Genomic DNA, 115562 nt, shown 5'->3' with positions numbered 1-115562 from the left:
AAATTTGCAAACTAAAAGCGTTTATTGAATAGTTCCACAGTGTTTGTTCCTTTATACTTCGTCACCTATTAAAAAAACTCGTGAAATTGAAGATTTTAGCATTCCTCACTCTGTAACTCTGGGATCGGAGGTTGAACTCGGACTATATGATAAGAGCAAGGTAAAAATCGATGTTCCATCAAAAATATGCGACTGTTTAACTAAATTGACAAACACTTTCAATGCAGAAACAGAAGATACCAGAGGCGCATCTGGAACTATTTCCATCTCCGGTTTTAACCTAATCGAAGTCATTCGCCAGACCTAAAACTTGATACACTAAGAATCATCAGTAAGATGTTTCATTAGATCTGTGGGCCCCTCCCGAAACGAAATCCTGGGTTGTTGTTGTATTCCGTGGAATGGTAGTCCGAAGCATCTGTTTTTTCCCAGAAGTATGCAGCAAGGGCGAGGATACTGCAAAGTCAAGCGAAAGCGAAAAAGGAACGTTACTTGTAATTACCAGAACTCGATATTCCGAAGTAAAAAGTGTACCGCTTAAATGACCTACTATGAAATTGTGAACCGCTCTCGAAGAATCCATCAGGTGATAGAGATACAGAAAACTGATTGAAGATTTCTACCGCTGAAATAGATGGTCGCAAAGGCTTTCTTTCATAGAGATACCTAAATAATTTCTTCTTTACTTTAAAACTGCATAAATTTCTATTCGCGAGACAATATTTACAATTGAGTACCACAATCACGTAATTGGCTACTATTTGCATTACTTCCAGTGCGAAGTGCGCTTCTATCATCATTGCTTATGTTTTGTAAGTTCTTAAAATCAATAATCTGTTCAACAATGATATATATAATCCAGTAGAATAATAAACTTCTGTGTGCTCTGTTATTTTGTTTTGGCTACCGCTAATGCAGCTACTAGTTTACCACTAAGTTGAGTGACTCCGTTTTTTACTACAGTAGACTACGAGTCAGCTTGCGCTATCCTGTCATTTTGTATTCTGTGAAGTGTGTGTAGTTAATAAGAACCCCCATTCTCTACGACTGCAAAAGCCTAATTGTTATCGGTGTGCAGCGACATTTTGCTGTCATATCTCTGCCGAGTAGTGAGTATCGAACGATGAGTATCATAATTAATATACTTAATAGTTTTATCTTTCCGGCCCCATTTCCTAAATACTAATAATTTCCCCCTCAAAGAAGGGCAATAAGCGCATAAAATACCAACGCGGCTTAGCAGTAAGGAATGTGGAAATCTTCAACTTACGTTTGATTGCTCTCCGACCGTCGAGCCCGATGGAGACTCTTCGTCCGACTCATCAATTTCCTCGTCGAAGCTTTCATTTGCGTAGTCACACTCACCGGTGACTTCCGGTTCCAACTGACCCCGACTGGTATCGGTGGCAGCAATCGGCGGCAGCTCTGCCGTCTTCCAGACATGTTGTCTTCGCTGGCGTTGGCAACGGTCACTTTTACTCGGAGAACAGTACGGACTTGCTTCGACCCTAACGGAAGCAACTTTACCTCCGCTCTCGGTACTGGCTCTTCCATCCATCCCGGTTCCATCACCGTCATCATCGTCATCATCATCATCATCCAACACCACCAACAGGATATCATTTTCGGTATCACAACTGTCTAAAGCTTCTGAAATGAGACGGGTTTGAAATGAAAGAAAAAAAAAAGAAAAACCAAAGAAGCAAAAAAAAACATAAATGCGATAAAAAATAAAACGGACAGAAATAAAAGAAAGAAGCAATCAGTATTAGGAAAAAAGCGTTTAAGTTCAGATTGAGATAAATTAATTTGTACAAATTTACATGCGAAATCTAAAAGCTAGCAACAATAACAAAAGGCACATACAAGATGAAAGAGGCAGATTGGTAGCAATTAAGGGTAATCAGGAAAAACCTTCTGTTCTATTGGATGTTTCTTCTGTTTCGTTTGTTTTTTCATTAGATGTTTGAAATTTGTCCTGTATTAGAGGTTGTAGTAATTCCATAACATTTTATCGCTACCGCTCTTGGGTCTAGAGTAGTTTTGGCTGGGTGTGACTATGGTGCTACCGACGATATTGTTAATGTTAGCATATGTTTTTATTTTTTGTTTATAGCAGAGGAATATTAATACAATGTAAGGTTGACTGATTGCGAGTCTGTCTGTTGCTTCTATCGGAACTAGTTTTAATGCTGTGGTGTGAGATAAAGAGATTGGCTAGTGCTGCCTTGCAAAACGTTCGTAATGTGTTATTTGATTTTAATACTGTTATTCGTATGTGTTACGTATTTTTCTATTGTGGGCTTTCTGATTGTGAACATTTCATCTCCGCTCTCTCTCTCTCTCTCTCTATTCAAGTGCTGCAATTTATTATGCCATTACCCTCTGTATTGTAGAGTATTTCAGAGTACCTTTAATACATTTTATACTTCTAAAAAATTCTACTTTTATCGGCTGAATTTAGTTTCTCAAGTGTTAAATTCACATATTGACCATTCGTCTAGGATATCCGGGATCGCATTTAGAGCTGCATCACAAATTTACCTCCTCTTTAGTAATTCAAAATGTCAAAACGAAATCCTGTAAAATAAGCCTGAAACTGACAACCCAGATTGATAAACTTTTGTTTCTGGAATAACAATTATCGTCACCATGGTTCCGTGTTTTGTTTTATTCAGTTGAAAAATCAATAATGAGGTGATTTGCGCTCTCCAGAAAATGATGAATGCATCCGAATAGGAACAGAAACTAAAGCAGTTGAATCAACAACGTTTCATATTCACGATAAGACAACAAGTACTCCAGAAGTGTCGTGAACGAGAACAAATGTATACACTGAGATCTCCTTTAACACGGGGGATACGTACCGCGTAAAAGAAAAAAGCGTAACTTCGGAGATCCGCATAAAACACTGCAAAAGTGGAGACTTTGGGACTTTTTGAGATTCTCGATATAGAAAAAAAATTTTATGCCAAATAGTTCATGCATGAAATCTTGAGATAAGGTGTAACCTGAAAAAATAAAAAAAAACGACTTTGAGACTTAGGGTGAAACCAGAGTGGGCACGACACGCGACCCGATGCGTAACGCGAAAGTTTTCCAATGAGGGATAGTAGCAAGATTCAAAGTGATAGTCGTAACAAAACAATATTATTTATTTATGTTCAGACTTATTGAAAAGAAAATTTTGATCAAGATCAAACGAACTCATCTAGTCTGGATCCACCTTTACCTTATGATAAAAAAAGAACTATAATTTTCATTTTTAAAATTCCCGCGCTTGTCCAATCGGTAAACTTTTATTCTCTCAACGTTGGCAACACTTTTATACACATTCTGTCAAATTTTGACGCATATCGTACGATTATTTTTTGTTTGGCGTCTATACAAAGAAGTTGAAAAATTTTCATGTGGCTATTTTTATAATGAATGAAAATTTAGAACAACGGCTCGCCTTCGAAGCACCATTCGGTCGATTGTTGTGCGGTTTCGACGTCATATTCATAGATCCACACCTCATCACCAGTTATGATGCATTCGATGAATGTGGGGTCACTATCTGCGTTGGAAATCATCTCTTTGGCCACATCAACACGACGCTGTTTTTGAATGAAATTCAGCTTTTTTGGCACCAGCCGAGAAGCGACGCGTTTCAAACCCAAAACATCAGTTAAAATGTGTTCGTCTGATCCATAAGAGATGCCCAACAACACAGCAATCTCTCTAATCGGTACAGAACGATTTTGCAACACGATTTGCTTCGCCGATTTAATGTTTTCTTCAGTAACAGATGTTGTTGGGCGGCCAGGGATCTCATCATGATCCAAGCTTGTACGACCACCTTTGAAGCGTTTATACCACTCATATGCCTGTGTTTTTCCTAGACACGATTCACCAAAGGCCTTTTCTAACATTTTCAACGTTTCGGAACACTTAAATCCATTTGCAACACAAAATTTGATGCACCCACGTTGTTCTAAATTTTCATCCATTATAAAAATCGCCACACGAAAATTTTTCAACTTCTTTGTATCGACGCCAAACAAAAATTAATCGTACGATATGCGTCTAAATTTGAAAGAATGTGTATAAAAGTGTTGCCAACGTTGAGAGAATAAAAGATTACCGATTGGACAAGCGCGGGAATTTCAAAATGAAAATTCCGGTTCTTTTTTGATCATAAGGTATTTCAGCCATCATGCTGTAGTTGCAATTGCTGCAGTTCTATCCGAAATTGTAGCTTTTTTTGCAGAATTCAAATCTTTCTCACAAATTTTTTTTTTCTCCAGTAGTTCTAACTTTCGAAGCATTATATCCAGAAGTACTGTCGATTGATTATTCTTTTCGGAATTCTCTTACATTTTCTTGCTAAGAGGCGGATTAGAATAGTACACTGTATGTCTTGGCTAGTCCTTCGAATGTTTCAATCTGACTAAATGCCATTCAATGGACCCTTCTTCGACGGAATCAATCATGTCGTTTTCGTTTTAATGTACAGAAGGCTTTATATTCCTCGAAGATTTTCGGGGATTTATTTGATGGCGTAAAACTGCCTGTTGAAATAAAGCCAGCTCGAGGAGATTACAGCACCACCTGAAACCATTTTTCCATTCTCTCTTAGCATAACAAAAAAGCAGAATTAACAAAAAATGTATAGACTTTTTTCATCGAGATAACTCGACATATTCTCAAAACTCTTTTAATGCACTTTCATTGACCGTACTTGCTAGTAATTTCTAAGGTTTTCGAAACCTCTTTCCAGCACTTGTTCACAAGAACCCAATCCCGATAGTTGTGAGATTGTGGATCCGAAGCGCATTCCGTTAAAAAACTGCTCCGATTAGAGCTTCGATATTAATAAAATTATTTTCTACCGCCATAACGAAACAAAATTAGGATACCTTTGTTCGCTAGTTAATCACATGAAAAACTAAGCACCTGCTACTTCGTTGTTTGCCGAACCGAAAATCGCTTGTCACTACGAAACGCTTCGTGTTTACTCTAAAAAAACATGTTAAATTTTGCTGGAAATGAATGAAATCGAGATCCTTTAATGTTTTCATCGCATCGCTTTGCTTTCGCGTGTCGCGTCCACTCTAGCTTCACCCTGAGAGAATTTGAGACCACGTAGCTTCGGAAATCCGCATAGAAAAAAACCGCAAAACTGAAGAGTAATTTTTTTGATGCCAGATCTCGACGTTTCATGCATTTCTAAGACAAAACAAGAAAACCGGATAACTGAAAATTTGCGTAAAAACCGCGTAACTTCGGAAATCCCCGTAAAAACAAACCGCTTAAAAAAGACCTCAGTGACCTGACAGTGACTCATAAATAGACCTCATCCAAACGTACATCTATGCTTAATTAACGGATTAGATGAGAAGTTGTCAGTAAGAGATTCTACCTCTCACCCAGTAGGCTAAGATAAAATCAGGGATGCCACTTTTGCGGATATTCAACAAATGTGGCATGTCGCACTGCCCATACTTGCATATCAGTCCCATATTGAAAATCGACAAGTTGAGATAAAGATGAATACATATTCGGAAATAATTCACTTTTTTTTCGCTACTGTGATGATTGATTCGTGATACTATTGAATCCCGTACATGGATTACATTATAAACTTTTCATCTGGAATGAAATATTAGGGGAGAGTGTTCGGTTACCGGCACCCTTTTATTTTAAACTCACAACTTCTGGCTTAGTGCACATTATGCGGACATCTATACATCAATGGAAAGTTAAAGTCCCTAGCTAACAACTGATTAAGAAACTAAGTTGATTCATTAGCTTGAAAAAAATATTATCAATTTAGTAAAGCGATAAATGTTGGCCATTTCAAAAAGGTGTTACCGGCACCCCAAGAAATTTCGCTGAAAATGGAAAAATATAAGTAAAGACGGCAATTATTCAAAGAAAAAACAAAATTTATTCTTTTTGGAAGCGCTACATAATAAATCTTGCAATAAAACTTCAAACTCCACGAAAGCCTACTGAAAACCTCTATAAGAGCATGTTCCTGCCAAGTGGACCATTCTTCATAAGGTTTATAAATCAAATTGAAGAATCAGCATAAACCTGCTTTAAAACTCCAAATTCAAGAAAATTTTGAAACCAGCTTCACGATCAACATTAAATTTATTTGGATGGAATGAATTCCGCTATGAATAAACTGACGTTTTGATAATATTTTTCTTGACTATGTGTATGTCATGTATACTTTGAATGCAATCCGTAAGAATATATTAGACTTTTTTTACGAGTTTTAAGCTTTTTCCGAACGTAAAAACTTCATGCGCTTTTATTTTTATCGTGAATGTAAGGATAAAAATAAGAATTATAACTAATCGCCTTGAAATAAATGCGGTTTTTGCGAAAGTCTTCATGATTTATGAAAATTATTTGTTGTGCTTCATCGTCATTTTTGTATAAAACTATTTCGTGGCGTTAAAACTTGTGCATACATGCTGAAAACGAATCATGAAAGTCCATCATATTCCCTCGTTTTTGCATTTCGAAATTTATTTGATGTCAATAAATGCTACGGTATAGAACATCATAATGGCGGCCATGAAATTTCCTTTAATGCAAATTACACTTAACCTAAGGAGCAATAAATCAAATAGCCTACAACTAATGTGTCATAAATGTACTTTAAAACAGTCAAATTTTCTCTGAGTGAAATTGTCATCCAATGAACACGCACACACACAAAACTAGATTTATGAAAGAATTTAACGGACAATAATGTTTTAAAGAAAATGTTTGAAAGCAATATTAAGAGTTTTTGCATGGTTTTATTCTAGTACAAATTGTTTTATTTTTAGTTCTGTTGTTAGTGTAGGTAAAGGGTTTTATAGAAGCTTTGAAAACTATGATATTACTGGTTAAAAGAGACACTTATTATAGTTGTCATAAAACAGGTAGTGATTGAAAAATCAATTACAAAACTCCTATAAATTATAATCAAAACCATAAGGCATTCGAATTGTTACTTGGGTTAGCCGATGATTTGGATAATGGCACCTTTGGTGTTGATTTGGCCGGTCTTCTACGTTTTTTCTTAGCCGGAGCATCTGCTGACCATATGAGCAACTAGATGTTTGGCCAAAACTTTGTCTCGACAGCAGCCTGCATATCACTGACAATTTTTCACGATTTGTCAAAAAAAATGGAGTGCCGGTAACCGAAATCGGTAGACATTTTGAATATAATAAAATAAATCTTTGGTTGCGAAAATTTTGATAGCATCCGGTATGAAATCACAAAATAGATCGATTTCGCCTCATAAATATTCAATCCACTACGAATGATGCTCTTCAATTTATGATACTATAAAAAAAGATAGAAAAAACTTTTGTGTTGATTTTCACGCAATTAAAATTTGTTTTAAGCGCAGCAAAAAGTACAAGCGACTGTTTGCTTAGGTATTCGGCACAAAAAGAACGTGCTGCTATTACACACACACATGATATTTGTCGGGATGACGCTATCTGCTTTCTGTCAAAAGTAACGGTGGGGTGCCGGCAACCGAACACTTTCCTCTACATTTTTGGTCATTCGTTTATATAAAATCTGTTACACAACAAGATAGAACCCATGTGCGAGTAAACTGAGGTCTTTTTACGCGGTTTTTTATGCGGTTTCTTTTTACGCGACTTTTTTTACGCGGATATCCGAACTTACGCGGTTTTTTTAAGCGAATTTTTGAAGTTATCCAGTTTTCTTGTTTTGTTTTAGAACTGCATGAAACGTCGAGATCTGATGATATTCCGAAGTTTTTTAAGTCAACTCTCTGACACTTTCTTTGTGATCAACCCTGAACTTTTCATGCATTTTGAAAATATTTGGCATCAAAAAAAATTCTTCAGTTTTGCGGTTTTTTACGCGTATTCAAAAAATCTCTATTTTTTTCTTCCTTTGCAATTTTTTTCTTTCTTTGCAAAAAAAAATTATTTCATTTAGTACTTCCAAATCGTCAAAATACAGCGAAATCGGTTATATGAAATTCGTTGATTTTCCATGAAAAGCGTGAAATTTCATATCATCGCATTATTTTTCCAGATGAACTCATTTTTTAGAGCTATATTTGATAACACTCGGAATATCCTCCGAATTTTCCAACCATTTTCACCCTGCAGATAGATAAAAGTTTTTCAAAGACCAGTATGTTTTTGGTTTTGGAAAATTTTTCAAATTCTCCATCGAAAATTTCCTAAAACCACACGCGTGCATGGTACTTGGACGATGGCCTCTCTCGCAAATGTGCAAAATGACTCTCGATGTGGCTGGGTGGCCACGAAAGTTTTGATATTTTCGGTTACAAGTTTGACTATATCACATAAAATCCAATAAAGCTACCGCTTGTTTGGCAGCTTTTTTGAGTCGATTTTATTTCTGTCTCATATTTCGTTACGTTACTAGGGAACTGGAGCAGGAAACTTACTCGAAATCGATTTACCTTCACAAAATAACATTCACTTCATTTTTATCGCGACAACATATCTGTTTTTATGCACTAATCGCATCTAAATTAAATTATCTAGACATTGTCAGGATAGATTTTTGATCCATGATTTTGAAGGCGAGATATTCAATGAACAAGTTGAAAGACGGCGTTTTCAGCTATGTATTTCTTCCTTCAGAAAAAAGACTTTCCCGACCGCTAATGTCAATGAATCATTCTGAAATTTTCACAGAATAATCTAAACTAATTTTCTAAAAGATTGTCAGTTGGGTTTTTTGATATTCGTCACCATATCTGAGAAAATCAGATTTGAAGCGTGAAAATAGCCCTCTGAATCACCCTAAAACACACTGGCTTCTGTCCTTAAGCAGTTTTTTTACATGGATTGATTCTTTTTTTTCGCTTAATTATTCAAATCATTTCTTTTCCGGTTTCAGGTGCAACTCGGCACTGGACAAATTGTTCAGTTACGCGGATTTTTGCGCGATTTTTTTTCACGCGGCACGTATTCCCTGCGTACAAAGAAACCTCAGTATACTTTTGTTAACGAACAAAAGGATTCTCGCATACCGGTCCCATCTTAGCATGCTATGCTTCTCTCGCACCTGGCAAAATTTCATGTTTGATTTTCCGTTCGTGTGAAACTTTTAATCGTTCGATATAATCAAGTTTGTGATATAATGTCAGGTCTTGATGCAATTAAATTGTATGGTGGAGACTCGTCTAGGGAAGACAGTTCAAACAGTGACTTTGTATGTTTCAATATCACCAACACCCGAGAGAAATATTCTGAAATCTCTCGTTCAGCACAGTACCTTCGAGATAATTCCAATTTAAAATATTCGCAAACGCCTACATCTGATTTTGGTCGAAGTTTTGCCAAAAGAGCTGGATCTTTTCCTAAAGTTGTTGCTTCGGAGGATGATTATAGTTATAGTTTATCTCACATAACCTAAATTTTTGCATGCACTGCTAGCGCTAAATATTGGTAAAGTACAAATTAATGCAATCTGTTTATTTTTAGTTACTAAAACGTGATTTTCATTGCGTGGGACAGATATGCGAGTACTTTCCATATGGGGGAGGCTGAGTTTAAATTTTTTTCAAATTTTACTGAACTAACTCCAAATTATTTTTGCAATTTCTGAAAGTAACGTAAAAATAGACGTTATCCGTCGGGCTAACTCAAAAGTGTCCAGAACCCATATGGGACTGATATGCGAGTATGGGCAGAGCGATCAAAAACTTATCACTCTTCCAGGGAAAATTTATATTATTAATGTTCCAAGAATCCAGCTCCCGTGAAATGTTCAACTCAAAAACCCCACATTTATTACCTAGTGATTCTTTTTTTTTCGTTTTCGTTAAATTACTCGTATCATTTCTTTTCCGGTTTCAGGTGCAACTCGGCACTGGACAAATTGTTCAGAATTTGTGGTCGCGAGAGATCATTCATGGCGTACCCGGGGAATGGTAACCCGGACCCGCTAGCGTCGTGGACGTCGTGCAAACTGACCACGTCGTAGATCGAACTTAACGTGGCGAACGTTCCGTCGAAAATGTTGTTCTCAGATTTGGACGACGTCAGCGAACTGCACGGACTGGTCGAGGAGGAGGAAGCTGCATAGGAAAACGTGTCCAGTAGGAGGTTGGGTGATTCATCGCGAAAGATAATTTTCTGCGGTAGAGGTGACGACGTGGACAGCAGGGGGATCCCTATTTCGTTTTCTGTCACCGGGAAAGTGTTGGTCGTCGTAGCTGCCGGCGAGTGGGAAGAGAAGGTAGTGGACGTGTTTAAGGTGCTGCTACTACTATTGTTGTACGGATAATCTTCTTCTAAATTAAAGCTGCTAATTGTGTTACCGCTGCTGCTACTGTCCAGTACCGAGTAGGTACAGTTGACCGGTGGGGCAGCGAGACAATCCACATCGCAGAACGAGTGTCGTGAGACTACCGTCGTTGATAGATTGTGATAGGACGGCCGAAGTGGTAGCGAATGTGCTATCTGTGAGCTGCTATTACCGTATTCTAATACCTTCACTCTGCTACTACTAATACTAACTGAACTAGTGGGAGCACTATGAACTGCAGTGCTACTATTGAGTGGGTCGGTACTTTTCGCTGAAGCTGTACAAGATGAAACATTACGGGAGTTAGTTGCATTTGTTGTTAGTAGGGAAGTACCAGATCTAGTGTTGTTACTGGGAAAAGGAGCACCTGCACAAGTAGAGGACGGCGATGAGGACACAAACAATGAGTTACCAACACTGCCCCGGTATTGCAGAAAATCGGGGTGTTTATTACCTGCTGGGTGCGTGGAAGATTGATTGTCTACCAGACTAACGCAGGTTCCATCCGCTTCCTTCAGTGATAAACTGGTAAGACCCGTTGATAGTATGTCCCTGCAGGAATTGTCACCTGAAAAGAAGATGTTTATGAAGTAGTAACCATTCACCAATATCAGATCCCAACATACTACTTCTTTCCGGGGGCATCTCATCGTCGTGTGACAGTGGACAGATGTCGTCATCCAACATCTCGTCCGGATCAATGAATGAATCATCCATGTGCGCATGTTCATCGTCATCCTCTCCATCGACATCGTCCACCAAGGAAAGGCTGTGTGGCGACGTCGAGAGTCCTGTTTGACTGGAGCAAATGTTCGGATCTACGTAGTATTTTTCCGGGTTGGTTTCGTATGGTTCGCAGGGAACAATCTTAGCAAAATTGAACTGCGTTGGATTGATTTCCTGGGTTATCCATTCAGTTTCCTGCAGATCTTTTATGGTGATTCGAGTTTTAGGATTTTTGTCCAACAACGAAAGCAGTACGTACTCCAACTCATCGCTGATTTCGTGCGGTATGATCAATTCGGACTGCAGAATCTCCTCGACATCTACGAATGGGTTCTCGAAGAACATCAACACATACAACGTGACGCCGAGAGCCCACATTTCCAGCTCCGGTCCGGAGTATCGATTGCCGGCAAGTACCTCCGGACTGCAGTACTCCGTCGTACCGTAGAAGGTGGAAAACAGTTGTCCCTCCTGCACGAAGGTGGCCGAACCAAAATCAATCAATTTGATGTGAAAATTATGATCGATGATCACATTCTCGTCCTTGATATCCCGATGGAGAATGTTCAACGAGTGAAGGAATGCGACCGCATTGGCTATCTGTCGAAAAATGAAGCAGGCCAATTTTTCCGTAATTATCGGCCTTCGATCGATGAACTCGAACAGATCCATCCCGGAACCATGGATTTCCATTACCACCTGGAAGAACTTATCGTTCTCGAACCAATCAAACATGTTAACTATATTCGGATGCTTCACGTGCATCAGCAGGTACACTTCCATCGGAATCTCCCGTTTTTCCTCGGTGGTGATCATAAACTGAGGGACTAGTTTATCCTTGAGTATGAATTTTGATATTACAAGTAATCTGAAAAAAAAGAGCGGAGGCAAAAATTTAAATAGTTCATACTAGAAAAAGTAGCAATCACTTTAAAATCGATTTTTTTCTCTGAGTTTATTTTTATTGCTGATATCTATTTGTATTATGAGCAATTCCATGCGGAATCGGCTGGCTGTTGGCACGACCCCCTTAAATTTGTATAAAACTTAGTATGTGTGTTCGGTATGGCAAATAAAGTATTTTTAACTGGTTTAGAGATTTTCTCACTCGAAATCTATAGCTTCTACGAAAGTTGCCGGTAATTGTATTCAAGAAGTTGTAGGTAATCAATTGAATTTTCTAAAAAAATATACACTGAAAAAAAAAGTTGGAGAAATGATCAATAAACAAGTTTCCCGAAGAAAAATTGATAGAAATGAATATGTCTGAGCAATAAAATTGTATTCTTCAAGCTACGCTCAATGAAAAAACCGATAGTGTGCTACCGTCTAAATGCAGTCATTTTCGAAATATAAGAAAAACAAAATAGAGAAAATTGATATTTCATGAGTATACGCCTTTTTTTATAAATTAGTCGGGGCTCTCCATTGTCAATTTGGAATTATTATTGAAATCCTCATAAAATTTTGAATAAATTTTTATTTGACATCAAGACGATGCGAGCAGTTGTTTTCGAGATAATTTGAAAACAAAATCGAAAAACAAATCAAAATTGTTTTCCTCTGATGTAAAAGGTTTACTATGTTATTATTATTGACAAAGGATCTGTTCCAAAAATTGTGGCCGTCAATTGGGTTCTGATATAAAACGTGAGGTACTGCAGTTCTTCAACGACGATGATATAAGTAGAACTGTCCCAGGAAAACGAGATTACGTTTCTCTCAGATCTAGTAGTGAGCGTAAACCAGTTCAGAAACGGCTTTGGCTTTCAAGTCTTAGAGAAACTTTTCAACGATTCCAAGAGATCAGTTAAGACCAAACCATTCTAAACTTTTCAATAACTCAGGTTGTCATAATGCATGTGTTTGTACAATTCATGAAAAAAGTCTTAGTGCTAGTTGGGACGTTAAACAGAGCAAGCACGATGATCTTCCGGCGAGACAGGGGGTTGGCGTAGGCCTACATCTATTACGAATAATACAGGAGAGAATACGACCCGGAACAATCGACATAGACCCATGCGACGAAATAAGGACTACGATTAGAAACTTGGAACATGGAACTGCAAGTCGCTAGGTTTCGCAGGCTGCGACAGGATAATATACGACGAACTAAATCCTCGCAGCTTCGACGTCGTACCGCTGCAGGAGCTTTGTTGGATTAGACAGAAGGTGTGGAAAAGCGGACATCGAGCGGCTACCTTCTACCAAAGCTGTGGCACAACGAACGAGCTGGGAACTGGCTTTATAGTGCTGGGCAAGATGCGTCAGCGAGTGATTGGGTGGCAGCCGATCAACGCTAGGATGTGTAAGTTGAGAATAAAAGGCCGTTTTTCCAATTACAGCATCATTAACGTGCACTGCCCACATGAAGGGAGACCCGATGACGAGAAAGAAGCGTTCTACGTGCAGCTGGAACAAGCCTATGACGGCTGCCCACGCAGAGACGTAAAAATTGTCATCGGTGACATGAATGCCCAGGTAGGAAGGGAAGCAATGTACCGACCGGTAATCGGGCCGAACAGCCTGCATGCCGCATCGAATAACAACGGCCAACGGTGTGTCAAGTTTGCGGCCTCCCGAGGAATGGTAGTCAGAAGCACCTTCTTTCAGCGCAAGGATATCCACAAAGCTACCTGGAGATCACCTGACCAACAGACCGAAAACCAAATCTACCACGTTTTGATCGACGGAAAATTTTTCTCGGACATCAACAATGTTCGCACCTACCGCAGTGCGAATATAGATTCGGACCACTACTTGGTTGCTGTATGCATGCGCTCAAAACTTTCGACGGTGGCTACCAAACGTCGAAACAGAACGTCGCGGTTTAACATCGCGCGGCTCCGGGATGCTGGAGTAGCCCAAGATTACGCAGTGGCACTACCAACGGAAGAGCAGCATGGAGCAGTTACTCTTGAAGATGGCTGGAGAGACATCCGTTCTGCCATAGGTAGCACTGCATCAGCAATGCTAGGTACGGCGGCTCCGAACGTAAGGAACGACTGGTTCGACGACGAATGTGAACAGTTATTGGCCGAGAAGATTACAGCTTGGGCGAGCAAGCTGCAACACCGGACGAGAGCAAACGAGGAGCGATACAGACAGGCGCGGAACAGACTAAACTCGGTATCCTGTAGAAAAAAGCGCCAACAGGAAGACCGATATCGCGAAGCTCTTGGTAGTAAGCAAGTTCGAACGAATAGAATTATAAATGGAGTAAAGTATTAAAAATGAAAACTGAAGGAGGAAACAATTAATTTATGTGTATTCTGTGATTGATATTTTAGCTATCTGGTTTGTCTTTCATCTATTATCTTGAACCAATTCGAATGTTTACATGAACCTCATTTGAAGGAAGCTCTTTCTTTATTTCTTTCAATAGTGTGGAAAGAAATATTTTGTTACTTCAGAGATCAACTGACGGTGGTTAAACTGAGCCTCGATTGAAGAGAAACGAGTGATGAACTGAATGCTGCCCGTTCGGGCCGTCAGCAAACATTGTGTATGCCAGAGAGTGGAGTTTACTGCATTACAGAGATCGTCAATGTGTTCCACATTCAGTTTCAATTGAATTGAATGCACTGGCAAGGACACCAACAGGGATCTTCTCACGAACGATTGTGAGGTGATCGAGAGGTGGCTGCAGTATTTCGACGAGCACCTCAATGGCGTTGTGGCGGAATACGAAAATGGCGACGCGGTAACGAACTTGGGAACGCGTGCGGAGGACGATAGACTGCCGGTCCCAGACCTCCAAGACGTCGATGAGGTGGTAAGCCGGTTGAAAAATAATAAGGCCGCTTGCGTTGACCAACTATTTTCTGGCTATTTTACACCATTTCCTCCATTTCATGATATCTTATTGTAAATCGTCCCTAAATCTCGGTAAAACTTATTGGAAGTTTACTAAATCTAGCTTATCTTATGTAAAACAAGAAGTCTGTAGAATCGAATGGAAGAACCTACACTGGCCGCACGAAACGTTTTTGACTGAGATAAATGAAAGGAAACGTGTTTTCAGGTTAACAGTATAAAGAGTAATGAAATTTATTGTATCGGAGGTTATACATGTGTATGTATTATTTTAGAGGAAATACAAGTTAGTTTTACTATCAAATGTTACCATACTGTGTGGTTGTCATTCTGCGAATAAGTGTTGCCAGTTACATTGTAATTTACGCACCAACAATTTTGATGCCTATTTTACCCAATTTCCTCCATTTTATGGTGTTTTATTGTATATCGGTCTTAAATCATGGTAAAACTTATTGTGAGTTTACTAAATCTAGCTTATCTTACAGAAAAAATTCTGTAGAACCGAATGGTAGAACCTACACTGGCCGCAAAACGTTCCGGTGACTATTTTACCCCATTTCTCCATTTCATGATATCTTATTGTAAATCGTCCTTAAATCTCGAAAAAATAGGCATCAAAACGTTTCGTGCGGCCAGTGTAGATTCTCCAATTCGTCTCTACAGGTTTTTTACACACTTCCAATAAGTTTTACCGAGATTTAAGGACGATTTACATTAAGATATCATGAAATAGAGGAATTGGGCTAAAATAGTCTCCAGAACGTTTCGTGCGGCCAGTGTATGTTCTTCCATTCGATTCTCCAGACTTTTTTACATAATATAAGATAATTTTCGTATGCTTTCAACGTGGTTCGCTTAAGACTTAAGGGTGATTTAGATGAAAATTTCAATTATTGGAGGAATTGGGGTAAAATAACCACCAAAACGTTTCGTGCGGCCAGTATAAGTTCTGGCATTCGACTCTACAGATTTTTTTTTACATAAAATAAGCTAGATTTAGTAAACTTCCAATAAGTTTTACCAAAATACCGTAAAATGGAAGAAATGGGGTAAAATAGTCATCAAAACGTTTTTTGCGGCCAGTGTAGGTTTTTCTATTCGATTCTCCGGACTTTTTTACATAAGATAAGCTAGATTTAGCAAACTTTCAAGAAGTTTTACCAAGATTTAAGGATGATTTACAGTAAGGATCTTATGAAATGGAGGAATTTTCACTCCCATATAGAAAACAAAGATGTGCTCTACATAAAAAACGAAAAGGTTTCATGTGGGTAGAAAACTTTAGACTTCACTTACCGATCCGAATTCCGGTAGCTCAACTTCACGTAACCGTAAGCTCCTTTCCCGATGTGCTTCACCAACGTGTAATATTTGCTAAAATCACCGTGCGTTAGGTCCTCATCACACTGCGACATCCGGGAGGCAGAATTAGGCCGATCCGTGTGCTGTGCAGTCGCCGTATTTTTGATTGCCTGCCCGAGCGAATTATCAATCGTACTAGTGATGCTGTTGAAGGTCAACGTTAGATTCTGATGTTTATCCTCATCTTCCAGATTGTTGTACGACGAATCCGGGTCTCGACTGATCCAAATACAGTAGACCTTTCTGCCGCATGGAAGCAAGTGATTAGAGATAGTGTACAGTATGTCTATAACGTTGCTGTCGTAGTGGATTGCTTCCCCACGATATTTCCCATCGGAATAGATCGATTTTCGTTGGCCTCCTCCGGTTGAGATAACACCCGCCACCGAATGCCGTTTGTGCTGGTCGGGTGTCGAGGTGACCATACTCTTCGAAAGCTCGTACGGTTTCACGTACCTTGGTGTGGTGGCCGGAGCGCTCAGCGATGCCATGTAATCTCGCCCGGTCGAAGATTTGAGCAAACCCGCGTTGATGTCATCTGTCGTGTAGAGATTCTCTTTCGAACCGCTACTTTTGCGCGAAATGTTCTTATCGCTACTGCTCAGCAGATTCAAACTTTTGCAGGTGTCGTTGACGGGAGTGAGAAGCTCACAATCTACACAACTGGAACAATCCTCCAGGCCCGGTGCCTTCATCAGGTTTTCTTTTATGCTGGGCACCGTCGGAACTCCAGCTGTTGTGGACTGGACAGCCGTTTTCAAGGAATTGCAACTCATTGAGTTTGCATAATTTCGATCATTTTCGTTGTCACTCTCCAGATAGAGCAGATTTTCCGGGACGGAACTGACCACGATCGCACTAAGTAAGCCACTGGATTCGTTTGTTTCGTTTGCACGTTTTGGTTTCGGATTGTCTCTTGGATCATTCTCGCTAGAAAGTGAAACCGAATTGGCATCCGCATTGTTGCAGCTACTAGTGGAGGTCGTTGTAAAATCCAAGCATACCTAGAAACAGGACAATCCAGTTCGTGAGACACTCTAACACCACCAACAACAACAACAACATCTCAACTTACCTTCCGTGATTCCATCACAGGACTACCAGCGTCCTGCGAAGCACATTTCATACTGTTGATAGCATTATTAATAAACTCATCTTTGTTCTCGAAATCCACATGATCCGTTTCCGTTTCCGATTCATCATTATCTAACGAGGAAAGTGTCGCATTCCGGCTGCGATTCATGAATCCCAAATAGTCGCACTCCTGTCCGAAGTTCGGCAAAATTTTAGTGATATGTTCCCCTATAATTTTGTTCTGTGGATAACCGAACATCAGCATCGAAAAATGATGGTTGCACGATTCGATGGTAGAATTTTCGTCTATCACGATCAACCCGGACAGATTGGTGAACACCCAGATGGTGATCACGAACAAATGGTTAGGATTCGATAGCCCGCTATCGGTGGTATCCGTGCCCGAGTCGTGATGGGAGATCATTAGACAGAGCGGAAAGGCAACACCTTCCGCTGTTTTACCGGTGGCCTTCTGCTTCCGAATATGCTTGGCAATCATGCTGTTGTCGGCATCCGGTAACTGAATCGCCGGAATCAACAGACTAACATCCATACCGCTAAACTTCTCCAGCGAGTCCAGCTGAAACAGTAGAAGAGCTTCGTAATCACCGGAAATCACGTACCCGCTTTTATCAACCAAAAGCTGAGCGATTCGTCTTTCCACCGGTTCGGCTACTGCCAGGCAGCGAGTTTCATTATCGATTTGACGTACCCAAAGCGAAACTGCCACATGATCTCCCGATTTCGTGCATAGTTCCACAACTTTCCCACTGAGGATGATAACAGTTCCGTCCTCGCTGTTCAATTGTCCTTCCGCTAGAGCAGAAACGTGCATTTTGTTCTTGTTAGGCAGTAAATTTGCAAATTGCATTTCGCATAGTTCCTTCGAGTTGTAACCAAGCAAATCGCAGGCATTTCTGTTAACAATCAAAATCTGGGACGTTTTGGCATCGATCGTAAAAACTGCCTTGTTCGGGTTGATACCGCTTTTCGGCAGACGACCAATCGATTCCGATGTAGAGGCTACATAGGAGTGGTTGTACGGAGAGCTGACACCCTGTGATACGCATCCCTTCGGACGGAACGCTGTAAAGCGTAGTCCGTTGGCACCGTCCACTCGAACACGATCCATCGACGTTGGTTCTAGTGAACGCTGGTGTTTTTCTTCGATGGTGACTGCCGGAGATAATCGATGAGTTCGAATTGGGGTGTTCAGTAAAAAGTGAGCATTTTTGTGCCGCTGCCGAGTGTTCGATAGACGAGGAAAGCTTTGGTTCACTTCGAACGAGTTTCGGAAAAAGCTGCGCCAATCGGAGTCAGTGCCGGAGTTTGTTAGTTGCAGAGTTCTGAAAACAATCAGTCAAAGTGAAATCAAAATATACTATTCTTACAGGTCACCGACGTTAGCTTACCTGAGTTTATTCAGCGGTGTAAACACACTACTCGGTTTAAGTCCACCACCACAGGTCAGTCCGTATGTCGGAGGCGTTTCACAATCCACTGGTCGACGACGTCGAAAAGGAACTCGTTTTTTACTCGTGGTACAAACCGCTCGTACACAATGGCCACTTCTGCTGAACAAATTTTGGTTCTCTCTGCTTCTAGGTGATTCCGGACGATTGTTCAAAATCGATGGATCCTTCTTTGAGCTAGATGTGAGCGGACATTGCTTCCAGCTGACAGTCGATTTTGTTGGTGTTTTGAATCGAATACTGTTGTTGGATGCGTTTGTGCTGTTAATATTTACACGAAGAATGTTAAGTTACCGGTTTTAGACGATAAACAGTGAACGATCAAGTTGGGAAACGACTGTTGATTACGTATATCCATTTCGCTTAATGTAACACATGAAAAATTCAGGGAAACCCGTCTACTCTGCAGGGAATGAATGATGTAAAAATAGGGACACAAAGATCTGCCACTGAAGTGGTTTTTGACAAGCAGATTCGAAAATCGATACCTGCTAGAAGTTAATATGCATTGCGCATGTACCCCACTTTTGGCGCGGGCCAAATATTTGAATGATGAAGCAAAACAGTTACTGTTTGTTTTTAGGACACGAGTTGTTGTTGCATTTAAACATATATTATCTTACCTTTCCATTGTTGAACGATATTCGATGAATTTTTTTTCAAAAACTCGCGCTTGTTTGTAAGTACTAGATTTGATTTACACATATATAAAAGAGTAAAATAGGCTCGGGTTAAATCTCGATAAAACTCCCTTCTACAAACTGATAACAATTTAACGAATTCGATTACAATGCTTATTCACAAAAAAATCGTTAACCGGTAATTCGTTATAAAAACGTTTTCTTCTTCTTCTTCTTAATGCTCTGTTTTTGAATTATCAAATCAGATTTTGATGTGCTGTTATCATTATCAGCTCTGCGACCGTAATAACTAGTACTGTCATTTAACGTATCTCCCACACATTAATGTTCGGTCGGGGTGACACTCTGTCGACGCTCACGACCCCATTTCCCTCTTAGAAAAAAACGTTCAACGTCCTTCATTGGTCCAATACGTTGGAACATTGGTCCAATGAGAGTCCAATCAATCGTTCAACGGGAGGCCAACACGGGACCTTCGTTTGCCGATTTTGAAACAGACCGTTGAACCGAATTTTTTTCGTTCAAACAAACCCGGCAGACAGAGGTCCATTGTTGAGCCATTTTTAACATGAGGAGTTGGAGCCCCATTGGACTAGTTTTACTGCAGAATTTCTGAAGTTTTTTCCACTTATTTGTTTAAACTAACAATACAAACCTGCACAATACTTCTACTTCACATAGAATAACAACAAATTTTCATTCTATGTAAAGGTAACACTTAATTTTCACACTATTTTTGCAAGAGAAAAAACAACAACAAACCGTTCCAGCAAATTGAACGAATATTTCGTGCAATATGTCGTTCAACAATCGCTCAAACATTAACAAAATTGAACGGCCTGCTGAGAGGGCGTGTTTTGCTCGATTCGTGCACTTTTCGTGCAGTCGGGCAATCAAAACAGGTGCAGGTGTTTCATTAGCGGACCTTACACGATCATCAAAAGTGTCATTACTAAAAAATAATATCATTTTAATGAAAGTGTATGGTGCAGTAATGACGAGTTTTCTATGCAAATTTGAAATATGATTACTTAGTTATTTAAAAATGACAAAAAAATTCTCGTGTAAGGGCCGCTATTGATTGCACCGCACGAAAAAAATGCACTTTCGAGGCAATCAGCTGGCAACTATTTTGCACCCGTTTTCTTTTCCGAGCAGCATGCGTGCACACCAAACTTTACAAAACCGCCCGCATAGCGTTTTAGCTACCTGGGCAGCCATGGCCACCAGACGGCTACCAAAATTGATTCAGTGACGGTTGTCAAATCCAATTTGAAAAAACAAACTCGCCTGTATCTAAATTAGCCGAGCGTTTTCACCTTCACTGAAAATGTCACAGATTTCAATGTGGAAAAATCCTGGTGGATACGGTTGTATCGCTTGAGTTGTATATCTAGCAGCGGTGAGGCAGTCGGTCACCAGAATGTCTGCCAGCCATATTTTTCCAGCTGGCAGCGTTTAGTCAGCCATCTGGCAGCCATGCGTATGCGGGCGTTTCATTGATCGGCTGTCAGGGCAAAACACTGGCACCGAGCTAGTGGAATCAATGAAAAACGCCATTAGCATTCGGGAGTTGCTCGGTACCTACTGAGAGAGCAGTAAGATTTTGTTCAGCGTTGAGCGTTTGTTGAACGGCGTACTGAAAAAAATACTCGTTCAGTTTGTTGGAACGGTTTATTGATGTTTTATTTTAGCAAATAGTGTTAAAATTGGGTGTTTTCTGCATATAAAAAGAAGATGTATTGTTCACGCAGAGAAAAATATTGTAAAAGTAACTAAATTTTTGTTTTTCGCAACGATTTATTTTATTGAAATAGTGACAACAGAAAATTTGGTTTAATATAGCAAATATTGTTGCTTAAAACTACAAAACTAGATGTTTGATTTGTCTCAGTGAATTTGTTTATTTCAATAAATATTTTGTTAATAACAACAAATATTTAGATATTTAGATTATTCTTTCTACTTACGTTTTCAGTTTCTTAAAAACCCTATTTTGTTGTTAAGAGTAAAGTGATTTCTTTCAAAACAATTTGGAGGGTTATTTTTGATACATTTGAAGACGAACACGAGAAAATGTCCTAAGTGCAAATGAGAGTTTCTCTTTTTTTTACTTTCTCTTTTGATTATTACGGCTCAATCAGCAAACCTTCCATCTAACACTTCACATAGGATGATAGCAAAACTATCAACTTTTGATAGTAACTTTAGAATTGCTTAGAAATTACTATAGTTTACCGTAATAATTGAAAGAGAAACTGTCATTTGCACTTGGGACCTTTTCTAATGTTCATCGAGATTTGTTGTCGATTTATTTTATTTTAGCAATTCTAATTACTTACATTAATGAAATTACAATTATTTCCAAACCATAATCATGGCGCGATGCCATCGCAGATAGGTTAAAATAGAGATATCCTGTACCATTTTTTGTAAAGAAAACGTGTTATGTAATATTATAAGGTACCTAATATTATTGATTATCAATACTTACGCTTAGATCGTTGAAATGCTCCACGAAAAAGAAATGAGCAGATGAAATTTCACTTTTTGAAACACGTACAAACTATTTTGTTTATTCACAGTTGCAAAGTTTCTCTGATTTGTAAGAAATGTAACTGACACGGTTAATTTCAACAATAAACGGTGTTGTATCATTATACAAATTAGATCATAGATGAAATGAATTAAATTTTTTATTAACATAAAGATAAATTAGAATTGAATCAACAAAGATTTTTCCAATAAAATCAACTCAACTTTTGTTGATAAGCAAAAAATTGGTAGTTTATGTCAACAATAAAATCAGCTGGAACAGAAATTTTTTCGTTGAGTTAGACCAAAATGTTGATTCACATCAAACAGAGATCATTGTTGATGTTGGAGGGGGAAATTGGTTTGGAACAATCATATTCTAGATAGATATTAACAAAAATCAAATTTAAAATTTTACTAACTGTTTTGTTCTTTCAAACAAGCTCCATTTTCCGGCGTGTTACTCTACCCGAAATAGAACCAAAGATAAACTCAAGATAAAGTAGTCTGATTTCTTATGTACCATTTAAATAGGACCCCTCGTTGAGGTCGATTCACTGTCATTTGGTCGCTAGATGCGTCGTAACGGCATATTCAGTAGTGTTATAGTTATAGATGCATAATTTATTTCATTTACAAAATTTAAATCTGAATTTTATAACAAGATAAACTGGCAGCTCCAGTAGTGTTTTACTCGTGTCTCAAATAACTATAAATAAATAAAACTAGAACGGCTTGCTGGGGATACGTTTGTTCCAGTTTCTGTTCCATTATAGATCTTCCATATAGAATTTCTAGCTGCTGAATTTGCTCTTACTATGACAATGATTGTTTATGTTTGAAACAATATCAAATTACAGTATGAACGATATTGAGTAGAGGAGAGTGTTCGGTTACCGGCACCCTTTTCTTTTAAGCTTATAACTTTTGACTAAATGCACATTATGCGGACATATATACATTCATGGAAGGCTAAAGCACAGACTAACAGACAGGACACTCAAATTAGATTCTTCAATCATTTTAACGGTCATTTCGAATATTCCTTTATTTGGGACAGTACTCACATGTGTCATGATGGCGCCACGTTACCCTATCAAAAACATCCTGTCTGTCATCTATACTGTGTTTATTTTTTCATTTACCAACAGAGTTGTCATGCATGCAGAATTACCTGTAATGTATTGATTTGTATACGTCCATGCGAATTTCATGCAGGATACAAATTTAATACATATTGCCAAAACTATATACAGAATTATGCCTACTTCTCATCCTCCAACGCAATACAAAATCGAACCCGTTTTGTTACAATATTTACTTGCTTCTGGTCTGCCGCCACTTCATTTCGGGTGAAAACTACCAACACAATAAAAAATAGTCTAGATGAACAACGTTGAGTCAAATAAATGGTTACCTTCCAACATCGCGGAAAAGTTAAATATAAACGTGATCCAAAAACTTATTGTGACGATTCATTTTCAAAAATTTTGATGAAATCAGGCATCCCTGCAATCAGCTGATCGGTGTTGACAAACGAGGGGAAACCAACTAGTAAAAAGACTTTTGCGTAACACAAGGGGTGTACCGATAGTAAATAGTTCGCGCAGTACAATATAGGTGGAACTAGTGCATCACGAAAAATTATTTTTATAAGAATTTACTCATACTGTCATGTCTGTTAGTCTGTGGCTAAAGTCCCTATGTAACAACTGAATAAGAAACTAAGTTGATTCAATCGATTGAAAGAACTTTATTATCAATTTAGTAAAGTGATAAATGTTTGCCATTTGAAAAAGGTGTTCGATTACCGGTACCCCAAGAAATTGCGCTTAAAAAAGGAAAAATGAAACTGCAATTTAAAAAAAACGGAATTTATTCTTTTCGGAGGCGTTTTGGATAGAAGTCTTCATTGTCTGATGGTGACTTTGCCTTGGCTCTCTTGGTCAACGATTTGGATGGTGGCGCCTTTGGTGTTGATTAGGCCGGTCTTCCACTGGCTTCGCGGATTGAAAACGTTGCTGCAGTCGAATTTATTGGCTTCTTTTCCACTAAGCAACGTTTAATTGCATTAATCAGTGCATTAAGGTTCATTTTCCTTGACCTGGACGATTTGTTTGAAGTCGCCATGGCTAATAGAACCAGAGAACCAAAGTTTTTTCTTATATGACGGATGTTGTATATCATTATTGTATTTGTTTCAGAATCGGCAAACGAAGGTTCCGAATAGACCTCCCGTTGGACATTCATCGGACCAACGGTCCAACGTATTGGACCAACGGAGCATTTTCGCTGGACGTTTTTATTTACGTGAATATATCTTACTTCACTATGGGGTACCTTTTCAAAACATACTTTGTACAGAAATAAGTAGAATTTTATCGCTAATATCTTTTGTTGTACCTTACGTAGCATCATAATTTTTCCTCATACCATCGGAAATGTGATCAACAATTTATAATAAATTTCTCGGTAGTCTGAGATAACCACAAATAACTCAAAATTAAAGCCTGTGTTTGTCCTTTTCTGTCATTATTTTGAGCGCCTATAACAAAGTTAATTTTGAAACATTCAATTTAAACATATAGAAATTCATGCGAGTAAAAAAAGCAGCTCTGCGCATCCATACATTTGAGATGATATGTTAAATGTGATACCCAAAGTGCTTATAACAAGGGTTCATTAGAATGACAGCTTTATTCTAAACGAGCAAAATACCTGTTAAATACAATGGAAAGCTAACGATACTACCTACATTTTGGATTGCATGGTTCGACTTTTTGCCAACATTATGAATGAGATGTCGTCACTCTGGTTAAAGGCTCTCTAATGATACCGTGCGATGGCGTTGCTGAATTGAAGACTAATTACGTTCTAAGCTGATAGAATCTGACAAAAAGTAGTCCATTAATACACAGAAAGAAATTATGAATTTTACAGGTGACATAATCCTACAAACGATACAATTCATAACTACTTAACTTCTCAAATGACGCAATATTCCATTCGTACAGAAATTTACTGGCTCCGAGTGTAATTTGTACTCTTCTAGCAAGTGAGACTGTATGAATTTATATGCACGATTTACCAGCCAAGCAGATATGTGCTTCTGTGGCTCAGTTGACTAACAGGTGTGCTTTGTGATCTAATGTTTTTCGGATCAAGTCCACGTTGTTGCTGTCGATCTTTTGATTTTTATTTCATTCGTTTTAAAACCATGTAATTTTAAAATCACACAATTTTACATGTTCTTGAATATAAATTTGTGTGAAATATGACGCTCCATTTATGTGCATCTGATAAGATGTAAAGTCACAAGAATTTTTCTAACTGTGTACACACTTAGAAAAATTTACATCTTGATAGATGCACATAAAAGGAGCGTCGCGATTTACCCACATCCACAATTCAAAGCATGTGAAGATAAGTCATATCATTGACTTCACAGTAATTTAGCTGAAGATTACATCGATACAAACGCCAAATTTATTTTTACAAACTAGTAGATGTAATATTGCGCCATTACCGAAAAAATTTCGGCATGCTTGAATTTACGTCAAGCGTGATTTTCATTTTTTATAAGAGTGTAGGTAATTTTTATTTTCGTTACTTTTATTGTTCAGATTCATTCGTGCTGTCAGGAAATTTTAAAAGTGTGAACTTCGAGAAATTTGAGTTTCAATCGTACATATTCCCCTTTATTCCGTATAACTGCACTCATTCCTAAACATTGCAATCCAATCCCAACAGAAGCTAATTGTTTTGAAAGGCAATAAGTTACTGCTTTTCATATATACTAATTATGGAAAATGTTAACATTACTTTCTCACTACCAAACATACATATTTCAATCTCATTTACCTCGTCTCAAGATTTGTTTTTTGCATGTACATGCGGGATTGTCGAATATCAAATCAAGTCGAATAAAAAAAGAAAAAAAGAAGGAAGAGAGAAATAAACAAGACACATACGGCGAGATAATGACGCAATTTCGCCTGGACAATTTTGACAACAGCCGGAATGCAGCCAGCCTTCTGACGGCTGCCAGAATTCCTCACAAGCGGGTTAGACCATTCATTTTTAGACCTGGCGAAATAATCGAGGGCGATCGATATATACGTTGGCGCACTTCTTGTTGCCGGGGATGCTTTTAAAAGGTCTAGATAACTGCCTATAACTTGAGAAAAGGTTATTGAATGTATCGATTCACTCGACTAAGATGATGCGATCCAGTGGCGTACCTAGGAGGAAGGGAGCATATCGCTCAGGCGCAACGTATTTTGGGGGCGGCAAATCAATCCTTTTGAGACCTTTTTTTGCTCACCGAATCATAACATTTTTTTCACTTTCCATGAGGCACCTCCAAAACATGATTCTTCAAGAGTATTGCATCGTTCTCCACGCAGTTTATTCTTCGCGGAAGGGAACAAATAGAAGTCATTAGATGCCACATCAGGACTATACGGCGAACGCTCCATCAATTCGACGTTTTGAATGCTTTAATATTCGGTTCTTCCACGATTTAATTCCATTTTTTTGCTAAGGTGAAATTTTCAACTCACTGTAAACAAAATAAAAAATAGCGCTCAAATGAAAGAATTTTCTGAAGATGGTATTGGTTAAAAATGTCAAACTTTATGATGAAAATGCCAAATCCACCGGGCAACGCTTAGTGTTACCAAGGCTACAACATACGTACAATAAAACCCAAGTGTCGTTACCAGATGAACGACAGGAAAAAAATACGTTTTCTCGTAGAGTGGTTGAAATGAACAGTTTAACGCGATGGAGAAAGTTTGCTGGGTCGGGTTTAGCATCTGATTGTTTTCGTAAATTTTTTATTTTTACATTTTCAATCATTAACTTTTCCCTATGGACAACACCTCCCGTACCGTGTCCCATGGAAGCGTAGGAACACTATACATTAGTTTTATAAACTATAGGAACAACGCACAGAAACGTTCACTTCCAGCTGTAGAAAAACCTGAAGCAAACCCATGGTATCAAATTCGTTTTGTGAAATTTGATTCTCTATTTCAACAATCTTCGCAGCCGATTCATAGCGTACAGAACCATTGCACGGCTTGTGCTACGATTCAACTGACACTAATGTACGATTCAGACGGTCCGTCTTCTTCCGTCACCGTCACCGAAACGTCAGCTTCCGTCAAAATTAGTTTAATACTTTCCTTACCGGAACGTTCACACGCTCCGTCCGTCAAGACGTTCCGTGACCGTGACGTTACGTGTGAATGGTTCCATAAGAATGCATGTAATTAATTGTCTGAATCGTACATAAGAATCCTCCCAAGCCCTCCAGAAAAACTGAGTCTATTACTAGTTTCGGAACACTGAAATATTCATTCATCTAAATCAATTTTATTCAACAGTTGATTAATCTCACTAAGTTGGTTTACAAAAGAGCACTTTCAACATTGTTTTGAAAGAGTTTTTTTTTTTAGAGTTTAACCGTTTTTCCTCGTTTACAGCAGTTGGTCAGACTTCGGTTCTGTGAAAAGCGCATTTCCTCGAGAATTTGATCCAACGGTTTACCTTTAGTCTCGGGAACCAGCAAATACACAAATATTACGAACAACGATGAGCACAACGCGAAAATCCAAAACGAAACGTACGTCCCTAGCTCATCGGATATCACCTGGTACAATTTGGCAACTCCAAAGCCGACGGCTGAAGCAAACATGGTATACATCGCTGCAGCAACTGCTTTCACATTGGCCGGAAACAGCTCTCCTAATACGGCAAAGGGTACCGTCGCGAGACCGATCGTGTAGGAGATAATGTATAGCATTATTACTATCAACGGAATCCAACTGACACTTTGTACTGCGACGCCTTGTTGTTGTAGGAAAAAGTATAAACCGACGATGAATGTACCGATCGCACATCCTGACGTTGAGATCAGTAACAGGGGTCTACGACCTGCTCGATCGACTATCGAAGATGACAAGGTTGCGGTGACTAGCTGAATTACAGCCATTATGATTGATGATTCGTGTGCCTCGAGACCACTCTGAACTTCTTCAAAAATTTGTTGCGAGTAAGCTATAACCGCTTGACTTCCACAAAGCTGCTGTAGTGCCCCAAGACCAAGTACCACTATCAAGGAACGTCTATTGCCGGCGGTTAGAAGCTCCCGGAATGTGCCCTTGTTTTGTTTTGATTTTTCCACTGCACTCTTCATCATGTTAAGCTCGTCGTCCACTTCATCGCGTTTCCTCAGCCAGCGTAAACTTTTAGCGGCCGATGTTTGATCGTTTTTCGCTAGTAAATAATAGGGAGATTCCGGCATCCACATAAATAGAATAAAAAACGCACTCGGAAACACAACCGAAATCCAGGCTAAGGTGCGAAATCCAACGAATGGTCCTATACTGTATTCTACCAAAATTCCTGCCTTAGCCATCACAGTGAGAAGCGTGCCGATCGAGCCACGGATTGTGTCGGAAGCAATTTCGCCCAGATAAAGCGGCATCGAGGAGTACTGCATTCCGTACGATATACCACTCAGGAACCGAGAGATGTACAGCACCGGAACGGACTGTGCTACTCCGATCAGCACCCAACCGACGATGGTCGGAATGGCAGCGAACAACATGGTGTACTTGCGTCCGAACTTGTCAACTGCCCAAGCCGTAGGTATGGGACCGGCAATCGAGGCGAGCACCAAAATCGAAACGATCCATGAGCTTTCGTCCGAAGTTATCGGCAGTGGGGAATCATCAGCGAGTAGAATCGGAAGTGTCGGTGACGTCCAACCGTACGATGCAATGACGGAGAATGTCAGAAGTGTGCCTGTTGGTTTAGAATATGAAGCATTAGGGCATATTCAGGAGTGTTCTAGTTCTAGATGCATAATTTATGTCAATTTTAAAATTTAAGTCTAGAAATTATAACAAAATAAACTGGCAGCCCCAGCAGCGTTTTATCTGTGTTTCAAATATAGAAAAAATAGAACGGCAATGTATACCAGTTTTAATTTGACAGTAGAACTGGTCGAATAAATAAAACTAAAACGGATTGCTGGGGATACGTTTGATTCAGTTTCTTTTACATTATAGACCACCCATTATAGACCTTAGAGCAAATTCAGCAGTTCTATATGGAAGATCTATAATAGAGCAGAAACTGGAACAAACGTATCCCCAGCAAGCCGTTCTAGTTTTATTTATTCGACCAGTTCTTCTGTCAAATTTAAAACTGGTCTACGATGCCGTTCTATTTTTTGTATATTCGAAACACGAGTAAAACACTGCTGGGGCTGCCAGTTTTTCTTGTTATAAAATTTAATTAAATTAAATGAATAAAATAAAGATGTACGAGAAACTGGTAAACGAAAAAATGCCCCATCAGACCAGAAGTTTAACTACACCACTGGGATTCCCATGGGCAGTTAAGTCCCGTGTCTGTATGATTGATGACAGGTGATAAAGTAGGTTACTACGGTATTGTACAACACGCTATCAGGTGTCAAAGCAAAAACACTGGGCTATGGATTAGTCATATAATAATTATGCTATTATGGCCCGAGAGATTCTCTGTACGATATGATTATATATGACCTTTTTGTCGGTAGTCTTATGATTTAACGATTTTGATGCGCACATTTTAATATCCTAACGAAAAATTTTTGAAAACCTATACAGGAATTTAATAATTCATCGGTTTTTGGTTTGTAACCAACGGTACAGAAGTTATTTAATTCTCAAGGCCTTCTAAGGACTTTAACTGTTGTTGGAATGACAAAAATCACAAACTGAAACGGCAAAAGTATGCCACTTATGACATTATGCCTGAGCATTATTCATACCTGTGAAGGCAGCCAGATATTGATTGGAATATTTCCGAAAATCCTTGATGTTTTCCAGAGCTCCCATTATGCGGGTGTATTAAAACATCGGAAACCAATTGAATCAGTATAACGTTCTGCAACACTAAGCTCACAATCACGAAATGAATGGAAAATCTTCAACTAATCGTCAGAAGCCCTGCTAGTAGCCACAATTGCCAATTTCGGCCAAACAGATATGATTGATTGTTGAATTGGCTTCAAGTATGGGTTATGATAGCCCAAAACAAGCGTTAGCATGCTGTTATCTATTTCGCGCCGAATCCCCCAGCTGGGAAATGGACAGCGTTGATAATGATATTTATTCTGGCTTTAAATCACAAATATGTCGGAGTTTGAAGATGATGAAGACATTATGTGCTGGAAATTAATTTCCTACTACTTTCTCTTCGACCAGTAAGGCAGATATCACTTCAACATTCCTGTCACCTTTCATCCTTTTCTCATTCATTATAATAAACCCCTAACCTTACAAGTATACATACAAAACACGTGAAATAAAACTCCATTATTGTTACTGAACTTAATCGCTGTGTGTCGTTCTTATTCCAACTGATTAAACTGTTTACCCATAATTATGCACAACCAGTGTGTTTGGAGTGGTTCATTTTGATTCAAGTCACTTGTTTATTGGAACTGAATGTAGTACTACTACTAAACCGGAATTCTATTTAGTACATTTCCAGTGAAGTTCGATTACCGTTGGTCCAGATATCCCCAGTGTCCGCAAGATTCCAAGCAGTGTTAAATATACTTGGCTAAACTATGCGAGAAGGAGCAACATCATTTCTAGCACTACTGGTGATTATCACGTTCAACACTATTGGATTGATTAATCGGTTTACACTCAGTGGATTTAGCTGTAATCAGTTGTAATGTCTATGCTTTGGTCCAAGGAAATATTATCGCATCAAATGGTGTAAAAATGTGGAGTAATTGTTTTATTCGAGTAGTATTTGGTGTAGGTTCGTATGCTACAAGACAGACACGTATCCAGAAGGGGGGGGGGGGAGGGGGGGGGGCTGGCTCTCCCGAAATCAGAAACAGAAACAAGAAAAAATTGACACGAAGCAAACAGTGTCAAAACTAAATGAAATGGAAGATAAATGCGGGGTAAAATAAACGACAATAATAATAAGACACTTAATTGTTCTTGATGATTGGAAAGAGAAAAAGGGCGAGCTTACCATAGTTAAGCAAGATTCTGCAAATTAGAAAGATGCCGCTGGATCTCGCATATACTTATTGAGAACTAAAAAGACGAACGCAAGTGCACTTCGAGTACATGTTTGGCTGGATCCATTATTATACGCCAGAGAAATAAATGATTACCCGACAATGGACTGAAGTCGTCGCGGAACTCAATGGGAAGTCGGAAAGATAATGTTGCCGGTTTCCTGGGAGTTCCCGGTTGTCATAGTATACTTTTGGAGTACTACATTGATTAAAGACCGAAATCGTTGTGAAAGGGCCTTACATGAAGCACGTGAGCATCGATAACATATTTAAAATCAACGGTTTAGTGCTCCAATTACTTGCCCATCCACCTTGTTCACCTGATTTGACCTCCTCGAACTGTTATCTATTCCCAAACCTAAAGCCATTTCTGAGAAATCAATGAGAGTTTCGTTTTGGAATTTTAGACCGCTACTTCCGGAACCTGATACCGAAACCTGTATAGCCAAAGTAAATTTATATGACCATCTACTTATATGACCTAAAAAATTAAAAAGATGCTTTCCGTTCTCCACGGAAATCGAAGTTAGGGATCTATCTCAGACCACATCTTAAAATCCAACACAAGCCTTGTGTGGATTTTTGTGCTCTAGAAATGGACATTTAGAAGGTCTTAAACATGTGGGATTGAAATGACATGACAGTAAACGTTGAGAAATGTAATGCAATAACCTTCTCTCGGTCATAGTCACACATTTAAATACCTAATAATGATAGCACAGACTAACAGACAGGACACTCAAATTAGATTCTTCAATCATTTTAACGGTCATTTCGAATATTCCTTTAGTTGGGACAGTACTCGCATATGTCATGATGGCGCCACGTTACCCTATCAAAAACATCCTGTCTGTCATCTAGACTGTGTTTATTTTTTTCATTTACCAATAGAGTTGCAATTCATACAGAATTACCTGTAATGTATTGATTTGCATACGTCCATGCGAATTTAATGCAGAATACACATTTAATACATATTGCCAAAACTATATACAAAATTGTGCCTACTTCTCATCATCCAATGCAATACAAAATCGAACCCGTTTTGTTACAATATTTACTTGCTTCTGGTCTGCCGCCACTTAATTTCGGGTGAAAATTACCAACACAATCAAAAATAGTGTAGATGAACATCGTTGAGAAAAATAAATGGTTATCTTCTAACATCGCTAAAAAAGTTAAATATATTGTCAACGTAATTCAAAAATTTATTGTGACGATTCAAATATTATGATGAAATCAGGCATCCCTGCAAGCAGCTGATCGGTGTTGACAAACGAGGGAAAACCAACTAGTAAAAAAACTTTTACATTACACAAGGGGTGTACCGATAGTATATAGCTCGCGCAGTACAATATAGGTGGAACTAGTGCATCACAAAAAAAAGAAATGACAGTATAAGTAAATTTATAAGAATTTACTTATACTGTCATGTCTGTTAGTCTGTGATGATAGTTCCAGTAAAAAAGTTTAAGGTGTTTGTTAAAAACTCGCTGTTAAAAACTGTATCGCAAATTTAACTACCCCTCAGTAACTGCTAATGTCAAAACGACATTGCTTAAGAAATTTTTAAAACTGGCAACACAAATTAGTTATTATAACCTTGGTTGCTGTATATTATAGACCAAATTAATGTAAACAAAACAAATCCCGAATCATTTTTCATATGCGAAATAAATGAATGGTAGAAATCGTTATCCTAGATCACCACCTAAACCGAGCGAAGATATATTGTAGACATTAGAAAACACACAAATATATCTTGCAATTAGCTTTGTAATTGTTCTTATTTCTAAACAATGAATTTAATGTATTACAAAACAGTTTGCAACTACCTTCTTCGAGGCTTCACTACCGCCTGAAACAAAGAAATGTCGACTGGTTAAAATATATTGGAAAGATTACTGGTGATAGTAAACCTTTATTGGGAGCCATTACATCTATTATTGAAGCACTAATAATTTTTTAAACTATTTTAAAAGCAAATTGATTCACATTTCAAACCTGTTAAGCACGCTTGCACGTATCTACGTTCTCAAATTGTTTGTTTATTTATTCTTGGACTCCATAGCAACTTGTTCTTAGAAACTTGAACAGTGTTGCTCGAGAAGATCATTTCGATCATTCTCAAGGGTCACTATATTTATGGTAACTGGCGGTGAATCGTTAACTTACAATTTTCATGCAGATTGTTCTTCGAAGTGCCTGGTCGTGTCGTCGGTTGGGCAGTCAAAATAAAGAATTTTTATTGAATTTTGAACAAAATAAAGCGGGTGGGTACTGTTAGAGACATAACTGGATGGCGTGAAAACAAATAAAATTAACGTGCATTTCCACACTTCCGAATATCGCTCGTACCAGTTGATAGATTATGTGAATTTTGCAATCTTTCAATGCTTCACTTGCAGAATTCTCTCGGTTTAAGGCAGAAGACACGAGAACAACACACAGAAAAAAATATTGTAATTTGAAAAGTAACTAAATCTTGCTTTTATGCAACGATTTATTTTATTGAAATAGTGAGAAAAGCAAGTCTGGTGTGAAAAAGCAAAAATTGGTGCTTGAAACTGCAAAAACGAGATATTCGATTTTTCTCAGTGGATTAGTTTGTTTTAATAAATAGTTTCATGAAAATAACAAATATTTTGCTTGTATGTTTCTTTCAATTTCTTGACAAACAATTTCATGTAATTTAATTTAACTTGAAAAATCAGTTTAAAATGAACAAACTTGATATTTCAAGTGTTTTGGATTTATAAGCTTGGCAGTTGAAATAAATGAGAAGATATAAAACTAAAATGATTAGTATTTCTAAAGGGTGATTTTTTTGCTGATATCTCTTTGGCAACACTGTTTTGACATATCACGAGTGAATCGTGTCTTGTGTCATTGTCAAACTTGTTCAGTTTGGTCTATAATTGAATCATGCATCGTCGTATGTTCAATAATTTAATCATGAATGGGCGCTGGCAAAGTTGGAGGAAGATTCATCTATCGAAAAATTGTGTTCAGCGACGGAGCTCAACTCTGGTTGAATGAATACGTCAGCAAGCAAAATATCCACATCTGGAATGCAGACCCGCCATTTGCATGAAATCACCTTTAAACATTGAATTTTATTGATCGTTCTATTGATTCCAATAAAGATTTCATCAATTTTCTCAAATTTTTTCCGGAACCGGAAGTTGGATTTATATGATATTCAGGAATTCGGTATGGGACCATAAGACCTGTCACTCGAACCTAAGTGTGTGAAAATCGCTATCACTGAGAAAAGTGAGTGAGTTCCATTTTAAAGTATATGATCGCTATTTCCAGTGCTTCCGGAATCAGAAACCGGGAACCACTAGCAATGACTACCAATTGGAATAGTTTGGAGCATGATTTAAAGAATTTTTTTACGTTTTTATTTCACCACTAGAAGTGACGGTAGAAAATTTTGCACACTCTTCACCCGATTATTTCGAAAACGGAAGTCGCATCCAGAAAAAAATCGAGTACGCCATCTCTGAGAAAAGTAAGTAAGTAATTTGAAATGGAAATTTTTACACTTATCACCCTGTATTTCCGGAACCTAATCAATATGAAATTCAGAAACGTTTTTTGGACATTTTCAGAATTTTCATTTGAATCTAGGCTTGCAAAAATCGGTTCAACCATTTCCGTATTTGCATATTTTATTATTTTTATTGTTCATATCACCCTGTAACTTTATTTAGTGAGCTTTAATGAGAAAAAAACATACCACTTAACTCTTGAACGAGCAAAAAAACGGTCCCAAGAAAATGATTTGATTATGAGCGATAGGAAATATTTTTAATATTTTACTTGTGCGTTCCTGTCAATTACGTGACAAACAATTTCATAGTAAATTTAACTTGAAAAATCAGTTTAAAATGAACTAATATCAGGCCCCATAAAAAGTCTGGGCCCGGGTGAGGAGTTCCTCCTCACCCTTCATAAGGTTTATAAAGCAAAGTGAAGAATCATAAACCTGCGTTAAACCCTTTACAAAAACAACAGTACTTGAGACTAACATAATTTCTGGTATTTGTTGACAGTTTCTTGACTTATAACATTGTTGTATTTGGTTCACGTAGAGTGACTATAGGGTCCGCCATCTAGCATTTTTTTTAAACTAGCGGTTATTTCGACATTGGTAACCTTAATGTCACTTCTGATTTGACAGAAACTTAGTTTTATCCTTCCGTTGAACGAAAATGGTTGTGTATACGCTTGACGCCAACTAGGCTTGCGATCAGCTTGAAGAAGACGCCGATTTTTGCCAAAAAATCATCTTCTCGGATGAGGCACATTTCCATCTCGGCGAGTATGTTAATAAGCAAAATTGTCGCATCTGGGGGACGGAAAACCCGCACGTAATCATGGAGAAGCCGATGCATCCTCAGAGAGTGACGGTTTGGTGCGGATTTTGGTCTGGCGGCATCAATGGACCATTTTTCTTCGAAAATGAGGCAGGAGCCGCCGCCACGGTCAATGGCGAGCGTTACCGCGCCATGATTGGTTCTTCCCGTTACTTGAAGAGGAAGACTTGGACACCATTTGGTTCCAACAAGACGGCGCTCCGTGCCACACAGCCAACGTCACGATCGATCTTCTGCGCACAGTCTTTGAAGATCGAATTATCAGTCAAAATTTGGATGTCGTTTGGCCGCCTCGGAGCTGTGATTTGACGCCGTTAGACTATTATTTTTGGGGGGCTGTCAAAGATAAGTGTTATGTGGACAAGCCAGAGACAATTCAAGCCTTTAAGGACAACATTCGTGCAGCCATAGCTGAAATAAAGCTGCATACAATCGAAAATGTACTAAAAAACTGGACCGACCGTATGGCGTACTGCAAGGCCAGCTGAGGCAGCCATTTGAATGAAATTATATTCCACAATTAACTGGAAGGATTGTACTTCAATATGAGAAAATAAATTTTGAAATCGGATGAACCGTTTGTGTTTTATTGCATGTTTTAAAAAAAGTTACATGGCGGACCCTATATAACCAGAGTGACGACAATTGTTCGTTTGGAATGACAGCTTTGTTCCAAACGAGCAAACGACCTGTCAAATACAATGGAAAGTTAACGAAATGGAAAGTGCGTACTTCGATGGTGGCCGTATCCTTTTGTTTTTGTGGGTCCGCGGGAAACATAGAGAAGTAAATGTTGTGGAAAAAGGAGATATTTGAACACAATGATTAAGAATGACAAAGATCGAATTAGTTTACATTGAGACGGTGAAGTTAGTGCCAGTAAAAAGATCTTGTTAGATCCGATGAAGATTAGGTTGAAGTTTTCTTGATGTCAATAAATGCTACGGTATATAACAGGGGTTCCCAAACTATTTTTGGCCATGGACCCCTTTACTAAAATTAACTTAGGCCTTAGACCCCCATCAATAAATTCCTTTGAAAATTCAATTTCTTGCTTTTCTAATATTGATGTAAAATACTTACCAACTTCTGCGGAGGGTCAAATAAACACAGTTTTTTTAGCGTAAATATTTAAAATAACAACTTATATCAAACAATATGGGATCGATTTCTAGACCTCGTCGACCCTCATAGTCAGTTTTTGTTTACGTCGACCCCCGGAAAAAGGATATCGATCCCAAGGGGTTTATATCGACCACTTTGGGAACTGCTGGTATAGAACATCAAAATGACGGCCATGAAATTTTCCTGAATGCAAACTAAACTTGACCTATAGGAAGTAATAAATCAAAAAGCCCACAATAAATGTGCCATAAGTGTACTTTGGAACCATCAAATTTGATCTGAGTAAAACTGTCATCCAATGAACACGCACTTACACAAAACTAGATTTATGAAAGAATTGAACTGACAAAATGTTTTTAAGAGAATTTTTGAAATCAATATTAAGGGTGTATGCATGGTTTTATTCTAGTTTGTACTAGAATAAAACCATGCATACACGTATAGTTACGTAAAGAACTGGTTTTTTTCTCTTGTCAGTTGACAAACTTACTTTATGTTTTCTAAGAATAAAAAAAAAACACGTGATAATCCTAAATAACCGTTCCAAAGCCTTACAGTTCTGACTGCAATTTATGAAAGTTTTGTAATTGATTGAAACAACTTGTGTTGTTTCAATCAATTACAAAACTTTCATAAATTGCAGTCACTTGTGTTGTTTCAATCAATTACAAAACTTTCATAAATTGCAGTCAGAACTGTAAGGCTTTGGAACGGTTATTTAGGATTATCACGTGTTATTTTTTTATTCTTAGAAAACATAAAGTAAGTTTGTCAACTGACAAGAGAAAAAAACCAGTTCTTTACGTAACTATAATACTGCCTTGTATTCCTTTTGAGCATGACACTAATTATAAGTATCAAAATCGATCGAGTTCAAATGTAAATCAATCATTAGAAATTCACAATAATTTAGTAGAAAATTTGAAATAAAATCTTTCCTAAAACAGTACAGAAAATATTTTTCGTCCGGCGCACACGCCTACTGTGATTCCAGTCACATGAATGAACAATTCAAATGACAATTATGCCCCCTGTCTACAATCACTTTTATTAAAAATTTTCCATGTCTGGTTATGTTTTGTCATAATGGAAAATGAAAAAAGAAAATTTTCTTCTTCCATTTTCTCCAAATCGTCATTCGTTTAAATGTTCCTGGTGGCAGTTGGTTTATTAGCCGTTTCCCAAACAAAAAACATAAATTATTGGAAAAGTTGTGCATTTGTCATCCAACTTACGCATGTAAACATACATTTAGAAAAGTTTGATAGAAATCTATGATCGAATTGCATGCATTCTGAGATATGTCAACATTTCTGAGATAAATAACAAAAATAACAAGCCCTTTTCTGATAGTATTGGAAACGATACAGCAAGAGCGAGTCCTTGTTGTTTACACAAACGATGCAAACCACTTCAGAACGAGGCCCGATAGTAGCCCCCCCCCACCGGGACTCGAATACACGCGGAGTTCTTATCGTGGCACTCGAGTATTCCGACAAACCATCAACAATCACCGCGTTTACATGACCTGCTATGATCTCAGGTTGAATATTATCTCCCACACGTGTACATATCGATTTAATTAGGCCTGTTCTGGTCACCCGATTTCTAATCAAATAGTACCAACGATCCACTAATAGGACAATGGGGGTGAAATGTGTTCATTGCAAACATCACAGGCCTTATCTTTACAGCTTTGGCTTCGGTCTAATGAAGGAATTAAACATAAGTCGGCGGCGGAACAAAGACAGTTTAGTTCAGTTCTGCTTTGAAGTTCTGCCACTGAAGACATGGAAAGAAAGAATAGTGATTTCTCCAACTATCGCAATGAGTATCTTACAGCGATTACCGGTAGGAAGCTGTAAACGCGAACAGAAGTTTACTTTATCAAAACAGTAAAAGAAAAATTGGTTAACGTTCGTCTGATGTTTTTATCAATGTTCATATTGACATTTGGTTTATTGGCCGTTAAAATAATCTAAATTCTTTCAGTGTAAATTTATTGTTTTGAGATATAAAACTTTAAATTAAAACATAAAAACTATACCATTTATTGTTATTTAATGATTCGTATGGTCAAATTTATTCTTAATTTCTCACACATGTTTATTTCAGCTACATTATCATTGGTGGCAACCGTTGCAGCCGCAGGCTGGTCATCTCCGGCAATTCCAGCTCTTCGACGGGCGGATTCACCCGTCCCAATAACAGCCGATCAAGGATCGTGGATTGTATCGATTCTTTCGATAGGGTCTCTGTTCGGTCCCATAATTACAAGCCTGTTTGTCGATCGCTACGGACGGAAGCTCACCCTTCTACTGTCAGTAATTCCACTAGCCGTTGGTTGGGTTATGATAGCGCTGGCCGAACACGTGTCAATCATCTATGTGGCTCGATTTTTGCATGGTATTTCCTACGGAAGCGCCTACTCAGTTGCTCCCATTTATCTTGGGGAAATAGCGTCCCCTGAAATTCGTGGTTCGACAGGAATACTCGTTACCGTAATGGCTAAGATCGCCTTTCTACTGCAATACAGTATTGGACCTTACGTTAACTTCAATACCTTGGCATGGATCTCTCTGGGCTTTCCCGGTTTATTTATTGCTCTTTTCGTATGGATGCCAGAATCTCCCTACTATCTACTCACTGCAAATAAGGAAAAGGATGCTTTTGCTAGTCTGTGTTGGTTACGACGATGTGACGGTGAGTCCGAACAATTCCGTCAAGAATTCCGACAAATTAAGGCTGTCATCGAGAAGGGACGCCACAGTCCAGCAACCATGAAGGAATTGTTCAAAAGATCCAACCGTAAAAGTTTGATCATCATTCTAGTGCTATCATGCGGTATGCAATTGACCGGTATCAATGCCATCTTAGGCTACTCACAGTCAATTTTCTCGAAGCTTGACATGAATCTGGAAGCGGCGGAGTTATCCATCGTTCTGGCCGGTGTTCAACTGTTGGCAGTTTTCATTCCAATATTCGCTGTTGACCGACTCGGTCGTCGACCACTTCTATTTATTTCCTGTGGAGGATCGTTCCTTGGCTTACTCACGTGCAGCATCTATTTCACCCTGGATGCTTTCGATTATTCTGTGCAGGAATTCAGCTGGGTACCGTTTATTGGCACATTGGGATTCATAATAGCGTTTGCTTTAGGACTCGCAACGGTACCTTTCGCTATACTGGGTGAAGTGTTTCCAAAACACATTAAAGCCAATGCGAATGCGGTGTTTGCCATCATAACTTCAGTGGTGGTGTTCACTGTCGTGAAACTATTCCAGGTGATATCAGATGGGATTGGAACATTTGTCTCATTCTGGATATTCAGTGGCTGTACTGCTGGGACGGGAGCACTTATATATTGGATTATACCGGAAACCAAAGGACAATCGTTGGAAGCAATCCAGAAATCTATGCTCGAACAAGGAGACGCCAAACGGCGGCCATTGTTGTGTTGAAAATGGTCTTTTTTGGTACCTCGGTAATTATTTTCATACTTAAGTTGAAAGGAAAGATTTTGTTCGGAAAGATAAATCCCCGAGTTCTATAGGGACAACTGTTTTCAAATAAGCGTATTAACATTTATAAGTATTTTTTTCATCGAATATGCAGCATATAAGTTAAGTGAAACAGTTCAACAGTTTTGGTATACTCAATTGAGATATTTATGGACTAGACAAAAAAAAACTAGATTCAACTTATCCGAAGAAGATTCCTCAGGTAAAAACAAATTTTGTTGGATCAATTAATTATAAGAAGATAAATTTTAATAATTTACATAATGTGATCAATCATTTTTACATAATGTGATCAAGTAGTTGAAAAATCGAATATTATTGCAAATTTATTTAACATCATATTATTTATGAATAAATGTAATTACACCATGAGATGATTAAATAAATCGTTTTATTTTTGAAACCATTCTGGATCAAGGTAAAAAAATAATACAATTTTTAAATTTTCAACGGGTACGGGTTAAACAATTTAATCGGGTTTTTCCTCGGGTTTCAAGTTCGAGTCGGGTACGGGTAAAGATTATTATTTTCGGTCGGTTACGGGTCGGGCTCGGGTTTGAAAAAAAGCTTTAGTCTGCATTTAAGTACATTCCGAACAAAACGTGAGATTTGCATGCTAACGGTTTTTGTTTAACGGCTGTAAATCTCTACGATTAGCGCTGATTCGATTGATTTTTCAACTCCAGGCATAAATTCAAATAAGTAACAAATAAAACAACCTAATGGAAGTACAACCACAAACGAATTTCCAGACATGACAGTTGCGATCTTTTGTTGACGCACATTCGCAAGCCTCCATGAAACCTCCGGCCTCCATGGTAACAATAATGATAAACTGGTTGCACTGCTGAGTTCCCATCATTACATTTCTCGGTTGATTTTTCAAAAGGGCGTATAAGCAAGTGACAGATTCTCTTTAATCACTCTCTCTTTCGATTATTGTGATGTGATTAAAAAGATTTTCTTCGATATCACTATTCTGTTTGAAAGTCGAAAGTCTCGGGTATCATTTCATGCAAAGAGTTGAGTGATAAACGTGGAAACCGCTTGGTAATTAATAGAAGAGAAAGTAAACAAAGAGAAACTGTCACTTGCTTATACGCCATTTTGAAAAATTAAAAGAGATTTATAATGAAAATGCCAAACCGCGAGATCCCTTTCGATTCGTTAGCTCATTTCAGCTGTTTTTCAAAGAAAAGTGAATCCTTGGGTGAATCTAACATTGACAGCAAATTAAGAAAAACATCGATGAATATTTCGACTTTGGTTTCAAACCGTAATTAGAAATTATCGTATACTCTCAGATCAGTTTATGATTAGTCGATGAACTGTTAGTATGGCATGGTAATTTTACCACTTTCCGCCTATATCCACTGAATAAATCAACAAAAAAAAAAGAGTTTCGTCTTTTTTCGATTTGTTTACTTTTATGCTTCCTGTGTGAAAAAAAAAGAAGGCGGGTGAGTAATGTCACAGACATAACTGGAGGGCGTGAATACGAATACAAATGATAATCGTTCGTATTAGTTTATTGTATGAATTTTAACTTTTACTGCTCCGCTTCCACACAATTAAATAACGCAGAACAAATGAGGGTAAAAATGAAAGCAACATACATAATTTTGATGTCGATTATTTCGTTTCGGATTTGAATATTTCATTGAAAGAAACTGTCAAAATGCTGTACGGGATTATTTTTGGCATTCAAAAGGAAAAATTGTGTAACTCTCTACGATATTAAACATAGTTGCGAATTTTGCACTGCCAAAATTGCACAAAGCTAGTCAAATAATTGTAGATTTGCACTACACTGATGGTTTTCATTTCAGATTCACAAAGAAACAATCTTTATAGTTCTTTAGATAACATTTGGAGTCATTAGAACGGCTGATTTTGCTATTATATTCACCATTGTTATTTATTTTCCGTTGTATTTTGCTCCAATGCAAACGACCAGCAGCAGGATGACACAATCGATCTTCTTTGAAGAGAAACTGGCTCTTTGACCTGAGCGTTTGAAGTTTTGTACCACGCAAAAGGTCTGCATTCATTGCCGACGACTGTTCCTCCTGAGTACTGAGATCCAAATGAGAGCACGACCAGAGCGTTTTACGCTTTATACTTGGTTAGTTCTTACTGATGTTGATGGGAGAATCTCACCTCGACATCCAGTTCCGTCTGAAGCTTTAGAAAAAAGTGAACGATTTTCAATCAAAGTGTACCTTTCATACTCATTCAGTAGATAATCGGAACGGATATGTGCCATACTACCTCAAAACCGTCGTCCGGGTGCGAAAAAGGTAAGCAAGCGTGATGAATTTTCTTCATTATTTCCCTAAAAAAAAGAAAACTTCGTTTTTCAGTTATTTATGGTTATCTCACGCTGTTGAAAATTAAATCACAAATTCCTGATCATGTTTTCGATAGCTTGTAGAAAAAATTATGTTGTTGACTTAAGTACATCTACAGATATTCGCGATAAAGGTCTGCCCATTCTTGTAAGTCGTATTCACGACAAATAAGATACGCCCTTGCTCAATTTTTTGTGAAATTGGCTGGTTTTCGCGACTTAGACAAATCTGCAGGTAATTTTATCGTCTCATATACTATTGCCAGTAGTAAAAGGTTCGGAAACCATCTAAAATAAAGAAAAAAAAAAGTCTCGCCATTCCTTACTAACAATTGAAGTATCGCCATGGTGGTTGACATGGAATACGGAGGGCGAAACTTACGTAAACAAATCTCGGTTGATTTTCCAGAAGGCCGTAACAGCAAGTGACAGTTTCTCTTTGTTCACTCTCTCTTTCGATTATAGTGATGTGATCTAAAAAGATTTTCTTGGATTTCACAGTTCTGTTTGGAAGTCGAACGTTTCGAGCATCATTCTATGCAAAGAGTTAAGTGATAAACGTGTAAACCGCTTGGCAACTAATAGAAGAGAAAGTAAACAAAGAGAAACTGTCACTTGCTGTTACGGCCTTCTGGAAAATCAACCGAGAAATGGAATTTATTGGTAGGAGAGAGAAATCCGATTTGTTTATTTTGTAAGATTCGTCCTTCTTTGAAAAACAGCTGATTTGTATATATTGAGATTTTATGTTACACCAGACTCTGTCACCTTGGAGCGAAACCAATTTTTAGATCAGCAACGCTATAGTAGTTCTATGATTTGAAGCTAGTCTAAGTTTACCTTTATTTACCTATATGTGTCGGTAGTACAGATTTAAAATAGATTACCGAGCAAAATTGGTATTTTACTTACATCGAAACATTCGAAAACAACACTTCTAACATTGTGCTGCGTTATGCATTGGTAACATATATAAATGTTACATAAAATTGCAAAAAGATTATAATGCTTTTAGTGATAAGGTAAGATTCTTATCTGCGAACAAAACATGTAAAGGTTCCAGGTGAAAGGTGCTGACTACGAAACCAGAGAGCCACGGTTTATGGGTTCAAATTCAAATAAATATAAAAATAATACGCCATAAACAACAGTATTAGTTGTATACATTTATTTATATTGAATATTAAATACCATTTTCAATATTTGAATTTCATTCGTAACTCATTATTTAAGCACTCTTATTACTTTGTGGCATTTATAATCTACAGTTGAAATGGTTACCATCGATAAAGTAGATATTTGCATTATAGCAACTTCAATAATGTGCAATTCCTGCTTCACTTGTCAGATCCTACCACAACACCACTCTCGTGTATTTAAACTAATCGCGAGAGGACAGTTTACAGCAGATATGCATTATAACAGTTAAATGGAAGTTACAATGTATACCTTTCGCGTTGCGTTGCGTTGCATTATGTACTACGAAAAATTCAGAGTGTAAAATAATGTGAAAAAATCAAAATCTATGGTTGACGACTATATGAAAGAAATGAGCAAACATTTTTCTTATGGAACTTATCTATAATTGAACGCGTTAGCTTATGTTTTTCAAAGGAATATTCTACTTTTTTATTCCTTTGATTGAGGAACGGTGTTTGTGAATGATGTAAAAGATTCTCACTCGACAAATATTTTGACTCTATATTCTTAACAGCTTTCATCGAACAAGCTGTTTATTGTAAAGATGTCGAGTTCCAAAAGAAGAATGAAATGATATGCAATACCAAGACTATACTTATTGTAGAACTTGATTTCTCTCTGTTTTCTTCGGAAATTTAAATAATGATACAAATGGAAATATGTTCTCCGACAGTGTTCAATAAAACACAGTTTTCGCATTCTAACCAACAACTCGTTAAACGGTAGCGAAATGAGTGACAATGTTGACAATTGATTTTGTTCTACTCATGGCACATTTGAGTCGAAATGATAACAATGCAATTAATCTCGCGCTCTACCAAGCGGTAAGTGCGGTCATTTTAGAAAGTAGCGGGAACGAGCCAGATTGTTTTAAATTTTTGTAAGCACATGTCTTTATTATATATCTTTGGTGTATCATTCCAAAATGAAACACCTCCTTATGCGACGCATTGCGAGCGCTTTTCACCCAGTGTGCAACGGATAGAATATAAAACTTTTCTTGTCTGCGAGCCCCTCGGCAACCGAAAGCAAAACGTCAAACACGGCGTAAACAAAATCGCATATCAAAACAAAAGCAGACTCGAACTGGTTGATATATTTCAGCCTAAATACTTAAATCAGGCTGTGATCCATGATTTAAAATTGTGTATTATAACATAAATAGTCATAAATTCCGTAATTACCTAGTGTAATAAAGGTAAAAATCAAAATGAAACCGAGTGGATACAGTTCAATGATGGTGCTTCTCGTAGCAGTTATTCCAACTAGTTTCGAGCTGGAAATTGATTGCTCGGATTTACGTATGGGACAATATTTGTGTCCGGATCCCAATGTTCGACACATCGATGCTAAAACCCAACAACTGAAGGGTTGTACGAAAGAGAATAAAGCACGAGTTTGGTGCATCGCAGTGGACGGTATCGCCTGTAGTGAAACAAAGAATGCAAGCTTTACCCGGGAAATGCCGTGCAAGTGGACGTAAGTACTCCTGTCCGGTGGGTTAAAAAGCCGTTTAAAAATAAAATTATTCTGCCCTTGCAGTAACGGATATCACTTTGACACCGCTCTGCTACTTTCGGTTTTTCTCGGTATGTTTGGCATAGATCGATTTTACCTCGGCTATCCAGCCATCGGCTTGTTGAAGTTCTGCACACTTGGGTTTATGTTTCTTGGCCAACTGGTGGATGTAATACTGATAGCCACCCAAGTGGTCGGGCCAGCGGATGGATCCGCCTATGTGATCCCGTACTACGGCCCGGGCATCACAGTAATACGGAGCGATAATTGGACCTATCGCTTACCACAGGATAACTGGTGATTGTTACTCAATATTTTGTAGGTCATAGAATAAACAATTGTGTCTGATATATGTGAAAACTGTTTGTTTATTGAAAGAAAATCCTAGGGCAAAGACATGTAATGAACGTTCAGTTTCGCGCGTGTTTATTTCTCGTTGAATATTAATGTTACGGACGTAAAATTGGCTTCTCAATAACCGAATATTGAACGATTGCGCTATTTACATACCTTCGAGAGGCTCAAGCCTTTGCACAAGTAGCTTTTCTTTGTTTTGTGCACGACCATGAAATTTATTGGATTTTGATATTTTATTGACATCGCATGTAGAATAAAGCTACATAGAATCAACGATTTACGCTCTCCTGAGTATTAAGTGCTTAGAAGGTCATACTTCTATAAAATGTCTAAAAATATTTTATTTCTTTGATTGATGTTATCAACCTCAACAAATCGTTCAAATTGAATCAGTTTCACACAAATAATGTAGTTTACAAGAACATTTTTTCAAGAACCGGCTAATTTTTTTATCAGGCTTTTGCAAGTTCGGTCTTGCAAAATGGATATTTTTTGAACGAGTTTCGCATGCGTCCGGGTTTTGCGTTATAAGTGGATTGGTTGTTAACCTGGGAAGTTAAGGCATAGTGTAAAGAATTGATCTCACCTATTTTCGATCCTCGACCTGGAAGAATACTTAAGCAATATCTTGGTATTACATCTCTTTTGTGGTCTCCGAGCATTTCGTTTCAGCTGAATTTGCAGCCGATTCTTAGTGTTTAGAAGCATTACATGGCTAGTGCTTCTCTACTCTACTGTCATCAAGAAGTAACATGTTTAAATTTCAAGGTGTTCAAACTACATTTGTTGCAGATTTGACCGGACTGTTTGATATGTTGAGAAATATTTTTCAAATGTATTAAAATTGATAATTATGTTTCAGTTGTAGTTCAACAAGCTAAAAATGGTTACCTTAATTGTATCAGGCACAAAGTATGCTGAAATGGCTTCCTATATTTTGTGAAAAAAGATGGGCCGGTACTGTCAGAGACATAACTGAAGGACGAGAATATGAACAAAACAAACATGTTTCTTTCACACCTCCGAATATCAATAATCGTTTTTATTAGTTGATTGATTATGTGAATAGTAACAATTTTACTGCTTCGCTTCTAGAATTCTATATTGAAGTATGACTGGAACTGAATTAGGAACATGGGACTAACTTCGGATTCAGTTGTAATATTAAGGTTCGGAATCCAGATCAAGAATTCATTTCATTAATTTTATTTTAGAATTCTGGAACAAAACTAATTTTAACAATTCAGAATCCAAATTTAATTTTAGAACTGAATACTGAACTTGAACTCCGCACCTGGCTTGAAGCACTGAATCCCGTACCAAAATCTTGTTCTAGAGTAAAAGTTTCTGAATCTGAATTCCAGCATGATCTGAAATCTGAATTCAATTCCAGCATGATAAATGAACTCAGATATTGGAATCAGGAGTTAATTTCAGGTTTTGTCAGTTTTGAAATCCTTCGGAATTCTGAATTTTTGTTGCAGATTTCTGGATACGAATTCTGAATTAAAATTAGGGTATTAAATTTAGTTACAAAATCTAGTCAAGGAAATTCTAAAATCTAGAATTACGATTTAGTGTCGGAGTCTAAGTTTCAACTTTTAAGCCAAAAACTACATCCAAAACTACATTCTAAAACATGCTAAATCCACCTAGCAATGAGATGATACATTTTTTTTTACCAATCCGCATGTGTTTTACCGTTTTGCATGAATATTTTTCGATGATTTACTTCTCATGAAATTTCAATTACGGTCGTTTCGTGTGGCAGTTTTTCATATGAATCTGAGTTTGTAGGAAACGATTGAGCTATTTCCGAAAAAAAATGACTTAAATTATTTGTCACACACGCTTTTGCTGATCTCGACGAACTGATTCGAATTCTGTTATTTCAGCATTTATTGCTGTATGTAATTTAAATCAATACAATTATGGAATTGCTTTCAACTCGAAAATGTTGCCATCATCTGGTTTACATATAAACAAAGAGAATCTCTCATTGTTACATACGTCGTTTTGAATATTTTAAACCGATATGACATATTCGAACGTTTATGTTGCAAAAGCAAACCGTGCTAAAGTCGATCCGATGCAAAATGTCATGAAAAAGGATGCTGTACACAGTCTTTTCGGTATTTAGAAACAATTGCATGTAACAGTATTAAAATCGTGTTTCACGCTGCTCACAAGTATCGCTTTATCATACAGCACTCAAAACTCCTCCTACTGGAATAGGAAGAAAAGTCGCTTATGCAAAAATATCTATATTTCCGTTTAAAATGGACGGATTTAAGTCCAGAAATATATTTTGTTTTCATGGTCAATTGTGATAGATATTGTCAAAAAACTGAAAATTTTGACATAAAACTTCAAAAAACTCAAAAATGAAACATCCGATCTCAAACCCATTTAATAGCGGGGGGTGACGGGGAGATCTTTCATTTGCGACTAGTTTGTTCAAAATCGGTCCAGTCTTCTCTGAGATCTCGACCTCTTTGTTGCTCAGTTCGTCGAACTGAATCGATTGGTATATAACACTCGGCTCTTCAGGCCTCGGAAATTTGTCCTAAAGTTTGAGCGAATTCTATACCTATTTTTTATGAGGACTGTCCCAGAAAATATGGACGCACTTTGATTTCGCTGTAAATAATTCACAAAGATATTCAAATTTTATTCGATATACTCTTTTGGGACGAAAGTGACATTTTTGGTAGTATACCATTCTACCGTTGATTTCGAGTAGGGCAAGAAACAAGATCTGGCCAGAAGACAACAGGATCCTTGTGGCTTCGAATCATGGCTAGGAGTCGTTTTTGTAAACATTCCTTGATGTATATTTCGCTGTTCATTGAAGCAGTGATGATGAAGGGTTTCTAAATCTTACCACAGCTACAAATTGCTTACCAAACCATAGCTTGCTTACCAAATTTTTCGACTTCAATCGATGTCTCGGACTGGTTTAACACTTGCCTTTCTCGCACCGAATAATATTGTGGTCCCGGCAAGGATTTGTAATCGAGTTTCACGTGGGTTTCGTCGTCCATGATTATGGAGTTCAAATTTCCAGCAAGAATCGCATTGTACCGCTTTCGAACCCTCGGCCTGATCGATGCTTCTTGTTTCGGACTACGTTTTGGTTGTTTCCGCTTCCTATAGGTTCGAAGATTCAAACGTTCTTTAGTACGAAGAACATTTCACTTCTAAGTGTCCACTATTTTGGCCACATCCCGAACTGAAACCTCCTTCTTTTGCTCGAAGGCCTTCAGTATACGTTTATCCAACTGAGGGTTAGCAGGACCTTTTTTTCGACCCGTTTTCGGTTTATCCTCAAAGGTGTTATCCTCACCGAACTTCCTGATTGCGTTTCGCACGGCTTTTTCACTTACTCCTTCCATTTTTGTTATCTTTCTCAGTGACAGTCCGCGTTCTGTGCACCATTTGTACACAATTTTTGACGTTATTCTGCAGAAAGTCCACGCATTTCGAAACAAACTAATGAAAACGAATAAACAACTGTACAAGTGGTTAAAGAAGAGTGTAAACAACAGAACGCAGCCATAAAAATTCACAGATTCTGAACCATTGCGAAATGGCAACGGTTTTTGGTTGCGTCCATACTTTCTGGGACAGTCTTTATGTATGAAAAAAAGGTAAAACCATAGTTAAGTTCAAAATTCAGGTGGAATTTAGTTCCAAAATCCAATCCAAATGAGACTCTACAAGCGAACGATAGAAATATTAACAACTATGTTCTACCCATTCTTTTACAGGACGAATCCCATTCACTATACGTATGGTCAAACAGCGTCTGTCCTGGTCCCGGAGGATAGGGAACCTTGGGCCAACAACCTACTGTTACCGAAACATAAACTTTGTTCGAGAAACCGATAATGAAAGATTACGGACTGATTTAACGGCAACGACATTTAGCATGGAAAAATGGGAATATTATTAATGATTCTAAAAAGAATCGATTTGAAGAATTCAGGAATTAAGAACTGGACCTGTGGTCAAGAATTAAATTCAGAACTTAGAACAGACACTGAATTCAGTGGCAATTTAGTTGTAGAACTATAATTTCGAAACTGAATTCAATTTCGAAATCTACACTTCGAAAATTTCGTAGAATTTCGGTAATTTTGTACCGAATTTTCAACAGTTCAAAGTTCATCAACTCGGTAGTTGCTGAATTGTCAATCAACTACCGCGTAAACTAAAAACCAAATGGAACTGACGAATGGTTCGGTAATTTTTGTGTGTGTGTGTTTTCTTTCGGTTAAAATGCTGGATTTGAATAGATTTTTGGATTTCAAAAAACAACACAAAAAATTCAACTAACGATTAGGTTTTTCGGATTTGAATTTTTTTTTCATAAAAACGGAGACTTATGTCGTTTTCGTTTTTAAATTGCACTACACTGGTGTAGCGAAATCTGCACTGAAACCGTTCGTTTTTACCAATTGCACTACACCATAAAAAGTTTGGAGTAGCTCTGTGCAATGGAATCGTTTATTGTAGTCAATGGTTACTGTTTATGTTTTCGTCATTTTTGTTCGTTTATTCATGCCTCAGTGTAGCACTGCACCGGTGTAGTGCAAATTAAAAACGAAAACACCATTACTGAAAATTTTGATAATCGTTTGACAGTTAGTTTTCACCACAATCAGTATTTACATAAGCTCGGTTATTGTAAGATAGTTTTACCATATGAACAGTGTTATTTTTACCGTACTCGGCGACTATTCAGATTTACCGTATGAATTGTATTTCTAATTACAGATTTCTGTAATGAAAACTTGCATAAAACAGAAAGTCCGGTAAACATTTGCATAAGTTTTGAAAAATAAAATTCATGTATGGGAAGACCGGTTATTTCTATTGATTACCGAAAGTTTTCGTCAAAAAAATTAACGGGATAGAAAGTAACGGGAACATCTCACAATTTATCGATTTTTTTACGTAAAATATTCGATAAAAAGTCAGGATGACCGATGTGCGTAAACAGGATAGATTGATGTGAGCACAAAACATTGGATTTTTAGAATCCCGATATGTAGAAAGCATAGAAACTGGGTACATCGTGCAAAAAATGTTATCATTCATCGATTACATCTAGTACGAATGCGAATATAATGAACGGATTTCGAAGCAAAAGTTTCTGGCCTGAAGGTCATCCGTCTATTCGGAACGGAACGGGGGTTCACATAATATTGAATATAAATTCTTCAACATAAGTATTTAAATACACCCCGGTTACCTCCACCAATACATTGCCCCGTCAAAAATTAAACAAGCACAAAACTATGTTTCTATGCCAGCAGCCAAACAGGAGCATAATCTATAATAATGAAAACGGTCGAACAATATTTCGGAACGAATAACGCCTTTTCTACGTTGTTATGCCGAACGATGATTGCAGTTCGTAGTGGCATCGCCGTACACGTCGGGTGTTCCGGTGAAAGTTACGCGCCAAATATTACCAGGTGCTACAGCAAACTGAAAGTGGTTAATGTTTTTAACACAATAACCTATCTTTTGGCTATACAAAACTTTGCCATTGATGTCAAAAATCGAACGTTAATACGGTTAGAAGAGCAGTGTTTTGAGACGGAATGGGTTCGTTCTATGGATAGAACTTATGTATACAAAGTCGGCGCGTGGCTGGCTATACAATATTATTTTTGCCGGGCTACTTTGTGAGTGACATGCATGGGATATAGATATGTACCTACATAATGTTGTTGTGTGCCGCCGCCACTGTGATCGATTGTAACCAAGTGAACGGCCAGGTTTGCTTCTAGTTTGATGTTTGACGACACGGCAATCGATTCTGAAACCAATCAGAAAAATAAAATAGACAAGACAATGCCCAAACTTTTTCATGATAAATCAATAAACGGTTGGGAAGTAATAAGTGAAGGTTGAATGCGCAATTTGCAGTTTTGTGCCTCTGTATGTTCCGCTAGATTGGCGTGGTAACAACCCAATTCCGAAATAAGGTTCGAATATATAAAGCAGAGCTTTGAAAATATAAACAATATCAAGGATGAATTTCAGGGAACACGGAGTCACGTCGATGTCTAGCCAAACTGCAACGCTAAAATTAGTCCGGAACATGTTTTCTTACCGATTTACACTTGCTTTTTTTATTTAAAGATAAATGGTAGTTCCGCCTCTCAAAAAAAAAAAAGAATTTAAATTAAGATAACTTTTAGTTTTTCTGAATTGAGAAAACACTTCGTTTTGTTTTTCAAAATGAACTGCTTTTCTTTCGAAACCATTTTTCAAAATTGGCGAAGTGATGCTCTGCTATTGAGAATACCATCGATGCTAAAACATGATAGTCGGATGGAGCGAGGTTTGGAGCGTACGATATGTGCGATATTTCAATGTGCGTTCACAGTTTAGCGGTATTAGAAGACATGTTTTTGTTTTGCGAGATAACTTTGTCATTTGATAATTTGTTGCCGGTAGCACGAATCTCATGAACCATTTCAAATAGTTCTAATAACTTGTTGTACCTCCACATTACGTTACACTAGTCACTTCAAACACAGTGTTACGACCAAAGCGTGTTCTCGAGATAAATCACTTTTTCATTCCCTTGAAAATTCGGTGCAGAAAATACGGTTTTTTCTGATAAAATTTTTTAGGGGCTATTTGCGTACAAGATTTTGTGTGATTGATCCAGTCATTTGTTTGTTAGTTTTAAAAATTTGTTTATTATTAGATCTCATTGTCAGCTTTTTTCTCGTGGGAGAGCCTTGTATTCCATTTACCTATCCACTTTTCTCCTATCTCTCTCTTACCTTTTAAGCAAGAGCACTATTACTGACCTGTTATGCTTGGTGTCATCAACTAGTTATAGTGTTACAAATTTAGTTTTAACTGTTAGTTTTCATTGTAGTGTTGAGCCTAAATGTATCTGTTGGATCATTGTAATCTGTTGATACAAATGATGAGGAGGTTTTATGCCTGGTGGAGAGAGAGATAAATAAATAATAAATAATAATAAATAAATTTCTCATATCTGAGAGGAGCTTCCATTCTTATTCATCGAGGACTTGGGGACACTTTGTTCGCGGCTCATTTTATCATCCATTGTTTGATCGTCGGTGTTGGCGACGTCAAACGCATGGTTGTGGGAACATTCCGGTTTCGTTCCTGTTTTCAATATTGTTCGCTCTCTTGGGATCGTTGGGGATCACTTTGTTGTATCCTACACGGGGAGCCTACAGATCACAAAATTAAAATATTGCAATTGTTCTTTCAGGCCCTGATTGTTTCTACTAAAATGTTGTTGATTTAACTAACATATCTGTTGATTTTGTCATAACCATTCACGTAAACGAAGCTACTGTATTCGAATGCTGTCACTGGGCGTATAACGAAAACAGTTACCAGTTGCTAAACTGCAGCATGATAAACCCAATTTTTTTTAGGATAATTGATGACTCGAATTTGGGCTCATTTTCAATACAAATTTATTCACTCCGAAACTTGAAGTGTCAGCCATATGATCTTCGAAGTCGATCCATTAATTTAATCGATTAATAAACGCAATGGCATTCATCGCTTGCCACTACATTTACAGCCAAACAATGTTCTACTGAAATAACATATTGCTGAAACAAAATACGAAAATTTGGAATGTACACGGAAAACCCTCCAATCAAAAAAATTATGATCTCGCAATTTTTGCCTTTCTCATATAGAAAGGTTATGCAATCACTTGAAAAAGCGACTAGTGAAATATACCATTCGACTCAGTTCATCGAGCTGAGCAATGTCTGTGTGTGTGTGTGTGTGTGTGTGTGTGTGTGTGTGTGTGTGTGTGTGTGTGTGTGTGTGTGTGTGTGTGTGTGTGTGTGTGTGTGTGTGTGTGTGTGTGTGTGTGTGTGTCAAATAATCTCACTAGGTTTTCTCGGAGATGGCTGAACCGATTTTGACAAACTTAGGTTCAAATGAAAGGACTCGTGGTCCCTTACGGCATTCCTGAATTCCGACTTCCGGTTCCGGAGTTATAGGGTAAAGTGTGTTCACTATTGTACACCGTCACTCAAACCGGCGAAACAATAAACGTAAAAAATTTTCTAAACTGGTCTCATAACTACACAAATCGATAGTCATGATTTTTTGAATAGAATACCACAATATTATGCATGAGAAAGGCATCATTACACCACTAGGTGGATTAAAACAGGTTTTATTTTTGCAGTTGTTGTTTTAACTAATAATTAGTTGATTCAACCAATTTGCTATTTGATTTACACATATTGAAGTAGTTGAAAAATATGTTGTTTTTAATGCTGTCTTATGTCAAAAACAGCATAAAGCAAAACAAAAATCGCAATGAAAAATCAACCATTACTTTAGTTGAAATTCGAACACGTTTCTCAAACATTTTCATACAAACGAAATTCGCTTATTATACGTTTGTAAAACTCGTGAAGAGTAACTTTTGAATGATAGTAAATTAATGTTTATCATAACACTAGTTGTCAGAATATTAATGTGATGATAAATTATCTACATCTTTACTGCTCTGGTGTTACAAGAAGAAACGATTGATATAAAGTAGTACTATGCACAGAACTGATATTGCAATTAACAAAACGTGTTTAACCAAAACTAGAACCCAGTGAATTGTATGCGTTTGAATTTTGGTCTTAAAATCAACTTGATTCTCCATCGTGGAATGCATGTTAATGAATGAGCATCATGTTATCTTCAAGTCATGTACAAACATTGTATGAACAAAGCGATTAAATTGAAAATGTTTAATATTCATTCATATAATCTGTTGAAACTGTAAGTTGCAATGGCTCAAAAAATAAAAATCAGTGCATTCGGTTTTACTTTTCGTTCGTAAGTAATATAGTGGTCACAATTACAAAGTTTCGTTGACACCAGCACTACTAAAAGACTGTATATTATTTATATTAGATACTAGCTGACCCGTCGAACTTCGTCTCGCCCAAATTTTTTTTTGTTCGAATTTATGTTTTCGGACAGCAGAATCCTTTGAGTCAATGAACTGAACAGAGATCCTTCTCTAACGGCTTCGACGGAATGGATATAAGGTGCCACGTTTTCCGTTTCAGATGTGACTCTTACTTCCGGTAATCGATAAAAAAGCTCACTGACCACAGTGTTGGATTGATAAACTTAAGGATCAAGAGTAAACCAAGTTAACTTGTGTTGGTAATTTGTGTATTACGTACATATTATTTAGTACGTATGTCATTGATCTGTGTATTCATATATGCAGTGCACCGAGATTATCAAAGTGGATTGCACGATTGAGATTCAAACATTCTGATCAATTTTTCACCAACGTTTGATTGAAAATTGCTTACATTCTATGAATGTAGATTTTAATTCCCTAATAAAAAAGTTAGCAACACTGCTTCAATGCATTTGTATTAGATTGCGCTACACAAAATAAACAAAACTAAATATTTTCTGTTCACATTCAGTAAAAACCATTCAAGCGAAGAGGTTGTGTTTCGATTGTACTGGCTCGTGAGTTAACGGCTGCTACCGAGACAATTCTAAGCTTCAGGTAGTTAAACTGCCCATAGCAAACGCAATATTCGGGGCGTTTCCCGACTGGAAAGCTAGCAACGAAGGCCATCCCGTTCATACGCACAGAGGTGTAGAGACACAGAGGTGCGAGAGCATAGAAGTGACGAGTCACAGAGGTGCCATCGCATAAAGGTGCGAAGACGAAGGGGTGCAAAGGCACAGAGGTGCTAAAGCAACCCAGTGCTGATCTACCAGGTACCAGAATTTGTACGCTGCGTAGGATCAAAAGAGACGGCATATATCGCGAGGTGTTACACTGCAAGCATCGCATTTGATCGCCACCAAGAGCAAAAGCACTGTACCTGGGGTCAGGTACAGCAAGTGCAGTGGTGTTCACAACGACGGCAGAGCAACTGAGATAGCAGTAAACGACAGAAGACTGCCAATTGGAAACAGCAAAAGACTGCCAATTGGAAATCGTTGGAAGAGATTCACGTCGTTCTTCACGATAAAGGAACAGAGACATCAGCTACAAGGTAGATTTAATTTAATTTATTTTTTATTTCTTATATCTGAAATTTTACTAAACATAAGTTTTTATTTTGGTATTATTAATTTACAAAAAAAATTTAATGTAATGGATGATCTCATGGAAGATCATCCGAATCCGATTCCGGATACTAGTAAAAGTTTAAATACTCCGAGGGCTAAACATTATCCACAGGGTACCACTGGGCCATGGATAGTCTATCTTCGAAAAAAAGAAAAGATTTTAAACTTGATGCAAATTACAAAGGATTTGACATCACATTTCTCTGAAGTTAAAGAAATCTGTAAGGTTAATAGAGATAAAATTCGAGTTGTAGTTAACGACTTGAAACAGGCAAACGATATTGTAACCTGTAAATTATTTGCTATTGAATATCGAGTTTACATTCCATCGAAGGAGGTAGAAATTGACGGTGTTGTGACTGAAGCAAGTCTGACAGCAGATGATTTACTTAAAAATGGAGTTGGCCGTTTTAAAAACTCCATGCTTGAGGGAGTTAAGATACTCGAGTGCAAACAATTGTACTCAGCATCTATTGTCGATGGAAAAAAGTCTTATCGTCCCTCAGATTCGTTTCGCGTAACATTTGCCGGATCTGCATTGCCTAGCCATGTCTATATCGATAAAATTCGTCTTCCTGTTCGGCTTTTCGTACCGCATGTTATGAATTGCACGAACTGTAAAAAATTCGGACATACAGCTACTTACTGTAGTAATAAGTCCAAATGTATCAAATGTCAAGGGCCTCATAAGGATAATCTTTGCGATAAAGATGTTGAAAAATGTGTTTATTGTGGGGAAAGCCCTCATGATGATCTTTCAGTGTGCGCTGCATTTAAGCTGCGTAAAGACAAAATGAAGCTTTCTTTAAAAGCACGGTCTAAGCGCACATATGCAGAAATGCTCAAAACGGTCATACATGTCTCCCCTTTGGAAACCGAAAACGGTTTTTCAAATCTTGCGGAGCCAGAGGAATCTGACTCTGACGGAAATAGTGAAGATACCTCGTTTGTCACTCCTCAAGGGTCTGTTAAGAGGAGATTAACAAACCACAAAATACCAAAAAAGACACCTAAAATTATACCTTCAAAAAAAGATCCCCGTGTTAAAGCTAAAAAGCCAAATTTAAAACCAAAAACTGTGCCTCCTGGTTTGTCAAATTCACAAACCAATCCAGGAACTAGCTCAAGAAAAGACAATAATCCAGTGGGCTCCATTTCACATTCACCAACAGGATTACTGAAATTTTCGGAAATTGTAGAATGGATTTTCGCTGCATTCAATATTTCTGAACCTCTAAAGACCATCATAACAGCATTCCTTCCAATAGCTAGAACTTTTTTGAAACAGTTATCAGCTCAATGGCCAGCTCTTTCAGGTTTTGTATCATTTGATGGATAATTTATCATCCGCCGCAAATGATTCAATCACTGTCCTGCAGTGGAATTGTCGAAGCATCATGCCAAAACTTGATTCATCTAAAGTTTTGTTGCATAGTCAAAAATGTGATGTATTTGCTTTGTGCGAAACATGGCTTACATCAAACATAGCCTTAAATTTTAATGACTTTAACATTATACGTCTCGACAGAGACTCCCCGTATGGTGGAGTGCTTTTAGGAATTAAGAAATGTTATTCCTTTTATAGATTAAACATTCCTTCGACTTCTAGTATAGAAGTTGTTGCTTGTCAAATAAACATTAAAGGAAAGGACATTTGCATTGCTTCGGTATATATTCCTCCAAGAGCTCAAGTTGGACAACGACAGCTTAATGAAATTGTCGAAGCCCTTCCTGCTCCACGTTTGATTTTAGGAGATTTCAATTCGCACGGAATGATGTGGGGTTCCGTTTACAATGATAGCAGATCATCTCTAATATATAATATTTGCGACAATTTTAGCATGACGGTACTAAATATGGGTAGCATGACACGGATCCCAAGACCTCCTGCACGTCCAAGTGCATTAGATTTATCTCTTTGTTCGACTTCAATTCGACTAGATTGCACCTGGAAAGTATTTCCTGATTTACATGGTAGCGATCATTTACCAATCATCATCTCAATTAGCAGTAACAAAGGCATTGCTAATTCAGTTAATATTCCATATGATTTGACAAAAAATATTGACTGGATTAAATACCAAAGTAATATTTCAAGTGTCTTAACTTCAATGGAAGAGCTTCCCCCACTTGAAGAATATGACTTCCTCGTTTGTTCGATTCTGGAGGCCGCAGAACAAGCCCAAACCAAACGATTTCTTGGTCCATCGTCTAACAGAAGACCTCCAAATCCTTGGTGGGACAAAGAGTGCTCAGATGCTAAACACGCGAAACAAAATGCTTTCAAGACGTTTTTAAAACGAGGAGGAGGAACTCCTCAGAATTTTGAAAAATTCTTGGTTTTAGAAACCAAGTACAAGAACATACTTCGGGTTAAGAAATGCAGCTATTGGAGACATTTTGTGGAAGGTTTGTCAAGAGAAACCTCAATGAGCACTCTTTGGAATACGGCCAGACGAATGAGGAATCGTAACGTAGGAAATGAGAATGAGGAGTACTCGAATCGATGGATATTTGATTTTGCGAGGAAAGTTTGTCCAGATTCCGTTCCTACGCATAGCATTGTTAGGGAGTCTTCTTCAAATGATGATTCCATTGATAGCCCCTTTTCAATGATGGAATTTTCCATAGCACTCATGTCTTGTAACAATAACGCTCCTGGATTGGACAGAATTAAATTCAACTTGGTGAAGAATCTGCCCGACCTCGCAAAAAGACGTTTGTTGGAATTGTTCAACAAGTTTCTTGAGCAAAATATTGTTCCACCTGACTGGAGACAAGTGAAAGTTATCGCCATTCAAAAGCCGGGGAAACCAGCTTCCAATCACAACTCATATAGACCCATTGCGATGTTGTCCTGCATCAGAAAATTGTTCGAAAAAATTATTCTACGACGTCTCGACACTTGGGTCGAGACGAACGGTTTGTTGTCAGATACTCAGTTTGGCTTCCGTAGAAATAAAGGGACGAATGATTGCCTTGCATTACTTTCGTCTGACATCCAAATTGCCTTCGCTCAAAAGCAACAAATGGCATCTGTATTTTTAGACATTAAAGGAGCATTTGATTCAGTTTCCATTGATGTTCTTTCAGACAAGCTCCACCAACATGGACTCCCAGCGGTTATAAATAATTATTTGCACAACCTTTTGTCAGAGAAACGCATGCATTTTTCACATGGCGATTTGGCAACAATCAGAATTAGCTACATGGGTCTCCCGCAAGGCTCAAGCCTCAGTCCGCTCCTCTATAATTTTTACGTGAATGACATTGACAGCTGTCTAGTAACCCCATGTACACTAAGACAATTGGCAGATGATGGCGTGGTTTCAGTTACTGGATCCAAAGCTATTGATCTGCAAAAACCATTGCAAGATACCTTAGATAAATTGTCCGTTTGGGCTGTTCATCTTGGTATCGAATTCTCTGCGGAGAAAACAGAGCTGGTCGTCTTTTCAAAAAAGCATGATCCCGCGCAACTTCAGCTTCATATGATGGGAAGAATAATCGAACAGGTTTTGACTTTCAAATACCTCGGGGTGTGGTTTGATTCCAAATGCACGTGGGGAGGACACATTAGGTATCTGATAACGAAATGCCAACAAAGAGTAAATTTTCTTCGAACAATAACAGGGTCTTGGTGGGGTGCTCATCCGCAAGATCTAATAAAATTGTATCAGACAACGATACTTTCAGTGATGGAATATGGATGCGTTTGTTTTCGTTCCGCTGCAAATTCTCATATTATCAAACTTGAGCGAATTCAGTACCGTTGTTTGCGAATTGCTTTAGGCTGCATGCATTCGACACATACAATGAGTCTTGAAGTTCTGGCGGGAGTTCTTCCATTAAAAGATCGATTTTGGGAGCTTTCATCACGCCTGCTAATAAGATGTGATGTGCTGAATCCCATGGTAATTAATAATTTCGAACGACTAGTCGAGCTTCGATCTCAAACAAAATTCATGACAGTATATTTTAACCATATGTCACAGGAAATCAACCCTTCAAGATATATTCCTATCCGTGTCAGCCTCCTAAATGTACCTGACTCAACTTTATTTTTCGACACATCCATGCAGCGCGAAGTGCGTGGAATCCCGGACCACCTACGCTCTATGGAAATCCCAAAAATATTTTCAAGTAAGTTCAGGCATATTAACTCTGAGAAAATGTTTTACACGGACGGATCGCGAATGGAAGAAGCGACAGGGTTTGGTATGTTCAACAATAATGTTTCGGCCTCATTCAAGCTTCAAGAACCTGCATCTGTTTATATAGCAGAGTTAGCAGCAGTTCATTATAGCTTGAATGTAATCGTCACATTATCTCCAAACCATTATTTCCTCTTCACAGATAGTCTGAGTGCAATTGAAGCCATTCGCTCAAACGCTGCTGGCAAAAATGAACCGTTTTTCTTGGGTAAAATAAAACAGTGTCTGAACGACATATTGAATAATAATTATCTAATCACAATAGTTTGGGTTCCGGCTCATTGCTCCATTCCAGGCAATGAAAGAGCCGATATTTTAGCCAAACGTGGTGCTATTGAGGGTGAAATTTATGAGAGACCGATTGCTTTCAACGAATTCTATAGCGCGTCTCGCCAAAGAACACTTGCCAGCTGGCAAGCTTCTTGGGATAAAGATGATCTGGGTCGGTGGATGCACTCAATTATTCCTAAAATATCGACAAAGGCATGGTTCAGGGGACTGGATGTGAGTAGAGATTTCATTCGTGTGATGTCCAGACTCATGTCCAATCACTACACGTTAGATGCACATCTCCTTCGAATTGGACTTTCCGAGACTAATCATTGTGCTTGCGGCGAAGGTTACCGCGATATTGACCATGTTGTTTGGACATGCGTGGAGTTTCGTGATGTCAGATCTCAACTAATAAATTCCTTGCGTACCCAAGGTAGACTATCCAATGTCCCAGTTCGCGACATTCTTGCTTGTCGTGACCTTCCATACATGAAACTTCTTTATCATTTCATTAAATCCATTGGAGTTCCAATTTAAATTTTATTTTATGTTAAACTGTTTTCTCTTCCATGAGTTCAACCAATAGCCAACTATAGGATATTGAATATAAGTGGTGAACTGATACAAACAATCCTGAAATAGTTATAAGATCATGTACAAAATAAATGTATTTTATTTAATGTAATTTAAAATAGCAACTCGCTTGATAAAAACAGTGTTTAGATTAACTAATGAGTACCAACATACTAATATGATATTCGAAATGTATTAGGTTTAAACTACTATGTATTGTGGATGCCACGGCGAAGAAAAACTTATGTATATTGCCTATGAAATAAACGTATTTATGAAAAAAAAAAATATTTTCTGTTACAAAAGCAGTTTGCCGGAAAAATAAATAGATTTACGACAACATTCTATATCCATTGTCTTTCGCGTGTTAAATTCAAGGTTCCTTTTTTGCCGGATTACTAATAGAAAGTACGTAAATCTTTATATCAAAATAATTTCTGCAAGAGGAAATCCATATATGAAATGTGTTGGTTGCTAATCAAATGTGCCAGTGGAAGTAAGCTGAAACTGAAATAATTGTTTTCGATCAGGTTTAAGGAAAACGGAAGAGTTTTAGACTAACATTTTTACTTTTCTTGAATTGCAATTTTAAGCAGTTTGAACCGATTGGTTTATTTTACAACCATATGGAAAATTTATTGAGTAAAATCAGGAAAAGAAGCGCCGGAATTTGTTTTTACGCACACATTGTTGGCATTACTCATACGCTTGCAAAGAGTCTTGCTCCTTAACCCAATGTTACAGAGTTTCTCTTCTAGAGATGTTCATTCGGTAGAGTAAGATATATTTACAACATGTTTTTAGCCCATGTAACCAAAAGCTCGTAAAAAAGATTTGGCTTAAGTAGCATACAAAACATTTCCACCAGTCCGTTTTTATGGAATTACTCAAACTTGAATGTTCATACGACGCAACAGAACAAACTTTGCAGAAGTTCCGAAAAAGTAGCGAAAAAGTTTCCTGGGAACATTTCCTGGTCGTTCTAGTTGCTAAAAAGTACCACGCGTACATTAAAGCTCTAATAAAGTCGATACTTTTCAGGTACTGTGGAACTTTTGGTTGTTTGGAGAGACGACGCTTAAATTTTAATTTGATATTAATCTTACCAATTCTAACATTGCTCACAGAGTATGAAACAGAAAATGGCAGTCTCAATCCATTGTGGTAATCATCTTGAACATTGATCTAAATACCACTTCTTACGTGTGCTTAGTGTAATCTAAAACATTCGGAAGTAAAATGCTAGGAAGATCTCTTAGTTTGACCTTAGCGCTTCTACAGCACAATCTTTTCATTGATTCATTCAAAAGTTTTCTGATTGTTTGAACTCGCGCTCACATTGATCAATGTTATTCATCTGATTTCATTACACACAATTCTTCAACTTTAGATCAGAATTTTTCTTCTACCTGCAGTGGTCATACAGTCATATGCATTCTGTCATTAATTTATTTACCAAGCAATAATTTTGATACCCAATTAATCACGTATGCATGAGAATTCTCCACACAAAACAACTCGTTGCACGCCAAACAATTTTTTCAACGATCTAGTTTTCTTTCCTTCGACGGCCAAGCACTTATGCAACTCGTTGAGCGCCAAACATCAATCGTAGATCTAGCAAGCATTGACTTTTTCAGTGGAAAATTCCATTGTCCATACAAAACAACTTCATTAATGTCGTTTTCGCTTGAGAACACTGACACTGACCCAGGGTAGTTTCATCAAACAAACACTTTTCACGAAACTGTGTTGATTTAGCACTTAGCAACGGGGGTTTGAACAAACCTGATATAACAACCAGGTTCGAAACTGACTCGATTTTCAGTTCAACAACGTTAAAACTAGGTTCGAAACTAGCTTCAAACAAACGGTTTGACAGCAGTTAGAGTGGAAACTGGGTTAGGTTTGGCATCAAGCGAAAACGACATAAGTTTTCCCACTTTTCCGGCAAGTTTTCCTAATTTTTTCAATGCACGAACCCGGTGGGGGTAAAAACTGATCAAACAAAAAAAAGAATCACGTAGATCCGTCCATCCGTTCTTACGTGATGCGATTACAAAGAATGATCTCTGCATTTTTATACATATAGATTACAAATTTTTTAACATACCGAATTTTCATTTAAAAAATCAGAACGTATATCAATAAGGAATATTTTATTGTCATTCAAAATCAATAATTTTGCTTAAGTTTAAATAACTAATCGTAATATCTAAAACAACTAAAACCGATTTGTTTTTCAACTCACATAACTGTTAAATCAAAAACAAGGTTGGTTGTTGTAACTAAAATCTTTATTGAAATTGAAAGGTGTGTGTGTCTTGACTAACTGACAGCATCTCTTTGTATTTAAACCAAAAATTTTGTTATTTCAACCATCGTTTCTGTTGATCGAAAAACAAAAATGACAGTTTAGAAAAAAACAACGATCGATTAGTTGTATCAAATTTTAACCAATCAAATTCAGAAAAAAAACAACTAATATTTTCGTTGTTTCACGATCGCGAGGTGTTCCGTGCAATAAAAGAATCATGCTGAGCCAACCTCCTTTCTCTTGCCATTTAAATAGCCTCATTGAAACATTTGTAGAATTATTTCCTAGGCCATTAGTATTGTCAATTGCTTAAATAACCTAATAGTAGCTAAGTCTTTCGAAATCGATTCTTTCGTCTCCGATAAATTTCGTTGCATTGGAAAACACTAGGATTTGGAAGTGCTAAGGCGAACATTTCCTGGACAAGAGATGTTATCTTATATGTGACGTAACTGTTTTAGCTGTAACTTCTTCATTTTTTTAAAAAGCACGGATGGGATAGCCATCAATCTGTAGGTTTCAATAACAGCTTTAAAATAAAAATTATCGAAAAAAAATAAAACCCTGATTTTTTTATTTAACTTTTTCGGATTATGTTGTAATTATTGAGAAAAAAATATCAAAATTTTTTTTTAGTGTATATTTTTTTTAGTGCCGATCGGTTCCCTACAACTTCTTCCTGAACACCATTTTTGTACAATTAACGGTTTCCGAATTACAACGATTTGAATAAGACAATTTTTGTGAAATGCAAAAATACATACGCCTTATTTAAAAATCAGTCGTGAGTCGGATTGACCTCTCCATCGGTTCAAAACTTATGGTTTGCCATACCGAAACCATGTGCAAAGTTTCATCCAAATCGGAGAAGGTCGAGTCTGATGATCTGCTAAGCATTTCTGGAATTGCTCATAATCGAAACTCGATGACATTGAACTTTCTTCATGCGGAGACGCACGATAGTTAATTAGGAACGACCATGCACCTCCATCGGATACCCGTGCGTTCAATTTTATTATGATCTGAATACGAAGACAATAACTTTTCCCATTATTTGTTTTTGTTTTCTTACACACAGGCATCACACGGCTTCAAAACAGACCAAAAGCGGCAGCGGAAAACAGTACGGGACCTGCCTGAGTGAGGCAAGCGGTGCTAGATTTGCTATAGATAATGTCGACCTCCGTTGCACACCAATCAAAGCACTGCTCACCGAAGGAAGGAAGAAAGGAAGGATAACCCGATTGAACTCATTTTAGCCAGAAACCGCAAAAAACAGACCGTTGTTGATTTTGTTTATTGTGAAATTGCTCCCACAGCACAGCAACGGTGTGGAAACAACTCGAAAGTGGTGTTTATATATAGTAGCCTGACAAAAGTAGTAATAGTATTAGTATAAAACTACTGGAACTAATAGTGGAACAATCGAAAAAATAGAAAAAAGTTTTACAATCCGCTCACGCCAGCCAGTGCAGACATACATCAAGTCAGGAAAGTTAAATCCTAAGGATAGTGAGGTAGTGTGACCGAAAAGGCAACATACAGAGAGGGCATTGATCCAAGTTCAATCGGTGCTTGGTTATGGACACGTGAATACTGCCTGACTCAATCGGGGAAGCAAGAAAGTATACGGGCTGACAGTTTGTGATGCGCGAAGAGTCGAAATTACCAACAGCAGCAAGGCCGCGTCGATGTCTATCGTTTCAGTAACAGAAAGAATGTACGGTCGGGTGTGTGTTCTTTTCCGAGAGGACTCCAGTGAGGAGCTTCCACCCGAGTGCCACCAGCCCGAGTGTAGCAGATAGTGAAATATCGAGTATAAAATTTCGTACTCACCACGAACTGTTGTGCTGTGGATCGGCCGCAAAGATATCCTGTTGGCGGTAAATCTTCCATCGCGACTCGACAGACAGTCTGACGACTGTCGTAGTGTTCAAGCGACTCACACATAAACTACTGCTCCCCCCCGAAAAGGGGGACAATCCCACAGATTGATTCGTTTTTCCATAAAACCAGAAAATGTCTACCAGTCGTTACCTAAACTGGTCGCGACCGTCGCCCGGTAGACATCCGCTCCGGAAGCAGGTGTCCTGCTTCGAGTCGTTTTCAAGCGGTAGTGGAAGAAGTCTTTCGGTAAATAACCTCTCTTCGGTGTCTGCAGACAAAAGTGTCGATTTTGCCACTTTCGTAACGGCTGCCATTATTCACACAAATCGTTTTCAAAATTATCCCACTTACCATCAGGCTCGTCGCGGCGACGGAAGTGGCACACCGACCTTATCGAAGGGATCACCGATTATAACGTTAAATCGTCGACCGGCTAGTGCCAACATCACCACATCTTCATCGTCGTCCTTCTCGTCGTCATCTTCATCATCGTCGTCGTCGTCCTCAACAGTGGAACCATCATCATCTGGAATGGCGCGAAAAATGAATGAAAACCGTAAAGTGTTCTCCAAGCAGCTTTCTTTGGACAATACTGTGATGACCGGAAGCGGACCGGTCGCTGGTCACGCCTGGGCTGCTTCCACGAGCGCTCGTGCTCCATCGATCGAAGGCTCCGGTTCGAAACCAAGCGATTGCGAGCAAAACGATCGGCAACATCCTAAAACGGGAACAATCTCCGGCATCAAACTGCGACCAGCTGTAAAAAACGAGTACGTATTATTCGGAATTTGTTGTGTTTTGTTTGATGTTTGAGTTCAATGTTTCATAGAAATGTGTGTAAATGTTTAGCCTAAATGCTTTATCAACTAATTTCAAATGAGGATAGAAAAACGAAAGAAGACAGGAACTTCGTAATGTACTAAGTGAAGTGAAAAATAACCTCATTAACCGTTGATTATGGTACCTTATATTTCTTTCATATTTCGGCCGACATGCCAAATTTCATTGCGAAAACAGTTTTTTGCTTTGTTCTGACTGCCGATTTACGTTCTCTTCTAAAACACAAATTCTGATAGGTAAAACGTGCTCAATCCACCTAGCAGTGAGTTTTTTGCATGACTATTTTGCGGTGTTTTAGTTCTCATGACATTATTTTAATGACCGTCGTTTTAGGCGGAAATTTGTGATTAAAATCATTCACTACCCTGTAATGTCGAAGCTGAAAACCGGATCGAATTTGAATCTAAACGTGTGACAATCGATTGAACATTCCATGAGATGTCGAAGTCCAGTTTAGAGTTTACGGTTATTCAGGAACCAACATAACCCAAAACGATTCGTATGGCCAAAAAATATATATGACAAAATTGCAACAGTTTTGAGTCCAACTTTGAAGTTTTTTGGAATTGTCATCTTCTATATCGGCTTGAATTTTAAAAACTCATCACTCTGTAATTCCAGAATCGGATAAAATTTATTAATTTTGTATGGAACCATAAATCCTTCAATTTGAATTTATGTTTTTGAAATTCAATTTGGCCTTTTTTGAGAAAACGATTGAGTTTTGAGAAACAATACGATACTGGAACCGGAATTCGAAAATCAGTGTAGCCGAAATCAGTTAAATTCACCTGAGGAGTTGTATAGTTTACATTTGATTCAAAATGTTCGAAAATTAGTGCAGACATCACCCTAAACCGGAAGTTGGATCTGACTGAAAAGCAAGATGTTTCATAGAATCACAAGAGCTTTCATTTGAATCTTAGGTGGTCCAAATCCGCCATTCTCTTGCCACCCTGGCCATGAAATAGCATGCTGTATACAGTATTTTGGTATTTAGAAACTATTGAATAAAAAATCGTGTTTCACGTGGCTCCCATGCATTGCATTGTCATACAGCGCTCAAGACTTCTACTACTGGAATAAGGCGAAAAATCTATGGTTTGATGGATAGGTATTACCGTGCGGAATCCAAGTCTAAGAACATATTCTGTTTTCAATGTCAATTATGACAGATATTGTCAAAAAACTGAAAATTTTGACATAAAACTTTGTATAACTCAAAAAGTAAACATCCGATCTCAAAACCGTTCTAGGTGATGGAAAGACCTTTTATTTGCAACTAGTTTGATCAAAATCAGTCCAGTCATCTCTAAGATCTCGACCTCTTTGTTGACAACACACACACGGACATTTGGTCAGTTCGTCGAGCTGAATCGATTGGTATTCCAACTCGGTCCCCCGGGCCTCGGAAATTTTGTCTAAAGTGCGAGCAAATTCTATACCTTTTTTTTATATTTATAAGAAAGGTAAAACGGCGAAAGTTATAGGAATAGTGCTCCTTAAGATTGCACCTGGAAATATAGGCTTTAAAAGATGCCGATGAAGTCCGCAGTGGCTGTGGCCCTCCGATGCGGTCACGCAGAACAATGTAGTAATGTACATGAAATAATCGTCTGGAAAGTGTATGCAAAGTCGGGGGTGCGTAAATTAAATAAAACATCGCGTTATTTCAAATTTTCACGTACAAAATTTTTAGAGAGTCGAATGTCATATACCACTTAGATGCAAACTTAGATTCAAATGAAAGATCTTATTGTTCCATACAAAGTCCCTCCGTCCCTTTGGATCCGACTTCTGGTTCCGCAATTACAAAAAAACGACAAGGATCAGCCCCTGGAGTTGTTCGAGCCATTGATGTGGAACAAGGCAACCAAAATTTCTAATGATCGAAATTTTCAATTAATCGTCACACTTTTGAATCCGCAAATGCACGAGAGTCTGCTTAGATTGATCTTTATTAGGAACCAACACCGAACACGCGAACCCAGAATATAGACTCTAAGGCTATTCGCAACGCGGTGATGGATATCTGTTCTAAAATGACATAATGTTGTATAATTTAAAACTGTCAAAAATAAAACTCGAGCTTGACGATCTCAACGGAAAGATTTAAAATCTGTTCTATATATATCTGTAAATGTATTGGTGTTGTGTCTATTCACTTCACTGTTTCAAATCAGAAACAAACAAACTAAATTAATGATTTCGAAAACGATATGAATATTTTTACAGATCATAGTGAGCTAGAGTGCTTCTAAATGAAACTGTATTATTCAGTGCAAAACATTTAACGCTTATATTGATTATTTCTGAAATGTCATTCTACGCTTCGACATCTCGTCTCTCAGATTCGTAATAGACGCTCACGCAAAAAAAATTAAAACAGTGTTCTATTCGTGTTTCAAATGTTCATTAATTTAAAACAATTTCGTCGAGCGGTTTTAAATCTGTTTTAAATTTGAACTCGAAAAATAGAACTAAATCTCAGCGTCGTGATTGACATGTTTCAGTTGTAGATCTAAAGTAGATCAGTCCATATGAAATAAAACAGCGTTGCGAACAACCTAATAGTCGTGATTTGTATTTGTTTTGTAGCCGACGAAATTACATCAATAGCCCAAATGTATGCAATTATATGTTTGTACATGCTTGCGATACGGATATCGATATTAAAGAGCAAGTTCAGCAGATGCAAGATTCATATGGGTGGTCTATAATGTAAATGAAACTGAAACAAACGTATCCCCAGCAATCCGTTTTAGTTTTATTTATTCGACCAGTTCTACTGTCAAATTTAAAACTGGTATACATTGTCGTTCTAATTTTTCTATACTTGAAACACAGATAAAACGCTGCTGGGGCTGCCAGTTTATTTTGTTATAATTTCTAGAATTAAATTTTAAAACTGACATAAATTATGCATCTAGAACTAGAACACTCCTGAATATGCCCTAAGCTTCTCTTCGCCAAGCTTGTGTTCAAGTTTTGCACGCAAGCAGTTATTTTTATAGCGTTTCTCTACCATTACTATCCTTCTGCGATTTTGATGTGGTAGTCCTTTCTCTAATTCTTTAGATGCTTTCGCTGTTTCAGCGACGTGTTCTTTGAAACGGATGTCTAGAGTTCTCTTTGTTTGTCCAATATATATTTTATCACAATAAGAACACGAGATTTTGTATACCCCAGATTATTTCAAATTATCCGTAGGATCTTTTGTAGAACCTAGTAAATTTTTCAATTGACAGTTCATGCTGCTGAATACTAAATCCAAACCAAATTTATTTAGTTTTGATTTCAAAGGATGTGCAATGTTTGGATTGAAGTCCACCGATATTCTTTTTAAATTTTCCGATAGGGGAGGTAGAGTTGTAAGTGATTGTTTTTTCAACAATCTTAATTTTTGTCGAGGATTGTTTGGATTGAACGCTCCGGATATCCATTGAGCTTTCCAATTTCGAAAATAAAGTTTTTCTCTTTTATTGCAGCATCTCTCTTAAGGGGTAAGGTCAGCATTCTGTGAATCATATGGTGGAAAGCTGCCATTTTGTGTTGGTGGGAATGATTAGAAGTATTTGGTATGACCCGATCTGTGTTGGTTGGCTTCCTGCATATCTCGAAATTTAAGGTTTTTGCCTCTCTGACAATGAAGATATCTAAGAAAGGTAAACTGTTGTCTTTTTTCTCCTCATAGGTGAATTTAATGTTTTTATGTAAGTTATTAAACATTTGTAAGAAAGTTGATAGATCAGTGCGTTTGATGATACAGAATATATCATCAACGTATCTCCACCAGCGATTAGGTAATTACCAGGGATTGTTTTGTCAAAAGTTCTTCAAGATTTGCCATAAACAATTCGCATAAAAACGGGGAGAGCGGATTACCCATTGGTCCCCTTGTAACTGTTTATAAAATCCGCCTCTGAATTTGAAATAATTTACATTCATACAAAGCGAGTTGTAGCGTTCCCATCGTATTCAGCAATCAGTTTGTTGTCTTTAGTTGACCCATGTCATTGATTGCGCCCGAAGTTATAACCTTAACCGTTAGCCTTGCGCAACGCTCTAATAAACTTCCCCTCTTTAAATCGGGTAAATAGAATAATCCGTTGTGTCTCTCCTGAAGGCGAAAATCACGAGGATTCTTCACGAATGATGTAGGATGGAAAGGGAGGGATGGCGCCAAGATTTGGTTAACAGAATGAAACAGTCAGTGGGGTCATTGGTTTCCGAAGTTGCCCGAAGAGATTAGCGGGAAATTACGTATTTCCGGTTAAGTCGTACGAGATTACCTTCCCTAATCTGAGGATTCACAACGTAAGTTATTTCATCTCAGTTCGCCAAACCTAGTGGAAGCTCGCGTTGTTGTCCGGTTCAAAGTTGTGAAAAGTAAGATAGTGACGCAAGCGTGCGTGAATTTTGTCTAAATGTTTGTCTCTCCCGTTCGAATAGATTATAAAGATAGCTTCGATAGCGTCGGTAGTGCGTGCAAGAATAGCGTGTGCAAATACAATAAGAAGGTAATTGTGCTCAAAATGTTCATGCCATTGACCTCACGAATGTGCTAATGACCCCGTCGCAATAGCCATACGGCACGCTCTATTATTTGCACAGCTACGACTGGAGAAGCGGACAATCAGAACCACACGCGTGCGGCGAACTCTACACCCGGCCTCCGTTACATCGCCGGAAGCAAGCCGGACCGTCAACTGACCGCTGGACGTATCCTAGAGCCATCAACCGTCGGCTCGAATCTGCGTGGTGATGTGATCACCCACACCCAATCGACCAAAAACGTCATCGTCAACCGAACAACGATCGATCGCAGCATCCACCAGCAGCAGCAGCAGCCGAACCTATTGGTGAGTCGTATCGTTCTTTCTACCTTATTTGGAAGGGCGGCGTCCAAAGAACCCGCACCGTAATTAAACAAAGTATTGGAGAGCATATAGATAATTCCCGTTTCGAAACGAGTGATAGGGACGCGTCCATAAGTTGAGGGTTGTGTGTCGGCCATCATGTTTTTGTGACACCATCTTTGAACGCCACACACAACCCATACGATTAGTCACCCGGGTGCGAAGCACATGGTATCGAGAGAGAAGGAGTGACGTCATATAGTAGTAAAGCACAAAAATGGTCAATGAGCACGAGTAGGGAGAGAAAGCACGCACACGAATAGTAGATAGGCCTAGATAGAAATCGTGAAACCAATTATATAATATGCAATAGAACCCGTTGATTTTCACTTAAATAAATGTTGTTTGCTTTCCCAAGATATATGTTTATATTACCGAGGTAGCTAGGAAATCATTTAGTCCATTCTCGTACGTTTGTGTCGCTTCGTCAAGTTTGCGTTGTTAGCCGTCTTCCACTTCGTGGGATTTGAACGTGTGCTATAAGTTCAGCTTCGATGAGGTTTACGCCATCTGGGGGCGAGTAGCTGCGTTGCCCATGATGATGACTTTGAGTACGGGTAAATCTCTTACCGCTATTTCTCGGAAGGTGATTAGGTATTGATGATTGCTGCTGGCTGATAATAGGGTCATCTACCCGTCTTTTGGATACTGATTCTTGGTATGCCTATCTTGACCGATCTTGAATTATCTTTGAGTCGACCTTCTTCGGGAACTCGCCCTAAGGAGAGTCTCATCCGGGCAAACACATCGCGGCATGCAGTCTTCCCAAGTGGAAGTGGCGCTTTAAACTGCATGCTTTTTAGGGATCGGTAAGGGTGGGCTACAAATTGGCGCCCAACTGCAGGTTTTCGGACATATGGGTATTGTATGGAGAATGCTATCGAAGGAATATTTCTAGTAAATATAGATGATTCCTGACAGAATAATTAATTTCGAGATTTCGTGAAAAATTTTAGGTAAACTATAGAAATTATATAAATGAGATTACAGAGATATTCGTGAGTACTGAGGGATTTTGTGTGTTGGGAAAATTGAACAAGCTTTCAAATTTTCAGAAGTGTATTATATTTATTTTCAAAATGCTCCATTCATTACAGTTTGTATATTGAATCGATTATAAGGGTATATAAGATATATAGTATATCCATCTATCACGATTGATATTTAATTTATTTAGTAAAAGTATTGAAATAAACTTATTTGGTAAATTTGTTTAAAGAATTGGTTGGTGGAAATAGTTGTTGCGTCGTTGGTTATTGGTAGTGCAGAATACTGGTCAGTATGAATAAGTTTCCACATGCAGATCATTTGACTAACGAGGAGGTTGACTACGAATTGTTAATTCGAGGGAAAACAGAAGAAGTAAAATGTGATGTCGAAGCTAAATATCGTTTACTACGAAATTTGTTTCACGAAGATTCTCGTGAGAATCGTGACTATCCTTCGCCTTACACGATCGATCAGGAATACGATTACATATCGGGAAGGGTTCAGACACTGAAAGGGAAGTTGGAGAAAGGTTCAGATGATAGAATTGTTTCTCGCCTAAAGCACTACGCGCTCAGGGTTTCAAGATGTAAAACTCCCGATCTTACATCGGAACGAATGCGTAGGGAACTTGCCAATGAGATTCGGACTATTTTGAATAAATCTACAGGTCGGAAGGGGTCCGAGGAGAAACAGAATAAAGAACTGCCCGTCGATTTTCCCAGAGGTCCCTTGTCGGATGAAAATAATGTGGTAGAAACTGAAGGTAACCTTGACGAAGCAAAAGGACAAAATTATTCGAGTGAAACCGTGAACGGAAACGCAGCATGGGACGAATCTAGGGCAAGTCAAGGAGCCATTAAGAAGACATCTGTCCAGGTACCAAAAGAGGTAGCGGAGATGCAGAAGGCTCTACTAGCCCGGATTACCCAGCTCGAGAAAGAATTGCTGAAGGTAAAAACAACCGAACGAAAACCGAGCGAAGATGTTTGTCTCCCCAGAACCCAGAAAGAAGAGATGACTCAAGCGACATCCTTTGGCATCACGAGCTCTCAGAATAGACATTCGATGCCAGTAGCGATGGACAATAATTTCATGAGAGGGGACCATGGAATCGATGGAAATCCCAGCCGCTCGAATAACAAACCATTTTTCCGGATGCAGTGGCGCTCATCCATGGTCGGAACCAATCCGGGTAGTCGGTTAGAGGACCGTAGGCGGGATGACCAGCCGAGGAATGAGGTTTCTAGGAATACTGGAGTGACGAATCCTGGTCGGGTGGACCGTTCGTGGAACGAGTTCTCTAGAAATGCCGGGACGATGAATCCCATCAAGAATAATCATCCATGGAACGATCGGTCTTGGAACACTGGCGTGGGGAACTCAACCCAAAGCGATAATTTAAAAGGAAGCCGCGGCCAAGGACATGATATTAGGTAACGACGCAGTTTCCTTCCAGATAGAAGACGAATATCCGACGAAGAAAGTGATCAGCGATATGACGTCGGTCAGAGCACAGTAAGATCCGGGGAACCCAACTCTGAAGACAGCTCTAATGACGAAGAAAGCTTCCACTACGAAAATCATCGGCATCGGTCGCGGAGAGAACGACGGGTTAGCGATGTGGAAATTCAAAATGCCGATCGTCGAATGGAGAAGTGGCATTTAACTTTTAGTGGAGATGCTCGACAACGCTCTTTAGAGGACTTCTTGCACAAAGTTCGCCGATTAGCTAAAATGGACCGCATCGCGAAGGACGTGCTGCTACAAAGGATTCACACGATTCTTAGAGGAGCCGCGTATGACTGGTACCTGTGTTATTCCGATGAATTTCTTAATTGGGAGGACTTCGAAGAAAGGATTCGATATATGTATGGCAACCCTAACAAAGATCAGGGAAATCGGCAAAAAATTTATGAGCGGAAACAGCTCCGCCATGAGACATTCCTCGCTTTTAAAATGGAGATCGAAAGGCTGAACAAATTGCTAACGAGACCACTAGATCAAGACCGAATATTCGAAGTGGTCTGGGACAATATGCGCCCACACTATCGCTCTAAGTTGGCATGTCGAACGGTTCGAGATCTCAAAAATATTACGCCTATCGCATCGACGCTAATGATCCAGCCTATCGACAAGTACGAGAAGCGCCGTCTCGACCGGCCAATGTTAACCAACTCGAGGTCGAAAAGGATACAGAAGATTCGTATTCCTCCTATTCCGAAACGGAGGAATTGAATATAATTAGTAAGAGGCATGACAGGGACCGAAAGCGCCCTTCACAAGTATCGCAATCAACTGTTGGGTCACCGGCGATTGTAGTGGATAGACCGGGTCCACTTTGTTGGAATTGCCGAAATGTCGGACATTTTTGGAGGCAATGTCGCGAAGAGAAGAGAATCTTCTGTTACGTATGTGGATCACCAGGCAAAACCTCCGCTACTTGCGAGAATCATCCACGGGCGGCTTATCCGCTTGATACGAACCGATCGTCGGGAAACTAGTTCCGGAATGCAAGGAAGGGGACCTTCGCATTCCCACGGAAGACCTTGTTCACAGTAATTCCCCGTTTGACGATCCTTTCCAAAGAGTGTGTGAAGTAAGTGTGCAGACAGAAAGTTGCCCACACATAACGGTCCAAATCTTTGACCACGATTTTGACGCCCTACTTGACTCCGGAGCAAGCGTTAGTGTGACGAACATGTCTGATATTGCCGAACGAAACGGCTTAACTTTACAACCAAGCCCACTTAAAATCGTTACTGCAGATAAAACAGTTCACGAAAGCCATGGCTATGTCCAACTGCCTATTACGTTTCGAGGAGTAACCAAGATAATTCCGACACTTGTCGTACCGCAGGTATCCAGGGAACTGATCCTTGGCTACGATTTCTGGAAAAGATTTGGCATACAGCCTATGATACTAGGACAGAATGGGTTTGAACGAGTTAACACATTGTATACAACTGGAAAGATATATTCTGGCGGTGAGGAGATGCAGGTACCGATATTACCCATAACCACACTGCCCGCACTGAAACAAATCGAACCGGATGAAACCCTGGATATCCCGGCCTTGGAGTTGCCAGAAGCTTCCAAGTTAACCTCCGAAACGGTTGAAACCGAGCATGAATTAACAAAGGAGGAACGGAATCAGTTAGTAGAGGTTATACGATTATTCCCATGTACGACCGATAATCATTTGGGAAGGACATCGATTCTGCAGCACGAGATCGTGTTACGCGAGGACGCCAAGCCGACACGCACGCAAATGTATCGCTGCTCGCCAGCAATACAAACTGAAATGGAGGCCGAACTCGAGCGGTATAAACGAATGGACGCTATTGAGGAGTGTACGAGCGAGTGGGCAAGTGCCCTAGTTCCCGTTCGAAAGGCGAACGGAAAGTTGAGGGTTTGTCTCGATTCGCGTCGCATAAACGCCTGTACTAAAAAAGATTCTTACCCTATGCGTAACATGGGAGGAATTTTTCATCGTCTAGGTAAAGCAAAATTCTACTCTGTTGTGGATTTGAAGGACGCGTAATTCCAGATTCCATTGAAAATGGAATGCCGCGATTATACCGCCTTCAGAACACCGCAAGGCCTATTCCGCTTTAAGGTCTGTCCATTCGGCCTAACGAATGCTCCATTCACAATGTGTCGTTTAATGGATCGCGTGATCGGATTTGATTTAGAACCGAATGTGTTTGTCTACCTTGACGATATCGTCATTGCAACAAACACCTTTGACGAGCATGTGCGCCTTCTACGCATAGTAGCCGATCGACTTAATCAAGCCAATCTGACAATTTCACTCGATAACAGTCGTTTTTGTCGAAAGCAGGTGACCTATTTAGGCTATTTACTCACCGACGAAGGTGTATCGATTGACAATAACCGCATCACACCCATTCTGGAGTATGCACGACCCCGCAATATAAAAGACATCCGCCGTTTGTTAGGACTCGCTGGTTTCTACCAACGATTCATTCGAGATTACAGCCGGATCGTTGCGCCAATATCCGATCTATTGAAAAAGGCCAAAGCGAAATTTATGTGGACCGAAGCCGCCGAAGCAGCGTTTGGAGAGTTAAGAGCAGCATTAATATCAGCACCCATCCTAGGGAATCCGGACTTCTCTCTTCCTTTTTCTATTGAGTCGGATGCATCCGATAATGCAGTGGGAGCCGCTCTAATTCAACAACAAGATGGTCAACCAAAGGTTATAGCGTACTTTAGCAAGAAATTAAGCAGCACTCAGCGTAAATATGCTAGTGTTGAAAAGGAATGCTTAGGAGTACTGCTGGCGATTGAGCACTTCCGTCACTAGGTCGAAGGTAACCGGTTCAAGGTGGTTACCGATGCACGAAGCCTACTGTGGCTTTTCACAATTGGTGTAGATTCAGGTAACGCGAAATTACTACGATGGGCCTTAAAAATCCAATCATACGACATTGAGTTGGAGTATAGGAAGGGGAAATGCAATATTTTGGCCGACTGTCTCTCCAGATCAGTGGAGACTATCTCAGTGCAGTCCATGGACGTTGAACACCGAGAGTTGGCTGAAAAAATTACGAAAGAGCCCACTAGGTTTCCTGATTTCCGTGTGATTGATGGACAAATAGTGAAATTGGTGAAAATGCCGGGAAAAGTCGAGGATTCTCGTTTCCAATGGAAAATCTACCCATCGAAGTCGGATCGAACTGATCTCATCCGTATAGTACACGAGAAGGCTCATCTCGGTTCGGAAAAAACGTTGGCGACGCTAAGAGAGCGATATTTTTGGCCTTCGATGAGCAGCGAGGTAAAACGCTTTTGTACGAAGTGTCTGATCTGTCAAACCAGCAAAGCTACAAATCAAAACTCGACTGCTCCGATGACCAGTCAGAAAAAACTGGCTCAATACCCCTGGCAGTTTCTAACGATGGACTATGTTGGTCCCCTTCCAGCGTCCGGGAAAAGCAGAAGCACATGCATGCTAGTAGTGACTGATCTTTTCACTAAATTCGTGATAGTCCAGCCCTTTCGACAAGCAACAGCAGAATCCCTAGTTAACTTCGTTGAAAACTCATTATTTTTGCTATTTGGGGTACCAGAGGTAATCCTTTCCGACAATGGAACGCAATTTGTGTCTGCTTCTTTCCAGAAGCTATTGGTCAAATACCATGTCACGCACTGGCGAACGCCTAACTATCACCCGCAGATCAACGATAGTGAACGGGTTAATCGAGTTGTTACGACGGCGATTCGGGCAAGTATCAAAAAAGATCACCGAGAATGGGCAAATAATCTTCAGCAGATTGCCAACGCTGTTAGGAACTCCGTACATGATGCCACCCGTCATACACCGTACTTCGTTTTGTTCGGGAGAAATATGATATCCGACGGCCGAGAATATCGTCATCTTCGGGACACTGCCACGGTTGGTACCGGAGAGTTGCGCGACGAAGAACGGAAGAAATTATTGGATGACGTCCGTAAGAATCTGAAAATGGCATATGAGAAGCATTCGACATATTACAACCTTCGATCGAACGTTAATTGCGCTACCTACTCTGTAGGAGAACAAGTGCTTAAGAAAAATACGGAGCAATCGGACAAAGGCAAAGGGTTTTGCTCTAAGTTGGCACCAAAGTACGTACCTGCGGTGGTTAAGCGGATCGTGGGATCACACTGTTACGACCTAGAGGATTTGTGTGGGAAGCGATTAGGAATATTTAATTGCAGATACCTGAAGAAGCTTCATCCACCAATATCCTTCCTCTCGACTCATTAGAGTTTTATATTTTTCGGGCTATGTATCCTTCACTTAGTGACTGGAGACAACTGCACCATGACGCGCAAGCTCTGGTGGCCTAAAATACGTACAACCATGAAACGTATAGCCCAGAATATCAATTAGCTACTGGGACGTTGGGTTGGAACCGTTCAGTTGGAATTTTGGAATGGGAAATCGATCCTTCCTTTAGTTGTTATTGCGCGTATAGCCTATCCCCTCGACCAGAAAGCAGAGCGAGTTCTTGGCGTTAGCCGGAACGATGAGCTATTTAACACCAGAAACTCCGAGCCAATGAGGCGTTGAAGAGGGGTACCAGCAATGAGAAGCTTAGCGAGAGTTCAAGATCGGGGATGCTTGGACGATGACCGTATAAGACTCGGATGACCTTCACAAGGTCGATGACGAGCAAACACAAGTCAATCGAGCTGGCAGTAACAACTAGTTTGAAGGAAAGCTTTCGTAGTCCGATAGAAATTCGCGGGAAAGTTCGAGGACAGGTGGGACTGCCTGTCGGGATTAGTTCGATATACTTCCCGAGACCGAGATAGAGGGACGTTGTGCTAGTCACAATCACCCCAACATTTGTAAATATTTCCCTTTCGGTATAAATAATGTTAGTGTTTTTACACTACATCGAGTCCTAATTCTAAGTTAGTACCTAACCCTGTGATTTATTATATATAGCCTGCTACTTAGAACTAAAAATATTTTTGTTATTCTGTTACTTATTTATTAGATATTATTTATCAAATTATTTATTTTTGCATGTTTTTTTTTGCATGCTAATTTTTTTTTTCATATTGCATATTTATTTTTTTATGCGTTTTTTTTTTCATTATATTGCATATTTATTTTTTTATGCGTTTTTTTTATATATTGCATATTTGTATTTTTTATATGCCGTATATATATATGTATATATGATTTTTTTTTTGCATGCTTGTGATTTTTTTTTCTGTGATATTTTTTTTTTCGATGTTTTTTTTTCCTCTCATCGATATTTATTCATTATAAAAACGATTATTGATTTTGTCGTGTTTAGTTATATTAAAAAAAATCCTGGCTATAGTGTCTATATCCAACACTATTTACAAAAAAAACTAGCTGAAAAATGTGGGGTCACTGTAGAAACTTTCGTGACCGTTTTCCTGGCGTCTTGTTGCTCCTAAAATTACAAAACAGTTTGATGAAAATCTGTTCAAAAACTCACCTGCAACTGGAATCCAACTCTCCTTAGCAGTGTCTGCTGGTTTCTTCAAAACCATTTCCTTTTAGACTAAAATTCTGCTGTCCGGGAAGACTTCCTGCGGTAGGCAGCTACCGGCAACGATCCTGCTATTATAATAAAAAAAAAAATGATTAGGTATATGAAAATTATACTCACCGGTTAAATATCTATCATTAACAAGATAGTTCGACAGTTACTTACCTCCTTTCCATGAATTTGAAGAAAAACAAATTTTCACTTCACAACACGATGCACTTCTGTTTACATTCAGCTTCGTTTTGACATTTCGTTTCGGTACCGTAGTGGTAGTTCCATGTATTGGTGTAATATGAGAAGCTTTCGGAGCTTTTTTTTATGGTTGAGTTAAAGTTTCTCATTTTCGTTATGTTCGTGTAGGCGAAATATTTCGTTGTAAAGAACATTTTTTTTTTTTTTTTTTTTTTTTAATAACTATTTATTGGAATATGAGTTAAAATTAAATTATTAAGATTTAAATTGGGTGTTCAGCCACAAGTGGTGACTTTTCAGCCCTGTTATATATGTATGATTTGGTTATTACCATGAAGACATCATTTGCTTCCGCAATTCTGAGATTTTTGTGCAGGGAAAATTCTAAACCTACTTGTATTGTGTAATGGGGAAAAGGAACTTATATACTAACTTACTAACTAATACAGAGAGCGAATCGATTCAATTGAAGATTGCATCGATTTTTGTCGGAATTTGCTTATAATATTATGTGACATTACATCTAATGGTTCTATATTTGTGAGTCTGTGTAACTCATTTGTACTAAACCAGGGAGGACGCTTCAGAATCATTTTCAGAATTTTATTCTGAATCCTTTGAAGCGTTTTCTTCCTGGTGGAACAACAGCTTGACCAAATTGGTACCGCATAAAGCATGGCTGGTCTGAAAATTTGTTTATAAATTAACAATTTGTTTTTTAGACAGAGCTTAGAATTTCTGTTTATAAGAGGATATAAACATTTAATATATTTATTACACTTTGCCTGGATTCCTTCAATGTGATCCTTGAAAGTGAGTTTTTTGTCATACGTTAAACCTAAGTATTTAGCTTGATCAGACCATGTCAATTCCAAGCCATTCAATTTGAGAATGTGATTATTGTTTGGTTTTAGAAAAGAAGCTCTTGGCTTGTGAGGAAAGATAATTAATTGCGTTTTTGCTGCATTTGGTTTAATTTTCCATTTTGACAGATAATCACTGAAAATATTTAAACTTCTTTGTAGGCGACTGCAGATCACTCTTAGATTTCTACCTGTGGCTAACAGACTTGTGTCGTCACAGAATAGCGATTTCTGACAACCAACGGGTAGATTTGGAAGATCAGAAGTGAAAATATTATACAAGATTGGAGCTACACTCGAACCCTGCGGAACACCGGCTCGTACGGGTAGCAATTCAGATTTACAATTCTGATAGCTAACCTGAAGAGTACGATCAGTTAAATAATTTTGAATCATTTTGATCAAATAAATAGGAAACTGGAAATCAGACATTTTTGCTATTAAACCTTTGTGCCAAACACTGTCGAATGCTTTTTCTATGTCTAGAAAAGCAACTCCAGTGGATAACCCAGAAGATTTATTTGATTTTATCATGTTCGTTACTCTGACAAGTTGATGAGTAGTTGAATGTTCATGACGAAATCCAAACTGCTCTGGTAAAAAAATTGAATTCTCATTTATATGAGTCATCATTCTTAACAAGATAATTTTTTCAAAAAGTTTACTGATAGAAGAAAGTAAACTAATTGGGCGATAACTTGATGTTTCTGCTGGGTTTTTATCAGGTTTTAGGATAGGAATTACTTTAGCGTTTTTCCATCTTTTTGGGAAGTAAGCTAATGAAAAACACTTGTTGAAAATTTTAACCAGGAGTCTCAAGGCAACATCGGGAAGATTTTTAATAAGAATATTAAAAATTCCATCATTACCAGGAGCCTTCATGTTTTTGAGTTTCCTAATAATTGATTTAATTTCATCAAAATTCGTCTCAATAATGTCATCGTGTGATAACACTTGGGTTGAAATATGATCATACTTCAGTGAGACTTCATTTTCAATAGGACTCACAACGTTTAAATTAAAATTGTGGACACTCTCGAACTGCTGAGCAAGTTTTTGAGCTTTTTCACCATTTGTAAGAAGTATTTGATTTCCTTCCTTGAGAGCAGGAATTGGTTTCTGAGGTTTCTTAAGAACCTTAGAAAGTTTCCAGAAAGGTTTAGAATATGGTTTAATTTGTTCAACTTCTTTAGCGAAATTTTCATTTCGCAAAAGAGTAAATCTATGTTTAATTTCTTTTTGTAAATCCTTAACTATGTTTTTCATAGCAGGATCACGAGAACGTTGATATTGTCGTCGACGAACATTCTTCAACCGAATGAGCAGTTGAAGATTGTCATCGATGATAGGAGAATTTAATTTAGTTTGAGCTTTGGGAACTGAAAGATTTCTAGCTTCGATAATATAATGATTCAAATTATCAATTGCTGTGTCGATGTCCGCAGAATTTTCTAAAATAGTTTCATGATCCACATGATTTTCAATGTGAGATCTGTAATCCAACCAATTAGCTCTATGATAGTTGAAAATAGAACTAATTGGATTAATTATAGCTTCGTTGGAAAGTCTGAATGTTACAGGAAGATGATCTGAGTCAAAATCAGCATGAGTAATCGGTTCACTACAAATGTGACTTTGATCTGTTAGAGCCAGATCAATTGTAGACGGGTTTTTCACGGAAGAGAAACAAGTAGGATTACTGGGATGAAGAACTGTAAAGTAACCAGCTGAGAGTTGATTATGAAGTATTTTACCATTACTGTTATTTTGCCTACAATTCCACTGGACATGCTTAGCATTTAAGTCCCCTATTACGAAAAATTTCGATCGATATCTTGTAAGTTTTTGCAAATCGCCTTTAAAGAAATTTAATTGTTCGCCGGTGCATTGGAATGGCAAATATGCTCCAGCGATGAAATAAATTCCATGAATGGTTTCAACTTCGATTCCCAAGCTTTCAATAACTTTAGTATTGAAAGAAGGTAAAATTCGATGTTTAATTTGCCGTTGGACAAAAATGGCAACTCCACCACCAATTCCAGTAAACCTGTCAAATCGATGAACCACATAATGTGGATTACTTTTCAATTTTACATTTGGTTTAAGAAAAGTTTCTGTCACAATGGCAATATGAATTTTGTGAACTTTGAGAAAATTATAAAATTCATCTTCATTCGATTTCAAAGATCGAGCATTCCAATTTAAAATATTCAAATAATTATTTAACATCACTGTTAAATTTTAAATTCATTATAATATTATTTGCAAATTTCCATCCGATTTGAAATGCTTCAAAAAGTGATGAAGTCGAATTCATTTGGATGATCATTTGAAAAAGTTGATCTTGTAGGTAGATCATTTTATTTTCAGTTATATCGCCTAAATCGACTTCATTTAAAGAAGCGAATGGCATTGAAGGAATATTTGTAGGTAGACTGCCATTAGAAGAAGATGATTTGGCCGGTCTACCTATTAATAAATTGTTTTCGTTAGAAGAAGAACTGCAAGGCGGTCCTGTGTTTTGATTATTTACATTAGAAGAAATAGGAGATAGATTTCTACCTAATATACCAGCATAACTGACATTAGAAGAAGATGATGACGAGGTCGATCTACCTGTCAATAAATTGTTTTCGTTAGAAGACGAATTGGCAGGTGCCTTAGAAGAATTTTCAGGTATATTCTGTAAATTTAAGGTCGTTGATTTGACTTGTTGTCTAAGCGAACGAGCGTTTAAAATTTTTTTCCCTGACAGGACATTTCAAATAATTGGATTTATGATTTCCATTGCAATTTGAACATGAAAATTTATCAGTGGTTTCATTCATTGAACAAACGTCTTTCGAATGCGATTTACCACAATTCAAACACCGTATATCCATATGACAATTTTTGGTTCCATGACCGAAGCCTTGGCAACGACGACATTGCGTTAAGTTAGCAATACGATTATGCCGTTTATAATGTTCCCAATGAATTTTAATGTGGGAAATGAAACGTACTTTTTCTAAAGTTTTCAAATTGTTTACATCACTTCGATTGAAGTGTATTAGGTAAAGTTCATGGGAAATTCCAGAGCGTGGTTTAGAAGTACCATTCGCTCTTTTTTTCATAAGTATTACTTGGGAAGGGGCAAAACCAAGCAATTCTTTTAGTTCATTTTTAATTTCATCAATACTTTGATCATTTGATAATCCTTTCAAGACAGCCTTGAAGGGTCTGTCTGATTTTATATCATATGAATAAAATTTATGAAGTTTTTCGGACAAATATCGAATAAGACGTTCGTAATCTTCCAATCCATCCACCAAGACTCGACATTCTCCTCTTCGTCCGATTTGAAATGAGACTTTTACTTCCGGGAGAAAAGTAGAAAGCTCAGTACGGAATGCTTTGAAGTCGGAAATCATCACCGTCACTGGTGGCATAGATTGATGTTTCTTCCCAGAACGACAAGCGTCCATTTTGGGAATTTTTGAAGAATTTTCTTCTATGTCGCTACAATCGGATTCAGGAAGAATCTCGTAAATATTGTTAGACGGCATAGGATCAACGGAAGGGAAATCCGTCCGTTGTCTTTTATTTTTACATTCAGATTCTATAAGATCGTGAATGTTATTAGAAAAATGTTGAATAACGGATTGTGATTTATTCCGTATTGAATTATTTTTAGCCTTAGGCTTGTTGCCTTTCCGGTTGGACGCAGGCATTTTTGAAATTAATGAAATTTTAAATTAAATTAACTAGGCTAAATTAGTCTTCGATTAGACTCCTAGCTAGCCTTAAAAAAGGCTGATTAATTTCTTAGTCACTCTAATATCACTCTTTGTATCACTTAGTCACTCTAATATCACTCTTTGTATCACTTAGTCACTTAGTTAGTGATTCAGGTAGCCTTGAAAAAGACTGAAGCCTTGAATCAATGAAACTCTAGGTAGCCAGAAAAAAATTCCAGGAGCCAAGAGCTATACGCGTGCGGTGCGAACGACTGTTCAACACCGACTGATTGTAAAGAACATAATGTTAAGTGATGGTAGGGAATATTTATGTTGTTTTAATGTTTGTTTTCATGTGGTCGGATATTCTCCGGCGTTGAAACAGTACGGAAACAACGGGTTATGAATCATGATGGGAGTATTGTGGCAGTTGGCTCACTGACCGATGTATTTCGGTGTAAGAGTCACAGTCTGGGGGTACGTTTAGGGGGTATTTGTTATTGATCGAGAGTGTTGTCCAGTAAAGGTTCTGGAGGTGTCTCGAAACAATACAGTGCGGTGAATTAGATGAAGGATACCTTTCCAACATACGAATGGAGTAGTCCAGAGATCTAATGAACCTGTTATAGTTATTTGGTAATAAGTGTCGCCTATGTGCCGAACATTTCTGTTTGCGCTGTATGGGGATCGGCTTGCTTTAAAATTGAAATGTTTTAAATTCAAGGCCATATCGGGGGATACATATGGTTGTATGCGTAATATATGTAGAACTGCCAATGGGGTGGCGGGCGGAATGTCGAAATTATTTACCGTTCTATTCCAACAGTCAATACTATGCGATAGTGATAAAATTTAGGATAGTTGAATTTGTATATAATAATCTAAGGAATTGTTAGATTTAGAATGTTATTTATTTTGTCGGTTACGAAAATTTGGTTTTACTCCTTCAACCAAATTTTCGTAAAACTCGCGGGGGTGTTATGTAGCGTTCCCATCGTATTCAGCAATCATTTTGTTGTCTTTAGTTGACCCATGTCATTGATTGCGCCCGAAGTTATAACCTTAACCGTTAGCCTTGCGCAACGCTCTAATAAACTTCCCCTCTTTAAATCGGGTAAATAGAATAATCCGTTGTGTCTCTCCTGAAGGCGAAAATCACGAGGATTCTTCACGAATGATGTAGGATGGAAAGGGAGGGATGGCGCCAAGATTTGGTTAACAGAATGAAACAGTCAGTGGGGTCATTGGTTTCCGAAGTTGCCCGAAGAGATTAGCGGGAAATTACGTATTTCCGGTTAAGTCGTACGAGATTACCTTCCCTAATCTGAGGATTCACAACGTAAGTTATTTCATCTCAGTTCGCCAAACCTAGTGGAAGCTCGCGTTGTTGTCCGGTTCAAAGTTGTGAAAAGTAAGATAGTGACGCAAGCGTGCGTGAATTTTGTCTAAATGTTTGTCTCTCCCGTTCGAATAGATTATAAAGATAGCTTCGATAGCGTCGGTAGTGCGTGCAAGAATAGCGTGTGCAAATACAATAAGAAGGTAATTGTGCTCAAAATGTTCATGCCATTGACCTCACGAATGTGCTAATGACCCCGTCGCAATAGCCATACGGCACGCTCTATTATTTGCACAGCTACGACTGGAGAAGCGGACAATCAGAACCACACGCGTGCGGCGAACTCTACACCCGGCCTCCGTTACATCGCCGGAAGCAAGCCGGACCGTCAACTGACCGCTGGACGTATCCTAGAGCCATCAACCGTCGGCTCGAATCTGCGTGGTGATGTGATCACCCACACCCAATCGACCAAAAACGTCATCGTCAACCGAACAACGATCGATCGCAGCATCCATGCCGAACCGATCGATCGCAGCAGCAGCAGCCGAACCTATTGGTGAGTCGTATCGTTCTTTCTACCTTATTTGGAAGGGCGGCGTCCAAAGAACCCGCACCGTAATTAAACAAAGTATTGGAGAGCATATAGATAATTCCCGTTTCGAAACGAGTGATAGGGACGCGTCCATAAGTTGAGGGTTGTGTGTCGGCCATCATGTTTTTGTGACACCATCTTTGAACGCCACACACAACCCATACGATTAGTCACCCGGGTGCGAAGCACATGGTATCGAGAGAGAAGGAGTGACGTCATATAGTAGTAAAGCACAAAAATGGTCAATGAGCACGAGTAGGGAGAGAAAGCACGCACACGAATAGTAGATAGGCCTAGATAGAAATCGTGAAACCAATTATATAATATGCAATAGAACCCGTTGATTTTCACTTAAATAAATGTTGTTTGCTTTCCCAAGATATATGTTTATATTACCGAGGTAGCTAGGAAATCATTTAGTCCATTCTCGTACGTTTGTGTCGCTTCGTCAAGTTTGCGTTGTTAGCCGTCTTCCACTTCGTGGGATTTGAACGTGTGCTATAAGTTCAGCTTCGATGAGGTTTACGCCATCTGGGGGCGAGTAGCTGCGTTGCCCATGATGATGACTTTGAGTACGGGTAAATCTCTTACCGCTATTTCTCGGAAGGTGATTAGGTATTGATGATTGCTGCTGGCTGATAATAGGGTCATCTACCCGTCTTTTGGATACTGATTCTTGGTATGCCTATCTTGACCGATCTTGAATTATCTTTGAGTCGACCTTCTTCGGGAACTCGCCCTAAGGAGAGTCTCATCCGGGCAAACACATCGCGGCATGCAGTCTTCCCAAGTGGAAGTGGCGCTTTAAACTGCATGCTTTTTAGGGATCGGTAAGGGTGGGCTACAGAGTTAGGTTCAGATATGACCTTACTTTGCTTTTCCATAAACTGTTACTACGTTGTTTTTTTTTTCCTAAATACGTTTATTTCTTAAGGCAATTTACATAAGTTTTTCTTCGCCGTATCATCACTTTTACATAGAATTCTTAACCTAATATAATACTAATATAGTCACAGCGATTTGAGTTTAATAAAACATTTTCCTCTTATTTTTTAAATATCATATTAGCTATTTCGTTATTTATTATTAAATCTACTTAAGGACATTATTTGAGCCAAGCGATTAACTGCTATAAATTATAAAATAAGCTGAAATATTTATACATTTTGTTGTTGATTTCGTAACCTATTTTGAGTTTGTTTGTATCAGCACATCATTTTTATTAAAATTTTGCTATTGGATGAACTAATGGACGCAGTAGGAGTCAGAACTAACCCTCTAAAGGGTCAATTATAAAATTGAAACTTCAATTGTCTTTATGAAATGATAAAGAAGTTTCATGTAAGAAAGGTCACGACAAGCAAGAATGTCTCGAACTGGAACATTGGATAGTCACCTTCGGTACGCAAGGAATTTAATAGTTGAGATCTGACATCACGATACTCCACGCATGTCCAAACGACATGATCAATATCGCGATAGCCTTTGCCACAAGCACAATGATTAGTTTCGGAAAGTCCAATTCGAAGGAGATGTGCATCTAACGTGTAGTGATTGGACATGAGTCTGGACATCAAACGAATGAAGTTCCTACTCACATCCAGCCCCTTGAACCATGCCTTTGTCGATATTTTAGGAATAATTGAGTGCATCCATCGACTCAGATCATCTATATCCCAAGAAGCTTGCCAGCTGGCAAGTGTTCTTTGGCGAGTCGCGCTATAAAATTCGTTGAAAGCAATCGGTCGCTCATAAATTTCACCTTCAATAGCACCACGTTTGGCAAAACTATCGGCTCTTTCATTGCCTGGAATGGAGCAATAAGCCGGGACCCAAACTATTGTGATTTGATAATTATTATTCAATATGTCGTTCAGACACTGTTTTATTTTGCCCAAGAAAAACGGTTCATTTTTGCCAGTATCGTTTGAGCGAATGGCTTCAATTGCACTCAGACTATCTGTGAAGAGGAAATAATGGTTTGGAGATAATGTGACGATTACATTCAAGCTATAATGAACTGCTGCTAACTCTGCTATATAAACAGATCCAGGTTCTTGAAGCTTGAATGAGGCCGAAACATTATTGTTGAACATACCAAACCCTGTCGCTTCTTCAATTCGCGATCTGTCCGTGTAAAACATTTTCTCAGAGTCAATATGCCTGAACTTGCTTGAAAATATTTTTGGGATTTCCATAGAGCGTAGGTGATCCGGGATTCCACGCACTTCGCGCTGCATGGATGTGTCGAAAAATAAAGTTGAGTCAGGGACATTTAGGAGGCTGACACGGATAGGAATATATCTTGAAGGGTTTATTTCCTGTTATATGGTATATGGTTATGGTTAAAATATACTGTCACAAATCTTGTTTGAAATTGAAGCTCGACTAATTTTTCGAAGTTATTAATAACCAGGGGATTCAGTACCTCACATCTTATTAGCAGTCGCGACGAAAGCCCTCAAAAACGATCTTTCAATGGAAGAACTCCCACCAGAACTTCAAGACTCATTGTATGTGTCGAATGTATGCAGCCTAAAGCAATTCGCAAACAACGATACTGAATTCGCTCAAGTTTGATAATATGAGAGTTTGCAGAGGAACGAAAGCAAACGCATCCATATTCCATCACTGAAAGTATCGTTGTCTGATACAATTTTATTAGATTTTCCGGATGAGCACCCCACCAAGATCCTGTTATTGTTCGAAGAAAATTTACTCTTTGTTGGCGTTTTGTTATCAGAAATCTAATGTGTCCTCCCCACGTGCATTTGGAATCAAACCACACCCCGAGGTATTTGAAAGTCAAAACCTGTTGGATCATTCCTCCCATCATATGAAGCTGAAGTTGCGCGGGATCATGCTTTCTTGAAAAGACGACCAGCTCTGTTTTCTCCGCAGAGAATTCGATACCCAGATGAACAGCCCAAACGGACAATTTATCTAAGGTATCTTGCAATGGTTTTTGCAGATCAATTGCTTTGAGTCCAGTAACTGAAACTACGCCATCATCTGCCAATTGTCTTAGTGTACATGGGGTTACGAGACAGCTGTCAATGTCGTTTACATAGAAATTATACAGGAGCGGACTGAGGCATGAGCCTTGCGGGAGACCCATGTAGCTAATTCTGAATGTTGCCAAATCGCCATGTGAAAAATACATGCACTTCTCTGACAAAAGGTTGTGCAAATAATTATTTATAACCGCTAGGAGCCCATGTTGGTGGAGCTTGTCTGAAAGAACATCAATGGAAACTGAATCAAATGCTCCTTTAATGTCTAAAAATACAGAGGCCATTTCTTGTTTTTGAGCGAAGGCAATTTGGATGTCAGACGAAAGCAATGCAAGGCAATCATTCGTCCCTTTATTTCTTCGGAAGCCAAATTGAGTATCTGACAACAAACCTTTCGTCTCGACCCAAGTGTCGAGACGTCGTAGAATAATTTTTTCGAACAATTTTCTGATGCAGGACAACATTGCAATGGGTCTATATGAGTTGTGATTGGAAGCTGGTTTCCCCGGCTTTTGAATGGCGATAACTTTCACTTGTCTCCAGTCAGGTGGAACAATATTTTGCTCAAGAAACTTGTTGAACAATTCCAACAAACGTCTTTTTGCGAGGTCGGGCAGATTCTTCACCAAATTGAATTTAATTCTGTCCAACCCAGGAGCGTTATTGTTACAAGACATGAGTGCCATGGAAAATTCGATCATTGAAAAGGGGCTATCAATGGAATCATCATTTGAAGAAGATTCCCTAATAATGCTATGCGTAGGAACAGAATCTGGACAAACTTTCCTCGCAAAATCAAATTTTCATCGATTCGAGTACTCCTCACTCTCATTATGTTACTACGTTGTTGAAGTAACCAATCTTCCAATAGATTGATTGAGTCCTTCACCGGGACACTTGGGAATAAGGCGGTTACATCGAATGATACCATTATTTCGTCTTCTTCGATTTCACCAGAGTTTTGAAGTTGAGTCGTAAATTCTTGTGTGTTGGGGACTGATCTACTGAAAAATTTTTTTGGCATAGAATGGAATTCTTTTACTAGCCATTTGGCGATTTTTTTGGTAGGGGCTCCCACTGAAGAAATAATTTCCCTTATTTCGTTACCAGGTTTGTGAACCTTTGGCAGTCCTTTGATTTTGGGTGAAGAAGGGTTAGGAACTTTGAGGTAATTGAGGTTGATATCGAAATTTGGATTACATTCAAGAAAAGTTTAATCCACTTTTTTTATAGTTTCAGGAAGGGGGTCGGTTCGTTGTTTCCTATAAGGACCATCATTAATTTTTTGGGTTATCAAGTTGTCATAATCTTGTTTGTCCATAATAACTACTTTATTTCCCTTGTCAGCCTTCACATAAAAAACAGGCATTTCTCGCAATTGTTTCACTAGTTCTTTTTCATCTATGGTTTGCTGATTATTCAAAGAAGTACCTTTAAAGACGTCAGCTACGATAGTTTTGGCGTCATTAATTTGAGGAAAGGTAAGATCACAGTTATTTAAACCTGTTTCTATGTCTATAATAACTTGTTCGAGATTTACATTTGAAGAAATTGCATAATTTAAACAAAGATTTAGAAGATTAGTTTGTTCATTGGTAAAATTTTGAGATGAACGATTTACAAGAAAATCCTCCAAAAATTGTACTTTGAATTTCTTATGAAGAAGAATTCGTTTGAGTTCGGATTCGCAATGTTCTGCAATTTTTACTTTGTTTAGAAAAGTTTCGAAGCCTTGGGGATATTGTTTCGCTAGTTTCAAGTGAAGGTTATAGCATTCCAAAATTTCTACGCTCTGAATGATATATAATTTTTTAACCTTCTCTTTCAAAATTTCGTGTTGAATTTTAATTAGAATTTTTCTAGAAAAAGATCTCCCACCCTTTACCTTAGATCTTCCACCCTTTACCTTCAAAGTAAAAGTCGGTTCAGCCATCTCTGAGAAAATTGAGCGCGTATAAATATCTTCGAATAGTGCACACACACAGACATTTTCCGATCTCGTCGAACTGAGTCGAATGGTATATAACACTATGGGTCTCCGAGGCTCCGTTCAAAAGTCGGTTTGTCCAGCAATTCTAATACCTTTCTATAGAGAAAGGCAAAAAATATTAGATTGAAACTCCAATGTCTTAATGAAATGATAACGAAGGTCACGACAGGCAAGAATATGTCTAACTGGGACATTGGGTAGTCTTCTTTGGATACGCAAAGAATTTATTAGTTGATACCTGAAATCAAGATACTTCACGCATGTCCAAACGACATGATCAATATATCGATGAACTTCGCCACAAGCACAATGATTATTCTCGGAGAGTCCAATACGAAGGAGATGTGCGTCTAACGTTCGTTTGTTGAACGCAATCGGTCGCTCAAAAATTTCACCCTCCAAAGCTCCCCATTTGGCTAAAATATCGGCTCTTTCATTGCCTGGAAATGCAATGAGTTGTGATCAACACGGATTCAGTTCTAAATAAATAAAGCCTTCAACGAAAAATAAATGTTTTGACGAGAAACCAATTGACCAAAAAGCCATCTTTTTATTTGAAACAACATTAACTGGTCGCACCCGCATCAAATAAATAAACATTGTCACAAATTATTGTAGTTCAATTTACATGCATTTGAAGCAAGTCAAATTCCACACGGAACGACCTAAATTAGCTCTGCGCCTAATTCGTATTACTGTTTTTGAATTAGTTGATTTTAACAACAAAATTTCCAAAATAACTACAAACTTAGTTAAAATTGAGAATTTACTATGCTGAAAAAACTCCTATTTTTAGAGAATGTGTTTAGTTGGTGATTATTCTGGACACAAACCATCAATATTTCTATTCAACACGAAATTCTCATTGACAACAAATTTTGTTATTAAAATCAGAAAATTTGTTTCTATTTATCTATCACCATCATTACTGAAAGACAGGACAAAGAAAACAAAAAAGAAGTTGGTTTTATTAACAAGCTTTTTAGCCAACAACTCATGAGAAGTGCCAAAGCAAAACAATCCATTAAAAAGCTAAAAGTCTTGTTGAAACTGTTTAGCAAATTGTTTAGACGCGGAACAGTGAAGTGAGTTTCGTATGTTGCTCTCTAATTGTACATGTCAAATGATGTTTTTTTGTATCTTCCAACCTTCCGGGCTACGCCGTCCGGTGTACTACTTGTATTCGGTTTTTGTTTTCCGAGTACTCAAAATTTTCAGTGAGAGAGTCGATTTCGCGAAACCGAATGAATGTCTTTTTCTCCAATACAATGTCGTATTTATATCTTCCAATATAGAAAAGATAACCGCGACTGAAATTCTTTTCGGCAGTAGTGTGCCATCTAGTCGCTAGTAGTCATTACAGTATAACGGTTTTTCGGTGACAGAGCGCTATATAGCTGTAAATTGCAGAAACCAATATTTCACTATTTCAACTAAAAAATTAGTTGAATGGGTATGAAGCGTGCCTTAGCTAAGAAATGACAGCACGTTTAATTGGTGAATTTAACTAAAAAAAATAGCCATTTCAACAAATATTTTATTATTTTTAAGGGAATAGGAATTAATAAATCTAAATTAGCAAAAGTAAGATTTTTTTAATTGTCTCGAAAAATAACTGATTAAAATCAGAAAATCAACTAATTTTTTCGCCAAAATGCTGATTTCGGTCTTTCCGTGCAGTAGTTTTTTTTTCCAATTATGATAAATTTTCCACTGTTCGTTGCCAATCCGTAATGTTGGGTATCAAAAAAGTCTACAGTGTGTTTAGTTTTATTTGAACAAACTAAATGAGAGTATAGTTCAAGAAATGATGGGTGGCAACTTTAATTGACCTATCACTTTAGATGTTTGTGTATAAAATGCTTCTAATATGTTTTTCAAATTATCGGGGAAAAGTAAGTCTGTTATGCTTAAAGACTAACTAATTTTGTCGAATTATAGTAAAAAAGTCTCCGATATCTTGCATTGTATTCCAACAGACAACGGCACAATGACGACAAATGCAAGCACCTCATTTATTCAAAGTGGATGTATGTTAAAGCGAAGACACGCGATCTGCTTTTGGAGCGGTGCTTCGCTTAAACACTTTATTTTCGTCTCAGTCATTATTACCATCAGCTAAACTTGGAAGAATCATCATCACTCCCACTACCGTTGCATTATCATAAAAAAATTCTTTAAGCACATTTTCAGTTTTGAATTTCGAAAGTCGCAAATCAATCTAAACATTCGAAGCTAATTCAACGGAACTATATTTTCAACTTTTTTTCTGTCTAATAGCCCTGAGCGAAACGATTGCACCAAAAAGACTCCGAAAAATGACAAGGATGCCCGTATCAACATCAAGATCTTCCTAGGACAAACGGTTCAGCAGGATTCGTCCGACAATGGTGGCATCAGCGATACGGAATGTTCCGTGATGCAGCGTGAGGCTTGCCACCCACCACCAAACAGCCACGACCAGCAAAAACAAGCACCGCAACAGCAGCAATGCAACCTAAAAACGGAACCGGAGAGTTCGGTAAGTTTTTTTTGTTTGTCTGCCCTATTCTTCGGAATCGATTTAAGTTTTGTCTGACAGCGCACAGTGCCTGATATCTAGCGGCAAAACAAAAACGGGTCACCGATGATAAATTGCTAGATTTGATTTGATTGTTTGGCCTGCACAAAACAGAGCGAAAGTGTTAGCGGGGAAGAATTTTCCATAAACTTGGAAAATTAGGGTGGCTTACGACGGAGTTACTAATCTGGGTGTAGTTTACTTCTGGATATAAGCATAATTGTGTTTCGAGGGCCTTTTGGAACATCACAAAAAAATAAATAAATTTTCTTTTATAGAGTCCTCCTATTCATGTCATATTTTAATTCAAATTCTAGAACGGGTATAACGCAATGGGTTAGTCGATGACTTTCACGCAGCCTCCTGGGTTCGATTCCCAACCCCGCACTTAGGGTCAGAAAGTTTCTCTGGGCCGAAGAGCCGCATGAAGCTAATGTTGAAATCTCTATAATGCGTTTTTTTTTATAATTTAATTTCTCCTTGTACATTCGAACGTACCTACGAAAAGTGTTCCTTACCGTTTATTTTATGAGCCACGCAAAAAAAAAGAAACAAATAAAACCAGTGTAATATAACAGATTTCATATTCACTATATAAGGTTTGGTCGTCAGCATGTTCATTTTTTGCATCAAACCTCAAGAGCTGACATTTTCGTTAGTTTTGCGAAACTAAACATCAACACATCGTAAATTCGACATTACCTAGACAATAGACATGCGATTCAATACATTGTTGTAATCCATGCCTTAAACAAACACACTTGATTTCCACTCGTTCTAAACTTTTCGTGATCTTCAAAGGTGTATTTTATAGACCTACAATATAATGAAACTAGGTCATCAAGGGGTACACCAACCTGTGAAACACAGTGAAGGTTTTGTTTTACATTGGCAGTCCGGTTTTTTCAAAATAAAAGGATTTCGACAACCGATTTATGTAAATTAGCAATGTCAAATTGAAAATAAACTTGTAATATGTAATGTTAGAGACATAACCCCGAGGATGACGTAGGACGTAGGATTTGAATCAGTATGCGAACGCAAAAATCTATACAATACAGATAAATCTGTATAAATGGCATCTCTGGTTCTGCATTTTGTTTTTAGAAGGACTAATGCCTAAAAAGTAACAATTTTTGTTTTGTTTTTTTAAGTTCTCCAAATTAACTGCACAGTAAAATTTTAAATTTAAAACGAAAGATATTTTTACCGAAGATATTTTTACCGCTCAATTTTCTCAGAGATGGCTGATCCGATTTTAACACACTTAGGCTCGTTTGAAAGCTACTATCGGGCCATTGATCAAGATAGTGAATCAAATGGCTGTGAGATATGATGGTATAAGTGAGGTAACCGACAAAACACGTGGATTTTTACCGCTCGTGGACTTTTACCGGGTGCCAATATTTTGGGATCACCTCTAATTTCGTAAAGCTCTAGTGCTCAAAAGTTTAAGCACTTCGAAAAAAGTCCTCATGCAAAATTTGAGCTAAATCGGACATGGGTAAGGGGTGCTGCCCAGCGGTTAAAGTTTGAAAATTTTCGATCTTGAAAAAGCAGCATAGGAGTACATGAAAATTTTTTTTGATGCCAAAAATCTAAAAATTGCATGAAACGTCGAGATTTAGTGTTATCTTAAAAAGTTGTTTTCTTTGAAAAAATCGACTTTCGGGACTTTGATTTTGATAAAAAAGTCGATTAAAAAATTTTTTTTTTTCGAGATGACAATAAATCTCGACGTTTCATGCAATTCTAAGACTTTTGGCATCAAAATTTTTTTTTTCGTTTTCGGAAATTTCATGTAAATCAACCAAGCCCTCCTCCTCCCCTATGCTGATTTTTTAAGATGTATGAAAATTCCACTAAGTGGACTAAGAAGGGTTTTTTTAGATTAGCATCACTCTTCTCATACAAATAGGCAACAAAAATGTCAAGCGCTTGGTTGGAAAAATGATGCCTACTATGTGATATAAACACTGAAGAATGCTTTTGTGAATTACTCGATTCAATCTGAATCAATTGGTGTCAAAAATGAGCCCAAATTAGTGTCACAAATTTTTTAATAAAAAGATAAAAAATGTTTTTATGAGACTGTTTTGAAGAAAGAGAAAGGCATTATCACACCACTAGGTGGATTAAGAAGGTTTTTTAATATTATTTTAACTTCCAAGGAATGTGAATCAATTTCCCATGTGGAGCAAGGCGAATTAAGCAGAAATATGAAAAAACCGTAGTGATTTTAGTGGCTAAACCAGGGTTTTACAAATCCGAGCAGATGAAATAGGGAGCACTTACCCTATACATTTCAAAGATTTTAAACAGTACACCCATTATGTGACCTAAAAAGGTTTCAAAGGAATACACTAAGGTCTCTTTTTACACGGGGGTTACGATCCGTGTTAAAAAAATCCGTGTAAAAGAAAACCGTGTTAATTGCGGAAACCGTGCAAAAAAAAAATCGCGTGAAAAATTTGACGTAATAATTCCAAAACCCGTAGATTTGATTATTTGTTTGTTTTGTTCTGGATAAAATGTAACTTTTGATAATTTGAAGGGGAAAAAAAGCTTATTTTTTAACTCCCAAATTCATACAAGGTGCACATAACTGTGAAAATGTAACTGTTGTTTCACAATAAAACGGAAAATCACAATAAAAAACAGCCAGAGAAGAGTCCAGTCATACTTGATAAAACACATTGGATGATATATTAAAATTAGAATACTTAGAAAACGTGTTGTACGACAAGCAAATTAATCTAAATGGCTCATGCCTTCTGTATATTGCATTCAGTTTTCAAAAAACCAATAATACTTTCAAATTAGAACGTTCGACTAAAGAAGTGCTAGTAAAACCACCAATAAACACTTTCACTACAAATCAAGCTTGAGAATCAGTTCTTTTTAATTCCGAATGTCTTTGCGATGTCTAGTAAACACACTAACGATCCTAATAGTCATTTTCAACTAAACTGAGTGGGAAGACAAGGCTATTGGATGAAGATCTATGCACGCAGAGACAGAATTAAAGGGAAAGAATTCATAGAGATGAATATAAATCAAATTAGAAAAGGTATTACTATGTGTAACGCTCGTATATTTTTTTTACGAAAAACAGTACATTTGGCGTAAAAATCAAGGAAATACAGTACATCGACTTTGAAAATACAGTACATTTTACAGTACGCTTTTTTCTAAAAATAGTGAATAAAAAACAAAAGCAAATAAATTTGATCAGCCTCTTACGAGGAAAACAGATTGAAAAAATGACATGCGAAAACAACTGTGTAATGAAAACCGCGAAAAAGCCACCGCAGAGATGGGACTCGAACCCGTAGCAAGCCAAATACGGGTAAATCGTTTTGCTTATTAAACTATCCTACATGTGAGACACACATACAAACAGTCTAACTGAACATAAGAACTGAGTATGTTCAGCTGTGCTCGGGCCCTACGGCGTTCATTTGTAGTCATTTCTCAATAACAATCCCTCCGCAAGGTGTTTCAGCAGCCCTCAATTAATCCGTTTTACCTTTTTTTTATAAATATAAAAAATAGGTATAGAATTCGCCCAAACTTAAGAAAAATTTTCCGAGGCCCGGAGTGCCGAATGTCATGTACTAATCGATTCAGCTCGACGAACTGAGCAAATGTCCGTGTATGTGTATGTGTGTGTGTCTGTATGTGTGTTGTCAACTAAGAGGTCGAGATCTCAGAGATGGCTGGACCGATTTTGATCAAACTAGTCGCAAATAAAAGGTTTCCCCGTCACCCAGTACGCTATTGAATGGTTTTGAGATCGGATGTTTACTTTTTGAGTTATACGAAGTTTTATAGCAAAAGTTTCAGTTTTTTGACAGTATCTGTCACAATTGACCTTGAAAACAGAATATATTTTCAGACTTAGATTCCGCACGGTAATACCTATCCAACAAGCCATAGATTGTCAAACTCCGTCCATTTCGAACGGAGATATCGGAATTCTTGTGTAAGCGACTTTTTTTCCCTATTCCAGCAGTAAAAGTTTTGAGCGCTGTCTGGCAAAGAAATGCTTGGGAGTAACATAAAACACGTTTTTTGATACTGTTGCATACATTTGTTTCTAAGTACCCAAAAGAATGTGTACAGCATGATATTTTGCCTCGGACCGATTTAAGCACGGTTTTTGGCCACATAATCGTTCGAATATGCCATATGTAAACCAGATGATGGCAGAATTTTCGAGTTGAAAACAATTCCATAATTATATTGATTTAAACTACTCACAGCAATAAATACTGGAAAAACATAACAGCCATAAACCATTCGAATCAGTTCGTCGAGATCAGCAAATGCGTGTGTGACAAATTACATATGTTTGGTTCCGACCTCTTGCTCCAGAACTACAGGATGCATATGTGAAACGAAATTAAAACTGTGTAACTCATTTTTCTCGTAGATGATTGAACCGATCTAAGATTCAAATGAAATCTAAGAATCATCTAAGATTCAAATGAAAAGTTTTAAGATTCTATCAAACATCTTGTTTTTCAGTCAGATCCAACTTCCGGTTTCGGAAATACAGGTCGATTAGTATAAAACTAGTTAGCAGATTTGGATAGTAGATAACAAAATAAACTTATTTCATTTTTGGTTGTATTCAGTTTTCGTTTCGAGGGCACCCAAAAATTTAATTCGCACTACGATTCCTCAAAGATGTCTACAATGATTTTCAAACATTTTAAAACAAATTTAAACTATACAGCTACTCAGGTGAAGTTGTCTGACTTCGGCTACTGTAACACCGAATTTCTAATTCTGGTTCCAGTATCGAATCGTTTCTCAAAGCTCAATCGTTTTCTCAAAAAAGCCAAATCGAATTTCAGAAACAAAAATTCAAATTAAAATAAATCCAATTTTATCCAATTCTGACTTCCGATTCTGGAATTGTAAGCAAAGCAAAGTCTTGGCATTACATTCCTTTGGTGGAAGTTGGCCTTTCTGTTTCAACAGACTTCGCAGCCGATTCATAGTGTACAGAATCATTGCATGGCTAGTACTATGGATCCTACTGACTCTAAGAATCCTTCCAGGTCGGGGCTCGAACATACGACAACTGGCTTGTAAGACCAGCATCCTATGCATTGAACCGCCAACCCGGGACAATTCTGGATTCTGGAATTGTAGGATGATGAAGTTTTAAAATTCAAAGCGATATAGAAGATGACAATCCCGAAAAGCTTTAAAGTTGTACTCAAAAATATTGCAATTTATTCGTCATATGGCCATACGAATCGGTTTGGGCTATGCTGGTTCCTGAATACTGGCTCTGAAAGTACCTTAAATTACCCTAAACTCTAAAGTGGAAATTACTTCGACATATCATGGAATGTTTAATCGATTGTTACACTTTTAGATTCTCATTCGATCCGATTTGCAGTTTCGACATTGCAGAGTAATGAGTGATTAAAATCTCAAATTGCCACTTAAAACGACGGACATTAGAATAATGCCATGAAAACTGAAACACCGAAGAATATTCATGCAAAAAACACATGCGGATTGATAAAGAAAAAGGTATCATCTCACTGCTAGGTGGATTAAGAACGTTTTTTTGTATGTTTCACATGCAGGATAGCTTAATTGCAAAACGATTTAGGAGGATAGGAACTATTTTCGGGTTCGAGTACCGTCTCTGCGGTAGCTTTTTCGCGATTTTAATCACACAGTTGTATTCGCATATCATGTAAAACTTACTCAATACGGCTCTACGTCTTAACAAGACTAAACAAATCGTTCAAAGCTGATTCATAAACTCAATTATTTTTTATTTCCATTTTAGGGCACTTTAAAATTCGTCAAAAACTGAAGAATGTGCGTAATAATAACATTTTTTGAGAAGCGGATGTTTTTGATAATGATTTTGATTTAGAGTATATTTTCTTATTGGTTGAGACATTTTTCTTTTTTTTTATCATCAAAGTTTCGCTTGATTGTTGTAACGCGCTCTGAACAAGAATTATTAATGAAAAAATTTGTGTGTGTTGTTGTTGTGTTCTCATTCACATTCGCTACGTGTTGTTACTGTTCTTGTACTACCACAGATCGAAATTCGATGCGTTGAAGATTTAAAATTCTGTATCAAATTTCAGTGTGAAAAATACAGTATATTTCAGTGTAAAAATACAGTACAAATTAAAATACAGTAGATTTGACGGTAAAAAACAGTACACAGTATTTGAGTCTAAAATACAGTACGATACTGTAAAATACAGTACGGATACGAGCAGGGCCGGTGAAACATGTTAAACCCAGGTGGGTAATTTTTCATACTGCGGAGACCCACTATTTCGAAGTATTTCTGTATTCTAATGGAAATGATATTTATCACTAAAAAGTGCAGTCGTTTTTATAAATAAAATATTGATTCTATAAAACTTTTCATGAAACGCGTAAATTAGAAGTTTGATTAAATTCTCATCAATAGCACCACGAACACTGAATCTATCGACATATAAGTGACGTTACTAATTCATTTATGAAAAATGGAAATAACGAATTCCGTGTGTTGCTAAAACATTGCTTTTTAAAGGGAAAATCGCGCAAGCCCAGCTATAGCTTGAGAAGTGTTTACCCAACTAGGATTAATTAAAAATGAAGGTTTGTGGTATTCTTATTTTGAATGTGGCTAAATGAAGCAGTCAACCGGAAAAAATTAAACAAGTTTTGATAATCGTGATGTATTAATGCAAAATCAAAGTTCGTGAGATTAGACATGCTGAGATCGTTAGCACATGAACTGGAAGTTCTTTTACGATCTTGTACGAAAATCTGAGCATAAAATAATCATCACCAAACGAATCTCGAACACGGCCGCTCATAATCAACAAAAGTCTGCCGCAATAAAATGGAATGCGTTGGTATGGAACAGTGGGCGAAACATGGATCCACTATTTTTATCCGGAGTCATACCAGGATTCAGACTGGGAAAGCCATCTGAAAACGTAACAGGTACCTGGAACAATCATGGCATAAGTTTTTTAGATGTTCGAGGTAAAATTAACATCGACTATCTTGAACCAGAAAGTACCAAAAAAGTGAGTCACCGTTAACCAAGACAATGCACCGTGCCATAAGTCAATGAAAAAATTAAACGAATTGGGCTGAGATCTATTTCCTCATTCACCTTGTTCACAATTACCTATCCCCAGCGATTGCTTGTTCTTTGCGGATCAGAGAAAGACACGCCAGCGAATAAGACAGTCATCGCCGCAAAGGAAGTCGATGTTTAGACCAATGTTTGATGAATAAAAAATATGCCTGCACACGAAATTATGTTTTTCTGGTTAGTTCCTGGACTGTTTGAACTATGTGTTAGGAACTTTTACTTCTTTTCTGAACCACACAGAGTTCAAGTTTATGCGATACATAATCTTGGTTCGTATGAGTGATTTTATTAAAAGCGAACATACTCATTGAAACGCAGAAATTTGATGGAAACCGTGAACTTGTATGTATTTGTTAGAAGAAACCATGACAAAGATTTTCGTTGCTAACTGAAGTTTCGATCACCAATTATCTGAAATATGATTTTATAGATATAGATTCATCTACTCCAATCGAAGTGTAGAAATATTTTTAATGCAGTTTTTGTAATGATATGGAAAATAAATTAAAAATGCTTGAGATATAGATATTTTAAACCTGAACACTGTACGGTTCTCAGTATTTTGAATTTGCACACCGGTATAGAAGGCAAAAACGTAGTCATCCGCCCGATTCTCTCGATCTCCGTCCCTGTCTACCATCTTTATTGGAACTAACAAGATCTTTTTTTTTTGTCACTAATTTTTTCGTTCTCCTTTCCCCCGTCTCTTCACATCTCGATGGCAACTAATTAGATATCTGTCGAATCCCCTTTTTAACTCGTTTTCCACAATAATTACTTCTCTTTCATTCTCTTCAGTAACATCACCATCACCGACAACGGAGAACCGCTACAGTCGATGACCAGGCTGCGGGCCACCCGCCAAATCTTCGTAGCCTGATGATTTTTCCCGCGGACCCACACGGACTGAATGATGCGGACAACATAGATATTTACCAACGTCATCTGGAAGACTCTCATGCTATATTCAGTTCACCGGCCACTGCTGACCTACCACCAGAAAGTTGAATATTCGAGAATCCGCGACCCCGATACGACATTACATTACATTCTAGTTGTAAGTTAGTCGTTAATTAAGATTAGAAAACGAAGGTCTTCTAATATTTACTATTCCGGCAAAGCTACCAAAAGTTGTTACTTTCTAATTGCTACTGCATTCTTCTTTTACCGGTTCGGAATGTAAAGAGCAAAAGACCTTTATCGGTATTTTCCGGTATCTCAGAGACCTGCACACTTAAAACCGATTCTCGAGCTCGGCATAATGAAATGCCGAATTATATCGGCAACACTTAATTTTACTGACTATTCAGTAATTAACATGCTCCTTTCCGAAAATCGTTAAAGTTCTATGCTGATATCTCGGTAAAGCGAGTTCTTTTGCTGAATTTTGGCAAAATATTATACTGAACGTGTCAGTAAACAACAAATATACCGAGATCAGCAAAACCGTTTGCCGAGATTTCGAATAGCGGCTTAGCTTTTACTGAAACTCGGTTGGACACTTGTCATTTAATGTTTCCTTTAGATTTTCCAAGCATCACGTCGCCATTCCTCGTGGAACTGGAAGACATCTAAACTGGATGAAGGAAGAAGATTTGTATTTGTATTTTATTAAAAGATAAGTAAAATCGAAAACTATCTAATTTGCATATATATTTATATCCGCTTATTTACAGGTGAGGTGAGGAGCACTAGAAACAATTGTCTTTAGCCGTGATGTTTTCGTTTGGTGTTTGCGCTTTTGTGGTTTGCTGAATTGAAATGAACATCAATAAAATATTCCTTTCACCAACATTAGCTTTTGCTGATATTAATTTCATACAAAAATAACAAAATATCTTTCCTTTTTTCGATTACTGATGACTCGGCAATTCATGATTCCTTCCTGATAACTTTTGCCGAGCTGACAGCAAAACTTCTGCTGACAAGTTCGGCAATAATTGACAGTTGACAAATTTTGGATTGCCGAGATTCTCAGTGATTATACATTTTGCCGAGACGATTACCGAGCACTCGGCTGTGCAAATCTCGGCATTTTTTTGCCGAGATTCAGCAAGAAATTTTAAGTGTGTGAGTGATTCGCATTGATGAGATGCTGAAGCTTTGTCACGTCTCACCTTTCTGCGGTATATCTTCACAACCTTGCTCTACATTGAGAACTAGCATTCTATAATTTTGATTTTATTTATTATTTCGAATTACAATAAAAATGTTCTTATTATTATTAATAAAGCTAATATTTCCATTGTTTTTTTGTTCGAAATTTCTGGTGGGTAATTACCCACCTTTGGAATTTTCGGGTGGGTAGTGCTACCCACCGTACCCACTTCTTTCACCGGCTCTGGATACGAGCGCTGTCATGTTGTCATGCTGAAGCAACTCATTTCATCGGCGTAAATCATAACACTACTAGAGCTATATCATTCAAATGGGTATGAAATACTGTACTGCTCGATATGATGGAGAGTTGAAGTAAATTTGACTAGTTCTTCAACGCTCCGAAATTCTCGATGATATCAATGACGATGCTGACATCATATACCACAACTGAGCGGAAGAAACGTTGTCGTGTAATTTACGACAGGGGTTCAAGATCTGAAGACTGATTAATCATTTTATGGAACGACAGTCAATATTCCCGTGAATTGTTAAATGAATGATTTTAGTTCACTTTCAAACTTTAAATTTACTCTCATAATTGTTTTCTTACAGAGAACCTGTTCCCTTTTTTAAAATTTTTCTCAAAAAACAAATGACAGTTCTTTTTAAACTCTCATCAGAAACCGTGTTAATTGCGAAAACCGTGTAAATAAAAATCGTGTTAATTCCGGAATCCGTGTAAAAAAAGCCGTGTATAAAAAAACCGTGTTAAAAGAGACCTCAAAAAAATCAAATCCATTACCAAAATAATGAAAAATTTGTATCCAAGCACCCCTTGAAATCGAAGCACACATGAAAACCGTTTTATGCACCAATCAATATTTTCGTTGTGAAATCATAAATATTGCATATAAAAGTGACAACGGCTTCAATGGTGGTGGGTTGTGGTGCCAAGAGGAGAGGTGCAAGACAATCACATTGAACTGCCAAACCATCGGATGTCGATCCGTTGATTGGCGTTCTTTGCTATTTTTTTGTTTATCCAAACACATGACTTTCAAAGTCAATGTGTTTCACAGTGACTGTAGCTCCATTTTATATTTCACCAGTGCTTAGTTCATTGAAATTTTATGTATTTTCGATTTAAATCGTTTAACAAACTGTGATTCATATTTCGCAGGTCCGGTGGAACCAGTCAAACAAAAGAATATCATTTTGTATGGCAACCAAACGGGTCATAACCTCGCAACCCCGATTTCAATACTTCTGCTGCCCAATTGGTGTCAAAGAGTACCGCCCCAAGCCTTTCCACACGACGAATGTGTGTTGGCGTGTTCTAGCAACGGCACTAACATGGCGTGATTTTTTCCACCTGATTCGGAATCTATTGCACAACACCAATCGGAGGAAAATCAGTGCTTATCAGTTCGGTTCGAGCAATGCACCGTTGCACTGTGCTCGTTCGGGTGCTCCCATGTAGGGAGTTTGGCACGTGTTAGGCAATTTTATCCGCCTACACTTTTGGGAATTTCCCGCAACGGTCTGGTTCTGTTCGTACGCGATTTAAAACATTTCTCAAACAAACTTTCACATGCGGACGGGCTCGCGCGGCACGGCACTGCAAATGAAGTTCGCTAATTTCGCTTGTGAACGCTGTGGACTTGAGAAATAAATCATAGTAACAACAACAACCACAAAAGCGGCCAAACTGCAATTATTCCGCCCGGGGGCCTGTTTGTGATCCTTCACTAGGTGAGGAATTATGGAAAAAATGTGCATTTCATATGACTGACGCAGTCTTTTAACGCCTCGACATCGTAATAAACATTTCGGTTGTGCACCAAAAGTTAATCGCAAGAGTGTCTTTGCGAAAGGTGTGCTTCTGTATTGCATGATTTCTAGTAGAGAGTGGTAAATGGGAAAAGCTAATCGTCTTCAACATTCCTGAAAATAGGAAGAATTTCTACTCGGAATTGCTATGCTATACCATATAGTATCACAGTTCAGTTACAGACCATTCACAAAGCAGCGTGTTCGCCGTCATCGTAAACAATTCAGTTAATGCTAAAGTAATTAGTGGGAAAGTACTCTATTAGGATTTGTTTTGGTAGTAAAATTTTCAAGTATGTCAAGTATTAAGTTAAAAGGGTCTAGTTTGTTTTATTGAGTGCAAGGGTATCATAAATAACTTTGCTTTGACGTTAAGCACATCTTTATGTTCTCCGCCAAAACGAATAGGAAAATGCACAATGAAACCATTTTTGGCAGTGCGCGAAGTGTTAATTTTACTACTGCTGCACTGCCCATACTTGCATATCAGTCCCATATGGAAAATCGGCATGTCGAGAAAAAGGCGAATAAAGTTTTATTTCCGTTTTTTTTTATTTATTGTGCTACCTAATGCTAATTCATGGTATTATTACTTGACATATCGGTAATACGCCTTTGCTATTCTAATATTGCAACAAATGAAATTATTGAAATTTGTACTGAATGGGACTGATATGCGGGTACTTTGCATATGGGACAGACATGAGTTGATATTTTTTCCCATTTTACTGACCTAACCCTCAAATTTTATTGCAATTTCTGAAAGTATATTGAGGATAGATTTCATTATTTAAGCTAACTCAATATTGGCGAAAATCGACATGGGACTGATATGCGAGTATGGGCAGTGCAGTCTCGTATGAGAAATGTCACCCTAAGATAAGTGTGTGTAGGAATGAAGTTGAGGTTCAAATAAGTATCGAAATAAGAAAAAAATTCAAAACAGTTTTTGATAGTTTATATTCAGTAAGACTAGTTTCCAATTTTTATTCGTTTCATAAACAGAATTGAAAAGGTCTGCAAATTCGAAAAAAATTTAACTGGCTTCAAGTTCTCTATAAACACAATTGGAATTGGCGTATATAAAACAATGGCATCGCGGTCGACTTTAAAAGTCTGACATTTTGACGATTGATATGTATTTTTTTGCAAAAGTCCTGGCATCTCTGCCGCAGACAGAGTGAGTGCCAGAAGCTGCCTAAAAAAAACGTCCAACGGAAGTCCTCCGTTGGTCCGATGAATGTCCAATATATCGTCCAATGGAGAGCCGATACGGGACTTTCGTTTGCCGATTTTGGAACAGATCGGTGAACCACACGCCATTTTTTTCGTTCAACAAACCCGGCAGACAAAAGGTCCATTCTAGGCCATTTCCAACATGAGGACTTGGAGCCGCGTTGGACTAGTTTTACTGGATTTTTTTTAGTTTTCTACCTATTTTTTCAAATAAACACTAATTATCTGTAGAATACTTCTACTTCGTGTAGAACAACAACGCATTTTATTTTTATACTAGCTGAATGACCCGGCGTTGCGTGGAAATGTTTCGGGAAGTAAGGGCCGAACCAAATTCCCGAAGTTGTCCTACTTAGTGTACTACTCTGAACAGTTTTATGTTGTTATTCAATTAATTTTACTTTTATTTGTCAAGATGCACCGTTTCTCGTAGAATAAATTTTATATTGAACTCCCCTTTTTTAGTGAACTTACAACAGCTCTCCTCCGTGAAAACCCTTACGATCACCTCTTAGTAGTGTACAAAGTATCCGTGCTCTTCAAAAAGTATCGATTCATTCATTCAAATTAACAATATCAGTACTACTTAATTGCAATTAACGATAGCAATATTATCTAGCACGATCTTGACATTCTTGCCCCTTTCTTTTTTCATAAAAGTAATATGAAAGTTGATTTTCAAGACCCTTTCTGTATTCTATTAGACTGAATCCGTCCCCCTATCTTGTTTGACGACGAATAAGAAAATGTTAAAATAAACCTTTGTTATGAATATCTAAGCTTGTCGTGACCAAACAACAACAAGCCGTTCTAACAATCTAAACGAGTATTTCGTTCAACAAACGCTAATCGCCCAAAAAAATCTAACCGCTCTCTTAGTGGTTGAGTCGAACTGTAACTGTGCAGTTGACATTACACACACTCGAGTTTTATTGCAGAATCTGCGCGAAAAAAATTACCGAGATTTTTATCGCCAAGTGCTCGATAGCTGTTTCGGCATAAAGTCAAATTACTGAAAATCTTGGCAATCTCAAATTTGGAAACAATCAATCATTGCCGAATTTTTCAACTACAATTTCGCTGTTAGATCGACAAAAGCGTTCAAGATTAAAATATGAATTGACAACATATCACTAATCGAAACTATATCTAAAAACTACTTCTAAAAAATGCGCACAAAACTCCTCGAAAAGCTGCTTGAAAAAACTGCTCAAAAATTACTGGAAAAAATTGCTCAAAAAATCGCTCGAAAAATTGTTTAAAAAAACTGCTTGAAAAACTTATCGGACTCTACTACTCTTAAAAATTGTGCAAAAACTGCTTGAAAAAACTACTCGAAACTACAGTTCAGAAAAACTTCTCAAATACTGCTCTTTAATCTGCTTAAAAACCAGACAACAAAAAATTGCTCGAAAAGGTGCTTGAAAACTGTTCGACAAAACAAATTAAATGCTCGAAAAGGTGCTTGAAAAACTACTCGAAAAAATTGTTTGAAAACATTGCTAAAAACTGCTAGAACAATTTCTTGAAATTCTGATTGAAAAACTTTTTGAAAAGCTACTCTTAAAAATTGACCGAAAAACTACTTTGAAAACTACTCATGAAAACTGATTAGAAAACTGCTGGTAAACAGCTAAACGAAACAAAAACAAAACTAGATTAACTTAAACTTTTCGACAAAACAAAATAAAGCTTGAAAAGCTACGAAAAACTACTCGAAAAAACTGCTCGAAAAGATTGCTCAAAAACCGCTCGAAAAGTTGTTTGAAAAAACTGAGCAAAAAAACTACTCGAGCAAACTGTTTGAAAAACTCCTCGAAAAACTGTTTGAATGCTGTTCAAAAACTATTTTCTAAACTGCTTATAAACTGCTCTTAATACTGCTGGAAACTGTTTAAAAACTGCTTGAAAAACTTCTAGAAAATCTGCTTTTAGACTATCCGATTAAACAAAAAACATGCACAAAAAGTTACTTGAAAAAACTGCTCGAAGAAAATGATCGAAAATTTGCTTGAAAACAATTATTGAAAAACTACTCGTTAAAAAAAGCGCATGAAAACTGCTCGAACAGCCGCCTGAAAACTACTCGACAAAACAAAATAAGTGCTTGAAAAGCTACTTGAAATAATTTCGCGAAAAACTACTGCTCGAAAAGACTGTCCAAAAAACCGCTCGAAAAGTTGTTTGAAAAAACTGAGCAAAAAATACTCGAGGAAACTGTTTTGAAAAACTGTTTGAATACTGTTCAAAAACTATTTTCTAAACTGCTTATAAACTGCTCTTAAAACTGCTCGAAACTGTTCAAAAACTACTAGAAAATCTGCTTTCAGACTACTCGATAAAACAAAAAACATGCACAAAAAGTTATTTGAAAAAAACTGCTTGAAGAAAATGATCGAGAATATGCTTGAAAACAATTATTGAAAAACTATTCGTCAAAAAAAGTCTCATGCGCTTTTTTTGACGAGTAGTTTTTCAATCACTGCTCGAATAGTCGCCTGAAAATTACTCGACAAAACAAAATAAGTGCTTGAAAAGCTACTTGAAAAAATTTCTCGAAAAACTACTCAAAAAAACTGCTCCAAAATATTGCTCAAAAAACCGCTCGAAAAGTTGTTTGAAAAAACTGAGCAAAAAACTACTCAAGCAAACTGTTTGAATACTGTTCAAAACTATTTTCTAAACTGCTTATAAACTGCTCTTAAAACTGCTGGAAACAGTTCAAAAATTGCTTGAAAACTGCTAGAAAAGATTATCTTATCTCATACATTTCTAAGACATTTGGCAGTTACGCGGTACGTATGCCCCGCGTAAAAAGAGACCCCAGTGTACTAATGTGAATCGATTCGGAATTGAAATTCGATATCATTTATCAAAAAACTGACCACTGTTTGTACGGCTCTATTTACCGAATTTTGAACTTGTACCCCCATATAGAAACCAAAGAAGTAGTCTTACGTCAATATCAACCTTCGAACTCGAATATAATTGGTTGTCCCGGTACAGAAAATCGGTAACCCGTATAACTGAAGTATGATTTTGATCGATCATCAATCACCGAGTTCGACAAATTGAAAAACATTGGTGGCTTGGATTGCTCTGGTTTGGCACTTTCGAACAGAAATGGCAATGAAACACCGTCAGAATATTGCATTTCTGCTCACCATCAGTGAAAAACGCCAACACACTGATAATTTTCTGGCCTTCTCGATATCGTTGTTGTCTGTCCCCTAACCAAAAAAAAAGATATTGAAATGCAATATTATTTGCGAAAATGTGATTACTTATCGTTTTCCAAAACGGTTTTGAAAACCAGGTAACTTTGATTATGTTTTGAACATACTTTTCTTAATGTTGTATAACAAATATAGTTCTCGCCTGCTGCGCTGTGCGAACCATATCGATTAGTAAATCAGAAGCTCAAGTGATCAGATAATTCCAATGAATTATGGTTCCATCTTTCGTCCGAATACGTCCGCCGATGAATGTTGAAATCCTTTGAAAAAGAGAAAGTTTACAAACCATTTTCCCGCTTTGGTATTTTTTCCCTTCTATATTTAGCAACCGGAAGGAGAGAGCAAGCCCAAGTCTACGCCCTCGTCAGCGTCGTCCAACAGCGGCCGAAGTTCATCGCTTGCTCAACGCCGAGCTCAGTTTCAGGCAAGCCGTCAGAATCAATCGGAAGCCACCGACCGACGGCCGCCACTGGTGCGGGCTATGTCAGCACCGAATCGGCCAATAGAAGATAACCCAAAGTTCCTACAAAACAAAAAGAAAACACGTAAAAAGAAAGTGTCGCGGTAAGTTTTTTTCACTCGATCTCTGGAGCCAAGTCTGACCTCTTTGTATTTCAGTAGTGAACGAGACGAAATCAACGAGTGCGATGAGGATGAATTTGAAGAGACAGACTTGCTCAATCTCAACTCAGCAAACAATAGAAATCCAGTGCTTGGTCCACGCTCTCGTTCCGTCATAGGTGGAACGACCTGCGATATTGAAACCTTGGTTTCGCTGCTCAGTTCCGGTGGAAGTGATTCCGAGAAAGAAGATTCGACAGCCGGAGCAGATTCGAGTAGTGTTTCGACAGCGAACTGCAACATCATCGGGTCATCGCTCAAATCCCGCGCCCCAATGCTCAAAAAGGCTGGAAAATCGGGTTCGTTACGAATAGCTGACCGCAGATATCCTAACTAATCGTTTTCTTCTGCAGTTTCATTTCAGGAATCCGAGCTAAAGCAATCCGCCGGTCTCAATCGAGATTATTATCCAGCAGCATATCGCAAGCCGCCATCGCTGCAACCGATTGCCAATCGAATCAGAAGAAGTCAACAATTGGCAAACTCATTGAATGCATTTCATTTAAAGGATATCAAGAAAAGGTATCTTCTTGAACTAAGTACTTATCTTAATGATCTAAACAACGAATAAAATTTCAGCTCTAGCGAAGAGAACAAATCGGACGAAGACACGGGAAGTAATCCCAGTAGCAAAGAAAAAGATAAGGAAAAGAGTCCCGGTGCACCACAACAAGTACAGAAACCTCCTATCGAGAGTTCCGGTCAGGATTTAGTCGATGGCCAAACACCGAAGGAACGCGAATGCTATCGGCTGTTCCAGAAGATGTCGAACATGGGTCTGTCGGTTTCGTACGACACGATTCTACGCGGCATGCTAACTCCAACGGAACTTCGCGTTCTGCAGAAACAGCGTTCCAAGCTACAGAAACAGCAGGAATCCCGACAGAGCAGTAGCGAGACAGACAATGTTGACGGTGATTTCAACGAAAACAATTCAAATAACGCGAACAGCACGAATGAATGCGAAATAATGGAGCTGGAGATCAGTAACGATCAAGCTGTTGGCGAACTTCAGCAGGTTGATGTGGTAGGACAGTAGATCCGTGCCGAGTAGAACCATGATAGAAGCTATGAATTAGGCAACTCTTTGTTTAGGTTTCTTGCTGCACTCTACTGGATTTGGTTTAGCCAACAAACTGTGATAGATGCTAAGAAAGATACAAACAAAAAAAACACTGTACCGAAAAGAAAACGCTTTATTTTGCTGAAAGCAAATTAGAATGGTTGAAATGCACCTATTACTTAAACGCACTAATTCTAGGAAGAAATTTTATCGATGTTGGCAAGTTATAGAGTTAATCAATATAATTAATGATATCAGTAGCAGTTATTTTACAGACACATACGTACGCAGTTAAATTTGGTTGTTGTTTTCGTAAGACACATAGAAATTGTTTGCTGAAATATTTTAGAAAAATAAATTGCGATTGTATGAATTATTACAGCAAAATTTGAGTATTACTCTGTTTGAAGTGGTTTCCGTGAATGCTGTCAGTTCTCTCATCACATTGTAGTATGAGAGATCCCCGGAATAAAATGAATGTCAAGAGTGCCACATGGTACACGACAACTGCTTCAAACCTCAAAGGACCATTGTATGAGACTCAATTAATACGTTTGAAGCTGATGTTGAAGAAAAATTAAACATAATATGAGACCAGACGTGAGTCCGTAATCTTTCCTCCCGACAACGCTCGACCAAATGCTGTGACATCAGTCAAAACCTGCTTGAATAATAGTAGATGGAAAATTTTACCTCATCCGCCCCTTACAGTCTAGACTAGCCAAAATGGAAGGAATAAGTGAAAAAGCCGTGCGAAATGCAATCAGGAAGTTCGGTGAGGATAAACCGAAAACGGGTCGAAAAAACGGTCCTGCTAACCCTCAGTTGGATAAACGTATACTGAAGGCGTTCGAGCAAAAGAAGGAGGTTTAAGTTCGGGATGTGGCCAAAAAAGTGGCACTTCGAAGTAAAATGTTCTTCGTGCTAAAGATTGGTTTGAATCTTCCAACCTATAAGAATCAAAAACCACCAAAACGTAGTCCGAAACAAGAAGCATCGATCTGGCCGAGGATTCGAAAGCTGTACAATACGATTCTTGCTGGATATTTGAACTGCATAATCATGGACGACGAAACCCATGTGAAACTCGATTACAAATCCTTGCCGGGACCACCATATTATACGGTGCGAGAAGGGCAAGTGTTAAACCAGTCCGAGACATCGATTGAAGTCGAAAAATTTGGTAAGAAAGCTATGGTCTGGCAAGCAATTTGTAGCTGTGGTAAGATTTCGAAACCCTTCATCACCATTGCTTCAATGAACAGCGAAATATACATCAAGGAATGATTACAAAAACGACTTCTACCCATGATCCGGATCCTGTTGTCTTCTGGCCAGATCTTGCTTCTTGCCACTACTCGAAATCAACGGTAGAATGGTATACTACCAAAAATGTCACTTTCGTCCCAAAAGACCAAATTGCCCATAACTTCGACCAATTGAGGAATTTTGGGCATTAACGAACATCTTAGGAAACATGTCTCGGCAGCCGAAACCATTCAACAGTTCGAAAAATATTGGAAAAAAGTGTCAAAACTTGGCGCCAAGAAGTCTGCACGGAATTTAATGAGGAACGTTCGCAAGAAGGTGCGCCAGCTAGTCTACAATGGCTAAGTAGCAAATGTTGAGAATAATATTCTGTTGTTGTAGTCTTATATTATCAGTATATCGAATAAAATTTGAATATCAAACACTTGTGAATTATTTACAGCGAAATCAAAGTGCGTCCATACTTTCTGGGACAGTCTTCACCTCTGTTACCCTACTTCATACACGAGACGTGAAAGAAAATCAATATTGCGAAATTCCTACCATTCTATAAGAATATCGATTTACTTGGTGTCGGATGCAAAGGAAAAACTTAACACACAGATGAGTAAATCGTACGACTATAAAATACGACACACAAGACTGGTTTCGCGAAAAAAAAACAGCGCGGCCTATTTGATGAAAGTCGGCGAAAAATTTGTTTCTCATGTCTGCAAAAATATCTGCAGAACTTCATAAGAAATCTGCAGACCTGGCATCTCTGCTGACCGCACTTAGGCTGTGAACCATCTCGCGGTTGATTTTTTAAGACAAGACCTGACAACTGGGGGGGGCTGCTTTTGTTCCAAAATGGATTAGTTTCTGATTGGCTGATTTTTTTTTGATCCGCACATTGTGAAAAGAAAACGCTTTTGCAGGGCACGCAAGCAATGATGCCAAGTATAAAGAAAATCAGAGAACAAGTTTATTAAAATGTATAATTTTAGCTCACCAATGAAAATGAAAAATTTCAGAGAATGTTTCACTTTTTTCCAATCTCATTTGTAATAAATGTTTATAGTGGCAGCACTGTGTAATTAAAATCAGCATCGAGCCGTTTTTCTTTTTAGTGAATTAAGGTGTAACCAAAAAAAGGTTTGTTAAATTAGTGTAAACTCGAAAGTGTGTTTAGTTTTACGAGAAGAATGAACTGTTGAGTTCCACAATGTGGTCGCACTAAGCATTTCTATCCAAACTTGAGTTTTTCCGGTTTCCAAAAGATCCGGTAATACGTCAACAATGGAATCGATTTTAGGTTCAAGATGAGATGTTTCGTGTTTTGTCATCAAAGCTCAATTAATTGTTGTTAAGCAATAATATAGAATAAAAATGTGCATTGACCAAAATATTATTTATGTTTATTGCAAATCAAAAACCGAGTCTAAAAATTTAAAATAAATAAATATTTTTTTCTTAGCATAAAATTATTAAAAAATCTCTAAATATGGCTACACTTTAGCCGATACGTTGGTATTTATTCCACAGGGCGAAAATGACGAGAAGGATGATTCGAAAGGAAGAATAAGAAGCTAGTTGTCAGGTCTTGTCTTAGGATAAAATCTGACACTCGAGCGGTTAATTTGATGTTGTCAAAAATAACCCTGCTCGAGAGCATGGTTATTTTTGACAGATCGATGGTTATTTGCCGACACTGAAGAAAAACTTGAAATGCAAATTCTAATATTAATTCTTTATTTGAAATTATTTCCAGTGGAAAATAAACCCAAATAACTTTCCGTCCGTCATATTTTGAAATGGGCCGCAGTTTTAGTTAAATTTAACTATTCGACACGAAATAACCACTCAAGTGTCAGATTTCAACCAAAAGTTAAAATTATCTGCGAAATAGTTCACAGCCTTAGTAAAATGGGACATCAATTGTCTGGATCAGGGTTGCCACATTTTAATCTGTATTTTTCAAAAAAAAATTTCAGAAAAATCTGTAAATCTGTATCAGGGGATTAAAAATCTGCATTGGAAATCTGTATATGAAAATGATAGGAGATCGAAGTACAACGAAGTGAAAAAGAAGTTTAAAGAATCCCAGAACTGTCTTTCGTCTGGATTTAAGAAGTTGTAGTTGTAAAAACGTTGCAAGTGATTTTTACGTTGAATTGATGAAAAACATTCAAAACCGAATCTGGAAATGATGCCTTGTTCTGTTTATTTTCACTTTCATATATTGGGTATAATCAGATCCTGTCAGCTTGGCGCGAAATCAATCACCAGTTCAGCAACATAATTTGTCAATTCTCTTAACCACTTCTATGTACGAGATTCGATGCGGACTCGTCTGAGGGCGCCATCCTCGCAAAAAAGGATGTTACCAATGATTTGTTCAGGAAATGTGAGAGCTGGAAAAACAACACAGTGCACCTGTTTTGATTGCCCGACTACACGAAAAATGCACGAATCGAGCAAAACACTCCATGAGTGTTCTCAGTGAAAAACGACATTAATGTATTGTCGGCAGAAATATTCGCGATTCTGTCAGGCTGTTCGGCCACCAATGGAAATTGATCTTCGATGCCAACTTCTCTTTCTGAGCAGTCTAGATAGCCGTGTAGTTTTGATAGCATTTCTCAACTGGCTAAGAATACTACTTCTACCAACCTGTTTCGCTGGTATAATTCCACCAAATAGAATTATTCCATCCAAGAATTGATCAACTGGTTTCCTGTTCCATGTCGTAAAAGGCCACTAAAACGGGAGCTCGCAAGTCAAGGTACATTTCCATAAACGAATCATTTGTGGGATTTTCCGACTGACTCGAACGAGTTGGCTGGAGCGAATAAAAGATCCAGCTGTCAACTAGTTGGATAAAGCACAGGAATCGTTCTAGGGCTGTATCCAAACATGCCAGGTACTGGCACAGCTTGCAAACATGCACTCAGACAACAGTATTTTTTACCAGATTTGAATCTGAAAATCTTAACATGTCTGTTGCATTTTGCCATGCATCATTGCAGGATTCTGGTCAGAGCTATAACTGGTCATTGCAAACTCAATAATCACATGGCTACACGCTATTCCTCTGTTCCGTAATATTTTTGACGAAAAATTTCGGTAATCTATAGAAATGACCGATATTTCAGTACATGAGTTATATTTTACAACAATTATGCAATTTTTTACCGGACGATCAGTTTGACGTAAATTTAGGTTACAGAATTTTGTAAATAGATATACAATTCATACTGTAAATCTGAATAGTCGCGGAGTACGGTAAAAACCATACTGTTCGTATGGTAAAATTATCTTCCAATAACCGAACTTTTGTGAAATATGATTGTCGTGAAACTAACAGTCAAACAGTTATTAAAATTTTCAGTAAGTGTCTTTTTATTAACCAAACAATAAAAATCTTGAAGAGTACATCGAATGGATTGAGGTACAGGTGCTAAAGTTTTTAAAACATTAGAACCACTAAAAGCTTTTTGTTTACTTGGCAGAAAATAATTTTGTATCACTTGTCCATTTGCTGCCTAAACAATTCGGTCGAGGGTAATTTCTGGTGAACTCGACGGATTGTGCAGTGTTTTGGAAGGCGCTCACAATTCCGGTCACATAAATAGTTTAAGACCAATATAAAATGTAATTTCAATCACCCCCGGTGAATGACCGATAGGTTAAAGCCGGGCTAAAAATAAACAACTAACTAACTACGACTATCTAGCTTGTGGATGTTTTGTGAAATAGTCATTATTTTTAAACAAAGAACCTGTCTTGAATGAGTCGTATTCAACAATCTCACTGGAGGGCTGTTGGATTTCATTTCAGCAAACAGATCCATTTTTCTAAGTCCGTCAAGAAAATTTTGGACATCTGGACTATTTATATCAAACGCTTTTGAAGATAGAAAAGATATAGTATGCTTTTCCACGTATTCCATAAAATTATAAACAATATTCTTGCAAATGTTAATGGTCTTCTTTATCTTCGAGTGGGGCAGCCCAACATCACTGATTAAACGACAGATGCTCAAAGACGCAATTATTTTAATTTCATCAAACGAAAGTACGTCATCCCTTTGATCGGGGTCATATGTATTTTG

General features: G+C 37.9%; 5 protein-coding genes and 2 long non-coding RNA genes across 12 annotated transcripts; 5 read left to right on the top strand and 2 right to left on the bottom strand.

The window, feature by feature from the left end:
* Positions 1-592: 592 nt before the first annotated feature.
* On the bottom strand, positions 593-19643 carry LOC131434534 (uncharacterized). 3 transcript variants are annotated; one of them, XM_058601292.1, is made up of 7 exons: positions 19397-19638; positions 18714-19034; positions 17303-18647; positions 16162-17231; positions 10947-11914; positions 10775-10888; positions 593-1650 (listed from the first exon to the last, which is right to left on the bottom strand). In XM_058601292.1, exons 1-7 carry the CDS (start codon positions 19402-19404, stop codon positions 1262-1264), a joined length of 4215 nt encoding a protein of 1404 aa, XP_058457275.1. In that variant the 5' UTR covers positions 19405-19638; the 3' UTR covers positions 593-1261. The 3 variants fall into 3 exon arrangements, with proteins under 3 accessions (XP_058457275.1, XP_058457274.1, XP_058457273.1); XM_058601291.1 differs by having other exon boundaries at positions 1508-10687; positions 19397-19643; XM_058601290.1 differs by having other exon boundaries at positions 1508-10888; positions 19397-19642.
* A 7721-nt stretch (positions 19644-27364) lies between these two features.
* LOC131437305 (facilitated trehalose transporter Tret1-like) lies at positions 27365-29911 on the bottom strand. The gene is made up of 2 exons (XM_058606574.1): positions 29778-29911; positions 27365-28762 (listed from the first exon to the last, which is right to left on the bottom strand). Exons 1-2 carry the CDS (start codon positions 29842-29844, stop codon positions 27408-27410), a joined length of 1422 nt encoding a protein of 473 aa, XP_058462557.1. The 5' UTR covers positions 29845-29911; the 3' UTR covers positions 27365-27407.
* Positions 29912-38338: 8427 nt separating this feature from the next.
* Positions 38339-40317, top strand: LOC131436897 (facilitated trehalose transporter Tret1-like). Its single transcript, XM_058605871.1, has 2 exons — positions 38339-38413; positions 38678-40317. Exons 1-2 carry the CDS (start codon positions 38353-38355, stop codon positions 40021-40023), a joined length of 1407 nt encoding a protein of 468 aa, XP_058461854.1. The 5' UTR covers positions 38339-38352; the 3' UTR covers positions 40024-40317.
* A 4366-nt stretch (positions 40318-44683) lies between these two features.
* Positions 44684-45511, top strand: LOC131436548 (TM2 domain-containing protein CG10795). Of its 2 annotated transcripts, XM_058605311.1 has the most exons (3): positions 44684-44831; positions 44890-45112; positions 45176-45511. In XM_058605311.1, exons 2-3 carry the CDS (start codon positions 44937-44939, stop codon positions 45450-45452), a joined length of 453 nt encoding a protein of 150 aa, XP_058461294.1. In that variant the 5' UTR covers positions 44684-44831; positions 44890-44936; the 3' UTR covers positions 45453-45511. The 2 variants fall into 2 exon arrangements, with proteins under 2 accessions (XP_058461294.1, XP_058461293.1); XM_058605310.1 differs by having other exon boundaries at positions 44684-45112.
* An 18344-nt stretch (positions 45512-63855) lies between these two features.
* LOC131435362 (putative uncharacterized protein DDB_G0277255) lies at positions 63856-111858 on the top strand. 3 transcript variants are annotated; one of them, XM_058603174.1, is made up of 7 exons: positions 63856-64025; positions 64104-65682; positions 92691-92931; positions 108842-109080; positions 109138-109436; positions 109491-109659; positions 109717-111858. In XM_058603174.1, exons 2-7 carry the CDS (start codon positions 65045-65047, stop codon positions 110174-110176), a joined length of 2046 nt encoding a protein of 681 aa, XP_058459157.1. In that variant the 5' UTR covers positions 63856-64025; positions 64104-65044; the 3' UTR covers positions 110177-111858. The 3 variants fall into 3 exon arrangements, with proteins under 3 accessions (XP_058459157.1, XP_058459156.1, XP_058459159.1); XM_058603176.1 differs by lacking the exon at positions 63856-64025 and having other exon boundaries at positions 64111-65158; positions 65270-65682; positions 109135-109436; positions 109717-111855; XM_058603173.1 differs by lacking the exon at positions 63856-64025 and having other exon boundaries at positions 109135-109436; positions 109717-111855.
* LOC131435364 (uncharacterized) lies at positions 69727-70954 on the top strand. The gene is made up of 3 exons (XR_009230487.1): positions 69727-70141; positions 70205-70272; positions 70338-70954. It is a non-coding gene; the product is annotated as an uncharacterized LOC131435364 (long non-coding RNA).
* LOC131435363 (uncharacterized) lies at positions 84083-85709 on the top strand. The gene is made up of 3 exons (XR_009230486.1): positions 84083-84883; positions 84947-85014; positions 85080-85709. It is a non-coding gene; the product is annotated as an uncharacterized LOC131435363 (long non-coding RNA).
* Positions 111859-115562: the final 3704 nt, after the last annotated feature.

The sequence above is a fragment of the Malaya genurostris genome, chromosome 3 (assembly GCF_030247185.1).
Source record: "Malaya genurostris strain Urasoe2022 chromosome 3, Malgen_1.1, whole genome shotgun sequence".
NCBI classification, from domain to species: domain Eukaryota; kingdom Metazoa; phylum Arthropoda; class Insecta; order Diptera; family Culicidae; genus Malaya; species Malaya genurostris.
Note: the sequence above shows the minus strand (reverse complement) of the source record. Positions and strands in the feature narration are given on the sequence as shown.

What these genes read in the sequence shown, in the direction of transcription:
- LOC131436548 (XM_058605310.1), top strand. Translation starts at nt 44,844, where the DNA reads ATGAAACCGAGTGGATACAGTTCAATGATGGTGCTTCTCGTAGCAGTT. An exon ending in GAAATGCCGTGCAAGTGGAC is followed by an intron (nt 45,113 to 45,175) that starts GTAAGTACTCCT and finishes CTGCCCTTGCAG; the next exon opens with TAACGGATATCACTTTGACA.
- LOC131435362 (XM_058603173.1), top strand. Translation starts at nt 65,045, where the DNA reads ATGTCTACCAGTCGTTACCTAAACTGGTCGCGACCGTCGCCCGGTAGA. An exon ending in CGTAAAAAGAAAGTGTCGCG is followed by an intron (nt 109,081 to 109,134) that starts GTAAGTTTTTTT and finishes TTTGTATTTCAG; the next exon opens with TAGTGAACGAGACGAAATCA. An exon ending in CAAAAAGGCTGGAAAATCGG is followed by an intron (nt 109,437 to 109,490) that starts GTTCGTTACGAA and finishes TTTCTTCTGCAG; the next exon opens with TTTCATTTCAGGAATCCGAG.
- LOC131434534 (XM_058601290.1), bottom strand. An exon ending in ACACCGCTGAATAAACTCAG is followed by an intron (nt 18,648 to 18,713) that starts GTAAGCTAACGT and finishes GATTGTTTTCAG; the next exon opens with AACTCTGCAACTAACAAACT. An exon ending in CTGTGATGGAATCACGGAAG is followed by an intron (nt 17,232 to 17,302) that starts GTAAGTTGAGAT and finishes TCCTGTTTCTAG; the next exon opens with GTATGCTTGGATTTTACAAC.
- LOC131436897 (XM_058605871.1), top strand. Translation starts at nt 38,353, where the DNA reads ATGGAAAGAAAGAATAGTGATTTCTCCAACTATCGCAATGAGTATCTT. An exon ending in GTATCTTACAGCGATTACCG is followed by an intron (nt 38,414 to 38,677) that starts GTAGGAAGCTGT and finishes TGTTTATTTCAG; the next exon opens with CTACATTATCATTGGTGGCA.
- LOC131437305 (XM_058606574.1), bottom strand. Translation starts at nt 29,844, where the DNA reads ATGGGAGCTCTGGAAAACATCAAGGATTTTCGGAAATATTCCAATCAA. An exon ending in ATATCTGGCTGCCTTCACAG is followed by an intron (nt 28,763 to 29,777) that starts GTATGAATAATG and finishes CTAAACCAACAG; the next exon opens with GCACACTTCTGACATTCTCC.